General features: G+C 32.8%; 3 protein-coding genes and 1 long non-coding RNA gene across 5 annotated transcripts; all 4 read left to right on the forward strand.

The window, feature by feature from the left end:
- The first annotated feature begins 14,661 nt into the window (after positions 1-14,661).
- Positions 14,662-43,149, forward strand: LOC123658990 (SKI family transcriptional corepressor 2). Its single transcript, XM_045594275.1, has 9 exons — positions 14,662-14,754; positions 15,815-16,040; positions 17,926-18,067; positions 18,561-18,815; positions 19,193-19,356; positions 20,175-20,301; positions 20,736-20,916; positions 40,986-41,133; positions 42,983-43,149. Exons 1-9 carry the CDS (start codon positions 14,662-14,664, stop codon positions 43,051-43,053), a joined length of 1,407 nt encoding a protein of 468 aa, XP_045450231.1. The 3' UTR covers positions 43,054-43,149.
- Positions 43,150-47,412: 4,263 nt separating this feature from the next.
- Positions 47,413-52,200, forward strand: LOC123659311 (60S ribosomal protein L17). 2 transcript variants are annotated; one of them, XM_045594560.1, is made up of 4 exons: positions 47,413-47,501; positions 47,698-47,786; positions 47,870-48,142; positions 51,959-52,200. In XM_045594560.1, exons 2-4 carry the CDS (start codon positions 47,706-47,708, stop codon positions 52,166-52,168), a joined length of 564 nt encoding a protein of 187 aa, XP_045450516.1. In that variant the 5' UTR covers positions 47,413-47,501; positions 47,698-47,705; the 3' UTR covers positions 52,169-52,200. The 2 variants fall into 2 exon arrangements, with proteins under 2 accessions (XP_045450516.1, XP_045450515.1); XM_045594559.1 differs by having other exon boundaries at positions 47,413-47,497.
- Positions 52,201-65,757: 13,557 nt separating this feature from the next.
- LOC123658994 lies at positions 65,758-67,143 on the forward strand. Its single transcript, XR_006743952.1, has 2 exons — positions 65,758-65,811; positions 66,075-67,143. It is a non-coding gene; the product is annotated as an uncharacterized LOC123658994 (long non-coding RNA).
- A 1,297-nt stretch (positions 67,144-68,440) lies between these two features.
- LOC123658992 (acetylcholine receptor subunit beta-like 2) lies at positions 68,441-110,716 on the forward strand. Its single transcript, XM_045594277.1, has 11 exons — positions 68,441-68,492; positions 68,762-68,955; positions 69,160-69,288; positions 69,621-69,782; positions 71,112-71,268; positions 71,425-71,552; positions 72,439-72,614; positions 73,917-74,069; positions 77,283-77,398; positions 78,170-78,282; positions 110,498-110,716. Exons 1-11 carry the CDS (start codon positions 68,441-68,443, stop codon positions 110,714-110,716), a joined length of 1,599 nt encoding a protein of 532 aa, XP_045450233.1.
- The last annotated feature ends 1,372 nt before the right edge of the window (positions 110,717-112,088 follow it).

Genomic DNA, 112,088 nt, shown 5'->3' on the forward strand with positions numbered 1-112,088 from the left:
TTCTTGGTGAGGTTTGATTGCGCATGCGCGCAGGTGATTCAGGCGCTCTCATTGGTAAAATACACAAGCGCGCACCATTTGAGACGACATTTTGACATTGCATTGGTTGAATTAATAAGCGCGCAAAAGTTAAATATTATAGAACATTTAACGTTGAAAACGGAACAAACGTAATAATATTTTAGCTACATGTATTAGAAATGTAATTTATATATTCCAGCTGAAAGGGTTTGTATAAAATTTGGCACATAGGTTGGTTCCAGTCTGAAATACCACAAAGCTAGTTTGTACCCTGGAATGAGATTCGTGGGGGTAAATATTTTTTCAAGCAAGTTTCAGATAAGATTTTTTTCATGTAACCTAGCAGCAGCTCGATAGTAGTAAACTGAGAATCACATAAGTTACTTTTCCCCCGGGAAAATGCCCTGTAAGGTAATAGGCCTCTTTCTCCATGTAGGAGAAGGATCGCGCTTAATCCACCATGCTGTACCACTGCGATTTGGTGAATATATTCTCTACCATAAGTAACGATCGTCACGAAGTGTAGGTATCTATATGATAATAACCGGGACCGACAGCTTAACGTGCTGTCCGGGGCACAGTGGCGAAACCGACAAAGACAGACAACCAAACCAGAAATAAATATTTGTATAAACACAAATATCGAACCTGCGACCGCCGGTGTCTTGGCGCCGCCGACACATCACACGCCCATTACACCAAAGCGGTCGTCATTAATAAAATAGAAGTTTATAAGTGAATACTGTAATTACACTAATTTGATTCAAGTATCAAAAATATAATGCCGTTAACTATTGAACACATCAAAGCTCACATCAAACGCTTCAAAGCTCCAATTAAGTAACTTAGTCGATTCCTTCATTAGGTACCTATGTGTTAAAGTTAATTGAACAGTTCTTTAAGCATCTTAGCATCTGTCGGTAGGTGACTTTCAATAATTATCAAATTATTATTATTACATCTATACGAATAAATAAAATTAGAGTGTCACTAAATGTCTATGGAAAATAACATTTTTTACAATTTTTGTCGATCTTTTTGTCTGCCTGTCTGTCTGTCTGTTTGTTCCTGCTAATCTCTGAAACGGCTGGACCGATTTTGACGGGACTTCCACTGGCAGACAGCTGACGTAATAAGGAGTAACTAGGGAGAGTAGGCTATTAAGTCTTTAATAGTGAAATCGAAATTATTCTAAAACATATTTTATCTTTCAAATAAGTTAAGCATATTAGATACGAAAAAAAAAAACCACTAAAATTACCTAATCCTATTCCTTAAGTTACTTCGTTATATATTAAAAAAATATAATTAATTATATATATCCTACTAATAAAGTAATAACAAAACGTCATATTAAACTACGATTTAAAAAAAAAACCATGAGCAATCATCAAAATTAACAAATTAAAAAAGGAACAAATAAAAAAAAATTAAACAAATCGTAACCGCAGCGTACCTACTTATTAATCGAATTACTACAATAAATGAATGGCAATGTTATTTCAATCACAGTATTAATTCAGCCCGCCTTAAACAAGTGCTCGGTTTGTCCAATCGATAAGTTTGGGCGGTTAGGGCGGGCGATCGTTAGCTGTAAATAACGGCATACAAGTCATATTACTGGTGGACTCGTTCTGGCAGAGGTGGGGCGGTATAGTAGGGCGGTGCTGGGATTGGTTGACACCGTTCTCCCGAGCTACGAGTCGACAGTGCCGGTTTGTCCGCCATAACGGAGAGTATGCTGAGGCGGATTTGAATTATGTTTTGACGGTTTGGTTATTCTTGTTAACGTGGTACAGGTGAGTGTGGTGATTTGTTGATTTTTGTTTTTTCGTTGCTGTCGAAAATACGGTGTGTATTTTTATTGCTACGATTATAATTAAAAATTTCGTAGGTTAATTTTTTTCGTAGACTTTTTTTTAAATTTAAACGTCATAATATAATTATGTTATAATTGTGTTTTGTGAATAGGAACGTGCAAGAAATAATTTATTTATAAATATTATGTAAAATAGATGTCACAATGAAACGGTAAAGATAAGTTCGAAAATTTTAATTCGAAGACTATTTTTCAATATTTATTAATTAAAATAAATAAATTAGTCTATACTATAACATTGGTGCTAATTAAGTATGCGTTTATCTATTTAAAAAGCTTTTTAGTTAAAGCTTAGTTTCGTAAGAGTAAAACTTTTCTCGCGAACGTATCGATTTTTTAATTGTTTTTTTTTTTTTTTTTTTGTTGGAGTAAAACTTTTTAAGGCGCATTAGGGTAATTTTTTACGGATGAAACGGTAACGTTTTTGTCGATAAAAGGGAAATCTAAAGCTTTAGATTTGTATAAATATAACGAGACTATAAACGAGACTTAAAAATTACCAAAGAAGTTTCACTTCTAACATGTGTACCTACTTTGTACGCAAGCACTTTTTTTATAAACCTTGACGACCTCACAATAACAAACACAAAGAACGATAATCTAATTTAGTGCAGACGTTCAGAAGCTATGCGTGTTTGGCGATTCGTTTATTATTTAAGCATATTGGGTCCATCTATAGATCCGTTCAGTCGTTCAGCCGTTCAAGCGTCATTGAGTGGACAAAATTCAATAATACTAAGATACCTGCCTACATTCATTCTTTCGTTTACAATAGTTGTGAGATACACTTTCAAGATAAAATTGAAATTATCATATTTATTATATGGTATGAAGACAATATAAAAACTAATTTATTATAATTAAGGCTATAATTTAAATAAATTGTATAATAGCTGCGTATAATGTAACTATAAATATTATATTAATTTGATCTTATAAATGTAACTACTATGTAGGTAAATATACATATTGTTTTCTTTTTTTACGCACGCTTGACTTGAGGTGTAGGCTGGTGAATGCGTGTCAAGAGCGTTACTAAAAGTGTGATCGGACGAGGCGCTCGGAAGTTGATCGGAAGTTGTTGATAGGAAGGGAGATATAAGTTAGTGAAGATAGAGAGCGATAGATAGTTACATTTCGTAGCTTTTACTTCAGTCGTGTGGTCTTGCTTTGGTGATTCTGTATGTCGGACGGCCCAGAGGGAGCCGACGACTGGATGTCACGATTGTGGCGCGGCGGTGGACTCTGCCCAGCACATCCTCGAGGTGTGCCCGAGATGGGCGGCGCTGCGTCGCGATCTGACGACAGTGCTCGGAGGGGACTTGTCACTCCGAGCGTCATCACCGCCATGCTCGGCGACGACGAGTACTGGAAGGCGATGGTCTCCTTCTGTGAGACAGTAATGTCCCAGAAAGAGAATGACGAGTGGGTGAGAGAGGAGGTCGCCGACGAGGCCTCCGCCCGCAGGCGACGAACGGGGGTGCGTTGGAGGCGCTACTTAATGAGCCTCCAGTAAGGACGCCGTGCCCGTGTAGGGCCGGAATGGGAACCCGGTCCTGGTAGACACGGCGTCGTCGGGATCGTCCAAAGGTGAACCGGACAGTCCCCATGGAGGAGAAGTCTGGCCTTTTCGCCGAGGCCAGCCTGTCGCTGGAGGGATTCTGTTGCCTGCAGATCCGGGACCCTCCAATTAAAGCGGCTAAAGACTCCCGCAGGGGTTTTGGTCGGTAATTGCACCCTCGAGTGCTGAAGCCGACATACGGCTTAGGAATGCCTACCTGGGCATCCTGGATGTCACCTGTAAATGGGTTCCCCTGTGATACCAAAAGAAGTCGTCTGGTCTAAAGCACAATCGTTTTTTCGCGGTTTTGCTTTTTAGGTTTTCATATTTAAATAATGTAATGATTTGTGTATTTGGCGCGAACTTGGGGAGGTCTTTGTCCAGCAGTAGACTACAATGGGCTGAAGTGAAGAATGATGAATTAATAATGGTAGTACCTAATAGTATAATCTAGAGCGATCAAAATAACATATGTGAGTGTTGCTCTGTGAGCTCGTTAGTTGAAAACATTATTCGACATTTCGTAAGACATCATTAATCATTATTTATTTATTGATAATTTGGATTGTAAGCGCACGGGCTTTTTCTATTAATTTATATAATACTAGGCTCCCGCCTCGACTTCTTTCGTTTCTCGTATTTCGTATTTAACAAAATTTCAAAATAAAAAGTATAGATTGCGTCACCCGCGGATAGTATAGCTTCCCAAAAGTGAAAGAATTTTTTAAATCGTTTCATTAGTTTCGGAGCCACATATTTTGACTAAGGTGTAGAGTTTGTGAAGCTAGGGCTTGTAGAGTTAGGGCATGTAGAACTAGAAGCTTGGCTCTACATGAGATCTGATAACTTTTTGACAGTGCGAGCCATATGATCTCGTCTTGGCAACATTTTACATGAAAATGTTTTTGGTGGGATTTAATAATTATTACTTATACCTTACATATTAGTGACTGTTAAAAAAAGGTTGCTATTAAAAAATTAATAAAATTGATACCAATATGATTTGGTTTACTACATTATAAAAGACTAGTAGGTATCCCACTTCTGAAAAATGGTCACTCGTTAAAAAAGAATAATACGTCGATAAATATTATCTATCGGATATCATCTACTTATATTCTGAATCATTGGTCGCTTCGAATGAAATGAACATTTGGAAGGGCTTTTATAATTTGATTTTAATTTAGAATTAAAAAAAGGAAGAGGTTCTCAATTCAATTCTATTTTTTTTATATCAAAACTTTTCACTGAGTATACTGATTTTGATGTTTTTTTTTAAACCGACTTCCAAAAAAGGAGGAGGTTCTCAATTCGATTGTATTTTTTTTATGTATGTTACTTCAGAACTTTTGACTGGGTGGAGCGATTTCGACAAATTTTCTTTTGATCGAAAGGTGGTGTGTATCATTTGGTTCCATTTAAATTTATTTGAGATCTAACAACTACTTTTCGAGTTATATCTAATAATGCGTTTTTTCTTGACGCTTTTTCGTCGACCTACGTTGTATTATACCGCATAACTTTCTACTGGATGTACCGATTTTGATAATTCTTTTTTTGTTGGAAAGGGGATATTTCTAGTTTGATACCGTGATAAGGAAACCAAGATCTTATGATGGGATCCCAGAGAAATCCAGGGAAACTCTCGAAAATCCGCAATAACTTTTTACTGGGTATACCGATTTTGATAATTTTTAATTAAATCAAAAGCTGATGTTTATCATGTGGTCACATATAAATTTTATAGAGATCTGATAACTACTTTTTGAGTAATCTTTGATAACGCGTAGTTACTTGACCATTTTTTCGTCGATCTACGTTTTATTACTCGTCGATGTAATAATGAAGTCGGTTTTTTTTTTCGTTTGCGAGCAAACACAATTATTATATAATTGACTTATTTTTGTAGTTAGATTAAAACTAATGGCTCTAAGTATCTTAATCTAAAAGCAGGTATTTATAAATATTGTTAAACATCTAAATACAATTTTAAACTGATTTTAAAATTCTAGTAAGTATAATAATGTATTCCCCGTGAATCAGGCCATGTTTGTTTTTCAATCACAGAACCCCAGGGAGGCCGTGTTTAAACAAAGTTATGTATATTTAACGAGACACAGAAATTAAATCTTCCCATCTCGGGGAATTTGGTGTCTTTTGTTTTCACTAAATCTATATTACTTAATTTTTTTTCTTTATTTTTAAAATAGACGATGATTAATCGTGTTTGTTTTTTTTTAAGATTTTTTGGTAAGCATTTGCTAATTCTTATTTTGAATTTGGTTTTTTCTTTTAAATATTATGAACCGAACAGTAGACAGACAATTTTTTGGGTTTCAATGATACGTTTAGTATTTTAGTATTTTTGTACCACTACTGGTATAAATAAATCGATTAGTTCTAAAGCGTTTTAATTCTCAATTTTATTACACTTTGCATTTTAAGCTTAAAATAGAAAAGCCAGAAAACCAGTTCATTAAAGGATAGAAAAAGATGAAAAAAAGTTATTTTCTAATTCTTACAACTAGACCACCTTCCCTATTCATATTTTTTACTTACTAGTTAAAAATATGAATAAGGCAACGTGTGGATAACTAGACAGAAAATAAAACAGTATATTCCAATCATAACAAAAAAAAAAAAAACTTTTATTAACACCATAAGAGTTTTTTTATCGCATTACCGTAAAAATAACAACACCGACTTTCGGGGGTTGACTAATAAAAGAGAATGAGAAATAATTTACGCGAAAACAAAATCAGCAGATGTCATTCCGGAGGCGCTCTATTCAATTACTTTTGTAAGTTAATTTTGAGTGTATTTGCATTTTTATGATTTTTATATCAATTCTTCGCATTGCTTAGTTAAACTTTCTCGTTATAAGGAGAAAGGACGACATTTTCATCAGTTTATTTAAATTATATGGTACAATTTTCGTTGCTTGATGATTTTTATGACTGAGGGGAGTGCGTCGTGTCCCTCTATTTATGGAAAAGTTCATTGTTGTACTTAATTCCTATGTGAGAATTTTGTCTTTACATTGTACTAAAGGTAAAACTAAATTTACTTTTTTTTTGTAATTAAAAGTACTTACATATTAACTTCTCGATGCCCTTATGTATTTGTTACAAAGTTGCCGCAACTATAGTGATGTGGATTAAAAATAATGAAGTGATTTTTAATCTCTTAATAACAGGTACCTATATTGCCTCAACCCCGTTTTTTTTTTATAAGCTTTATTAACCTTAAGATTGACTGCTAGACAAGGCTGTAAGGCTGTAAGGCCGCCTTTAGCGCAACATATTATGTTAAGTTGTGAAATAAAGTTTAAATAAATAAAAATAGGTGTTTGTTTCCGCTCAAGGCTTCGTCAGTGTAGTTTAAAATTGATTAAAAAGTAAAAAAAAAAAAAAATGGTTTAGTTTGTTTTGAGTTTAGAATTCTTTTTTCCTTATAATATTATTATAATGAAACGATTTTTTCGGATATTATCGCGGTTTATTAGATACCTGACATTTCGGATAGGACTTTACAGCAACCATAGTCACCACTTATAATATTAGTACAGATTCTTAAAATTATCAATCCTTACTACGTAATTTCCTTAATAACAGTTGGACGTTTACATATTTTTTTATATTCTAAAAGCGTAAATAATGAGGTCAATTTAAGTCTGACACACATTTATACCTACTTTAACTAATAAATTATATTTATAAATTAAAATTAATCGTTTACGTTTGAAACTAATACATTTCATAAAACAAACAATACACAAAGGATTAGTTAAAAATTCAATTGTGCGAAAAATCCGGTGTGCGCGACCGTCTGTCAACAACGAGGGGACTCGCGAGATAATATGAGACAACAAGACACATGTAACGTGTAGAATTATGGGGAAAAGGCTTTCGTAACATATGCCAACATACCATACCTTTGCTATGGACCAGTAATATTAAGCTATCCATGGAGTCCCGAGAACTCAAAACAAACATGAGTGAGAGTTGGAGTGAAAAATGAAAAACACAATTTCTGTGACTGATGGCAGATCACAAGCTCATTTGTTGTTACGGAAAAGAGTTATGTACCCACAGCTTAAATATTGGTCGTAACCACAAATGAAACTCTCCATCGGTTGGGCGAGTCATTTATTCAAATTGGAAAGAAAGATTACAAATACAAAATATTCATCCCGAGCGGGAACCGAACCTGCAAACCGTCGGTGTTTTAGGCAACTGCTCGCACCGCTACACCAAAGCCGTTGTCATTATCTATTTAGTGATAGCGATATATTTATAAACAATTTCCCTTAAAATTTAAAAATTAAGTTCTAATTTCTACTTCTGTGTTTTTAAAATGGAACTATTATCTTTTAAAATATTTTGCACAACTTCCACTTTCTTCATGCCTAAATATCATAATTGTGTTTGCTCGAAAACGAAAAAAAAACCGACTTTAATTACATCGACAAGAAATACAACCTACGTAGACGAAGAAAATTAACAAGCGCCACTAGTCGTCACTACGATTTTCGAGGGTTTTCCTCGATTTCTCTGGGATCCCATCATCAGATCCTGGTTTCCTTATCATGGTACCACACTTGGGATATCTCTTATCCAACAAAAAAAGAATTATCAATATCGGTTCATAAACGACAAAGTTATCCTCGAACATACATTTAAAAAAATATACGGTCGAACTGAGTAACCTACTCCTTTCTTGAAGTCTGTTTGTTAAAAGGCAATTAATAAATCGTAATAAAAAAAAAAAAAAAAATATTGGTAAATATGGTAAATTAACATTATTGAAATTAATCTAAAATTAAATATTATTATCAATAATTTAAGAATAACGTTAGTATTCTGCGCTCCTTCTCTATACCCCCCGGTCCCAGTTGTTATCATGTTACCTGATAGCGATCGTTATTCATAGTAAGAAATATATCCGCCAACCCGCAGCGTGGTGGATTAAGCTCTCTGATCCTTCTCCTACACGGGGAAAGAGGCCTATGCTCAGTAGTGGGATATTACAGGCTGAAGCGAATACTCCTTCTCTATATAAAATATAAGTGTGTGAAATTTCATACTCCGCCGTCCGCGCAATTTTTGTTAAAAGGAGTACAAAGTTTTTGCTTCACGTATTATAATATATATAGATAAATGAAAAATACGTAATTCCACAATTAATCGAATTAACAAAACGTTTACATTCGTCTTAACAAACTGAGACGAAAACGTTTCGTCGTGGAACGTAGACGATTAAATATTAACCGACGAATTAACTCCGCCTTCGCTCGTCGACACCAATTAAGCGAACAAAGTAGCAAAGTAAATAACCAGTTCGAATTAATTTTGTAGCTCAATGCTTTGGGTACGTACTCGTAGTTTGTTCTATGACTGTTGTACGATGTATGACTTATTTATTAACTTCGCTTAGTACTATTGTCGATTGTCGTCTTTGTATTTAAATTTAGGGTATTAGGGATGATTTGTTTAAATAGTTAGTGAATCTTGAATCGAGAACGTTCTTTGAATAAATTAAAATATGTGTGTCTATAGTGTATATTTTTGTTAGAGAAAATTGGGCTTGAAGGACCAAAAAATTAAAAAAAAATCGTTTTCATATCGTTCACGGTTAATTTCATGGAAAACAATCGTTATTTATGTTAGGTATACCATTCACTTAAGCAAGGTGACGAATTCTAGCTTTTCCTATGTAAAGATGAAGTCTCTCTGTAGTAGGACATTTGCAGGTTAACTCAGCTCATAATGGCGACAATTTTATTTATTCAAACTCTTCAAAAGAAAACATAACTCGATTCACTGTATATTTAAATTCAAACTTATTAAAAAATATTTATTTTAAAATAATAAAATAAGTTATTACAGGTTGCGTTTAAATATAAAGATATATTTAATCATCTCTAATCCATTGAAGTGTATCGGATCACTTCAAAACATACTTAATATAAAATTCTAAAAGCTGAACCCTAAACTATCTAACAAACAACGGAGCGTAACAATTGGAGCAGGAGGAACCAACTGGTCTTGCAGATTAAATAGTATTTTGGTGTGTTAGATATCTCAAAGGAACACTTCTATTCGATGCTTGTAAACTTATAGGATTTTAGTAGGGAGCCCATAATGTAAAACTTACAGATTTTTTAAATGGTTAAATAATATTATAAAGAAGACTGACTAAGAAGATTTGATAAATAAATTCAATGAAACGGAAAGTATTTCTTCACAAATAATTAAAAAGTTATTAATTATACCTTTCGAATTATAAATGACTTTTAAACTTTACGCACGTTTGACTTGGGGAGAATGCTAGTGTATGCGCGACGTGAGCGTTATGAAAAGTGTGATCGAGCGAGGCGAACGGAACTTCAGAAGGAGATATAAGTTGGTGAAGATAGAAAGAGAGAGGATTACGTTTCGTAAGTTTAACTTCAGTCGTGTGGTTTAAAGTAGGTACACTCGTTTTTTCTCTTTTCAAAACCATTCAAATTAAATAATTTAATCAGTCAAATTTTTAAATACCTAGTTTGAGTAGGTACTCTTTTTTATTTATAGTTTTATACATGTATGTTACAGTGAACTTTCGCTAAATTTAGTTCCGTAACTTGTTGGTATTTCGTATCCCATATACGTAAAAAGGACACCGTATAATATTTTATAACAAAATTTTTAGATCCTATTACCAAAATTGTTCTAGAAAACTTCGTATTTTCTTGCTGTAGCGATTTTTTTTTAACAACCGTAACCGCAGTTACCCTACTCTGAACAGACGAACTCGAGTGTCCCCATAGTTACGGATTATCCGCAGAAATGCGCAGCGTACTGCCAATGTGGTCGTATTTGTTTGTTATTTGCGGGCACGCTTCAAACACACGGTACAAACGGCTCGGTACAATCAATAAACTGTCAAAATTGCGGTCTTGATATTTGTTAAATAGTTGTTCCATCATTTAATTTTACGAATTTTTCGTCAAATCCGATTTAAAATTCACCTTGATAAAATAGAGAGAACGTTTTTACTATTAAGTAAATTTTGTGTTTCAAGTTGTTACAATATGAAAATTATATTTATGTTTAAGCGGATTATTATTTCAAACAAGCTCATGGTTATTTTTTTATTTCTATGTATAAAAAAATATTTGCCTTAATGTGTGTGTGTGTGTGTGTGTGCGTGTGTATGCGTGCGTGTGTGTGAGTGCGTGTGTGTGTGCGTGTATTATAATTTTACAATTAAAAAATTACTACGAATAAAAAGATGGATAAAACATTTTTATATCAACAAATTAATAGAAACGAAAATCATAATAATCTGAGACGCGTATCATATCTGAGCACCCTTCAAACCGATTAGTTCCGATACAAGTGTTACACGCGGTCCTTGGCCCCTCGGTCTTCTCGGTCCATCCCAGAGCAACATATGGCTTAGAGGGATTAGGATTACTACTATCTATTTATTGTCAGTTGTACCGTGAAATATAGTTTATTGTTTGAAAATGTGGCAAGTTTTTAATAGGAGCATCTTTTTGTGTTATTTTTTCATAAATTTACTTCATCATCATCATCATTGGCCTTAGTCCATCTATTGCAGACGATTTAGACAGGGTCAGACAGACACTGTGTCGCCTAGGATACTCTTCAGAAAAACGCAGTTTTTTTTTAATTTACTTACTAAGTAGGTATATAAACTTTAAGTATTTAGGAATCACCAAACAAGTACCAAAATAATAAATGAACGTGAAGAAAAAATCTATGAAAAAAGCATTAAAATAGTTATTACAGATAGTTATATCTATCTATTTGTTTTGATGTATACGTAAGTAATTTTGAATTGTGTTAAATTTACATTAAATTAATTCAATTATGATTGTATTTTTTATTAATTTCTAAATAGGATTCTTCACCTTGGTCATTTTGAGGCATAAAATAAAGTGAGATACATAAAAATTTACAAATTATAAATTCCTATGTAATTGATTTCAATTATTGTAAAAATTAAAAGAAAAATATCTATTTTCTATCAATTCTACAAATTAATCAATGCGTTCAAATCGATACATTTTAAATAATTAATATTTCACTTGCAAATAAAATTCATAAAAAAAAACTTTGACACTGATAGAAAAAAAAAAATGTATTCAATACAAATAATTTTAATCGAAAACATTAGCATTCAACGATCATTGTAACTAACATACAACCCTAACATTAACTATTACTACTATTGAAATAATTAAAATTGTTTAGGTTGTAGATGCAATCTCAAAATATCCTTCTATAGATAAGTTAAACTCATTCAACCTGCTACACATATTCCAAAAAAAAACTAAAATAAAACAAAATCACGTGTGTATCAAATTTGTATTCACAAAATTACCACAGAACGCCGTTACGCGACTAAAAGCAACATATGCAATCATTACTATAATGTAATGCCATTTAATATAATCAATTTGGACTCGTGGGCCGTCGGCCGGGGTGGCGTAAATTAACTAGTCACACCCCTAATGATCGTCGGCTCGCTACTGTTAAGGGTTGCAACTTGGTGATTTAGATACGACAAGATTGATAATAAAATGTTGACATATTGTATAATATGCTATCATCAAAAACTAAACTTTTTAGTTATAATGAAACAGCTTTTTCGGATTCTATCGCGGTTTATTAATTTTTTTTTGAATGCCCAACGTTTCGGATACTTTACAGCAACCATGGTAACGGGAGGACTCTCTTGTCATCGGACATGAGTTAATAAACCGCGATAGAATCCGAAAAAGTTGTTTCATTACAGGTAATAAGTGGAATTCGTGTAAATATTAGTAAACATTATAGTATTTTGTTTTGTATTTTGAGGGCGAAATGAAAACAATAAAAACGTTATACAAAATATAAGTTAAGGGGAAAAACTTTTATTGTATATTAAAATGAGCTGTAGCCGAAATTAGTGTTTAAGTGGAGTGTATATGTTACAGAAGCAGCTTCTCCTTGACGCGATATTAATAATATCTAAAAATGTTTATCTAACTAATAGTTATCATACTAAATAGTACTAAAATAAATTACATTTATCCATAAGATAAAAGCTAGTAGGTACAAATATAGTTAATTAAACGTTTCTTTAAGTTGAACATTTAACTTTAAAATGGGCAATCCCCTTTTATTTAGAACGTTGAGCGTCCCTGTTGATTTTTAACATTGGGGGCGACCAAAAATATCAAGTGGTGATTTATTAGGAACTGACATGTTTTGTTAACTTTTAAATGATGTCTTTTTGAGTGAGCGAGGGTGGATTATGTTGGGTTCTATTTTGATTGTTTTCTCTTCTTCATTAATATTTAATTCGTAAGAACTTTTTTTGTTTAACAGCATCACAAATTTAAGTACAGATTCAGTGATTCCATTAAGAAAACTCAAAAGCTATTTAGCCGACTTCAAAAAAGGAAGAGGTTACTCAATTTGACCGTATATATATTTATGTATGTTCGGGGATAACTCCGTCGTTTATGAACCGATTTTAATAATTCTTTTTTGATGGAAAGGAGATATCCTAAGTTTGATACCATGATAATCCAGGATCTGATGATGGGATCCTAGAGAAATCGAGAGAAACCCTCGAAAATCGTAGTGATGAATAAATAGTGCGTTTGTAAATTTTTGTCGTCAACTTACGTTGTACGTTTGTTACGTTGTCGATGTAATTGAAGTCGGTTATTTCATTTGCAACCAATTTATATAATTATTTTATTCCTAAATTATAAGTGGTGGTAAGATCATTCTAAAGTTCACCATCTTAGAACATTTTTCCGAAGAACATTGTTCCTTAGAACATAGGTACCTACTTAATATTAAAAAATTAAAAAAATATATATTAAATATATTTTCTGTTTTAGGAATTTTATGTTGTACTATCCAAATTTTATATTATCACTAACGTGAAAAAAAAACGAGTGTGCTTTAGACCACACGAATGAAGTAAAACTTCTTTGTTGCTCCTACAGTAATATACGAAACGTTACTCCCTTTTTCTATTTTCAATAAATTATATTTCCCTCTCAACTTCCGTTCGCCTCACCCGATCACACTTTTCGTAACGCCCTCATCACGCACTCACCAGCTTACACCCCAAGTCAAGCGTGCTTAAAGAATTTTTACTTCAAAAACTTAATTTATAATAACATAAGCGTCACGTTCGTAGAAACACTTGTAAGTATTAAAAGATCACAGAAACGGCACATATAAATTGTTTACAAAAGGAATACCGACCCTCGCAGGGGCGTTGCGCCATACATTATCGCCCTTGCCCCAAATATCACCAATTGATATTCGATACACTAAATTCACACGCATTATTTGTGTATTTCCATCGCTTTTGTTACAAATCGACAGTTCACTCTGGTTTATTGGCCGGTAAAATATTCTGGTTCTGGTACAATGGTAATTTCGTTCGCTCGAATTGTATCATTTGTAGTTAATGTGGCTATTTGTTTTAATTGTTATGGTGAAATGCTATTGCAATCTGCAGTTGTAATGTAGATATCACATGGCTTCATAAGGATCTTTAATGGAAAAAGTGTTGTCACGGCATAAACTATATTGTATATTATAATTAGTAGATAAGTACAATTAAAGACACACACATATACGCATATAATGTTATGTAAAGTCTTAAAAATGCAATATATAGAGTACCTACTATAGTATAGGATGATAAAAGTCAAGTCGAAGCCTAAGCGTAAACATTACACGAATTATGGTAATTAGCTTAGAACGATAGCTCTTTCAAAAGAGTATTGTAATTTTTTACTGGTGTAGTAGTGCGTGTGCCATGTACGCGCCTTAACACCGGTGGTTTCCGGGTTCGAGTCCCGTTCGGGAAGAAATGCTTGTACTGTTTGTGTATGGTTGTCTTGTGTTGTCCTTGTAGATCTCCCCATCGTGCCTCAGAGAGTCCCGGTTGTTATTATATAAACTTGTTAGAGATCGTTACTCATAGAATATATCCGCCAACTCACAGTGAAGCAGCGTGGTGGATTAAGCTCCAATCTTTCTCCTGCTCATCAAATCGTATTAAAGTTGTACACAATTAAAACTCATATATTTACAACACACACAAACACACTTACACTGCACTGCTGGATCGAATTAACATAAAAATAAATTTAATAATTTCTGCATAAAACAGGATGGAGGCTACAAACTTGGCGCTGCCTCCTCGAGAGACGTTGAAGCCACGCTCGGAGCACAAAGGTCTAGAAATGAATAGTAAGCCTAACCAAGTAAGTACAATTTACACAGTTAAAAATGTATAATAATACAATGTATTGCTTCTTTTATACAAAGTTCATAATTACCATCAGCATATTATCTACCATTTTCTATGTCTATAAAAATATGTTAATTTGATAATTTTTTATCATTTCATTTTACTGCAAGTGATTAAACACGACTGTTAAAAAAATCTAAGTTATACCTAATCTCTCAAAAACCTCTCCATCAAAACTGTTCATTGAAGCGTGACACGTGACAAAAACTTGTCACTATTATACCAATTCCTAATAATTATTCCGATTTCATAATGAAAAACACAATACTTTTTAATTAGATAACGTTTTTATTGAAGAAAAAAAAAGAATTACTCATTCGTAACTGTTTCCATGTATTGCTGCGAGAAATCTATAGATTATTACATACTCTAGTAGGTACTAACGATCGCGGGTTCGAGTTCTGTCAGGGCTACTCTGTGAGGATTTCTTAGCTATTTATTCACTAGTGACCCGCTCCGGCTTCGCACGGGTGCAATGCTTATACTAAATATTCTACAGAATGTCTTTATTTATAGTGTGAAGCTAGCTTATGACATGGTTATTAACATAATAATAACAACATTCAAATATGCGTCGTTAAATTACACGTTGTTACAGAATACGTTGAAGAAATAAAGGTTCACTGCTCGTTCCCCGTAGGTGATAGCGTGATAATATGTAGCCTATATGTTGACCCAACTTCTTAATAATATTCATGTCAAATTTGAAGTAAATCCACGCAATACTTTTTGAGCTTATCCCGGACATATATACAGACAAACAGACAAAAATTCTAAAAACTATATTTTTGGCTTCGGTATCAATTGTAGATCACACCCCAAGTATTCTTTTAAAAAAATATTCAATGTACAGTTTTGACTTTCCTACCATTTCATTATATGTATAGATTGTCTCAGAGATACAAAGCTGTAAGTATATAGAAAACATATAGTAAAAGTGTATAAAATCTCGATGCAGACTATTTTAGTAACATGTAATATTGTAATACTAAGTCATGTATTTTTGGTAACAGGTCGGAACGGTACTACTATATGGCGTCCCTATAGTGTCCCTAGTCATTGAAGGCATCGAACGGCTGTGTCTCGCGCAGATATCGAACACTTTGCTGAAGCAGTTCTCCTATAACGAAATACACAACCGACGGGTGGCGTTGGGCATCACCTGCGTTCAGTGTACTCCAGTACAGCTGGAGATACTGAGAAGAGCTGGTGCGATGCCGGTGTCTTCACGGCGTTGCGGTAAGTTTATTTTTAATAAAGTTTGCCTGATCACTGTTTCATATTTGGTCTAGTAATAATAAGTTTCAATACCACAATAGTTTTAAATCAATTAAATCTTCTTTTAATCACTTTTCAATGATATCGTGTGAAGCATAAAATAAACGTTAAATAATGGCGGGATACGGAAGTGGAAAAACATATTTATTAAAGTAAAACTTCTGTACGCACTTTTAACTGAGGTAGGGCACAGCAGGAATTTCCTGTTCAAAATATGGAGCAGCCCGACTGGGGTAGTACCTCGACCTTACAGAAGATCACAGCTAAATAATACTGTTTTCAAGCAGTATTGTGTTCCTGTTGGTGAGAAAGGTGACCAGAGCTCTTGGGGGGATTGGGGATTGGGTCGGCAACGTGCTTGCGATACTTCTGGTGTTGCAGGTGTCTATAAGTTACGGTAATCGCTTACCATCAGGTGAGCCGTACGCTTGTTTGCCGACCTAGTGACATAAAAAAAACGCACGGTTGATTTGGGGAGTATGCTGGTGAATGCGTGACGAGAGCGTTACGAAAAGTGTGATCGGGTGAGGCGAACGTAAATTGAGAGGGAGATATAAGTTAGATGGAGCTAAAGAAGTTTTACTTCAATCGTGTGGTTTAAAGCATACTTGTTTTTATCATGTTATAAAGCTTCAAAATGACAATCGCAGTAGGTAAGTCCTGTAGAATCAAAAGTGTCCATACTGTGACTGTGAAAGTTTTGAATCTTATAGGTACAGGTGCTGTGATTACAGCGCCCTCGTTTTAAAACCTACATTTAATTTACATTGTATACAGCTATTTTTATTTTGTTATTTGTAATTCACAACATTAATGAAGAATTATCCATTCAAACGAATGATTAATTTAAGGCTCTTATTGTAAATACTTCACGAGAAAACGTACTTATCTCGCTCCGCTATACCTAATCTTGAGTACTCATGTAAAAGCTGTTCTCGGGGGATTACATTCGCTCAACTCCCAGACTTCCCAGTACGAGTGTAAACGCTTATATTAAGTTGTTCTTTAAATTTAAGGCATGTTATACTATAAATACGTTTCAGCCTGCCTTCCCCATGTAGGAGAAGTATCAGAGCTTAATCCACTACGCTGCTCCAATGCGGGTTGGTGGATACATTCCCTACTATGAGTAACGATCGCTATCAACTGTACATGATAACAACCGAGACCGACGGCATAACGTGCTCTCCGAGGCACGGTGGGGAGACCCACAAGGACTGCACAAACACACAGACCACGGTAAACACCTATATGGCCAATACAAATGTTTGTCATGTGCGGGGATCGAACCCGTAACCGCCAGCGCAACAGGTACAATCCATGGCTGTGACCGTTGCGCCAACGCGGCGTCTATACTATAAATAAATATCTTTAAAATAAGCACACGGTCCTCCATGGTCTGTTCCTATGGAGCGCAGGTTTAGTGCCTGTGTTTTAGGTAACAGCCGACTGATATAGCTACAGTTTTTTTTTTTTTTTGATAAATATATCAATAAAAGATACAAAAAGAAATCATATAGGTACATAGTCGTATAAAAAACGAGAAAGGGTTCGTCAAAGGTGTACAAATACATTTTTATTTACGCCTTCAACATTTTAAAAATGTATATTATAGTATCTTAATAAACAATAATTTACACATAATTTGAGCCATGATAGAGGGAATGCCGTCCGTTCAAATTAAATCAAATAAAACCCACTTCATTTAATTAGGCGATATAACTAACGGTATATATAAAATATCATCTATTATCATCCAATAGCCACAAATATTTCAAATGAAATAACCCGTTAGTATTGTAATAAATGTCAAATGATATATTATATTTGTTTAAACTTGTGTTAGGTATGATAACCCGTCGGGAAGCGGAGCGTCTTTGCAAGTCGTTCCTAGGCGACAACGCTCCTCCGCGACTACCTGACGATTTCGCATTTGCCGTGCACCACGAGTGTGCTTGGGGTTGTCGAGGTGCATTTTTACCAGCCAGGTAATATTTATAGAAGTCAAAATATGTTCACGCCGTCGCTATAGTATTTAATTTTGTAATATGCATCGATCGTAATGAAAGTACTATTAGAATGAATTTAATATCGCGTAATCTTGTTGTAGTTTGTTAAGTTTCAGTTTTGAGATTAAGAATGAAATATCTTCCTTCTTAAAAGTCGGTTATAAATGTATATCATACACTTACTGTAGTATTTGATGTACCTAGTGTTATTTTTAAAAATAATATAAGTGTTTTAATACCATACCTACCTAATAATACATAATTCTTTTCGAATAAATAATTATCGTATTGCATATTTAAAGCCTTAAATAATAGATCATAATATAAAATCTGAAAGTTGAATTTCAGCTTTCACTATTATTTTGCTATCTCTTTTTCTTAAAATTATCCGTAAAATACAAATTTAGTATTATGTATAAATAAACCGTAGTGATTTCAATCAAAAAGTACAAAATACTTTTTTTTTTATTAGGTACAACTCGTCCCGAGCGAAGTGCATCAAATGCGCGTATTGCGGACTTTTCTTCTCTCCAAACAAATTCATATTTCATTCTCACCGCGTCGGACCTGGCGATAAATACGTTCAACCTGACGCCGCAAACTTCAACTCATGGAGGCGACACATGAAGCTCAGTGGAAGTCCTCCCGTTGAGGTGGTTCACGCCTGGGAAGATGTCAAAGCTATGTTCAATGGTGGTACTAGGAAAAGAATGCTGTCTGCTGCTAGGTGAGGGATATGCTTTTTTTTAGCCATTAGACATTTAGATTAGTGAATAAGCCGGTGGGTTGTATGCTATTAAGAAATAGGGTCACAAGAAGGCCGGGTATTATATGTCGATGAAGAAGAGTATGAAGATTATGATCCAGAGAATTATCATCTCCATAGGAAGGGAGTAAGCTTTCAGAGTTCTTGTAGAAATTAGTAGTGGAACTAAGTTATCCCTTAGTTGCCTCTTATGACACCCACAAGAAGAGAGGGGGTGGCTATATTCTTTACTGCTCTAATCACACAGTGAAATTTACAAAATATCACATGAGTTAATACATGTTTTTTTATTTAAGAGACAGTCACTTTATTAAGTTCGGTTTAAAATTGTGCCTCAGAAGGGTCCCAATTCGCAGGCCGGAAGTGGAACCTGAGGCCAAGCGCGCGGCCGCCAGTCCGCCAGCACACACGCCAGTGCCAAGACTGGCGGATTATGTATGGGGAGCGAGGCTTCCCTTACCATACGCCTTGCCATGGCTGAAACCAACTTTGTGGTCACCTGGTAAGTATTGTAGTAATTGTAGAAAATCTCAAAAAACTTTACGACACAAACCACAGTAAGACTATAAAAAATATTCATCTTTTAGTTTTAAGTAACACATTTGTAATTATAAATAAATTAGAAAATCAAGATATTATCAAAACGTGAAAATCATGGATAAATAATACTGCTCTGAAGCAGTGTTGTGTTCCTGTGGTGAGTAAGATGACCACAGCTCCTGGGGAAGGTCGGGGAAAAGGTCGGCAAAGCGCTTGCGATGCTTCTGGTGTTGCAGGACTCTAAACGTCATAGTTTTACTTTTTTTTTTCTTATTACATCTATATAAACTGACATGGAATTTATCTTTTTATTGCTTTTTATTATTTGTTTAATTTCGACTGAATCTTAATTCTACTATTATTATTTATTTTATTTTATTTTTTCTGTTTTTTCTTTGGTTTGTTTTTATGCTTATTATTATGATCAATTTATTAATCTAACTTGTTATTGTACGTTATTTTTTTTTTTTTGGAATGTTAATTAATGTGACTAATTTGAAATGTTAATTAGTGTAAGTGGTAAATCCGTACTGATTAATAAATAAATAAATAAATAATAAATAAATAGTAACCGTTTACCATCAAGTATGCCGTACGCTTGTATGCCGACCTAGTCGTATAAAAATAAGTATAATGCAAAACATTCCTATAAGCCTGTTGTACTGTACAGCTGTGTAGCTGTACCTGTTACATTTTTTCCAAGGCTAGACGAAAACTAGGATAGTCTGCTTCTGATTGTACCTAAATCTATGACTACATTGACATATAACGTTATCGTAGGCGCATTAACTGCCTTAAGTGGCGTCGGAGCTATTGAGGAACCCCGTGCCTTCCGTCCAGTGCGCTCACATCGTCTCGAATCGCCACAAATTTCGCCCGTAGTTTCACCATCAAGATCACCTAACAGGTAATTTGAAAATTGATATATATATATATGTAGGTTCGGGGATAAATCCGTCGCTTATGAACCTATTTTGATAATTCTTTGTTGTTTTGTTGGAAAGGAGATATCCCTAGTTTGGTACCATGATAAGAAAACCAGGATCTGATGATGGGATCCTAGAGAAATTGAGGGAAACCGCATAACTTTTTACTGGGTGTACCGATTTTGATGATTTTTAATTTAATCGAAAGTCGATGTTTATCATTTGGTCACATTTAAATTTCATTGAGATCTGATTACAACTTTTTGAGTTATCCCTAGTAATACGTATTGAAATGACTTTTATTTCGACTATGTATTCCTTGTCGATGCAATTGAAGTCGATTATTTTTTGTTTACTAACAATTATTATTTTCAATAAATAGTACAAAAATAATAAGAAGTCACTGTACATGTAGATCGCCAGCAACATCACCAAGACAATCTCGGTCTCCGCTGCGATCTCCGCTCCGCTCTCCACTCCGCTCGCCCGCCCGCTCGCCCCTCCGTTCATCGCCAGCCCACTCCTCTAAAAGTGACAGAGATAGTGATGAAAGTGTCGACATTGAGACCACAGAAGAGGATCAGACGAAGGACATGGTGAGTTTATTACACGTACCTACCTACACATTAAAAATAATTGCTGAAATGTACGTACGCGCATAACTTTCGAACGACTGCGCCAAATTGAATTATTCTGTTTTACCTTTGTTCGTTTTTATCAAGACAAGGTTTGGATGAAATATATTTAAAAAAAAAATATTAATTTCGAAAAATTAAATACGGCGATATGATGTCCTCCGTGAAGCCACTGTACCTAAATTATAAAAATGAGACTGAAAGTTTTATCATTAATGGATTATACAACAAGATTTAAGACTGTAAAAGTGTTAAATTTTTTAATAATTAACTAATATCAAATAGCTAAAAAGTATATTGTTCAAAAATTCGTCTTAAAATTCATTTATTTATTCTAAGCTAAATACTGTCGCGGTCTTCAATCTAATTTCGAATGCTTATAAACCGCGTAAACGTTTCTCAAAGATGCAATTTAATATCTAAGTACTGGAGCAATCGTATTATCTGGCAACATTCGAACCAAACGGAGCTCGAATTGGATCCAATTTAAAAAGTTCGAGGAAAATTTTTCCAATCACATCCCTGACGTAATCTGCGATTAGACTTCTTTTTAAGTTACTTAGTGGCGTTTTACAATTTTCATGAGTAAAAATAAGTACTTATAAATTATAATATTACTGAACCGAGGCAATAAAAAAGTATTTCGAAATTAAAACATCTATAAGATGAAATAATCGTAATTGAAAGTTATGTTACTTGTAATTACGTAGCAAAATTTAAAAATTGTATAAATATTAAGCCTGTTAAGGTAATCACGAATAAAAAATTAACTGATTAATTCAAATTTGATTCAGAACATTCGCCATTAAAGTTTCAAAGTGACACATCCCTAGAGGCGCCGCCATTTTGTAGAAACGGCGTACACGAACATTGCACGTCGTAAACTCTGTAATTACTGGCGTGCCGAATTCAAATGGACTTCATTTCGGTTTTAAATAAGAGAAAATGTTTAATTTAGCGCTGATCGGTTTCCCCTGCACCAATTAATTGGGGATTTACTGTTTGTACGATAAAAATGGAACTTTTTACAATTCCTGATTCCTTAATGAACGTTAAATACGATTCCTTATGTACAGTTTTCTTTTGATTTGTAAATAAATCGATACTTAGGATTTGCAAATGAGCAGTGTATTCTTGACTTTGTTGCTTTTGACTTTGTGAATGTAGGTATATATCCAACAAAAATAATTATGACATAACATTTTAATACCTACGAATTTCTTTCTTGTTTTATCTTACAATTTGTAAATATGTGAACTGCTGAGAGAAAAAAAATACCTGCGCAATCTGAAAATGTTCCATTGTGTAATTTTTTCGTTTGTAAGAAAAGAAAAAAATACTCCGCCATATGGCTTACGTTGTAACCTAAATACGATTTCAGATAGACAATTGCTTTTGGCGGTTATTTGCACAAATAAAGAGGTCATGGATATAAAAAGTCTTCATACCAGTCTCATAATTTTTATTATTTTTAACGAATGGGTGAATGTTTAGTTAGATGTTATTTGTGTTATATCGTGTTATTGTCATAATTCGTATTTAAGACAAAAGTATACCTAAGATATTTGAGAAAAATAATATGTATTTTTTCACTTTTTAATGAAGCAACGTTGACTCAATTCGTAATTCGAAAAAAAAACTAAATACCACGTCTTTTTAATTTTCAAAATTAAAAAAAAAAAAACTATACAACTATAATACAGCAGCTTACAGCTATATGTATTTAAGCTTTAAAAATGTAGATAGCGGTGTTCCTACAGGATTGTCTGACCGAATAGGGTTTTTGACTGTTTTGTTATACCTACCTAAGTATTAAAATGAAGCAGCGTATTAAAATCCATTTATTTCTTACTTTATTTTAACTCTTTTACTTTGATTAATTCTTGATTTTCTATACTAAGCCTTGCAATATTTAAATAACAAATTATAATTAATCAGAATACTCTGTGATATTTTGTCCTTTTGCTTCCTTTTTTAAGAAAAAAATTTAGATTTTTTTTTGAGATCTACAGTGCAATACTTAAGTAATAATTTTTTAAATCAAGCAGATTTTGATGGAATACTTTTTCACCAGCTATATAAATTGCAAGAGAGATGATCGTGATTAATAACAAATCCGCCATTGTCTGTCTGTGGGGCGTGTAATTAACTACCCTCGTCCCGGGAGCCGCCGTATGTCATTCATATGCTTATTCAATTAACTATCGCCTGAGGACATTGCTCGATACATTGTGTATTGCAATGTATTATCTTGGTAATTCGAGAAGAAAAAATTAGTATAATAATATCTAGTATGCAATCATATTTGATATAGGTACTTCTAAATGTTTTGTTTATGAAAACTTTAAGTAATTAATAGTTTTTGAATATTATATTCAATTTATTACTCATTCTGTACCTTCTTCCCGTATCAGCACATTATCTATTAACAATATTTTGAGTCTCTGATTTACAACGATCTTAAAAACAACAACAGCACAACAACTAGACACAAAGAAAACACAAGAGCAAATCAATTCCTTACAAGCTACAACTACTCCTTTTACTACTCTGCATATTCTTATAATTATTTAAATCTACACTTGGCTCTAATTTTACTACAGACTACCTAGTAGTAGAATTAGTTATGAATTACACTGTAGTTTCTTTATCAACTAAAAGTAGCACGGGAATAAGCAATGTCTAAACACAATAACAAATCTGTCCCACCGCGAGATAAAAAGAAACATTTCGATCGTTTAAACTGCAAAAACGTGACTAAGGCGCAGAGCACACGGCACTGATTTATACCGACATCAAGTGGGACAATTGAATCGTCTAACAAAGTATCTATTAAGGACGTGACCGGGGTGTGAAACCGCCCTTGTTTCGGTGTTGTCTTTAATGTACGTTCTGAGGATTAAGGTCGATTCGTCTTTGTGATTGGAAATGTTTGTATTCAAGAGACCTCTTAAAAATATGTCTGTTCTGTTTGGTTCACTTGAAAGTTTTGTAAATGTTTGAAGAAAAAAATTAGGCTGATTTATAAGATTTTTAAGCTATTATAGTTATAGTTATCTTTTATATTTGTGAATGAAAATCTGTTAAAGCTTATTTATCTACACTAATGTTGTAACATTCTACTTATGTTTCCAATACTTGACTTATAATTACTACTGTTATAGCGCAGACAACAAAACACTCAATTTAAGCAATTTCACATGATTGTATAATATCCACATCGATATCGTAAAATCTCATTATAACATCGCGCGCATGCGCGCAGCTGCGCTCTCATTGGTTAGATTTTAATGGCGGCAAAATCACTGTGACAATACACGTACGCGTGAATTTAATTTAATAAATTAAAAGTTAAAAATGGATAGCGACGATGATATCTGTACGCCTCCGGATATTCTAGAATTGGCAACAAAATTAACTCACTATATTTTGCCAGAAAAATCTGGAAAATTATATGAAAATTAACATTAACTTTCAGAATTGTACCATCCAAAATTTGAACAATTATTATAAATAAACTATTGTCAGCTTTTACTCTTGTTGTTTGATTAATTGCATTAGTGAAGATAAAGTAGTGTATGCAACTGCATATAACACGGGTATTAAAACACTCGTTACTATTATGAAACTCGCTGCGCTCGTTTCATAAACTCACACTCGTGTTTTAATACCCTTCATTATATGACAGTTGCATAAACTACTATTATTCTACTGCTGTCAAGTCTAAAAAGCATGCTTCATATTGTCTGAGTGGACAAAAGCAACACTTAACTTAGTGATCCAGTGTAAGTAAATTATCTAATTCATCATCTAATTTATTACTCTTAATTCAGTGATATGTTTCTCTTTCTACTGTGTTGAAAATTTTAGCTTATATTACATTTCATCATTACAGCCTCAATAGTCCACTGCTGGACATAGGCCTCCACAAGTTTATGTCAAAAGTAACGTGAACTCATGTGTTTTGCCCATAGTCACCACGCTGGGCAGGCAGGTTGGTGACCGCAGTAATGGCTTTGTCGCACCGAAGACGCATTACATTTAACACATTTATTACATTTAACATTTATTTAATTGCATATGAAATGTTTATAGCGTCGTAGAATATAATATCTCTCTCATTTCTTTTCAAAATTATTTTGCTTTTCCAATTTCTTCTTTTTATCTTTAAATCTATTTTTTCTGTCTCTATCTCTTTTTCAACAGTTACAATTAAAATATATATACATCGTATCACCTGTGTCTCGTTACATGTCTGATCGATTGATACTACAGAGTTATTGTCCCCATCAGATAGCCATAAAATAAACAGATTTTCTTATGTAATAAAATATTTTCAAAATCGATCTGGCTGACAAAAATTGTTTTTTTTTTCGTTATGATTGGTTTCAATATGTAGTAGTTTGTTATTAGCTTTTTAATTTTCTATTTAGTAGATATTAGATATAGTTTTTATAAGCTGTAAGCTATCCAAATAAAATAAATGCGCTCAAACACATATTCTTATAACTTATATAAGAAAAGTAATTTATGAAACATCGTTTTTGTTTTATTCAAATTAAATTTACCTAATGCATGCTATAATATACATAATTAAATTAAAATCCATTGACGCTTGCCCTTATAAAATATTTACAGAACAAACCCTTACTTTGCTTATCGTCGACATCTATTAGAACAACGACGTTTTGTTTACAAATCGACTCAAGGTTTTAATTTTGTTAAAATCGACAGTTCGTCGCAGTGATCGAGCGTGTTTGTGAACGCGCCTTTATTTGAAAAGGTGTCCTGTATAGAAGAATTCATTCCTAAATCTTAATACTCTGTAAAATAATTTTTATTAAATCAGAAATTACAAACTTTAATTTATAGATAGATATCATAGTTAGTAAAATAGGTACAGGTAAAGTTATTGGTAGTGTAGTATCTATCGCCAATCTTGGGGCATACCTACAACTTTTGAGGAAGGACAAATTCTTTTTCAAACACAGATACAGCTGTACATTTTTATTTATTTATTGTAAAACAAAATAGCAAATAAAAAAGCACAATAAAAAATACACCCAAAAAATCGCAGTAAGCAGATTGTAGGTGTACATATTTGTATAGATTGGAAATCAAATTGAACAATCATACAACAAAGTATTTTGATAATTTTATACAGTTAAGTATTACTTGACGAATAGTTTTTCCCCTATATGACGTATATCTTAAAGTAATGTGTAAAATGTTCCTTATTCAAGGAGGCTTCACAAGCATATATAGTATGTATGTATGTATGTATGTGTGTATATGTATTATGTTTTATATGTATGTTTATGTTTTTACTCGACAATTGATATCATCCTAGGTGATACGCATAGTATCTCACTTCTCTTTGTACCCTACCCTACCGCTTTCAATATGCCGTGTCCGATATGCCCAAAGGTTGTCTGAAAGAGATCCTTCTTCTAGCGTAGCCTTTGTACATTGATCTTTATTTCCAATATGTTATTGTTATGATTGATGTTGTGTAGAATAAAGAGTATTGTTATTAATAATCTTTAAAATGTCTTCATATTTCATATGATGGGACAACTGATTCGGAATGTAGACTCTGCAGAGGAGAATCCGCAAGAAACACAACCGTTACATGTTATTTTGAAGAAAAAAAAAAAACTATCAATCCTTATAATTCCTAACCTACAGTATAACCTTCGTAGATAGACAAATTTGCAGCATATACAAAATGTTTTAACGTAATTAAAACAAAAGAACAATATAGAAACAATAATATTATGAGAATATTGATGTAACAATGTAGGTACGCTTTTATGAGCTCAGGGCGTAACACTAAGCTGATTGAAATCTAGATCTGGCTTAATCAGATTTAGGATTATAACTGTTAGCACAAATGGTATTGTTTGATGCTAAGTAATTAAATTATTTTAATGTTGATTCGAGTTTTGGATTATACGATTTAGTTGAATGAAATACCTCATCATCATCATCATCATTTCAGCCTATTGCAGTCCACTGCTGGACATAAGTCTCCACAAGTTCGCGCTAAAAAATTACGCGTGATAAAAAATGTGTTGCCTATAGTCACCAGTAATTATACGCTTCAGCCTGTAATATCCCACTACTGAATGAGAAGTATTGGAGCTTAATCCACCACGCTACTCCCTTGCGGGTTGGCAGATATGTTCCCTACTTTAAGTAACGATCGCTATCAGGTATTTATGATAACAACGAATAAATATTATAAATATTTCGTTAAAAAGGTTTTTAATAAAAAACATTTAATTAACATTCACCACTAAATATCTATAAAATAATCTTTACACTGAACAAGTGATTATTAACGATTAAACAATTATGCGCTGGCAACCCTTCCTTTGAAGGGATTACCCTTGGGGTCCCGAGGCGCGTTAATTACTAACGTTACGTCAATCAATCGCCTCTAACGCCTTTATTTAAATAAACATTGTATATAAACAAGTAAATAAACGTTCGATGTTTGGATACTAGTTGAGTCTTACGGTTTTATCTGCTTTATAGCGACCGCTCTGGTGTAATAGTGTGTGTGCAGTGTCGGCTGCGTTTAAATACCGACGGTCGCGGGTTCAATTTCCGCTCGGAGTGGATATTTGTATTTATACATTAACTGAGGTAGGGCACAGCAGGAATTTCCTGCTCAAAATATGGAGCAGTCCGACTGGGGTAGTATCTCGACCTTACAGAAGATCACAGCAAAATAATACTGTTTTCAAGCAGTATTGTGTTTCTGTTGGTGAGTAAGGTGACCAGAGCTCCTGGGGGGATTGGGGATTGGATCGGCAACGCGCTTGCGATGCTTCTGGTGTTGCAGGCGTCTATAAGTTACGGTAATCGCTTACCATCAGGTGAGCCGTACGCTTGTTTGCCGACCTAGTGACATAAAAAAAAATACAAATATTTATTTCAGGTCTGATTGTTAGTCACATCACAACACTTCTTGAAAGGAGTATAATTTAGCTGTGATCGTCTATAAAGGACTGGTATTTCCCCAGTCGGGCTACTCTAGATTTTGAGCAGAATATTTCCTGCTGTACCCCACTAGTTATCTATGCCTTACCTCAGATACAGTTAGTTAGCTTTCGTTATGTGTTGTGTGTTGTGTCGCGGTATTTGTGCTTTGGTCGTTAGTATTCTTGGAACTGCGATACAGGATCCTAACCGCAAAGGAGGACGTTAGGTAGATGGAATTTTTTATTATTTAAAATTAGTATTTTAAACTTAGTAATTCCTAACTGCAGTTTCTATTTCGTGTCCTATTATCCTATACCCAAAGTTAGTCTGGAAGAGATAACTCTATCAGCTATAAGACCGCTTTTGTACATCTTTCATTTTATGTTTTTTTTGTTGTTTCTTCTAATGGTGTACAATAAAGAGTATTATTATTATTATTATTATTAGTTTTAAGTTATATTAAGGTACACAAAATATAAGAATGTGTCTACACCAGTCAACTGCTATTTATAACACAAGCATTAAGTTGTTTCTCTTTGCAGCAGGCAACCGTGTGTTATTAAAGATATACTCGTAGTTACAGGTAGTAGGTATAGACTGAATAAGGATAACAACAGTAACATCATCAGTCATCTATAATCAATAATAATAACATATGAACAGTTCAGTTCATAAATTATATCTACTACAGTAATTAGTATATACTTTCGAACGAAATTATTTCAATTTTTACTCAAAGTTCGGGAACAGTAATCGCTCCCGTGTGGCATTTTCAAGGGTCGCCCTTGTATTTATTTGATAGATAGCATCGCTAGTGACATTCGTTAAATAATTCGATTCTAAACTTATGAACACACAATGAAATAATACTAGGGGCTAGTTTCTATTATCTATATATGCGTAACAAAATTGCAACTCGCCTATGTTTGTATAAAAACATAAAACACTTAAAGGATAACTGTACAAACTGAAGGACCTTACAGGAGTCTTCACTACGTGTTTGTTGATTCTTCATTAGTTGATACTTTTTCAAATCCTATAAGGCGTAATTTGGTGGTGGTAATTTCTAACCTTCTTCCTTAATTGATAAGCTTTATAACACGAAAATTTACAAAAATATATTTTTTATAATTTATTAAAAATGTCATTTTTGAATAAACAGACTAAGCTTATCGTTAGATAAGAATTGTTTGTTCTATATTATTTTATAATAAGTTTAATCAATACAAATAAACTAATGATGGACGTCTGTCTTTGTACGAGTATACATTACATGAAAAAAATACTTTATTTATATAATGTTTCTGTTACGTATCTTGTAGTTTTTCTAATTTAAACGTATGTGAAGTCATTGGGTAGCAAGTAGCCTACAATAAATACAAACTATAATACTTCTTAAGTATCTTTACCACCGAACCCTCAAATTCCGTATAAGTTCAGTCAGCGTTTAAATAGTTTTTGTATATAATCTTGTGACTAAACGGCTCAATAGAGGTCTTATATGTAGGTACAATGCTTTTGCCGCAATTTCAAGCATCGTATTTTTTTGTGACTTATTTAACTATATTATTAAAAAAAATTATACGTGTTTAAAGCAAAATTATATAAATATATTTAGATTTTTATATTTTTCTGAGCGTGGTTTTAGTTTAGATTTGTAGTAACAGTATTAAAATTTAAAAGAAAAATATTGAATTACGCGATGTCACAAACAAATATAGTCTTATTAATAGATTATTTATACTGTTAATTTTCTGTGTAGTAAAAAAAAAACTGGGAATAAATAGAAAAACCGTCGATGTCGGGACACATTTAAGCTTTACCTATAATAGATGGTAACAGAACAGTTAAATCAAAGCTTATAATCAATAATGTAATCAGCTGTTAACTGTCGCATAATTACGTAGAATTCAGATCACTTATCTGTATAACAGTTTTATTCAAATTAGTAGGTAACTTACTACGGTACTATAATACTTATAACTATCGTATTATTGTTGGTTTACTTTTCATAACATTGGTTACAAATGCCGAGGTGGCATTTAATATTATATTTTTACTTACCTACTTAGTTTTGATGACATTTCGACGGTTTTTATCGGTTGGGCCGTGTGCGGAACATTAATTTTGACGTTCGCTCCGTACAATGGACTTATGATGCGTGGATGATTTATATATTGACTATAGGTTGGCGAAATGGTCACAGTAAATGGATGTTGTACTAGAAGTCATGCCTTCTATCTCCATAAATGTAAAGCCAACATTACAACGACTACTCGCACGATTTATACATCGGAAAGAGTATCTACCGTTTCGTGTTTACAAATTTATAAAAGAAAATTTTAACACAAAATAATAGATTTCAAATATATTAAAAAAACAATGTTGCTATACAAAAAGGTAATATTTTTTTCTTTGATATATACCTAGCTATATTTTATAATTATTTGCGAATTGGTACCTATCTTTATTGAAGATTGTAAATTCAAATACCTATGTTAATGTGGGACAAGATGAACCAACACACTAAAGAAATACACAGACGCATAATAATAAGAACTTCATGTATACACTCCAATTAAAACACATACACATAAATAAGAGCCAGTTAATGCAAAAGAAAGCTTTATTAAAATCAAATAGTGTTCACGATAAAAATCTCGTGACCCACGCAATAATTATGGAAGGTAATCGTCATTCGATTTATTTATTTAAAACAACGCCATTGTGCAACATAACTTAAATAATTACAGTGATACTGATCGGTAAATATTTAATAAGTAAAGACTTTTGTACGCTAGAAGGGACGTTGTGTACCTCATAAATTTTAATTTTGAAGTAAAACTTCCTAATTGCGTCACGATAAATAAACAAACACCTAAATGTGTAGGGTTAAGTCGACAAGAGAATGAGATATAATACATTATACAGTATTTTATATTCTAGGTAAAAAAAAATCTCTCGTAGGCAACTTTCAGAAGTTTCACTTCTGTCGTGTGTGAATCGTACACACATAATTTTTAACCGACTTCCAACAAAGGAGGAGGATCATAATTCGATTGTATTTTTTTAAATGGACTATTTTTTTAATGTTTGGGTGGACCGATTTCGATATATTTTTTTAAATCAGAAGGTTGTACGTGCCATTTGGCCCCAATTAAATTTATTTGAGATCTAACAACTACTTTTCGAGTTATATCGAATAATGCGTTTTTACTTGACTATCTTTTCGTCGACCTACATTTTATTATACCGCATAACTTTTTACTGGGTGTACCGAATTTGATGATTTTTAATTTAATCGAAAACTGATGTTTATCATGTGGTCACATTTAAATTTCATCGAGACCATTTCAAACGGATATAATATTAGTCATATATCCGTATTCGAAATTTTGTATCCGTAACATTCCGTGATAGTAAGTACCAATAGACTATAACGTGATTATTGGTATAGAGTAAAGACTATTGTTAAACCAATCACGTAAATTTAGTGTATAAAATGACACTTCTATGAAAACGTTGTTAAGTCTTTATACAAACTCAATAGCTTTTAAAATTAAACAACAATAATTACTGCGAGCTTTTGTCCGTTACGACACTGTCATAAAACTTTTAAACAAGGGAGCGCTGTTCAAACTTTGTTTCATTTATTTGTAATTTTTCATTAAAAGAATTTTGAATGATTACATTACCAGGTAATTCGAACCCGACACTTTTTTCGATCCCGGGCTTTCTGGATTGACGAAAAGTAGATTCTGCGATGATTCCAAGGTTTTAGAATTCCAAAAAAGAGTTAAAAACACATTAAAAATAGACTTGATTCAGACTTTTGCAATTATAATCACATTTTAACTGAACTTAATAGACACTATAGCGTCATTAAATAATCATAATTACTATTAGATACTAATTATTTAACAAAGTATTTTGTACTATAAACTATCAAACCCCAAGTCTTAAATATTAACATTTCACTGAAGTAGCTAGATACCTACTTAGTTTTTAAATTAAAACATCGAAAAATTATAGATATTATGCGTAGACATTATCATCTATCAGTTAAAAGTTATATTAAAATGTTGTTTTTTGGGATTCAGAAAATAAGAATGTAAAAATAACAAAGAATCAAATGTCTGATCACCTTACATACCTACTTCTTCATTTTACGTTTTGTATAAAAATTAGAAATGAAAAGTGGACGCGCGTTGTATTTTGCTAAATATATCTTTTTTTTTATAATTTTGATGTTTTAAAAAATATTTATAAGAAATTGATCAATGACATATTATAAACGACGACGCGTTGGCGCAACGGTCACTGCACTGGTTTGTGACTGTTGCACTGGCGATTACGGGTTCAATCCCCGAACATAACAAACATTTGTATTAGCCATACGATGTTAGATGTTTTCCATCGTCTAGGTGTTTATGCATTCCCGGTTGTTAAAATGTACACTTGATAGCGATCATTACTCGATCATAGTAGAGAATATATTCGCCAACCCGCATTGGAGCAGCGTAGTGGATTACTCACTGTTCCCTCTCCTACATGGGGAAAGAAGCCTATGCCCAGTGGTGGGTTGTTACAGGCTGAATTTACTAAATAGTTCATTGGTTAGTTGTTGAAATAATGATAAACATTTGTCCATCAACGGCCGAAGAAGACCGAGAAGTCTTGTGTCTTGTGTGATTTTGAACTGACTTCCAGAAAAACATACAAACACATACATTCAGACCACGACAACATCTGTATGATATTTCAAAGAAAATAATATTATTCGAAACGTAGTTTTTATAACGACTATTGACGTGTACTTTGCGACTATAGGCTTCTTGCTACTGGAGCAGTCTTGCATTCGCGGACTCGAACCACGCTTGAACCGCTCAAAACAAAACATTGTGTAAGACACATATTGGTGTTATTGTTATATGTCTTTTCAGATCCTCGACACAGAATTTAGCCCTACATGGACTCGTTGAGCATATGGTTTATGAAATTTAAAACCAAATTCAATTGGGAAATTTTAACTAACTTTTTGCTACGGGTAAATTATATAAAATGTAAATATAGTAAAGTTTGAGTAGTCTAGTTTGAAGTCACAGTTATTAGTTAAGTGATAGGCGATATTCGATTATTACAGTAATCGGCCGTTCGTGATACATCTGATACTAACTCAGTCGTGACTGTAATCGAAGTACACACAGTACTTTAGCACGACACCCGTATCTAGTTTGCTTTGGTTTTGTTGTTATTCATACGATTGGTACAATTTTATCGTTAAAGATATTTTGATAATAAAACTATGTACATACTGATAAGTAACTAAAATTACGCGTCGGCAGTTGGTTTTATGCTTCTGATATATCATAGATATTTTTAAAGAAGCTAACGCCCGCAACCGCTCTGCTGTAGTGCTGCGTATACTCACCTAAAACATTGCCGGTTTGTGGGTTCGATTCCCGCTCGGGATGGATTATTGTAATGTACAAATATTTCTTTCCGGTTTTGATGTCTGTCTGTGTGGATCTTCCCACCGTGCCTATCATAAATACCTGATAGCGGCAACACTGACTGAACTTAACTGAGATGGGGTATAGCAGGAATTTCCTGCTCAAAATATGGAGCAGCCCGCCTGGGGTATTACCTCGACCTTACAAAAGATCAAATCTAAATGATACTGTTTTCAAGCAGTATTGTGTTCCTGGTGGTGAGTAAGGTGACCAGAGCTCCTGGGGGGTAGTAAGGTTGGCAACGCGCTTGCGATCTTCTGGTGCTACAGACGTCTAATAGCTACGGTAATCGCTTACCATCAGGTGAGCCGTACGCTTGTTTGCCGACCTAGTTATACCTATATATATATATAAAAAAAAAAAACACGCATTGAGGCCCAGCAGTAGCATTTTACAGGCCGAATCGTAATTGTAACGCACGCAGCTTCTTTCGTGTGGAGATTTTCATGTGCGTGGAATTAAATATATGACGGATTATTACTATTATTTAAGTTTTTAGAAAGTGTGACGTCAGCATTGCTGACGTCACCATTATTCACGTCACTCATAATCAGCAGACAATGAAATGAAACAACTATACAATTACAATACACTCTGATTTTTAACTTTCGTTTTATAATTATCACTTTACTTAATTTATAAATTTAACAAAAATCTTAAGTCTACCCTTAATTTATCTTTTAAACAAAAGCAACAATAATTCCAATAGCACAGTAAAATAATTCAGATAGCAATTATTTAAAAAGCACTCACCAAACTACCGTCCTCAGCAGACGTCGCGTGAAAAGTGTGTCAACAACATGGTGGCCTCCCACCATGTTGCTTCTTTACAATAGTTTTTAATTAATGGTTTTAATACGAATATTTCGTTACAGTAATTCGTGAAATAATTTTAAAAGATTATTTAAACACTTATAAACACAAATCATTTCATAAAATTACACGTGGTTTTTATCACTCATCGTTCAACACAATCTCCAATGAACATTCAAAAAGCAACTATTAAAAATCAACTTAAAGAATTATTAATGATTAAATTTTGAATGTATTTTGCAAATTAAAGATTTGATTTATAATTAATTTTCAACTTAACTTTGTAATTTAAAGTTAACTTTTTGAATGTTTGAAACTTCTAAGGAAGTAATAACAAATGTTGACAAACTCAATTTATAAATTATTCGATTTAGGTTTAAAAATGAAGCTTACCTATTTCATTGGTAATAACATAGGTTATAATGAATTATCATTATTAAGTAGACATAAGTAATAGACCTTAAAATCTAATATAAAAGATAATGTTGACTGTTTTTGCGTCGACACGGCCATTCTGCGGGGCGGTGCGCGCTCTGCACCAGCCTCGGTTTCCTTTATGTTTCAGTTTCTGGAAATAAGAAAACGCTTTTGACTAGGTATCTGTGTGCATAGATACTCCAGTTGACGATGTACGGTTTTATTGAAAATGTCTGGTATTTGTGCTTATGCTCATACATTAATTTTGTTTGTTGCATTAAATGGTGAAAATAATGAATATAATAAATTTGTTGTAAAATAAGGGAATATAGGAAATTGAGCGTTTCTTTGTAATTCGTGCTTATGCTCCACGCACTTCACACGTCATGTTGAACTTATATTATGTAATGCAAATGCTCCACGCATCCTTGCATTTTATCAATGTACTCGTAGACAGGAATGTTGCTGTGGTGCTGGGCGGTCTCGTACGCCGTGGTCCACAGGGGCTCTAAAGGATATGGGAACTAGGTCGACGCTGTGGTGCTAGGCGGTCATGAACGCCGTGGTCCACAGAGGCACTAAAAGGAAGATTTTTATCATTGTGGTTCTGAGCGGTCTTGAACGCCGTGGTCCACAATTTTCATTTATTTATAATTATTGTTATAATTATTATTTACTTTTGTATAAGCTCAAGTGAATGTTGCTGTGGTGCTGAGCGGTCTCGTACGCCGTGGTCCACAGGGGCTCTAAAGGATATGGGAAGGACGATGCTGTGGCCTAGGCCTTTTTAGACCGTGGTCCACAGAGGCTCTGAAAATGATAGGATAGGAAAAGGATTCTAAACATATTTTAATTTAAATCGATTCAATATTGTGTGTGTGTACAGATGTTTCCTTATTGGATTCAGTGGCAAAGGTAACCTAAATGGTTTGCTTTGATTGAAGCTTCGTTATTATCTGCCTCAAAACAGTAAGAGAAATCCTACTGCTAAAAATAAAATATTAGTTTACTATGGAAGGAACTCACCATTTGTTACAGATTGTGATGGCATTGCAGCATGAGACGTGGATGGCTGTGACTCCTCGTTGTCGTCCGTCGACATGGTCATTTGCTCGCCTGGTCGTGGTGCTCGGCGCAGCTGGTCATGAGCTACCTTACGAGGTCTTCCTCTGCCAGTAACCCGCTTCACGATGTACCGGTCATTATCAAGGACTCGTTGAATTTCGTAAGGTTCGCTATATTTGAGATCAAGGCATGTCTGATTTCGAGGATTATTCTTAATCAGAACGTAATCACCTCTTTGAAATGACTGAATCTTGGCTTTGTTCTTGTCAAACCGTTGTTTCTCGTATTCAGCCGCAGTCACCATTTTTTGATGTACTTGTTGCTCTAGTAGATCAAAGTCGACAGTCTCTTCATCAATATTCACTAACCTCAGGAGCTCCGGCGGGACACAGTGTTGACGACGTGTGAGGAGTGTAAGAGGTGCTACTCCAGTCACACGGTGCGGAGTACAGTTGAATGCTAGTTGTAATGCTTCTAATGCAGTTGGCCAATTTTCGGTCTGATAATTTTTGATCATAGTAAGTGCATTCTTTAACGTTGCCATAACGCGCTCTACTTGGCCATTAGCTCGGCTGACTCCTGGCGATATTGCATGTATATTGATGTTGAAGTTGTCGCAGTAGTTTTTAAATTCTCCCAGGAACTCTCTGCCACCATCGACGACAACTTGAATAGGCGTACCAAACAAGTGTATAGTGCGTTTTAATGCTGCTAGGCTGCTGCTTTGACTCTTATCATTTGAATAGCTCAGGGGCAGATACTTTGTGAAAGAATCTATGGTGACAATTACATATTCATCAAGACCTTCTTGATTTCTTGTACCGAGTTTTCCCGTTATATCCATATGGATTACTTGGAATGCGGCTGTAGGCTTTTGAATAGGATGGAGTTGAACTTGTGTGGCTCCAGATGACCCCTTTGACGTCTTGCACACGATGCAATTGTCCACGAATTTCCTGACAACTGTATTCATTTTATCAAACCAGTATGATTCTCTTAATTTCTGTAAAGTTTTCTCCCATCCGGGGTGATGTAGTGCTGTGTGATAAGAGTTGATAAGCGTCCATTGATATGACTTTGGTACAACAATTGCCTTACGTGTTCCCAGTACAGGGTCTGTCAGCCGCCGCTTAAGTACACCTTCATCTAAGTCATACTTATCTACAGGATTTCCATTTGCCATATTGTTAATCAATAAACGTAAGTTTTCGTCTCGTCGCTGCTCTATTTGTATCCATTCAGTGTCTCTGGTCATTAGGTTGACGTTCGTTATAGGATTTCTACTGAAGAAATCGGCGTGTTGGAGACGTTCACCCTTTCTGTACTCTACCTCGAAATCGTAGTTCTGTAAGAATGCCCACCAGCGGTGGATTCGAGGAAGAAGATCCTTCTTATGCTTAGATGCCTTGAGAGCATTACAGTCAGTGATAACCACAAATTTTCGCCCATACAAGTACTGCCGAAAGTGTTTTATGGCTCTAACTACCGCTAGGGTTTCGAGCTCGTACGAGTGGTAACGGCTCTCGGCCTCAGTAGTACGTAAGCTCATATAGGCAATAGGATGACGCCGTTTATCTATTATCTGAACCAACACAGCTCCGTAGCCGAGACTACTTGCGTCCGTGTAGAGCTCTATGGGTGCTTCTTCCTGGAAAAGTGCAAGAGTAGGCGCAGTAGACAAATATTGAACAATGTGATTCCTAGCTTCTTCATGTCGGGCGTTCCATTCCCACTTAGCATCTTTCTTAGTTAATTCATATAGAGGTACCATGAGACGTGAAAAATTGGGAATGAATCGCCGAAAATAGCTAGCCAGACCGTTAAATTGTCTCACTTGCTTTACAGTGGTAGGTACAGGAGCTTTCGTCAAAGCCTCTACCTTTCTTGGGCTGGGACTTACTTTACCATCTGATATAATATTGCCTAAGTATTCAATAGAGCGCTTAAAGAAAGATGTCTTCTCCACATTAATCGAAAACCCAGCGCTTTGAAGAGCGATGAGTATTCGCTCAATGTGGGAAAGTCCCTGGGAAAAGTCTCTACATTTTGAAAGAACATCATCGACATAAACTTGACAAACTTGCTCTACCGTGTTTGTTAGAGGTCCCAACGCTCTATTTATGCAGCGTTGATACACTGAGCATGCATTACTTAGCCCAAATGGCATGGCGAGGTATTCATAGAGTCCATCGGGTGTAATAAACGCCGTTTTCTCTATTGAGCTCTCTGTGATGGGAATCTGATGAAATCCCGCCGCCATGTCAAATGTAGAATAGTAGAGGCCCCCTGCTAATTGGTCAATTTGGTCCGAAATGATGGGCAATGGATAGTGATCTCTCAAAGTATTTCTATTAAGTTCGCGGTAGTCAACGCACATGCGATCTTTACCATTTTTCTTTTTTACTAAAATTATCGGGCTAGAAAATGGTGATTTGCTCTCCCTAATAATCTTATGATCTAATAATTCATTAACAATAACTCGTACTTTCTCACGCTCTAGAGGACTTAGTCTGTACGGCCTTCGCTCTACATATTTATTATTATCTTTAAGTCGTATTTCGAGAGACCCAGTATTAACTCGAGTGAGTGGATACCCCCGAATAAATAAATGTTCGTACTTATTTAAAAGGATTTTTAACTCATTTATTTGTTGATCATTGGTTAAATCACAATCTAGATTATCAAATTTTTCGTTATGAGATCGCATGTGGCAAACAACTGGTTGGTGAACTATTTTAACACCCTGAGAGGTCACTAGTACGCTAAGGTTTGTGTTATCGACAAGGTCAATACCGATTAATAGATCCGTATTTATTTCATAGTCTGAAACTACATGAAATTTAAGTTCTACGTGTAACTCATCGATAACACACACCGTTAATATTGTCGTTAATGATACCACAGTGAATTGGCCAATACCCTTCAGATACTGAACCTCATTAACCCTTCTACCCGGAAGTTTAGCAGCCACCGACTCACGTATTACGGAACACTCTGCTCCACTATCAAATAAAGCAAATATTTTCATGTTACCAATCATGACAGGTAATAGGGTACGTTTTAACGTACCCACACAATTTACGTTTGAAACTACTGCGCGTTCGCGCTTGTAACAGGTCTCATATGTGTGACCTACTCTGGAGCAAAATGTGCATGTCCGTTTGTCGGTAGCCGCAGGCGGATTCTTTTGATCTTGACGCGGTTGAGCTGTATCGATTTTGTTATTACTAAAGTGACACTCACGGGTGTCATGATTCGTTCTCTTACATATTCGACAAAATAAAGAAGGTTTATCCGGAAACCTTGAGCGTTTACTAGGCCCCTGTGAGTTTACATTACTAGGTGGTGGGCGTTTTACTCGCCGTATTGACGACGCGATGGAAATTAATTCCGGCACCGATTTGGCACGCGCATTTAGTAATTCTATACGCAATCTTTCATCACCGATACAACCTATAACAGCCTCGACCGCGTCATCGTTCGACAATTTATCTTTAGTGATACGTTGCCATAATATCCACGCCTCAGAGAGGAATTGCGATATATCTTTGCTACTGTCATAAACGTGTTCCCTAAAACGAACTATATCGCGTGAGTACCTATTTTCAGGTTCAAAAGTTGTTATCAAAATGTCACGTAATTCCTCCCATGATTTCGCAGATACCAGCCAGCTATCAACCCACAACTTGGCGCGTCCTTTTAACAAACTACCCACTTTCATTCTCACATCATAATCGCTCAAGTTGTAAGTTTCAACTGCAGTGGTCACATGCTTACACCACTCACGTATTCCTATATTAGAATCAGGATCGTAGGATGGCAAGAAAATATCATTAATTTTAACTTGAGAAACCGGAACCGCCATACGATCCGTCATCTGTTTCATCATCTGCATCATATGAGCGAAAAACTGGGTCGGCACACCGTTTACAGACGAATTATCTAATACATCAGAATGACCGGCAGAAGAGGGATCTGATCCCACTTCTGATGACGGATTATTACTATTATTTAAGTTTTTAGAAAGTGTGACGTCAGCATTGCTGACGTCACCATTATTCACGTCACTCATAATCAGCAGACAATGAAATGAAACAACTATACAATTACAATACACTCTGTTTTTTAACTTTCGTTTTATAATTATCACTTTACTTAATTTATAAATTTAACAAAAATCTTAAGTCTACCCTTAATTTATCTTTTAAACAAAAGCAACAATAATTCCAATAGCACAGTAAAATAATTCAGATAGCAATTATTTAAAAAGCACTCACCAAACTACCGTCCTCAGCAGACGTCGCGTGAAAAGTGTGTCAACAACATGGTGGCCTCCCACCATGTTGCTTCTTTACAATAGTTTTTAATTAATGGTTTTAATACGAATATTTCGTTACAGTAATTCGTGAAATAATTTTAAAAGATTATTTAAACACTTATAAACACAAATCATTTCATAAAATTACACGTGGTTTTTATCACTCATCGTTCAACACAATCTCCAATGAACATTCAAAAAGCAACTATTAAAAATCAACTTAAAGAATTATTAATGATTAAATTTTGAATGTATTTTGCAAATTAAAGATTTGATTTATAATTAATTTTCAACTTAACTTTGTAATTTAAAGTTAACTTTTTGAATGTTTGAAACTTCTAAGGAAGTAATAACAAATGTTGACAAACTCAATTTATAAATTATTCGATTTAGGTTTAAAAATGAAGCTTACCTATTTCATTGGTAATAACATAGGTTATAATGAATTATCATTATTAAGTAGACATAAGTAATAGACCTTAAAATCTAATATAAAAGATAATGTTGACTGTTTTTGCGTCGACATATATATTAAATGTATACGAATCTCATTTTAAATATACAGTTAGGTAGAATACAATTGACATCCAGACCCATAGGTATCGGGAATTTTTCAAGGATGAAAAGTACGCTATCTCTCTTTGCCCTTAAAGTACTACTAGCTAACAAAAACCTAACGTCGATTGGTTAGTCAGTGGAACACATATCCAATTAAAATTTAATAGTAACTGATTTGGCTTTTATTGCTTTTATAAGGTCCTATAATAATAATTGGTCATTATAAATATTTCTTATGTACAAACATTTGCTGTTATATTTTATTACATAGGTACGTAGATACTAATATATATACGTTTATAATAATATACGTAGTATAAACGTTTAAAAATTTAGGTAATTATTATTTCTTAAAGCGATGTTCCTGGCCATGTCGCTCAGCCCCCACCCCGCGTCCTGAAGATTGCTGGAGCGGACTTGTTCCGAAGATAGAGCGGGATGAAGACAGGGAACCGTGGAGGTTGCCTGATCTGCGCCCATCATTGCACTACCTTCATGATCGTGGTAACATGTCTTTTTATAACCTCTATGTTTTTAAAATAAAAAAGTATAGACAATTTTAAAAATAAAGCCGACAAAGGTTTATGAAAAGAGTTTGCATACCTACGTAAAATAAAAACACAAAAATAACATTCGATAATTGACGTAGTTTTAAATAGTCTTCTAAGTACTAAAAAAAGTAAATCTTTGTAGTTAACTGTGTAGTTAACAGTTGCGAATAGCAAATGCTAAAATTAATTTTTATTCCTTTATTTTGAATTACATTTATTTATTTTTACATTTTTATCTATTATTTGTCAGAAATGTAAAACATAAATTTGTAAATGAATCACTATAAATAACATGTTCACCAATGATGCGTCGCATGTCCAATTGATCGTTCCAAACCTCAATTAAATGCGGCTTAAGTGCCTAGGTGACGGGCGATGTGTTTGTTATCTTTTACAAATGTAATTTTAAAGGTAATACTTTAAAAAAATCATCTACTAAGGTCAATTTCTTCTATTTTAAACTTAATAAATTAATATACCTTCGAAGAAAAAATAGATATCTACCTTCCCTAGACGATGCTATTTTTTTCGTAGGCATAGATATATCAATTATTTAATTTAGGTTTTATATGCGAGAAACCGACACATTAACATCAAAATAAATTTATGCACTAAAAGTTTAAAAGTACTAGTTTACTACAAGTTTGAGTATTTAAATTATTAATAAAAAATTTGAGACAGATATAAATTTAAATCAATAAAAAAATTTACTTATAGGGAGTTTAAACTAAAAGTATTAACAATAAGTAAAGTAATAAACTATTAATAACTAAAGAATTGAGCCAGAACCGATAGCTAAAATTTTACATTTTAATATTTTAAAAAAATTACCTAAATTAAACTACATACTTATTGACACTAAAAAGTTTGCGTGATTAAACGTTAGAAAAATATATGTATAGAGAAGTTCCTTCGTCTAGCGTCGGTATAAAATTTTTTCTACTTATTAATTTTCAAGCGGTGTTGTCAATTTCTATGTTTAATTTGTTAAATAGCCGTAGGTATCCACTAAAAATAATTTATACGTTATCATGCATTTTAAAATGGACTGTTATTTGTTGAGATTTAATGTGTTTAAATAAATTTTACAAAAAATATAATTATTCTTCTTTTTTATCGTTTTAAATTTTGATACGATAACGTCTTGTAAATCGATGAACACCGGCTGCAAGCACGAAAAGTGTCACGTTCTGCCTGAGCCTGAGCGTGCAAGCGTGAGCGCGCAATAAGCGATAGAGAGGCACGATCGGGCCAAGCATTGGCTTGTGACACATTTATCTTTTCTCGTGTTACGTCATAATGTACTCTGTGGTTACGTCAGAGTTAGCAGTTCGAAATAATTCAGTGATAATAATTCAATTTAATTCAATTCATAAAAATAAGCAATTTTTCATCAATGTTTCTTCATGACGTTATCACGTAAAAAAAATATCCGTACCCGGAAACCGACTTTACAGACAACCAATTTTTAATAAAAAAATTATGTTGCATTATTTTTGTTTTAGACTTTTTAACCGTCTTCAAAAAAGGAGGTTTTCAGTTCGAGTGTATTTTTAATGTCCTACTTGAAACGTCAGAACTTTTTACTGGGTGGACCGATTTCGATAATTCTTTTTTTAATCGACCACTTGTCATGTGGTAAATTTGATTGAGATCTGCTAAGTGATTTTTGAGTTATCTCTAATAATGTTTATTTACTTGACTATTTTTTCGTGTACCTACGTTGTTTCAATTTTTTAATTTTGATAACTTGATTTTTATTTGAACACACTTATTAACGTTTCATTTTGTGTATCTTTCAGAAAGAGACAATTGCGTTGCTTGTGTTGCTCCGTTACCGCTGCTACAGCCCCCTGCACCAGCGCCCCACTAACTATGTAGGAGTAGAAGGAATCACAAAGCAATAATCAAATGTACCGATAGATGGCACTGCAAAGCGAAACATTCATTTTCAGTGTTTCCAGTTTCAAAAATATAGTTTGACCCACACACTGTTAATTTTTAAATAATGTAATTTTTTTTCTGTTATTAATATAGTATAAACATGTTTTTGAAATAAATATATATTTTTAGTTTTATGTAAAAACATAGTAGCTTTTTCTGTTAAATGTTATCTTTAAATGCGTACACTGATATAAGGTTCAATAACTACAATTTTTTTTGTAATTCATGAAGTATAAACTTTTGTTTTAAATTACCCAAATCTAGTCACACCAATAAGTCATGTAGATTTATTTGTAGATATAAATATAGTTTAATTAATAGAATAAGATAATAAAGCAATTTAAATGAATTTAATTCATAATAAATATAACGTATAGATTACTGTAATGATTAAAGTCTTTTTTGTGTATTTTTATTTAAATGTAAACTTGAATTTTAATGTAAAAATTTTATGTGTAAGGATAATTTGGTAATAGTTGAGAATTTTGAACACTTCTTATGTTCCACACATATTATTCCATATCTTCTGACAGAAAAATACAATTAATGTATATAAATAGTTAAATACTAACCTACCGCAGTTAGAATGCGTTCTTGACTTGTCAAATGCAAATGTTTATGAATATCTTTGATTGATATTTGATGATTATGATTTTTTTAGCATTTTATTTAATATTATTTTTTTTCTGTAAGATAGATTTTAATGTAATTTATACTAGTAATGTTAAAAAGTGTAAAGCAAATAATCATCATGACGTAATAGGTATCAAAATAAAAATATTAGTATTTAAATTTATAATTTCAGTCTTCAATACATATCATAACTTTCTAGTCTACTGTATGATTTATAAATAGTATTTATTATAATTGTAAAGTAAATGTATTAGCAGCACAATTATTACACAACAAATAAATAAAATATATGATAAAATAACTGTTTCCTTTTTTCTCTTGAATAAAATAAAATGTCTGAAATATTTATTACAAAGACCAAATCAGTGACATTAAAAAATAAATATGATAAAATAATTACTAAATAAACTTTGCTTTCCATCAACGATAGTGTTTTACCCAATACCATCAACAAAAAACAAAAGAATTATCCTCTCTGCCTATGATTTTTAATTATTCATATTTGTATTAACAAATCCAAAGTATATTATTTAATGACACAATTTACATAAAATAATCTCCGATTCAATTAATGTTATTTTACTAGTATTGATATTACATTCGTTATAAATTTCGTTACAGTAATTGAATTATTATTTCGATGAAATGTTTGCTTAGAGCAAATATATTCGGTTCGGCTACTTAATGACTATATTTGATTAATACAATAATTTTTACTTTAAAATTATGCTTGGATGAAATAATTATTAGTAATCAAAATTATTCTTACTGAAAATAATTATTTATTACCCTGCGAATTGTAAAAGTACTAAAACTTATTGAAAGCCTATATTTCCAAAGTAAATTACTATTGATTAAGGCCAATAAAAATGCCCTCTAGTGGTATTGTTAGACACTACACTGTTCGATTTAACCATTGAGGTGAGATATTATATCATTGGATTTAACACTCTTACATATGTCAATGTGTAAGAGCGTTAAATTGTTTAGCATTGTAACACAGGGACCCTCTGTGTTAGTAAATAGAAAATAACTTAATTGTAAGCATTTTCGAACGGTGCTTCTAATAATTAGGAATGTTAAATTAAAAAAGCCTTTTTTTCATAAATTTAAAAAAGTTTATTCATATAATTAATAAAAGCTGTTTTGCTTATCCGCCAGCCCGCAGTGGAGCAGCGTGGTGGGTTAAGTTCCAACCCTTCTCCTAAATGGAAAAAGAGACCTATGTCTAGCAGTGGAATGTTAGAGTTTGAATGCATAATGCGTTTTTGCTAAAACAGCAGATATTTTAATATAACAAAACGTTATAAAAGCAAATCTTTTAAACTCTTTTTTCATATCTATTAAGCCACACAACGTTATTATTATAATGAAATTCCTAAAATTTTACAAGTTTTATTTTAAAAAAAATAATTTTTAACAAAAACAAAAACCGACTTCAAAAAGGAAACTAAAAAGTGAAAAATAAATTTACTTAGTACAAAGTAATTCGTATTTTGATTTAGTTAATCAGAAATGATTAAATAAATATTTTATAATTTTGAAGTCGGTGCCAAGTAAAACAATAACTACTCTAGTATCTACTCGTAAGTTGTATTCAGTTTTCTTTCATAATTTGTTTCATTGACTATTAGGTTGAATACTGTGATTATTCTGTTATTGTTTTGACATATCTAATAATATTTTTTGTACTTGTTTGTTGTGTGTGTGTTGTTTGTATCTGTTATTGTAGCCAGGTTGTTGTAGTATTTACTTGGCACCAACTTCAAAATTATAAAATATTTATTTAATCATTTCTGATTAACTAAATCAAAATACGAATTACTTTGTACTAAGTAAATTTATTTTTCACTTTTTAGTTTCCTTTTTGAAGTCGGTTTTTGTTTTTGTTAAAAATTATTTTATTTTACAATTTTTAGTGATGGGTAGACCTAACAAGGATGCTTTTTCTCTTATGTCGGGGGTTCGGAAACATACACAATACACAAGCACAAACACCCAGATCATGACAAACATCTATATGGCCAATACAAATGTCTGTCGTACGCGGGGATAGAACCCACTAACGCCAGCGCAACAGCCGGTGCTGTGACCGCTGCGCTAACGCGTCGACATACTATGAGTAAAGTTCGCTATCAGGGTACGTAATAACAACCGGGACTGACAGTCTAGCGTGTAGCGAGGCTAGGTTGGGAGAACCACAAGGATTAACAACTAGACTGAAAATAAATATTTGTATAAACATAAATATCCACTCCGAGCGGGAATAGAACCCGCGACCGTCGGTGTTTAGGCGCCGCCGACACGGCACATGCACCATTATATCAAAGCGGTCGTCAAACAGCAAAAGGTAACTGCTGTAAATTGTTGAGAAATTCCCTCGAGTGTTTATGGGCTCCATCATCAAACCTGGTCCTGCGACACAGATGATCACACAGCAGGTAATTGCTATAAATCGTTGAAAAGTTCCCTCGACTATCTTTCGTCTCCGTCATCAGACTTTAATGGCACTTGTAACTCATATAGGTGCAAAGTTCTCATCAATAGAAACGAATTAAGTTCAAACAGCAGGTAATTGCTATAAATCGTTGAAAAGTTCCCTCGACTATCTTTCGTCTCCATCATCAGTCTTTAATGGCACTTGTAACTCATATAGGTGCAAAGTTCTCATCAATAGAAACGAATTAAGTTCAAACAGCAGGTAATTGCTATAAATCGTTCAAAAGTTCCCTCGAATATCTTTCGTCTCCATCATCAGACTGTAATGGCACTTGTAACTCATATAGGTGCAAAGTTCTAATCAATAGAAACGAATTGAGTTCAAACAGCAGGTAATTGCTATAAATCGTTGAAAAGTACCCTCGACTATCTTTCGTCTCCATCATCAGACTTTAATTGCACTTGTAACTCATATAGGTGCAAAGTTCTAATCAGTAGAAACGAATTAAGTTCAAACAGCAGGTAATTTCTATAAGTCGTTGAAGAGTACCCTCGACTATCTTTCGTCTCCATCATCAGACTGAAATGGCACTTATAACTCATATATATGCAAAGTTTTCATCAATAGAAACGAATTAAGTTCAAACAGCAGGTAATTGCTATAAATCGTTAAAGAGTTCCCTCGACTAATTTTTGTCTCCATCATCAGACTGTAATGGCACTTATAACTCTTACGGGTGCAAAGTTCTCATCAATAGAAACGAATTAAGTTCAAAAAGAAGGTAATTGCTATAAATTGTTGAAGAGTTCCCTCGACTATCTTTCTTCTCCATCATCAGATCGACTCCAGACCTTTATTAAATAGTAGTGCTTTATAGTGCTTAATGAAAACATGATTAAATTTACTAGTCACCCTTACGATTTTTGAAAGTTTCCCTCGATTTCTCTGGGATCCCATCATCAGATCCTGGTTCCCTTATCATGGTACCAAACTATGAATACCTCCTTTCGAACAAAAAAAGAATTATTGAAATCGGTTCATAAACGAAGAAGTTATCTCCGAACATACATAAAAAAAAAATATATATATACGGTCGAATTGAGTAACCTCCTCCTTTTTTTTGAAGTCGGTTAAAAATAGAATTTGTGAAACGTAGAGCTTATGAAATGAGCTATTGAGCTATAGACGACATAATTTTTAAGCTGACAACATTGATGAAGGTGTCAACTGTCAAAATTGAAACATTCAGTAAACGTCAGGTAGTTTTGTCTATTCCTTTTCCTGATAAAATATTGTCTTGGTAGGTTGGTTTCTGTTGATCAAAATCTATTTTCATCTAAGTAATTATAAAAGTTTTAACTAAAAATGTCAGTGTCATGCGATTTTCAAATGCGCGCTGACTATTGCTGTGTTTATTTCAGGGTTTTTGTGAAAATTCTCAGTACAACAAATAATAACCTAAGTTTTTCGTTTGTGACATAAAGCCGCTCTGTGTTTCAGTAACAGAAATGGGTCGTTATTCTCGGGAACCTGATAATCCAACCAAGTCATGCAAGGCTCGTGGCTCGAACCTGCGTGTTCATTTCAAGGTAAGTTTTAATTAACCACTCTATCATCCGCATGGACTGTTTACGCGTACTAGTATCTGGACTCATGTCATATTTACTTACAGAACACATATGAGACTGCTATGGCTATCAAGAAGTTGACCTTGCGCCGTGCCGTACGCTACCTCAAAAACGTTGTAGACCAGAAGGAATGCATACCTTTCCGTCGCTTCAACGGCGGTGTCGGTAGATGCGCACAGGCCAAGCAGTTTGGAACTACACAAGGTCGTTGGCCTAAAAAATCCGCTGAATTCCTACTGCAACTCCTGAGGAACGCAGAATCGAACGCGGATCTCAAAGGCTTGGATGTTGACAGGCTTGTCATTGAACACATTCAGGTCAGTTCAGATTTTATTTTATTCAAAACGAATGTTACTCCTATTTTCTATGCACAAAAATATCTAAGGTGTATTTAAAAAGTTATAATTACTGAATACTTTACATAATTGGCCTCAAATTTATGGGGTTTAAATGGGGGTGAGGGGGTATAGGGTGGTGGGAAGGGTGGCTTTATTTACCTAAATCTCAAACTATTAAGTTTCATGAGATCTGTGCTATTATTTTAATTAACCGTGAAGTTTTTATATATCCATTACATATCTTTCCTCGTTCCCTCAATGATGAGGATCACGACCACGAATGATAATCATATATGACTAATTTCATCATTTTTTTTTTGCAATTGTCTGTTATACAAAATTTGCTCTAACAAAAATAAAGGTCGTAAGGAATAAAACATGCAACCAAACTGCCGTACTTAGGTAAAGTATTTTAGGACAAATAATAATTGGCTTTTGTATGATTTTGACACTGTTACATTTCTCTTATAAATTGTCACAGTAAATTATATTATTAAACCAATGATACTATTATAATACCATAAATTTAGTTTAAATTAATTAAAACTTCAAACTCTTTACCGCCTTTTACTTAATTCTAACAAAATTTCAGGGGCAGTGATTAGATATTAGCTTTTATTAGAGTTTGACGATTATGGTTCTCAAAAATGTTATATACAAACTGTACCTGCTATCTATGTGCTTGTTTTCCCTTCCATTACTTAATATGTATAAAATACGTTGCTAGCTTAACATGACCTGTGCATTCAAAGATTTGTTTAAATTTTAAGACCAACGTTTTTTTTCTGATTGTGAAATAAGACTAAGGCTCACAACAAATACTCACAATACAATTAAACAGGTCATAGTTTCAAAACACCAATATTCCTAAAAAGTTTTTATGTAGTATATAGCCATTGTGTGGTTTCATATAATATATAGTATTTAGTCAGTTTTAATTTAAATTATTTAATAAATTTATGTCAGTTGTTTCTGAAATTATTAAGAGCGAGTGTGCTGTTTTGCATATTCGTCCCTATTTGAATACCACTGTACGTCAAATTAACTTTTTTATTTGCATTATTAAAACACAAAATGTAGTTACAAAAGTAAAACATAGTGAAAGGTATAATCTGGGGGCAATGGATAGTTATAAAAAGATATTGCTGAAGAGTTTGGTGTTATACCATAAACATTGTTGATAATTTTGAAGAATAATCAATGCTTCGCTAAAAACAAAGTTTGGAGGCTTTTCAAATTATAATTTGAGACTAGAGACTGAATCTCGCTCAATAATTATTTGATACTCAAATCAATAACTATCGAGTGTCAAGTTGGGAGTAAGTTACGAAAAGCATGATCGGGCGAGGCGAACGGAGCATTAGAAAGAGGTGTGAGCACACATTTTCTTTCTCTCTTTCTCTCATAGCCAGTTATGTTTCGTATATCTACGGCACAGTGCAGACCTATTGTGCAGGCATATTGCTAAAGAAGTTTTACTTCGGTCATGTGGTCTAAAGCATACTCATTTTTAAGACAGTACCTGGGTGACCGAGCTTTGCTCGGTATTTTTATACTTGATTTACTAATCAAGTTTTTTGGAAATCATATTTAAATATGAATTACATATTTATTAAATATGGATACTATTTTTTTTACCGACAATGATAAAAAATATAAATAAATATAAAAAATCAAAAATAATAATAATAATAATGATAAAATAAGATTAATATTTTTCGATTTTACATACATTATTAAAAATAACGCGTACAGTTAAAAAAAAAAAGAAAAAAATAGTAATCGACCGAGGATTTGAACCGTAGTCTTTTTGGACGATCGCGACCGGCCGATTTCCCACCTGAGCTATTACAAATTTACTGACAAGAGTGAAATTTACCTTCTTATTAGAACAATATTTTTTTCATTGTCTAAAAACTGGGATATAACGACATTTTCTAAAAATGAATCCTAGCTAGATTTATTTATCTCCCCCGAAATCCCCTATATACTAAATTTTATGAAAATCGTTGGAGCCGTTTTCGAGATTCAGATTATATATATACATATATATATACAAGAATTGCTCGTTTAATAGTATAAGATTTATTTTGGTTTACACTGGTTTTGGTTGATGTTTTATTATTATTATTTATATTATTTCAGTGATTTGTATAGGTATTGTTTTGTACTCGACAGACATATGAAGACTTTTATTTTCATGCCAAGTCTGTTAGTCTTTTTTATAATGGACTTTTCTCTACAAGAAGCATTTTTATATAACTTCTATAATCCAAAGATACATAACTTCAATTTTAATGAAGCTTAACATATCTGTGTTATTTTAATAGAGTATTTAATTAAAATACTGATGATAATTATAAATGAAACGGTAATATTTGAGCTGTGCCTTTTTTGCTTGACAGGGTATAATCACATTGTACACACTGTTTTCTAAAGGCAGAAATTAACTGTAACAGACATCATCGAGAGTAACCTTTTTTGAGATTATTCTATTGTTTTGTTACTTACACTTATTTAAGTTGGTTTGTTATTTTTTACTTCGTGACTTTGTCTTCCAAATTTGTTTTAGTAGCACAAATATTGAATTAAATATTAAAAAAATGAAAATATTTAAGTTCAATTTTTCTCTTTCAAATCTGTAGATTAAGCGAAAGTAAAGAAAGTAAAAAGATAAAAGGTTTGCTGACAGAAAGTAAACCGAATGACTCAATTTGTAAAAAAATAAAAATTAATGACGTCTAAAAAGTTAATATAGAAAAAAAAAAAATTAAAACTGATAAAAATATAACAAATTAAAATAAATTACTAACTAAAACATGCTAAATACAAAATAACAATCATGAGTTAGGCTGAATACAGAGATAGATATTATTAAAAAAAAAAGAGTGTGCTTTAGACTACAAGATTGAGTAAGACTGTTCCACTGTATCTCAGATATACAAAACGTAACTGGCTATGAGAGAAACTGACTATGAGAGAAAGAAAGAAAATGTGTGTTCACACCTCTCTTGCTCCGTTCGCCTCGATCGATCACACTTTTCGTAACGCTCTCGTCACGCATTACTCCCTAAGTCAAGCATGCATTAAGAAGTTTTCAATGACAATTATAAAAATAAAAAGAATTGTAAAAGTTATATGACATTATATAAATTAAGAATGGGGTGTGATACTTTATTTGTAATGAATAATAAGCTAAATAATAGCTTAGATGCATTTCTGGGAATGTATTAGAATATAAACATTAGTTTAACGTAACATTTTACATACTGAATTTTGTACAAAGCTTTTATGTGTTACGGCCTGTTGACTTGTTGAGCCAGTTTTGGATAAAGGTGATAATGCAAATAAGTTACGATTAAGCTTTAAGAGCAGGAGGTAGAATTAAGCCATTAGGAACTGTTTTGCCTCAATTAGATACTTATTTGCGATTAGAAATATCTCATTAATACAGTGGAAGCGGTGGTGAAAAAGAGTAATGCATCAAAAACTTATCTGTTAGATATCACCACCTGTCAAATAGTATTATTATCCATAGGCCCTTAGTGCACAAAGCTTCTTTATTAGTGTTAGTGATATTTAGTATTTAAAATTGTTTATAAATAAAACAATTACATTTTTCAATTAATAAGAGTGAGTGCATCACATCCTGCTGTCAAAAAAAAATTTTTTTTTTGTTCTACACATCAGTATATCTACTGATACTCTTTGATATTATATTGGTACTCATATATCGTTGCATATAAAAATATATATAATATAGTAATGAATAATAAAAAACACTTGACTTTCCAGGTAAACCGCGCCCCCTGTCTCCGCAGGCGTACATACCGCGCTCACGGTCGTATCAACCCTTACATGTCGTCGCCCTGCCACATCGAGGTCTGCCTCAGTGAGCGAGAGGACACAGTCGCCAGAGCCGCTCCAACTGACGACGCGCCCGCTAAGAAGAAGCTGTCCAAAAAGAAACTGGCTCGCCAGAAGGAGAAGATGATGAGGGAATAGAATTTTAAGGGTTAATAAATGACTTACAGTAATGTTTTGTTTTTTTTTTCCTTTTATCTTTTTTTACAACTAGGTTTGCAAAAAAGCATACGGCACGTCTGATGGTCAGCGAGTACCGTAATTTATAAATGCCTGCAATACTAGAAGCATATGAAGCTCGTTGCCGATTCCTACTCCCATTGCTAACCGACGTCAAGAAAGGAGGATACTCAACTCGACCGTATATACGTATCTTAAAACTATATATCGATTCTTAATCTTTTAGAATATACTTTTGGATCAGCGCGTGTAGGTAGAGATTAGGGTTGCTATTCCTAACTAATATCCACTCTCAAATCGCCCTCTTTTGGGTCTGCGGACAAGAGACTAGTACACAGCGCACTTTTCCTTTCGTAACTCTATCAAGTTTTTTTAAATCTCGGTAAAGCTTTAGATTAGGTAAAACCGAATTTCGGAACCGTGGGGGGATGGGGGGGGGAGAGGGTGGGGAACGCTACCCCTGGTACCACTGTCACACCTCTGAACCCCATGGTTATGGAGATATCCATGGTTAAAGTTTTGAGGTTAGAAGAAGAATTTCGAAAGTTAGAGGAACGCTTGGCTCTGGCGCTGCGGGAAGTGCAGCCCTTCCGCCCTTGTAGGACAGACTCAAAACTTTAACCATGGATATCTCCATAACCATGGGGTTTTGAGGTGTGACAGTGTTACCTTGTATAGATTCCCCTACACCCTCCACCCTCCACACCCAAAAACCCCATAATTCGGTTTTTCTAATTCGGTTTTATCTAATCTAGATCTTAGCCTAAATCTCAAATTAAATTTGAAATAACCGACATCAGTTAAAGTAATTGACACAAATATGTTCCTTACTAAATTACTGTAAAAAAAAACTTGAGAAATCAGATGAATGTCATAAATATACTTATGTACCTATTTTTGTTTTATCACTTAATACTTTTTGGTTTACTATTACATTTTATCGAATATAATTCTTTACGAACTGCACTTAACGTTTTTTGTAAACAATAATTTGATTCTGCTACTTTCGTAGCATTTGTACTTGCTTCATCTCGTTTTCTTTTTGATAATCTTATTTGATGTCGAAGTAGTTCGTTCTCCTTTTCAATTACTTTTGATCTTTCATATAAATGATACATTTGTCCTGTTAACACGAAATTTCACAATTTTCTATTCGATTCCTTAATCCGACAAGCTTTTAATTTTGTTTCGTGTATTAGTTTCTTTAATTTTAAATTCTTTTCCTTCAATTCAATAGCTCTTGACATTTCCTGGTGTTGTTTGTTTGTAGCGTCTTGGAGGTCCCTTTGAAGGCGATAATTTTCTTCGAGAATATTGTTTAAGCTAGTAGCAAAGCTGTTTACATCATCTAATTTCGATTTTAACGTTTGCTGTTTCATAATACACTGGAAATTTTAATAATTAAATCAAAATGTCGGTATTGAATTCAGGTTGTCAAAAAAATGTCACAGTTTGTTATTAATCAAAAATTTTCCTATACATAAAATGTTACTTTACAATATTAATGAGAACTTCTTTAAATAGCTTCTGAATTTGCGTGCTGTCTAATCCATAGGTTAAGAGGGTTTGGAATTTTGTTTTCTTGTAAAAAGGTAGGGTAGGTAGTCCATAAAAGGTTGGGAACCTATGGTATAATCTATTCAACATTCATAAAAGAGAAGTTTTTTAAGTTGTTTAGTCTATTAATTGATCGTTATGAGTATCAATGAAGGTACCTGAATTGCAAAGGTGGCACTTGAAAACTAACACCAGTTGACACAAGTTTTTGATTTATATTTCACGTTAATAGCATCTGAAGTGATATTTAAATGAGCCTGTAGTATAGACTTAACGCTCTCGAAAACGAACATAGGTACCTACTGACTAGTCTGTTGGCACAGTTTGCAGTGACTCTTATTTATGTTCCAGGGGTTGTGGAGAAAAATTATCATAATATGCTTGCAATAAATGTAAGGTGCCTATTTAAATTGACAAGAATTAATATTTCGAATAATTGTGTTGAACGTGACCATTTCTTTAGAAGAAAAAATTTGTATTGTGAGCTATCCTTAAAATACAGATATATGCTTTTGTGGGTTGTTTTGTTATAATTATAATATATAAAGATATATATATCTTAGGAAAGGCAGGCTTTTTCTATGAAATCTGCCGAATCTCTAAATTAGGCGGCATTAAACAATTGTTGTCATAATTTAAACAACTTACAAATGCTAACAATATAAACTCTTCAATATGTCTATTACTGAATTCCACATGAAAATATCTTCAGTAATTTTTGAGTTTACCCACTGCAAACACATGCAGACACAGATGGGGCGGGGAACTTTGCTTTATATGAAGTGATTATAAAATCTGCTAAATAAGTTCGACCCTTCTGTTTTTAGTTTGTTCTAGCAAAATTCACGCAATAAAATGCCCCTCATTGTATACTGTGGTACTAATATTTTAGCAACTGCTAGTAGAAACTAGCCTTTATACAGTACAAAGTCGGTAATATATATTACAACTTGTGTCATATTCAGTAGTATAACACTACTGTCTACTAGTATTACACGAAGCGTCTCAACAATCGCACGTATGTACGCGCGCGCGACCGCCCTCATCTGCGCGTACGCGCTCGTCGCTAACATTGTTGCAATACCTGCGCCGCCTAGAAGATCGGAAAAAAGAGGTATTGTTACATTTATTATGAAGAAAAAATATTTATTTATTGATTACATAATATTTAATAATAAAAGCGGAACTTTAACCATTTCTGTTCTGTTGACCTTTGTCTATTAATTATTTCAATTCCATTTCAATAAAAACATCTGTTTCTAAGCTGCATATTCCATGAATAATAAAAAAAAACTTACAAATTAATCGACACAAAAATATAATCTTTACAAAAAATGTGTTGCATTGTATTATCGGATGTTATTGTGTTTTATATCGCGTTTATTATAGCTGAGCGGAATTCGTCAAAACATTCATAATTATGTCTTTGATTTAAAAATAAATTTTAGGTTTACACAGCCGAGCATGGAGCACTATTTAACATCAAAATAGAAAATTCAAGTTGTTATAGAAAATTCAATACGATATTTTTAAAGAAATTAGAATTCATCTCACCTTGTACCGATAAAATATAAAGATATAAACGTAAATATATATTTTAATGTAAAGATTGTTTAGATTACAAAAAAAAAACAACATAGGTACTTAAATGGTAACGAAAAAACCGTCGACTAACCTATATAAAAAAAGCGTAGTAAGTGAAAACGCATTATTAGATATAACTCAAAAAGTAGTTGTTAGATCTCAAATAAATTTAAATGGGAACAAATGACACACACCATTTTTCGATTAAAAAAAATTGTCGAAATCGGTCCACCCAGTCAAAAGTTCTGAAGTCGCATACATAATATATATATATATACAGTCGAATTGAGAACTTCCTCCTTTTTGGAAGTCGGTTAAAAAAATCTTACCTATCATATTAAAGTAATTAGGTAAAGACGCTCTCATTAGCTATATATTTTTTTTATAAAGATTGTAATTTATTGATAATTTTGAATTTATTGGTTATTTAAACTTAAAACTTTAATTTTGCGTGTTTTTTTTTATCATTGATATACATCCACGGGCTTATGAACCCATGTCCTTTTTTATTCTAAAAACATGCAATTTTTATTTTTATTTTTTTCTATTTCAAGGTAGGCGTTACTCAGCAACATCGCTGTTCAAGTTAGACTATGTTTTTAATGTCTCCAAAAGAGACGTGAGTCCACCGACCGGTTCTTAATCTAATGTATGGTACAATTTGTTTTTTTTTTGTATTATTATTTCCTTATAATACTATACTTATATCTAGCTTAATCTAATTATTTACATGCGTAATCTTTTCTTAAAAATATATTTTTTAATATTATCTATATTACCACCAACTTACTCCTCCCAAGCACAACAAGTCTTTTGTTACATAAGACATGTAAGTTGTACATAACATATTCTGATAATTATTATAGTTTTTTTAAAAAAAATATTGTTTATTATAAATAGTATAATAATATAAATAAAATAAAAAAAAAACAATCATATGGACATTATAACTTAGTTACTTATTAAATATGTTTGTAAAATTATTCTTGTATTTCAAACGAATTTCTACCCATAAAACAATAGTTTTATGGGTAGAAATTCTTTTACTTCTAAAAGACATCAAGTTATAGTAATAATAAATAAATAATAAATCTAGTTATAAATTCTACTATATACGTTACGTAGGCACAGCTAACTGGTTCAAGACCCTCCACATTACGTATATAGATCATTGACACCAAAACAGTACCGGGCCGCGGCATCTTTGATGGAGCTGACCCACATCCCTGACACTCCCACCCTATTTGAAACACGCTTAAATGTACTCAAACGATATTATCTACGTGTTTTAGTTACTTTTTTTAAAAAATATAAAACACTTATTATATTCTTTTGGATTCATAGTCATTTAGATTTTTGTAGTTATTTTTGTAGTTATTTTTGTAAAAGTTTTTATAAATTTATTTTCGAGGCTATCGAAGCTTCATTTTCATAAATACTTTGTAAAGAACGACTATGCGCTGTAGGTTTTTTTTTTTTTTAAGTAGCACTTTATTGCTACGGAAGACGAGTTGGCGCAACGGTCACAGCACTGGTATGTGGCTGTTGCGCTAACCCAGCAGTGGGATATTACAGGCTGAAGCGTAACTACAATTTATTGCTATTTGCTCGTTGAATCTGTTATATTTTTAGGAGGCTGCTTACATAGCTTCAGGATAAGTATTGTTTTTTGTTAAGTTTTGTTATTTTGACGTGACAACGTCTAATAAATCGATGAACGACGTCTGCATGCACGAAAAAAGGATGACTCATTGTCCCATTACTCTCATCGTACGCTTGCGCCGCATCTATCTCCCACTCGATTGGCCTATGCAATTATGCATCCGAGAAGATGTTTTGTTATGACGTTGTCACGTTAAACTATCGTCCGTAAACCAACTTTACAGACAACCAGATTTTTTTATGTAAATTTATGTAGTTATGAATATGTAGAAAAACAATCATAAAGGTAAAACACCTATCGTATAAGGTAATCTGTTTTTTTTTTTAATGTAACTAACGAACAATTTGTTTTTGGCGAATCATCATATTTACTTCATCACATAACTGTAGATATGGTAGTGAAGTTATAGCCAATTGCCATACAACTTATTTAACATAAATAGCTATTATAGTTATAAATCAAATCGCCTCTTAGAATAACGCTGTGATTTGGCTTATGCGAAATGGACTTGCGCAGGTATAGTTCTATTAGTGTTATTGAAATCCTATAAAAATGTTCTTTTTTTTAAATAGAAATATATGAATTAATTTTTAATTAAGATATTTTATATTGTTATTGATAGCTATAATGATATAAATAAATTCGAGCGGGCATCTTGACCGTCCTCAAGAGCGTGAACGTGATCACAGGTCAGTGAACATTCATTTGTAGTACCAATTGGATTATGACATTCGTATATTATGGAACATTAAAATAGGTAGGTCTATTTTAATGTGCCAATATATATCGGAAATGTAAATATTACATGACTGATTAAATACTTCATTCAAATGAATTTATCTAATACTATTAAACGAGCAATTCTTGTATACCTATATATATATTAGAGATGCCACGAATAGTAATTTGGCCGAATACCGAATACCGAATGTTCGGCGAGGCTCTTGGCCGAAGCGCCGAACATTCGGCAGCCGAATATTCGGCCACACTTAGTACTTTTCGCGGGCGACAAGACACAACTCGTCACCGTACGAGTTTAAACTTGCATCGCTGAAGTAATACCTACTTCACGGTCGTGTTACAACCTGCTTTATTTGTTGGTCGTTGGTGCATCGTACGTACTGTATACCTACTAAAATATAACATTTAATGTTATTGATTACCATAAGAAATATCACCGTTGATTCGAGTAAAGTTAAATGAATCCAATTATAAGAAATCGCCTATTTGGAACTTTTATGAAATTTATAATGAAGACAATAAACTGGCAGTTTGTTTGTTGTGTTTGTTTCTTACCAATGGTAGATTTTAAATATTAATTTGTTAGTTCTTTTTTTGGTTAAATAAATATCTTTGTGAGTAATATTTTGAGTTTTTTCATAATTTATTTGGTAATCCTTACTGTATTTTATCATAAATAAGGAAGTAAATCTTTTTATCACGATTTCACGCCCAAACTGCTGAACCGATTTTAATAAAATTTGGTACACAGATACTCTAGAGCCTTAGAAAGGACATGGGCTATAATTTACGCGAAGTCGCGGAAAAACAGTTCGTAGGAAATAAAAAAATTGCTATTCGGTATTCGGTCGAATATGGGTAACATATTCGACCGAATACCGAATAGCGAAAATAAGAGGTCGAATAGCCGAATACCGAATAGTTGCCGAATATTCGTGGCATCTCTAATATATATACTCCAAATATATAGGCTCAAACGATTTTCATGAAATTTAGTATGCAGGGGATTTCGGAGGCTATAAATGGGTATAGCTAGGATTCATTTTTAGAAAATGTTGTTTTATTCCTGTTTTTAGGCAATGGCTACAACATCGTTAGAATACGAAGGTAAATTTCGCAATTGTCAATAAAGTTGTAATAGCTCAGGTAGGAAATCGGCCAGTCGCGATCTACCGAGAAGACCAAGTTCAAATTCCCATATCTCCAGATCGATTATTTTTTCCTTTTTTTTCTAATTGCATTCATGATTTTTTATTTAAATAACCAGTTCATATTTTTTATTATCATGTCAGTACAATCTGAAAATATTATTCATATTTTTTTAACATGTAATTCGTATTTAAATATGATTTCTAAAAAAATACGATTTACTAAAAATACCGAGCTAAGCTCGGTCACCCAGGTACTCTATATATTACTCGTAATACGTGAAGCAAAAACTGTACTCGTTTTTACAAAATTGCGCGGACGGAGGAGTATGAAATTTTGCACACTTGTATTACAACTTTTGGAGTAATCTTTGATAATGCGTACCTATTTGCTTGACTATTTTTTCGTCTACCTACGCTGTATTACTTGTCGGTATAATTGAAGTCGGTTTTTCTTCGTTTGCCTGCAAACACAATTATTATCACAATTCGACTGTATTTTTAACCGACTTCCAAAAAAGGAGGAGGTTATCAATTCGACTGTGTTTTTTTTAATGTTTGTTACTTCAGAACTTTTGACTGGGTGGAGCGATTTCGACAAATATTCTTTTAATCGAAAGGTGATGTGTGTCATTTGGTCCCGTCAGTTGGTTTATTTGAGATCTAACAATAACTTTTCGAGTTATATATAATAATACGTTTTTACTTGACGCTTTTTTCGTCGATCTACGTTGTATTATATCGCATAGCTTTTTACTGGATGTACCGATTTTGATAATTCTTTTTTTGTTGGAAAAGGGATATCCTTAGTTTAGTACCACGATAATGAAACTAGGATCTGGTGATGGGATACCAGAGAAATCGAGGGAAACTCGAAAATCCGCAATAACTTTCTACTGGATGTACCGATTTGGATAATTCTTTTTTTGTTGGAAAGGGGATATCCCTAGTTTGGTACCATGATAAAGAAACAGGATCTGATGATGGGATCCCAGAGAAATCGATAAATTCTCGAAATTAAGTGTAGTAGCGCCATCTGTTGTCGAGTATTTGAACTTCATTCAGAACAACGATTAATTGGGTTGCATTTCGAAAGGCGCTGCGAGTAATTGCAGCATGTGTAGAAATAGCGCGTAAAATTCCAATTTCAATAAAGTCTTAAATTACATTTGTTACTATAATAAAGTTATTTAATTTTATGTATCTCTACAGTTATAGCTTATTTTATATTTTGGAGTTAAAGCGTCATAATTTTAGTTATTCAAATTAGTTCTGAAAACATTTTAAAACTGAAGTTTTTAAATTTCGCGCCTTACTACGTATGCTACAGCTGCAGAACCTATTGTTACGGTGGACGACAATGTCGAGAACATTCTAGAAGGTGTGAGAAAGAAAATATTCTCAAACTTTCTCGAATATCCTAGACCTATCCTAGCTCTGAATATATACCGGTGTCACCGGCCAGAGTTAGTTCGATTTGAACAGCAAAACAAGCGATTTAGCAACGAAAAGGAAAGAAGTTATTTAAAAAAAAAATTGGGATTGGAAATTTTTATCAATTACGAAGCCGGGGCGGGAAGCCAGTACTAAATACAAACTATTTTTCTTTCTTAAAATGCGATCTAACAGTTTATAAATACACCACATATAAATTTTCTAAACAGGTTAGTGTAATAGGTCGGATTCCTCGTGTTACGTCCAGCCCACCTACAAGTGATAAATTGTAACACTTCCTTACATTTATGTCTGCGATTATCTTTGGAGTATGTCAGTGAGGCGAGCGGTGACCGTTCGAATGCTTAGTCTCGTGGGAACGAACCCCAATAGCGTATGGTCTGTGTGTGGGTAGGGAAAGATTTCACACGTAATCTTAGCATAGTACCTACTTAGTCAAATCATATTAGAATACACTTATCTATAATATATAAATATTATAAGATGCTTTTTTTTTGTTTGAATGCGCTAATTTCAGGAACTACTACTGCTGAAAAATTATTTTTGTGTTATATAGCCCGTTTACCTAGGAAGGCTATAGGCTATATTATATTGTAGTACGTTTACCTTCAAACTAACGTATTTGAAACCGCGGGACAAAGCAAATATTGATTGGAGTTCTAAATAATAACATTTCAGCAAGTTTTTTTGTTTAATAAGGAGGTGAACAAGCATGAAGTAACTCCTGATGTTAAATACCTGCAACATTGATGGAATTGCGATGCTCCGGTCTTCAAAATTGGTAGTTGTGGTCACGTCCACACTGATTTACTTTCGTATTTTACCATTTTACGTAACATTAGCTAAATCTTTCGAGCTGTTTTATGGCACCGTTAAAAGTTAATTCATATCAATGAACGATGTTGAGACATCTGCAATTTTGATATGATCAGTATGCGCCCTATAGTTCTTATTCTAGCGGTACATTCTCCTACAGCTGCTACTTATCATAGCTAGTGGCTACAAATTCATTTGTTTATTTATTACTTGTTTAAACCAAATTGCAGTATAGGCTGTAGTGTAACGTACCATTGCTGGTCTTCGTTTTTCGAATGGAAGAGTTAGAGCTTAATGAACTACAATGCTCTACCGATGGTAAGCGGGTAATTTGTCTAACACGAGTAACGATCGCTATCACGTATCTATAATAACAACTGAGCCGAAAGCTTACGTGCTCTCCGTGGCACGATGATTAGATCTGCGAGTGCATATACTCAGACCCGAAACAAACTTTTTACAAATACACACTTGTTCCTTACTAAGACCATCATTAAACCCGTTGTCCGGAAAATTCTAAATTCAATTATTTTTTCTATACTTGAAGATACTTTAATCTCATTGGCATTGAGACGGTCTTACTTATAGAGTTGAAGACCCCAAGAAAAACAATCATTCGATTACACCTATAAATCTATGACAAATTATCCATTTTCCCAACGGCTCTTAAGTGAAAAATGGTAGTTTCACATCTACCTCCACCAGGAAGTCTCCTAACAATGTGACATTTGTATGTAGTGTTTATGATGACGTCCTACTGATTTATTGTTATCTAAATATAGTTGATGTGTTTTAAAGATAGGTTATAATTCTACAAATATATTTCTTATCCATATTAAATATGATATAATATAATAAAAATAATTATAATATAATTAAATATGAACGATGTAAAAAAAAACTGATTGCTGAATTCAGGAGGTGATTGTCAATATCAAAGCTAGAGGTAGCAATTTGTTCACAATTAAACTTAAAATAATATTTGACAAACATAAAATTATGATGGGGGACAAACCTAAATTTGATCATCTGAATTTTTTTTTCAAGAAAATTGAATTCGGAGATTATAGATTTAGCTTTAACTTTTTTCCTATTTTATATGTAGTCTCTTCTCCACACAAAGAAAAAGCTTTTTCTTCCCTAAATGTATGAGTTTTATAGGTTGCTCAAATATTTTAATTTGTGCGATATTTTTTTCTTTAGGATTATTAAACAAAATACGATTGCCAGTTTAAGTAAAATACGACGAAAAAATCTTTCAAATGGATAAATCACCCATTCCATTTACCAGACGAACAGGAACACAGAGGTCACTTCAAACATAAAAGCTTGTTAATAAAGCGAATACAAAGAAACAGAGTAATAGGAGACGAGGCGTAAATAAATAACGATATCAGAGCTAGGGGGAGACTCGTCTAATTTACATTTGATTAAAAGAATCAAGTGTTTTTTTATCATTTATGGAAGAAAGTAATACAGACAACATGAGCTCATGATGATGTGAAATAAATTGAGATTGATTAAAATTATATTACAATCAAATGAACAGACAAATTGTAATGTAACATTTATATCTATGTAAATAAAAGGCAATGTTCTGGCTGACACAACAACACCCAGTCCAGGATACTGTTTCGTTTAGGATAACAAAAGTCTAAATTACTGTAACTTCCAAACAAAATTTCGAAATTTATCTTCAGAGGGCGAAATAAGGAGTGAAAATTTGTATCGTTATTGAAGCCTTTTTATCTTTACTGAGTAAAATGTGGTATTTATACTGTAAATACAACAATCAAAAATGTTGAAAAAATGTTCGAATACGAAGAAATATAAATGTACAATTGTAGTAAAATAAATGTACAAGTGTAATAAAAATACACTTTTGTTTAAATTTGTAATTTGATGATATTTAAAAAAAATGTATAGCATTCAATAAACAACACTGTACAATGTACAACAATAACCAACAACAACAACAACTGTTCTGGTGTAGTAATGCGTGTAGGTGCCTAAAATATTGACGGTTTGCCGCTCGGGATCAATATTTGTATATATATGAAATATTTCTTTCCACCGTGCCTCGGAAAGTTCCTATCTACGTTAAGCTTTCACGTCGGTCCGGTTGTTATCATAAATACCTGATAGCGTTCTTTACTTATAGGGAACATATCCGCCAACACGCAGTGGAGCAGCGTGCTGGATTAAGCTTCAATCTTTCTCCTACATCCATGTAGTAAGAGGCCTATTCCCAGCACTGGGATGTTGTGGGCTGAATCGTAATCCTACACTGTACTGTCAATTTTTTAACCGACTTCCAAAAAAGGAGGAGGTTCTCAATTCGACTGTATTTTTTTTTTTTTTTTATGTATGTTAGTTACATCAGAACTTTTGACCGGGTGGACCGATTTCGACAAATTTTGTTATAATCGAAAGGTGGTGTGTGTCAATTGGTCCCATTTAAATTTATTTGAGATCTAACAACTACTTTTCAAGTTATATCTAATAATGCGTTTTTACTTGACGCTTTTTTCGTCGACCTACGTTGTATTATACCGCATAACTTTCTACTAGATGTACCGATTTTAATAATTCTTTTTTTGTTGGAAAGAGGATATCCCTAGTTTAGTACCATGATAAGGAAACCAGGATCTGATGATGGGATCCCAGAGCAATCGAGGGAAACTCTCGAAAATCCGCAATAACTTTTTACTGGGTATACCGATTTTGATAATTTTTAATTTAATCGAAAGCTGATGTTTATCATATGGTCACATATAAATTATATTGAGATCTGATAACTACTTTTTGATTAATCTTTGATAACGCGTAGTTACTTGACCATTTTTTCGTCGATCTACGTTGTATTACTCGTCGATGTAATTGAAGTCGGTTTTTTTTTCGTTTGCGAGCAAACACAATTATTTTACATCTGTATTATGTCGGATTATCGACAGAATTGAAATATGATACTCACATATTTGATTTATTTTCGCTATGATTCATTCATCTTAACTCATCGATAAAAAATCCGAGCCGGATCACTCACTCAAAACAATGTAAAGTCTAAGCATACAAACATCAAAATTTTTTTTCAGCTAATATTCACTCTTCAATTTGAGTGCTTGAGTTAACGTTACATAGCTCATAACATAACCCATATCTTTATCATCGTTCAATAAGAGAATAATAGCAGTTATATCATCTGTACATTTGCAGGAAGGTGTGAAAATAACATTGACATTGATAATTCTTCCTAGGTACCAGGAAGTCTCGGGTTCGATCGCCGTACGCCCTTCCTCGTCCGTATGTTGAACTCTGATAGGTCTTTACGCAATATCTATTTATAATACTACGATTATATGATATGAGAATCATAAAAGATTATGTTGATCATCGCGTTGATCTAACCATTTGAACAAACCTGTTTAAAATATCGTGTAAGTATTACAATGACAATTGAAACGTCGCCAGCATTGCGTATTTATTTGTACTTAGAAGGAAGTTTCAGCAGAGTTAGTGTATCAATTACTTAATTACTTACAATTTATACCTTTTACTAACATTGTTAGTATCATTATTATGATTTTCGTTATGAACCATTGATTTACTATTGTTACAAAGCTATAATAGCAAATTATACGTTGTTCTTTGTATATTGAATGAAATGCCTTCTTCTTTTATTGACCTTTTTCAATTTAGCCTGTAACATCCCACTGCTGGGCATAGGCCTCTTTCTCCAAGTAAGAGAAGGATAGGCTTAACCCAACAAACTGCTCCACTGCGGGTTGGTGGATATAGTCCCTACTATGAGTAACGATCGTTATAAGGAGACAAGGACAGACATTCTAACCGGAAAGATATAGAGATATATTTAATGTAATAACTAACATCATTTTATAAGAAAACATTTTTTTTTAATTAAGAAGGAAATCACGCAAATTTCTATTCTATGGTAAAGCAAAAACTTGCTCCGCTAACTAAAGTGCGGTAATGAGACTGCTTTATCTATTTCGTTGATCTCTTTTTTGTTTGCATCGAAACATTTATTAACGCTTTCTATATATATATATATATATATATATATATATATATATATATATATACTTTTTTAATTTTTTTTTTATTTTTATTTTTTTTTATATATATAAATGAATGTTCGTCTGTATGTCCTTTATAGAATCGTAAATTATGTTTTTGATCATGAAAAAAATCGTAGCTTTGCGCGCAGGGTAGGTACAGGTAGTAGGTATTCTTTTTTGTTTTTTTTAATATTTTTCTTTTTATATTTTTATTTTTATAAAACACACACACGGTCGTCTGTTCCAGTGGTAAGCACCTTAATGCTTGTGTTACAGGTAACAGCCGACTGTTATAACTATTGTATGGTATTTATTAAAGTTTTTTGTGTAGTTCAGTTTTTTGATTACCGTTAGGAAATGTTTTTATTACCATTGACCAATATGCAAAGCGGTTAGCAAATTTTACCTAGAACATTAAGTCATTTATAAAGTTTCATTATTTAATTCTTTTTACAGAGAAAGAAACGATGCCGCAGGAAAGAACGATCGTGATTAGAAGGGTACCCAATACATATCTCTACCCCTTTAGCTTGTGGCCTTTACCGAAATATCCTATTACAGGTATGTGATTGACAAAGTACATCGCATCATTCATTACCTTTGACTTCATTTACCTTGACCCTTTGATTTGAAACCAATCATACTTCATACTGAAACCGCCTTACTTTAGAAAATAAAATGACAAAGTTTTACGACCCTTTAAGTGGTTAGACCTTACATACGAGTTCCACATTTGAATAAATTAAGTACATGACATTGGCAGTAAAGTGTGAAGAACAAATTGATGTGAGTATAAAATTTTATTGTAATTTCATTTGTTACAGAGGACAGGACAAGTGAATACACATACAACGGTAAAACATTAAAGAAGATTAAGAAAGTCGAGAAAAACAAGAGATGAATTTGATTATTTACTTATAAGTGTCTAATATATTAAGTGGCAGACAGCGTAATGTGATAGGATTAATAAACTCATAAAAATTACTGATTAACATTGAAGACATTAACAATTTTTTTTAAATACTTTTTTATATTAATATAACAAAATTAGCTATTGTATGCTACAAAAATGTATCGTAATATTATGTATCTTTAATCTTAGTGCCATAGAAGCGATTTAAAGAAAAATGTAAAGTCTAGTGCTACATTTTTGTATTTACATAATAAAGGTAGTTTGTTTGTCTGTTTGTAAACAAACATTCGAATTACAATGTTATTTCGATCCATTACATAGATTCCTACATGAAGAGATAAGAAGAACTGCCTCTAAATCTAAAAGCGTCTATCAAAAGCCGTACGTACATAGGTAGCGCTGCGGTAACCAACAACAAATTGAAATTAAACTTTTGACAACAGATGGCGCTACTATCGTTGAAGGGTACATTTAAACTAAAGAAATTAAAAAAAATCGTAATAAAAATGGTTTCTACAATTATTAATATATTTGCGCTTCTAGGCGAATTTATTTACTTGTCTATATTCTATTTTGAACAGTTTTATAACTTACCTACTTTAGTCATAAAAAATATTACAGTTTCAATGAGTCGTTCAACTCACTGAAATTCATTTTAAATATGCTCACTCAGTATACTTAATTCCCTTCATAACAGCTAAGTTCATATCCTAGTTTATCAAGCCAGCTCCTTTCTGAAGAAATTTTCATATTTTATTGTTGTGTCTTATCGATGAACACTTTGTCAACTGATGTCCAATATAATACGGTTCTCCTTATCCCTACTTTCCATAGTTTGTAAATAACACATTTATTTTGACTTTATTTACAACGAATTATCTGTACACAACTATTTAGGTGTTATGTAGTAGTAATTTTTATACAGAATGCTGTAATTAATTGATAAGTGTAAATAAGTATTAAAGAAGGAAATTAAGAAATCATATTTTATTTTTTCTATCCCTATTAAAACTGAGCTGTAAACGCTTAACAGCAGTTAAAATTTTGAGGTTAATCTAACACACCAATTACTTTACTGATCAAAAGCGAAGGTTTTCCTTGCTTACCAAGTATGACGGGTAGATTAACAAAGGCAAACACGTACCTACCGTAAAAAAATGCTTAAAGAAATAACAATGGTGACTTGAACGAAACAAAAGACTTCCGAAAATATACCATTCCTTTTACGTAAAAATATTTCTAAAACAATCATAATACTTAAAGTAAAAAATATTATTTTCTTTACTTATATATTCTTAGTAAGAGGAAAAAATAAAATTTGACATTTAAACTTAACTTTTTTTGTATTTGCTTGTATAATTATTATATAATAATAATAATAATATTATTTTAATTATAATTGCAATATTATGTTCACAAGATGATTCTATCATTTGCAAAGTACTATTTTTGTATAACTTTCCGATTTTGATAATTTTTTTCTATTGTGCATAAACCAACAGACATAAAACAGGGGGTTGTTCATTGTTCACCTACTGAGTAATATTAAATCTATTTACTGAATTGATAAATGAATGGAGAGAAATATGGATTATTATATTGAGAGATTTTTTTTAATTTGCTAAAGCAGTAAAGAAGCCGAATTTGTTTTATTTAATTTTGAAAGAAAATTATTTTTAATTTAGAGATAAAAATATGTTGTAAGTATTGAAGTGGGTAATGGTTCATTTAAGGATTTTAGCGGTTAATATTAATTATAAAATTTAATATAAAAATAATTGTGAAATTAATAAGTGGTAAATTTTATAGGTTTGGAGCGAATACGAGTTTAACTGATTTGCCGAATAGTCAGTTGCAAAAGGGTCGATAAAGGCCGGTTGCCGCCGCGTAAACGTTCCAGTAAATGACTATTGGATTGCAAAAACAGCTAATTAACGCCGCTAGAACGGTTATTGTATTTTTCATTAATGGAATACACGAAAAGATATAGTATATTCTTAAGGTAAATAAGTACTATAGATAATATCTCACAAAGATACGTGTAACCATTTGAAAAAAACAATAGTACAAATAGCGCCATCTATTGAACGGCGCTCAAAATAAATAAATCAGTATTAGTTCTTTATTGTGCCGCATTCGCTACGAGCGTTAGTGTGGCATCTACGAGCGTAGAACCGTAGACTATTGATTACACATGCGCATTGAGACCCAGCCCTAATATCTCAAAGAAAATTTTCAGTAAACATTTATTTGAAAATAATAAAATAATAATCAAATATGAAGCTGGGATATGTGTGGTTGCTTCTTAGTTATGCTACAAGGTGTTTAGGTAAGTTTGTTTTATTATTACATACACAATTCTTGAAAAAGGAAAACTGTAGGAGAGATTTTGTTAATAAAATATTATTGATCAAATAAATAATAATATTTAGAAAATACTATCTTAATAGTTAATATTTGAGATAATTATGAGAAAAAGAAAGCACTAGTATGACGACGTCTTTTAATTTTTTTATTACCATATTTAACTTTTTGTTTCTACTTGAAAAATCAAAAAATAATTGTAATGTAAGTATATATTTTTTATTGAAACTTCAGGTGTAAAGCTTCTAGAAGCAAATCCAGACGTGAAAAGGCTGTATGATGATTTGCTTAGCAATTACAACCGTCTCATACGCCCAGTGACTAACGTAAGCGACATACTGACTGTGAGACTGAGTCTGAAGCTGTCGCAGCTGATGGAGGTCAATCTTAAGAACCAGGTCATGACTACCAACCTTTGGGTTGAGCAGGTGAGCGATGACTGCATAACAATTGCTAAAAATGTTGCTAAGGGCATGGTCTAACGAAAAGCAACGTTTTTTTCAATATCTGTAATAACCCTATTGTCCCAAAAATCAATAAAAATGAGTACAACGTTGTTTTAAGTGTGTACCTAAAATAGCTATACACTTTTGAGAATTTGATGAAGTAATAGTGAACGCAATTCTTTACAGAAATGGTTTGACTACAAGCTACAATGGAATCCAGATGATTACGGCGGAGTGGAGATGTTATACGTACCTTCGGAACATATTTGGCTTCCTGACATCGTCCTTTACAACAATTGGGATGGAAATTATGAAGTAAGTAACAACGTACATTACAGTATAATGATACAACATTTGTTATTTTGTATAAAATCTATTATGAAAGATATAAAAACAAAAAAAAAAAAAACAAAAAAAGCGTAAACATATTTACTTTTTTTATTTTATTTATGTACAGCATAAAACTATTGTCCGCTTGCGACCCCTGCACAATGCGCAAAGCAATTCCTCCTCTGTTACCATCAATATCAGTACAGATGCCCATAATTATCAACATTTTATATAAATCACGATAACCTAGTGACTTTGCAAGATCTCACAATTTCAAAATTGCTAAGATTTTATTTAAAATAATGATGTTTTTGTAGGTGACATTGATGACAAAAGCGACACTTAAGTTCACAGGCGAAGTGAACTGGAAACCGCCGGCGATTTACAAATCGTCTTGTGAAATTAATGTTGAGTATTTCCCATTTGATGAGCAAACATGCTTTATGAAATTTGGATCTTGGACTTATAATGGCGCTCAGGTAAACTTATAAATTGTATTTATTATACATGAAAACATTACAAATCGTTTTTATGTCTAAAAATGCGAGCATAAACTCTAAAGAGTTTTTACTTACACCCGGAATATTAATCTATAATATAAAAATGAGTCGCTGAATGTGTTGCTAAGCGCAAAACTCGAGAACGGTTGGACCGATTTCGCTAATTCTTTTTTTTAAATATTCCTTGAAGTACGAGGATGGTTCGTACGGAGAAAAAAATTCTAAAAAAAAAAAAATATTTTCTGAAAAAGTCTAAAAACAACACTTTTCTATACTCCCATACAAAAGATTTGTGATAATACTTAAAAGTCAATTTGAACTTTAATACCATACGATAAAGTTTGTGTTAGGCGATACGAAGTTCGCCGGGTCAGCTAGTATTATAATAATAATTTAAAAAATATCTTTGACATACACACGCGGTCGTCTATTCATAAAGAGCTGCTTAATGCCTGTATTATATATAACAACCGACTGATATACATATTTTAGACACATGCACCTATAAAAATAGAAAAGGAAATACGTATATTACACCCAGAGTCATGGTGGAATCGAACTCACAATCCCCAGAGCAGAAAGTAGGGTCACTGTAAACTGTGCCAAAGGATCAGACATTACTTTTGTATACCTTGTTTATCACATATATGTTTGTAAGGAGTTACATGCCTTTCTCAGTCCACTACTGGACATAGGCCTCCACAAGTTCACGCCAAAAATGGCGTGAACGCATGTGTTTTGCCCATAGTCACCACGCTGGGCAGGCGGGTTGGTGACCGTAGGGCTGGCTTTGTCGCACCGAAGACGCTGTTGCCTGTCTTCGGCCTGTGTATTTCAAAGCCAGCAGTTGGATGGCTATTCCGCCATCACTCGGCTTTTTTAGTTCCAAGGTAGTAGTGGATCTGTGTTATCCCTTAGTTGCCTCTTACGACACCCACGGGAAGAGAGGGCGTGGCTATATTCTTTGATGCCGTAATCACACAACATGGTAATCTGGATGTTTGTGCAGTCCAGTGCCTCGAAGAGCACGTTAAGAGGAACACACATGGGGAAAGAGGCTTATGCCCAGTAGTGGGATATTACAGGCTGAAGCGATACAAAATTATTGCATAATTTAATAAATCGCCCTTAACTGTGCTCTAAAACTTGTGTTAATGCTAGTTATATTGTTACACCTCCAAGTACGGCCACATTTTTAAAATAATACTCTATTATGATCATTCCAGCTTTATTGGATGGCGATAAGAGTATTGGATAATTTTGGTTTGCGTTCAATATTTATACTAATTCAATTTTTTTTAAATGCAGGTTGATTTAAAACACATGGATCAATTACCAGGAAGCAGTCTCGTGCATTTTGGTATTGATTTAAGCGAATTCTATTTGTCAGTCGAATGGGACATTCTTGAGGTACCGGCAACTAGAAATGAGGAATTTTATCCTTGTTGCGTCGAACCATTTTCAGGTAACTTACTAAGGCTTAAAAGGCTTGAATCGTTAAAGCAAGTGCTATAGTGTCTCGTAAATTCTAGATTTTAATAAGCTCATAAAATTTCTTCTAAAATACTATTCTGTATATAATTTTATGAAATTGTAAAATTAGTGTTTTTTTTTGTTTCAGATATAACGTTTAAGTTAACAATGCGAAGGAAGACACTTTTCTATACGGTTAACTTGATAATACCGTGTGTCGGTTTGACATTTTTAACCGTTCTCGTATTTTACTTACCATCGGATTCAGGAGAAAAGGTAAAGAAATTGAAAATAATGTATGTGTTGTGATTATTTGCATTTCTATGGTTTAGACGAGAATCATCGATTATCATCTCATAGTCTTGTGATTCGATTAACGTTAAAATTGACTTTATCATTTCAAAATTTGAGATCGGTCTGTACAGTGTATGCTAATTTCTTGCTAAATACAAATACAAAAATTTTTGGACATTCTTCATAAAAATTATCAAATAAAATAGTTCTGAAAAAAACTATGTCGTTACCTTTATTATTCTTTAAATGTCCAACAATTTTTGTAATATCAAGTGTATTTAGTGGCTCCGTTTATTTAACTATTCATTTGCATTCAATGGTTTACGTTTACTATTTCAAAATTTATCATTTTAATCGTTTCCATCCTTCCATCCGATCATCCATCTTCCATCACGAGTGCCTGCTCCAACACCGGCTACGGTCTTTTTTGATTCATTAGCTAGATGTGTACGTGTGCTAGTATCATTACTATGTATGTATCTGCTTATCACTTATTGTTGTCTTTCCACCAGGTTGTTTTATAAATTCATCTGGAATATTAAAAATTTAAATACTTTTCAAAATTTATTATTATAAGCTATTTCTTTTATAATTATTGTATATTTTTAGCGTTAAAATTCCCATTCGAAATTAAATACATCTGACCCAAACAAGTAACTAGCTGTCTTATGTTTATACATTTGAGTATCTATTTCATTGGATGTTAACAATGTATCATTGTAATTTTACTTGTTCAATATGTAATAGTTTTTGTCCCAAAAATTATTTTTGTTCCGTTAAATTTTGTTCAATGCTTCTCTAGTGGAAAGACAATATAAATTTTGGCTAATTGTGTACAAAATCATTCAAAAAGGACTTTTCTCCTTAGATATCGCTCTGCATCTCCATCCTGGTGTCCCTCACTGTGTTCTTCCTTGGTCTGGCCGAGATCATCCCGCCAACGTCCTTGGCGATCCCTTTGCTTGGGAAATATCTACTATTCACAATGATTCTCGTCTCGCTCAGCGTTTGGGTCACTGTATGCATTGTAAACGTCCATTTCAGGTAAACTATATATATTTCTTTCTCTCTCGTAGATTTCGTTAAGCATCTCAATTCTGGTTTCGCTGACAGTGTTTTTCCTGTTAATGGCTGAAATTATACCGCCAACGTCTCTAGCGATACCGTTGTTAGGGAAGTATTTGCTGTTCACAATGATTTTGGTGTCGCTAAGTGTTTGGATGACTGTTTGCGTTTTAAACGTACATTTTAGGTGAGTTTGTGAAGTTGAAACACTGCCCTCTTCTATTTATCCCTCGCTACTTTTTTCAGTTGTTCTATTTCTCTCTTCCTTGTTTACGTCTTCTTGTTCCTAAACTTTGTTGTAGATATGTAGATAATTTTTTATACTCATATATGTTGTATTATATATAGACTTTAAGACCTTGAAAATAAAATGACAAGAATAAAAAAAAAATAATGTACTTTTTGTTAGATGTTGTAAAATTTTATGATTTGATACATTTGCAGTGTGTATATTTAATAGCTTATTAATAAAAAAAGTTATAACTACTATAAATATATTATAAGCGTACAATTCATAGTCTTATAAGCATATCAATGTAACTTTAACTCAAATTAAAATTGTAATGTTGAAAAACGAAAGAGTGATCAACTTACAAGTACACATAGAATTCGTATGGCATTCAGGAAAATGCAGTTTGTCATCATATGGTTAGATGCGAAATTGCAAAATAAAATAGATGGTCTAAATTTCTAGTATAAAGGCGCGCCTCATAAATCTACGGTCTGATTGTAACGTTTCGATAACGGAACAATAGGGAATGAAATATGCGATGTTGGACTGCAATCTGCTTTTATTGAATGCGTGTGCTTATGAATACGCCGAGATCAAATGTTTAATGGAACTTCGAAAGGAATGTTCATATTTCTTAAACGCATATTAGGAACTATTTGGGAACATTTCAATTGATAATTTATTAGCAATTATCTAGGAGATCGGTACTGTTAGTTCAAATGTTAACATATGATTATTTTATTAACAGCATTAAGAGCAGATATTTAATTGGTTTAATGCACTAGTAGGCAAATTTATTTTCAAATACAACTTATAACAATAGCTTCAATAATAGGTACAATTAAAACGTATAATTTCAGATTATGTTTTCATTTTGACGTCAATTACAATATACCTAAGTACAGGAAAAGCAAAACGCGAACAATTGGTATTAGTTTGTGTGTCTATCCAAATTACTGCACACGATAAATTTGTTACTTATCTGTTTTATTTAAGTGATAGTTTTATACAATCAAACATTTTATTTCGTTGTAATAATAAATATATAGGTCTCCATCAACCCACACAATGTCGCCTTGGATGAAGAAGCTGTTCCTACAGCTGATGCCGAAGCTCCTTATGATGAGGAGGACCAAGTACTCTCTGCCTGACTACGATGACACCTTCGTTTCTAATGGATACACCAATGAATTGGAGATGAGGTAAGGGTAAAAAAAAACAATTTTTTTTATAAACAAGTCTGAAATAATTGCGCTAAATGTAATAGACACTTGATTGGTTCGGTTTTATGTCGAGTTAACCGTAGATTCGCGACAAATATAACGATTGTAATATTTTCTTTAATATTATAACTGAGGTAGGGCACAGCAGGAAATTTCCTGCTCAAAATATGGAGCAGCCCGACTGGGGCATTACCTCGACCTTACAGAAGATCACCGCTAAATAATACAATAATGTTTTTAAGCAATGTTGTGTTCTTGTTGATGAGTAAAATAGCTCTTGGGGAGGCTTTTAGTATTGCAGGCGTCTATAAGCTACGGTAATCGCTTACAATCAGGTGAAGCGTTCCTACGCTTGTTTGCTGACCTATTTATATAAAAAAATCTGAAAAAAAATGTTCTACTATAAATTTCTCCATTAATAACTTGAAATAATAGAAAAAAACAATTTTTTCAAATGAATCAGTATAAACTTAACTTGCAAGATCAATATGTCTTCGTCTTCGAATTTTTCCTTAATCGACTTTTTTACTTTTAAGTATTTAGGGACTTTTATACATAAGTAAATAGCATTCCCTTGATCGATTTTAAATTTCAAAATTAATCTATATAAAAATATTCATATAAAATCATTTAAAGTGTTTGTAGCCACGATTCATATAATTTACAGCTGAAAACAAACATTTCAATAAATCTCGTGTGCGTTTTTCAATTTTACATCGACAAAGCTTAAAAATATTTATTTTTATAGCAATAAAGACTTCGCAATATTTCGTTACGTTAAGTGGAATATTATGTTTCCAATGGGATTTTCAGCGCTTTATTTGAATTCGAATTATTCGAATAATTGATATTTTTCACCGCAATTGAAATTTTTATTTTCTTGATGTAATTAATGTAACAGTTTTTATCGATATTTTGCCCTTTTCTTTTATAAGTAGTTTAAAATAACTTTTATTTTTTTCCCAATTATGTGTATTTTTCTATAAAAAAAATAAAATGTAAAAAAAGTGTCAGTTTTGTTTACTGTATCGACCAGAATACAAGTATAAATCTATGTCTTTATTTTCTAGTTTTATTAATTTTAATCAATTAAAATTTGATTTATTGAGCTAATAATTCAAATATTAACCGTTCTTAAGGGACTCCTGTCACGTATCGGAGCTAACAGACAAACGTTTTTATTTATCATATTTCGTTAAATGCTTATTAATTCCTTGGTGTAATAACAAATTATTATAACTTTATTACATTTTTTAGATTGAGATTTTCAATATTTCGAAAGTTTAAATCCATAATAAACTTTGAATAGCGAAAAGATAGACGTGTGAGACGTAATAGGTTAATGATAATTTATCAACAGTTTCTGTCAGAAATAATTATGTCAAAGTTTCTACTTGACTAATTTTTTGTACTCCTTTACAAATGGTGTATAGTAGGTATACGTAGTTTTAATAATGCCTAAGTAATGTTAAAAATACGTTTACGTAAAGTTTATTTTATTCTAAAGAAAAGCGTGTTTTCTTTCAAAATTCCTATAGCTTTTTTTTGTTTACATCGTAATTTTTGATAACCGAATCTCGATAACTTTACTTATAAACACTGGAAAACGTTAAGATTAAATCTACGTTGTTTGAGCGATATTTTTAAATAAGGAACGCCGTGATCTTTTTACGATTCGAACTTTTATTGTTTGGTCCATAATGAAAGTATTGGAGCGTGACTCTTTTATTTCTCTTTATAAGCTCCTTATTTTATCGTAAATGTTTATGGGACGTAAAATGTAAAATATTTTACGATTCAACCGACGATCTTAAACGCTGGAGGCAATGGTTACCCTGTTAGCAGTTATTTTTACAAATATTATGAAGCGTTATTTGAAAGCAAGGTTTTGTTTCTGATAAAAATACGTGTTTACAGTAATGCCTCGAACTTGCGCAGCAGGTAGTGTCGAGTCGTAACCGCATCAATAAAAATTTCGCGTAAGTCGGGATACGAAAAGATATATTACATAAGGCACCATACAGTCAGTCAGTCAGTTTTGCATATTGCAGTCCACTGCTGGAGATAGGCTTCCCCAAGTCCGCGCCGGACATCCCGGTTTTTCACAATCCTCATAAATATGATATATGATACCATACATAAATATAAAAATAACTTATCACGCTCGTTTATCATTTGATTAATTTCTTTACAATAGTATAAATATTTTTATTTATATAATAAACTCTTGTAGTTAGTATGATTCAGTGTGTAATAGGGGCGATATATTTAAAGTAGGAAAAGAGTATGGCGGTGAGAAACCTAAGGCTGTTTATATACAGTGCACACACTCAACTAATCTTGTGTATTAACGTTGTATCCTAAGCTTAATCGCTGTGGAGTATTTTGCGAACCATCTGCCATCCGGTAACTTCGTCGAATCTTAATTATGATGTAATAAATATTATGTTTATACTAATACACACAGCTCCCGGTTCTTGTAGCTCATCACCAAAAACGGTACAAATAAAAACTGTACACACAAAGACGAAATTTTACCCCTTTTTAACCGACTCTAAAAAAGCAGGAGGTTCTCAATTCAATTGTACTTTTATGTGTGTTACTTCATTTTAACTGAGTATACTGATACGATGATCCATCTAACGATTTTTTATACTTATCCCCAATAATACGTATTTATCTTCGCCTAATAATATTCTCCTTGTAGGCGATGTAAATCGAAGTTTTTTTTTATATAACTAGGTCGGCAAATAAGCGTACGGGTCACCTGATGGTAAGCGATTACCGTAGCTTATAGACGTCTGCAACACCAGATTCCCCTTATAAAAACAAAACCAGCTTGATTTTATACCCGTTCATGGTCATAGTTTTACTTGTAAAAGTTATAAAATAGGAATACAGCGCTTAGTAGACTCCGCATATCCTCAAAAAAATGTTGAGGAAAAAAAACAGGCTAACAAACTCTCAGATTTACCATTGGTACAATTGTAAGCTGACCTGATCAGAACTCAAAGTCTGGATGGATACTTTGTACTCAATTTCATCAGAATGATTAAATTGATCAATATACACTTGATAGATAGTTGTAGATATTTTTAAAGGGTATGAATATATGTTTCGTTATTTAGTCGAAACACAGTACTACATAATTGAATAGCTTTCTCATAGTTTTCAATTAATATTTGTTTTTAGCAGGGACAGTTTGACCGACGCGTTTGGCAGCACCAAGGGTGATGACGGCGACTACAGGAAATCCCCCGCACCAGAAGATGACATGCTTGGAGCTGGCGTCCATCAGAGACCTTCAGGTATCTATGGACTACATTATCCATATATTTATTATAAATAGGGTTTTTTTTATACTATGTTTGTTGCATACGTGGTGTTCACCTATGGATAATAGCTGTTATAGCCTTGTAATATAATATTATGCCATTGTAATATCAGAAGTATTACAAGCGCGTTGTTACCAGCTCTCAACAAGCCTCTGGCTACCTTACACACCATAGAAATACAATAATAGTGTGAATACAGTATTGACTGTAATCTTTTGTATGATTGAGATATGTTTAAGTCGAGCCATTTTTTGATCAAGCCTGCTTTTCCTGGTGACCAATCTCAATAGAAATGATTAGTTTTTAGTTTCCATTATTCTTAAAAAACTCTGAAGCCACTCAACAGATATTATTTTTTATACGATCGGCAAGTGACATGATACTGTAGTAAGAGATGATTTAAAATGTGTACCTGTATTTGAATAATGATTCTCTGAAATTGATTTGAATTAATGGAAATTAAAATCTAAAATTGCTTATTTTTTTAAACTATTTAGTTTATCCGAAAAGAATCAAATCAAGTCTATATGTATATGTAAACATTAATTGTATATATGTATTCATTAAATACTCAAACTAACTCATTTTACTCATTCTAATTCATTATATAATGTATACTATTTAAGTTTTTTTTTTTCAACTTTAATAGTTCTCCACATTAACATAGTAGAATAATTACGATCTTTTCTCATTCCAAAATGATATTCTCTGATATTCATACAATAACAGTCTCTCGATCATCAGTGACCGAGTCCGAGAACATGCTGCCGCGTCACCTGTCCCCCGAAGTGGCCGCCGCTCTGCAGAGCGTACGATTCATCGCCCAGCATATCAAGGACGCTGATAAGGATAACGAGGTGAGTGATCTATCAGCTAATGTCAATTTTTTTTACGCCATCTTGGATGCTTTTGACAGTTTTGACTATTGAGTTGTTGCGTTTCTAAGTGACATTAGCGAAATCATCTGTGCCGTCTTGGCAGTATCGGAAGCCATTATACAAAAGGAGTTAACGAATGAGTAGTTTCCTTCTAGCGTGTTTAAATGTCATCTTTTGTGCACAAATATTTATTTTATAGTATACTAGCTGTGCCCGCGACTTCGTCCGTGTCAGAGTTATAAAAAAAATAATTAAAATAAAAGTAGCCTAATTTACTCCTTATTACATCAGCTATATGCCAGTGAAAGTCCCGTTAAAATAGGTCGAACCGTTTCAGAGATTAGCCGGAACAAACAGACAGACAGACAGACAAAAATTATAAAAAAAATTGTTTAAGTATATGTACTGTGTATACATCCATATCAAAAAATAATGATGATACATCCATATGAATTTAGTTAAAAGCAGTTATTTTAATATTACAAACATACAATCCAATTTTATTTATTTGTATAGATAAGCTTGACTGAACTCTACATGGGAAGATAGATTGAAAATTTTTAGTAGATTATGATGAATAACCAATTAATGAAATCATGTGTACGGGTAATACTGGTGCTATACATAGAATATACAAACAATCCATTACTCTGAATATGATATTTGCCGAAGATTGGCCTGTAGTTGTTGATATTAGAGTGATTTGCAGTTTTATTTTTAATAAGTTTTAAATGCTTGAAATTATAATTATATACATCTAAAAAAAACTAGGAAAGTGCAGAGAATTTCGAATGAAGGCGATTACGGCTATAATCTAGAGTATCAGACGGTGTAACGGACGTACGGAAAGTTTTCGTAATAAAACTTCCTCTTTAAGCACGATTTTCTTCTTTATCTTTGTAACTTTAAAGCGTCCAGAAATTCTCAGATAAATACGTACCTTTCAACTTAATTTATTCAATTAAAATATCAATTGTATTAGCTTGTAACATTCCACGGCTGCGCAAGAAGACAGAAGAGTCGTAACTTAATCTACCACGCTACTGCACTGCGGGTTGGCAAAAATGTCAATGGCTTTATGTGCTCTCTGAGGTACAATATGGTCAGTGACAAGGACTATATACTCAGATCAGTAACAAATATTTGTATAAATATAAACAACTGCCTCGAGAATAATACCCTCAACCGCCATTGTTTTTGATTTTTATTGAAGATAATGGCTCATACAAACATTATAAAGTGAATCAAGTAAGCTAGGTAAATAATAATAACTCAATAATTATTCGTAGTAAGTCGTATGTATATTTGTATTTTTGTATATTCTATATATTATATGTATATAGAATATATTTGAGTATATATATATATGTATTATGTATGTATATTTACGTGTAGGATTATATGTATATATATATGTAACACATGAGTTCACGTTATTTTTGGAGTAAACTTGTGGAGGCCTATGTCCAGCAGTGGACTGTATAGGCTGCAATGATGATATATGTATGTACACCTCCATGCCGTCTAATTCTTTGTCAGTCCTTTTCATGCTAGAAGTTGTCTGGAAGAGATCGCTCATTTATCGATAAGACCGCAATTTGTTTACGTTTACGTTTGCGTTTTCCATTCGATGTAAAAATTTACTCTGTTAGTGTACAAAGAGTATTTGTATTGTATTGTAGTAAGTGGGTGTTTGTCCAGTCCTTGAGGGTCTCACCACCGTGCCTCGGAGAGCACGTTAAGCCGTCGGTCCCGGTTGTTATTATGTACACCTGATAGCGATCGTTACTCGTAGTAGGGAATATATCTGCCAAACTGCATTGGAGTAGCGTGGTGGATTAAGCTCTAATCCCTCTCCTACATGGCGAAAGAGGCCTATGCCCAGTAGTGGGATATTACAGGCTGAATCGATTGTAGTAAGTACAAATTTGCACCGAATCATACAACAATAGGCGCCAACGCTATTAAATATACAATTGGTCTGTCAGCGATATATTTTATCACCGACAGTTTAATTTTACCTTAAAATAAAATTTGAAATTTTCCAACAGTCTTTAATGAAACGATATCGCCGTTACTCGAGAGTGAGAAACGAATATTGCCTTTATTACCTTTGAAATTTATAGTAAAAATGTCGGTTATTTACCGTTCGTTTAAATATTCACGACCCCGTGTCGTAACGATGTCGGTGGAAAAATACAGAGAGGAGCGATAAGGCAGGATACATTGTCACTTTGTTATTATTTACTAGATGAGTACGTAGTAAGCAGGTTTTGTTATATAATACAATTACAGTGTGTGACAGGAGTTATAAATGTCGCTGAAAAAAGGGCTATTCTATTTGTAGTTTTAGAAATTCGTAGAAGTGCGAGTAATTTTTTATTCGACTTCAAAAAAGGAGGAGGTTATATATATATATATATAATGTATGTTCAGGGACACCTTATGAACCGATTTTGATAATTCTTTTTTTTTAGAGAGATATCCCAAGGGTGGAACCAGGATCTAATGATGGAATCTCAGAAACCCCTCGAAAATCAAGTAATCAGTCAGTGATGACTAGTGCGTTTGTTAATTTTTTCGTCTACTTAAGTTGTGTTACTTGTCGATGTAATTGAAGTCGGTTTTTTTGTTTGCTAGCAAACACAATTATTAACGTTTTAAACTTAATTTGTCTTAAACTCCCAAAAGATCAATGTGACATAATAAAAGTCATTGAATAACCACTTTGGTGGAGTAATCGAATCAACCACATTTGATTTAGTACAGCAGGAAATGTTTTACTAAAAACGTACAGTAACTTAATCGGGGAAGTACCATAATCTTATAGAAAATTGAAGCCTAATAATAGTATCGTCAATAGTCGTCTTCGGTGCGACAAAGCCAGTACTGCGGTCACCAACCCGCCTGCCCAGCGTGGTAACTATGGGCAAAACACACGAGTTCACGTTATTTTTGGCGTAAACTTGTGGATGCCTATGTTCAGCAGTGGACTGTATAGGCTGTAATGATGAATAGTACCGTCAAGGAGGATCTTCGTGTAGTTGCTTAGGTAGCCAGAGTGGGGATGTGGTGGAGGAATGTGTGGGTCTATGATAAATGGTTACCACGGTGATAATGGTGATAATGGTTACGGCCGTACACTTGCTTGTCATTCTTATTGTATAAAAAGATGCTTGAAACACATAATTACTGTTAATATCAATAAAAGTCAAGGATAAATAAGTATTGTTTCCATTAGAAAGTAATTTTCAGTCTAGAAATAAACTTCCTTATACCCTTAGATTATTTTTAGTAATTTTGGTTAAGCTAAAGTAAGACTTAAAAATACTTCTTGTTTGAGATCAGAACATCGCTTAAGGGATTAGAGTCGAAACCTACACGGTGATTACGTCGGGGATTCTAATTAAAAGGGTTATTTTTTTCTGTTTTCGTTAATTTTAACTTCAGTTACGGGTTTGCTTTTTAGTAACTTTAAAAACCTTAGACTTTTTGTACCAATGAGTAGAAAGTTTGGGTAATACCATATTATGTAAGACGTGTGCTATATTATCAAAAAGCCGTACGATGTACGATTTTATTTTTGTGTTACCCACACATTAGGAATTCTAAACATTCTCTATTTCCAACAAAATTGAAATAAATCAGGAAAAAATTGCAAGAAAGTAAGTGCAGTGTGGCTGTTCATTTTTTTTGACTGCCTACCCTGTTTAAAAATTTTATGCACGCCACTGGTATAGATATGTTATTGTACTTTTGTGGAGTATAGTAGTTGTAGGTAGTTAGGTATATTTCAAAACGTTATATTTTATATATTGTCGGTTATGTAGATTATGGATTTATATCTGGTCCCTTTATTCAGGAAATAAATAGTTTTACTCACGAATTATTAAATTTAGAACATGACATTTTTAACGGACCGAAGTTAGAAAAACAAATCGTTGTCTTAATATAGGAACGTAGCTCAAGACAATAGATGGTGTAATTTTATCAGTGAACATTTTTGACTGTGTGGATATTTTGAGATATGAGTAGGTATTAGTAGGTATAATAGTGTACGTATTTGTTATCTGATTTAAAATGGCCTCAGGTTTTATTATTAAATAATAAAAGATGTAGCTTAAAAGAGTAACAAACATCAAACAATATTAATAAACTTCTTAGTCTGTAATAATTGGAAATTTGAAAAAAAGGTAATTATTTTATTACTAAAGGTAAAAATATACTTGAATACTCTTCATAAAATAATTATAACTTGAAAAATCTATATATTAACATTTTCATTACCTGAGGCCACCTAATTAACTTCTCCGGCCATGTTATATTTATAATACTGTAAAAAACCGCAATATAAATTGAACTCCATTGATGCAGGCTATCATTAAAATAATTATATAAGAAAATTTCCATTTTTCAATGTTCGCGTAAAAAATAAAGAAGCGCGCATTCACTAAAATAATAAAATGTTACATAAGGTTTTACGATGTAAGAAAACTTGTTTTGTAAATACTTGCGTCAAGTATTTAGGATTAAGTGTGGCGAAAGCATTGTGAACTTTACGAAACTTTTGCCTTAATTCATTTGAAGTTGTTCTAAATTCTTTGTAGATTACTTATAGTAAAAAATTATTCCGGTCGAAAAGGAGAAAATTATGTACTACCTAATTATTTAGCATTTTTATAATTTTATAAAGCCCGTTGGCACAGATTGCAGCGACCCTATGTTCTCCTTCTGGCGTTGCGGGTTTGAATCTCGCCTCGATTTTGGGTATGTTATATGTATTTATTTATATATAAGTTACGTTTATATGTACTTAACGAAAAAAAAATGTAGTTATATTAGTCGACTGTTACCGATACCATAAGTATTATCTCGCTTACCATAGGAACAGATGACCGTGTGTGTTACATAAAAAAATGTAGCTCATACTTGTTAAAATTGACATTAAAAATGAATTTTCTGTCGCGGAAATGTCCGCCTGGCCTACATAATTTTTATAAATTAGTTAAAATATAGGTGACGTCACTCAGTAATAACTCAGCATTCTCCTTGTTTGAGATTCTTTTTTTTAATCGGTCTGGTTGTTTTCTTTTTTTTTTTTGACAAACGAAACTCCTTTTTTCGTTATAATAATTATATATATACACGATTTTAAATTTGAAGTGAAACACACTATTTAAGCGGGTATGTTAATTACGAAGTTGGGGTAAACAGCCGTATCCAACTCGGCAGACAACATACTAGTACAGAAAACTCTAAAACTCATCAAAACAGTGTGTACATTTGCGACTCAAATGCGACTTTTTATTTATTTAGTTCTCCAACATTTCGTACACTAAATATAAACCAATGTTCATACAATAAAATTTATAACTAAGTGCACTAATGATAGACACGATGGTGGGTTGAAATTATGTTGCATGCTAGAGTGATATTACACAACATAATTGTAATTAAATGAAATCAAAGCAAATAAATCATATTAAATCATTTAAATTAAATCATCAAGAAATTTGTAACTTTTGGAGGAAGAAGGATAAAATGGTGCGGTCGGTAAATAGCCGGAGATGTGCTTGGTGTGCTATACCCTAGTCCATTAAGATAAGATATTACATTACATGTAGACTTTTTAATTATTTTTAATTTAATAAAGTTCGTTGCATCGTTCGTTCGTTTTTATTAACAACTATAACTCTATAGGAATTTGTCAAACTGTGAAAACGTTTTGGGAAAATAAATTGGAAGTTGTCGTATGCTTTGAAAAATTGTGAACGCATTTCAGTGTTTCGGTTTTATCGAAAGCAATGCAGTCGCCGTTTGTTTGGCACATAATCGACCAGTAGCGCTCTGAGCGTAGTTCAGGTTTTCAAATCAAGTCCACAAACACATTTAGTAACAAAGTTGTGACTTGCTTGTGAACGTTTAGCGCACTGCTTACGTAGATCGTGAGATTTTTGTTGCTCCATTGTAATTGTTATTGATACGAAAAATAATATTTGTTTGCTTTGTTGCTTGCTTGTTTCTTTTAATGATTTCTTTAAATTAGTTGTAAGTAGAGTTAGGATTTCGTTCATACTGCGAAATATAGGAAAATATTAATATTACATACATTATTATTATAAAAATCGATTATCTTATTAATTTCATTTTGTATCAAAGTAATTATAATAATATGCTGATGCGTGGGTCAGCTAGTATACCTATATGACCTTATATACCTATATGACCTTATATGACCTTATATACCTTTACTTTTGACAACAAGCACACTTATAAGCTATCAATAAAATTGTATGTAATAAAAAAGTTGTCAAACTTTTATTTAGTCTGCTTTATACATTACATGTCTTTAATTGTAATATCTCTCAATATGATAATATCTGCGCTCAAATGCCACCTTTGGGGTTTGTGATTAAGTGTTTGTTGTATGTATCTTCATGTCTGCTTCATTGGTACCCGCTCTGGTTGCGACTTCACCATAGGTGAAGCTATTAGAAAATATCTAGTAAAATAAACTAAAAATAACCGACAGTAGTACTGAGTCAAAAAGAAATAATAGAAGATAAAAAGGAGTAGAGAAAACGTTACTACGAGTATAAAAAAAAACATACTAAACCAAAGACCTTATTTTATTTCAATGTTAAAATAATTAATTTAGTTAATTCTCTTTATTTGGGTAAACAAACGGTATTACAATAGTTATAACGTACAGAGTATATAAACAAAAAGTTCTTAACACCAATATCATCTATTGCGGATTACTTCAAATATAAAAAAAAAGTCAATTATCGATGAATACCTATATGCCTGGTGGATTAAGCTCTGATAGAGTGGGAGATAATAGGCTGAAGCGGTAAATACATAATGCAATTTAACTAAAACACATTTTATAAGTGCGGGATCTGTTGCCGCGACGTCTAATGCGTCAAAAAGGTTATTGTAAGAATTTAGTATTCGATGCAGTGGAGACCGTTTACACCAACATTTGTACGACAGCGAGAAGGGGCAAACACCTTACAAGTATTATGGCAGTCACTTCTATTTGGCACTCCATGGCATATTTGATTCTTAAGAACAGGAAGCCATCATCAAAAAATCTTTTAAATGCGTTTTTAATCTCACAGAATTTTCAATTGTTTTTACATTTTTTTTTGGTTCTCAGAATTTTAATTGAAATAAAAATCAGTGTTATAATTCGCATTATATTAGCGGTAAGAATATGAGTAATAATCCCTGAAAAAAGTGTCTCATAAAAAGATACAGATAATCAACATATTCTGTAAAAAATGATTGAATAAAAAATATAATAAGTAAACAAAAGAGATGACGACAGAACAAACATGGCCTAAAATAGATCAAACAAACAAAACATAAAAGATGAAGTCGAACATGCGGCTTATGAGATCTCATACAGGTGACAATGGCACCGGGTCACCGGGACGAACCTTTGTTTTGTATGTCATGTGATCAACAATTCTTTTGTCCTTCGCTATTTTCATGGGTAAATTAACGTTATTCGAATTCGCTGGGTAATCTACAAGTATATTGTCTTCATAAAAATATTCAACTTATGAGTTAGAGACTATTTATTCTATCTGTGGTCTTTAACCAGCAATTGGAACTACGTAAAAAAGTTCTGTCAAAAATATTATTGTGAAATTATATATATATTGACGCGTTGGCGCAACGGTCACAGTGCTGGTTTGGGGCTGTTGCGCTGGCGGTTGCGGGTTCGATTCCCGTACATGACAAACATTTGTATTGGCCATACAGATGTTTGCCGTGGTCTGGGTGTTTGTGCAGTCCTTGAGGGTCTCCCCACCGTTCCTCGGAGAGTACGTTAAGCCGTCGGTCCCGGTTGTTATCATGTACACCTGATAGCAATCGTTACTTGGAGCAGCTTGCATGCTCTGGTCCTTTTCCTACATGGGGAAAGCCGCCTATGCCCAGAAGTGAAATATTACAGGCTGCAGAGTATATATTGAAAAATCCGTCGTTTTCGACTTTACCGACAAAATAAAAGAAATTCATATGGGTACCAAGTTCTATTTTTACTCAGAATGAAATTCAAGCGCACGATTTCAGTTTTTGGGTATTACTATATCTGCGTACCTTAAGAAAGACCGTACGTGTGTTTGTTGGTGAGATGTTTTATGAAGTTCTAAATTTGAATTTGAATCTGCAGCGGTATAGTCGATTTGTAGAGGTCTGGCATAACAATGTATGTAGGTATATATTAAAAAAGGGCAACGAAAAGTGTTTAAAAAGCCTAGATAAATAGTGCATAAATGCATATATACATGTATGTATTTTAAATTTCATTTATTTTGTATAGATTTAGACTTTTGTTTAAAAGGTTCTAGTTCGTAGTTTTGAATTTAAGTATTTTTTTTTGTTGTATAAGTAAATGTGTGGATACTTTATTTTGTTAGAAATTTTATTACTTGTATTAAGTAAACGCTTTTACAACAGATATATTTTTGGAACGTTAAAAGCCAAGTATGGTACCTATTATTTTTCCATTACGCTAAAAAAACCCTGAACAGTCGATAATCCGAATATACCGTAACACGAAAACAATAACTAGGGGTGCTCTAACTACGGTGAGGATAATGGAATAATTGTGTTTAGATGAATTGATATAAAATACAAAAATAATTTTTTTTATTGCCAATTTATCCTCAGTATCGTACTTCGCGGCTTCTTACGTACGAAAACAGAAGAATCATTGTATGGTTGTTGTGCTACGCTTTGTTTTTTCAACGTTTTTCATTAACACTCTGCTGTAATTGGCTATAGTTTGATGTTACGTATATATACAGTCAATAGCCGTTATCGATAAATGGACTATACAACACTAAAAATATTTTTTTTAAATATTATTTTTTAATAACTTTGATAATCATTTTTTATTTGTTAACAAATCATTGTCATGTTCTATCAATATAACACAGATTATTTGACATACTGTGTAAGTTGTTGTAGTTCATACAAAGTTCATACATCATTTTATTGGTAGCTGTTTACTTTTCCCTATCGCTAACTACTGCATGCGAAAATTAATCCTAATATTTAGGATTTTTTACGTTGTAGCTGCGTGCTGTTGAGAGGTGTCGCTTGAAAACTGTGCTTTCCTTTTCTGTTAAATTTCGTAACATATACAAGTTACGTACTACATATTTAGGTGAATGTGATAACTCTTTTTATATACCCTTTGCAATGTAAAATTAATAAGGAAATTATTCTAATAAATGTAAGTTACAACCTAGTGTCAGTCACCCAGTTCAGCATATTCCAGTCCACTGCTGAACGTAGGCCTTTCCAAGTTCGCCCTAGACATCCAGGTTTTCCGCAGTCCTCATCCAGCCTACAATGGGAACCTTAATAGGTAGATCGTCGGTCTAGCGTTCCGGAGGATTTCCCACACTAGGTTTGCCAGCGCGCAGTGTGGGTCAACAAGCTAGTGTACTTGTGTTAATTAAAAAATAAACTAGAATAACTGAGTGACTCTCTGTACCCAGATAAACCCGCGAGGCGTGGTGCTTAAATTGCAAGGTATCATTATACCTTGCAATTTAAGTAGGCACCACGACAATCTCGCGATTTATTATTAAACTAGTTATTGGCCAATACATAACACATTTATTTGTTATGTATTGGCCAATAAATTGAAAAAAATAAAAAAAATATGTGGTGTCATGGGACACCAGGTAGGATCGAAGTTCCTTCGGAAAGTTTTGAAGCAACACAATTTGAAAAAAAATGTTGAATTTTATATATATTTTCTAGTTCCTGATTTTTTTTTTAATTTTGTTGATTGGTTTTTAATTAAGTACATAAAAGTATTTAGGAAATTTAGTATTTTAGAAAATAACAAATACCCTAAAATAAAATAAATCAAAGAAAATAATAATAATAATTCAAACTATTAAGTGAAATAAAAAACATATGTTTTTATTTATTTTTGTCGACAGTATAAAATTACATAAATAATTTAAAAAAAGTTTACTAGTAATATTTTAGTTTTACAAATGTCATATTATACAGTCGTGTGACTGATATTACGTCACTTCCGTTATATATTTTTCTTACGGTTTTAGTATCACATTTTTTCAGTTCGTTCGTCCAGCCAAATTTCAAGCCTCCCGTAAGGAACTTCGTTCCAAAAAATTAAAAAGTTTTGGACATTAAATTATTTATCGAAACTTTCATGTCGATCATTTCATGTTCACGTTGTATTATATATTTATATGTGGTATTCTATTTATATGTTGTTATATCTGCACAAATACCCTATGCCAAAGCTAGCTAAAAACTAAATATTACCAACACACTGAAAACGTCTAGAGTATATAATATTTACACAGTATTTTTTCGAATGTTGTTGAACAATCAGGAACGCGAAATCAACGTGTTTGAACAAGTCAATTTCTCAAACATCTGGCGACCGAGATTTCCTATGTTCTCTGCCTTTATTTACCTTATATCGAGGTATTTTTCTTTTTACCTTTATGTATTTTAACCGTTCGACATTTTCGACATGAGGTAACAATGTGAATTGATTCCTTGTTTTATGCGATGTTATTAAGGTTTATTTTTAGGAATTATGAAGTCTGCATATCGCAAATGTAGCAACGTCGTATGCAGTTGGAACAACTTTGAATTTTAATGTGATATTGTTTGGTTGTTTTGCTTTACCACATAGTTTCATTTCTTTACAGTTTCAAAGTAGCTCATGAGCGCTATAACATTTGAAAATAAAAGAAGAAGAGTCTTGACTGCAGTAGTTGCAAGCAGTTGTAGTTGCCTTTACATTGATGACTTGCAGCTTTATATTCATACTCGTGTTGACTGACTTGACGATACAATTGCTAAGCGTATCTCGGTTTGGACCAAAATTTTGTAACATTTGATCCTTTAAGTGTTAAGCTATAATTATTGATAGTTCTCGTCAACTGTCCAAAATTCAACAACCCATACCAGCAATATCTTTTAATAATGTTATTATACCAATTACCTTAAAGGTTAAAGTTTTAGTTATAAAAGCAAATAATACCATTCAGAAGGCGAGTGTTTTGCCCAAATATTAAATATATAAAGATTATTACAGTTACAATTACAGACATACATACATCATTACACTATTCTGAAAATATTGCAAAGAATTATAGATTAAAACTTAAGGTTTTCTGAACGAAAGAAACCAACCGTTTTCGTTACTAAACGGCACAAAATTAGGATCTCCCATAATCGCTTCGTCGTTGGTACAAGAGTTCAAACTTCACAAACTAAATACATTTCTAAAGGATAAAATAAATGAGGTACCCTCTAACGTTATAAGTTAACATTTGAATAAATTTATCAACTTAACATCCCGTTGTGATTGCGGCATTAAATTATGTCTAAACTTTAAGATCGTCAGTTCTTAAAGCGGTGCGTTAAATCCGCATCGAGGAACGTGTGCCGGGTTTTAATTAAAACACGGCATACGAGAGCGATGTTTATAATACACGACACTGTATTACGATGAAAAATCTTGTATAAGTATTATGCGACTCTACGATCATAACATTTTAAATTTTAAATGTGTTTTTGTGTTTTTTGAGTTTTATCCTTAAGAATCGATTTCCATATGAGGCCCGCGGTATGAAAAAAATATGATTAGTAAAATCTACTGAACGAATGACCTCGTTACGTTTTTGTTAACGCCATCTATGAAAATACGATTGATGTACGAAGTTTTCTAATAAGGCCATCTAACTCTATTGTGTTCCGATAGATGGCGTTATTTGATTCGCTTATTTACCATTTGATATGATATTAATCTTTTTCTTAGATTAGTAAGCCTTTTTTGAGCCTATTTAGACAGTCGATCACAAATCATGCGTCGGAGCTGACACACACACTTTTGTAACAGTCGCCATCTACCGCCAAAATAAAAAAAAACCCTTTTTATGCTAGAAAATTAGTCTCCTGAAAAACTATTATGGATAAAAATAAGGTTGTAATAAAAGCTTCTATTATAAGTCATATGGGTAAAATAGTAATTTAACTGAGGTAGGGCAGGAAATATCCTGCTCAATATCTGGAGCAGCCCGACTGGGGAAGTACCCAACCTTAGCAACGTGCTTACGATGTTCCTGGTGTTGCAGGCGTTATAAGCTATGGTAATCGGTTACCATCAGGTGAGCCGTCTAACTAGTTGTTAAAAATCAGTTTTGTAAGATCTCGTATCGTGCAAACTGAGCGGACTCGAGTCTATATACAGTAGAATTTCAAAACGGAATATTCAAGAGGTTTAGGAGGATAGAACGTTAAACGTTAAAATATTGTGTAACTCGCCGAAGCTTCTAAATCATTGTTAATATTGTATCAAGTCCGCATTAATTACAGCCAACGTTTTCAGCACTTCAGTTTTAAGTTATGTGATAAATTGTCGCTATTATTATTAATATTTTATGATTCGGGTTTGATGGTAGGATATTAGTTTTACCATACTACTAGGCTATTAATTAATACGTATGTCTTCGTGTGTGCGGGTTTTTGCCTATGTACCTATGTATGCAATAATTTATTGCGTCATAATATTATGTTTTGATTTCGCCCACACCTACGGCTGGCTTAATTATAAGGTTTGAAATGAGGCTACGTTGTAACTAATAGTGGGTTGCGAATATACGGTGTATGGCTCTTCCGTTAGTGCAGTGCCACCCAGTGACACTGCTATTTGCTCCAAAAGTTGTTGATACGACTCTATCACTGAATCTGTGTGTACTCTATTTGTATACAAATGTATTATTTGTATGTGCGTTTATTACAGGAAACAAGATATGTATTTTCATATAAGCCGCCTTTTACATAAAACATAAGCATTAAGTTGGGTGCCTTTCTAACAGATGATCTTGTCTGAATGTTAAACATTTTTATTCATATATTTAATTAATGTGTGTTGGCAAATTTCATGTACACCTGATAGCGATCGTTACTCATAGTAGGGAATATATCCGTGAACCCGCATTGGAGCAGCGTGGTAGATTAAGCTCTGATCCTTCTCCTACATGGGGAAAGGAGCCTATGCCCAGCAGTGGGATCATAGGCTCAAGCGTGTCGCCAAATTTGTATGACATAAAATTTCAAAATTTGTTTTGGTTCAAATAGGCGTTATTAAAGATAACTAAAAAACTGTTACTCTGATATCAACTGAAATTGTAATTAGGCCTCATAGCAAAGACCAATTATTAAATAAAAAAAAAAAAAAAAAATTTAAAATCGGCAAACACACGAAAAAGTTACGAAGTAAAAACAATCGAATTGAGAACTTCGTTCTTTTTTTATGGCGGTTGAAAATCAGATATAATTTTTTTTGACTAATGTCTTAATGCTGCTAATGCTGATTTTGTTGCAGAATACTGCACGCTATGATTAAGAAACATACTATTCCCCAATGAACCAGTGAGTTGTTCCTGTATGTGTTGTACTAACCCTCTCACACAGAGAACAACTCTCTTACAATTTAAAAATTAAAAATTTAAATAAATAAACTTAAAGTGTCCGTTTGTAATATTAAAATAGCCGCTTTTTATCAAATTCATATGTATGTATACACGGTACATACCAAAATGTTTACGGTAACATACCAAAACGGTACATACCAAAATGTTTACGGTAATATACCAAAATAATATTTTTTACAATTTTTGTCTGTCTGTCTGTCTGTCTGTTCTGGCTAATCTGTAAAACAGCTGACCAATTTTGACGGGACTTTCACCGCTAGATAGCTGATAAAATGAGGAATAGCATAGGCTACTTTTATTTTATAACTTTGCGAACTGAATAATAACTTTTTGTTAAATTCCACGCGTACGAAGTCGCGGGCACAGCTAGTGTACCGTATTTTTATTGATTAAGTATAAACATAGGCTTCTTTCTCCACGTAGGAGAAGGATCGAAGCTAACTCAAAAAAATGTAAAACGCAAGGTTAAACGACAAAATATAAATAAATCAAAAACTTTTCAGAGTAATAAAAAAAAACAATACAGATATTTTGATTAAAAAATCAAAAGAGTAGTTCAACACTCTTAGGTCTTTGATAAACATTTTTCGTTCAATATTGCGTTGCCGACGTGAGTTAGTCGCGTCTAGCGCGAGATTATAGCGAATCCGCTCACTCAGCGAATGAACGAATCCTCCGGGACCAGCGAGCTGTAATGAACGAGTGAATGTTTTATTAAACTCGACGACACCTGCGTATGTGCTAATATTTACATATTAAATATGTGAATTCTGATTTTATATCGACGTTTTGGGAACATACGTTTACTACATGCATATTTATAATCCTAGAAACTAGGACGCATATTTAATGTGCCGTTACGATTATTATTTTATTTATTAATATTTATGACATCTTCTAAGTCTGATAATTGTGTATCATAGTGTTATAGATATGTATAATAATTGTGTTTGCAGGCAAACGAAAAAAAACCGACTTCAATTATATCGACAAGTAATACAACGTAGGTAGGCGAAAAAATAGTCAAGTAGTGTGATCAGATCTCGATGAAATTTAAATGTGATCACATGATAAACATCGGCTTTCGATTAAATTAAAAATCATCAAAATCGGTACACCCAGTAAAAAGTTATGCGGATTTTCGAGTTTCCCTCGATTTCTCTGGGATCCCATCATCAGATCTTGGTTTCCTTATCATGGTACCACAACAGAGATATCTTCCTCCAACAAAAAAAGAATTATCAAAATCGGTTCATAAATGACGAAATTATCCCCGAACATACATACATACATATATATATATATATATATATATATATATATATATATATATATATATATATATATATATATATATCATATACGGTCGGATGAGTAACCTCCTCCTTTTTTGAAGTCGGCTGAAAAATGTGAATATCGTTTTACAAACAATTTATTGAGTTGAAAAGAGATTTATGAAACCCCGTAATTAGTTCAATTACACATACAAACTCATAAGGTAATTAAATATCGATAAATTATTCTAGCAGAACAAGAAAAAATTATTATTATATTATTAATACAAATAACCACAGTAAGCACAGGCTACAATATAGTAGTGACGGATAGAAACAATAATAATAGTGTTTGATAAATTTAATATATTTACATATATACGCATATAAATAAACTGATATATAAAAAATTCTCACAAACGTTCTGATCATTTGCATTATGTTCAACGCTAAACCCAATAGACTATCAGGGCACCACAAGCACACCCAGCGGAGCTTGTGTAAGGAGGTTCTCCTCAGAGACCGAGGATCGATGGTCGCAATTTAAATCCGCTGATATCGCCACTCGTAACACGTAATGAGATAGAGTAATTAGATTTGCCGTAATCCCAGAGGCTGTTGATCAAATAAGATGTTTGCGGGATTTTCTTTCGTCTGTGAGGGAAAAGAGATTATTGGTTACGAAAAACGAGTCGATTGCGTGCTTATGTCCGAATAAAACCGAAGAGTTCGTTTTAATTTGTGTTAATTGCATTAATTAGTAGATAAATGCTTGTAATGTATCACAGACGACATAATTATGTTTAAGGGCCTGTTTTACTGGCTTGTGTTATAAGGCTGATGAAAATAGAAATGTTACGTAAATAAAATTTTAGTATGTTAGTAAAAATTTTTTTTTTTTTCATTTTTAAGATTTTTTTTAAGACATTTATTTTGTTTAAGAATTGAAACATTTATATTGTAAACACGCAGTCTTCAATGATTTTGGTGAAATTGAGTAAATCTAGGGTATGCACTTTAAGAGCACGAGGTAAAATGGGACTTGTTTCAACTCAATAAACAAACAGTTTTAAGATTTTTTTTTTTTTTTTTTTATGTCACTAGGTCTACAAACAAGCGTACGGCTCACCTGATGGTAAGCGATTACCGTAGCTTATAGACGCCTGCAACACCAGAAGCATCGCAAGCGCGTTGCCGACCCAATCCCCAATCCCCCCAGGAGCTCTGGTCACCTTACTCACCAACAGGAACACAATACTGCTTGAAAACAGTATTATTTAGCTGTGATCTTCTGTAAGGTCGAGGTACTACCCCAGTCGGGCTGCTCCATATTTTGAGCAGGAAATTCCTGCTGTGCCCTACCTCAGTTAAAATTCAGTTATATGTAGCGAGTAGAAATATCCTATAAATTAGGTGGAATATTTTCTGCGGTGAATAAGAACAATAAACGTATCTTTTGGGTACCGTAATACGTTAGATAACTTTAACGGGAACCGGTGAAACAGGCTCTAAGTCATATGAACGAGTATGAGTGACTAAATTATATATCAACTAGCTGACCCCGCAAACGTTGTTATGCTATTGACTCCCTTAATACTCCCCTTATAACTTAGGGGAATAAAAAATAGATGTTGGCCGATTCTGAGGCTTACCCTATATGCACACAAAATCTCATAAAAATCGATCCAGTCGTCTCGGAGGAGTATGGTCACTAACATTGTGACACGAGAATTTTATATGTAAGAATACACTAATTGACTCACGCGTAATCATAATAACTTTGCACTTGTTTCACGAGTTACGCATAACATTTTTGTACAAAATTTAATTAATTTTATTTTTATTATATAAATGTAACCCGTGTACAAATTATAATATAGTTATTTCTCATTCATTCACACACTTGCTCATAAGTCGCACTAACTCATTCACGTGTCAGAAATAGTTGAACATTCTATATAACAATAGATGTCGACCAATTTGATAACTTTTGAAACTCAAAGTGGTTGAATGCGCGAGTTATTTCTAATCTATATTAATATTATAAAGATAGATTTGTTTCGAGATTAATATCGTCCGTGAAACTAATTATAACCGTAATAGGGTAGATGTTAGATAATTGTCCGTCGAAATATTCACCATTGTTGTGTTTTGTTTATCACTTTTATTCTGTATAAGTTATACTTATTAAAATCTGTGAGCTAAAGATTTTTTTTAAATATCATATTCAATTAAAAATCGACCGTTCCAGCGAGGATCGAACCTGCATCTCCGACTGACCGTGTCGGTGCTCTAGCCAATTAAGCTATGGAACGATGTACCCGTTTGATCGAAATATTTGATATGATGATTTTATATTCGGTCTCAGCGACCTTTTGATATGATATTAAAAAAAAATGTTTAGAATTCCCTAATGTGTGGGTAACACAAAAATAAAATCAACATTAAAATAAAATCAAATTTTTGATTTTATTTTGTAAGTAGCAAATAAGTGTACATATATTGTAGCTAGAAAATAAGTGTACGTATATTGTAGTTAGTAAATAAGTGTAAATATAATAAAAATAATTACTATATAAAAAAAGCAATATGTAGAATAGTCTTGACCAGTGGACTCGCGTCGACTTTTACAAAATTTTAAGACTAGTTATTAAGGTTTCTAGGATTCTAAAGTTGCAGCGAAGTACCGATGCATGTTAAAAACAAAAAAAAAAATGGAATAACAAAAGCACGGGTATTATAAGCCTGTGGATATATCACTTAAATAAAAAAAAATCATACAAATCTGTGAGCTATCCAAATAAAATTAATGAAATAATCTCTCTATACAAAAAGTTGCAAATTTTTAGCCTTTACACACTAGCTTAGATGAATATATCGAGCTTTTTAAATATTGCTCTAGACATGCTATCGATCAAAATAGTTCTTTGTTATTTTTTTCATAAATATTTTTTTTTTAATATTCTTATTTTATTAAAACATCATTGATATTTGCAAGTTATCATAAAGTAAAAACTATATCACTTTTTATACATTACAATTAAAGTAATTAAAATTGTACAAATTTAAGTATTTAAAAACAATGTAACCATATAATATATATAATACGTATTTACATAAACGACTTTTGCTAGATACAGGTACCAGAAGTATTGTAAAGTATATCTACCGTATATTATCATGTAATCTTAAATTTAAATTTAACATAATGTGTGTTAAAACTTATTAATAACTCATTTACAACTCCAAATTATAGAGACATTCGAAATAGCATATTTGCATATTCATAGATTCAAAAACAACGTTTATCTGTCGCATATGTTTAAATATTAATTCATTCAGTAATTTCACATTCAACTTTTGTCTAAATATTCGATATAATTTAAATATTTGAAATGAGAAAATATGTTTTATTCCATATAAATTATTTAATAATTAACGCTTAAAAAGTCCGGAAGTTGATGTGTTTGTAATGTAAAAAATGGCTTTTTAAATATTTTTTAATATCATATCAAAAATCGAACGTTCCAGCGGGGATCAAACCTGCATCTCCGACTGACCGTGTGCTCTAGCCAATTATGCTATGGAACGATGTACCCGCTAGATCGGATCTAGACGGTTCGATCCACACTTGAAAGGTCTATTTTTGATATGATATAAAAAAAAATGTTTAGAATTTCCTAATGTGTGGGTAACACAAAAATAAAATCGTACAAATTAAAAAGGGCTTTTTGTTGAATGTTTATTTATTACTTTGAAATCAAAGTCATAGAAATATTAATCTTACTAATAATATAAATGTGAAAGTAACTATGTTTGTCTGTCAGTCTGTCGCGCTTTCACGCCAAAACTACTGAACCGATTTAAATGAAATTTGATACACAGATAGTCTTGAGCCTGAGAAAGGACATAGAATAGTTGGAAGGTGGGGATGAAAAGTTTTATGGAAGTATCGTCATTTGTAGAGCTAGAAGCTTGAAACTTATTTTTTAGGCTGTTGATTCGATATAATTAAATACGACATTCAAAGTTTGTAAAAATTTTATCCTCAAGAGTGTACAATAACGATAGGGAATAGAGGATGAAAGTTCGTTAAGGCAAAATATTAGAGTTATTCTGATGTCTAAAATAAACCAAAAGATCCACTCGGACGAAGTCATGAGTACAGCTAGCATGAATATAAAAACGTGATTAATAAATTAATAATAATTTATTGAAGTTTTTAAATAATGTTAAAAAATTACAATATCAAAATTTAGCAAAGTGCAAAACTGGTCATACATATAACTAATCATTATTTCTTACGCAAGACACAACCACGCACACGATACAATTAGTTTTGGAATCTTAACTTACTAAGTAAGCATTAAAAGTTCATAATTATGACGAAACTAGCGACCCGTCCTGGCTTCGCACGGGTGCAATGCTTTTACTAAATATACTATAGAATGTCTTTATTTATAGTATGAAGCTAGCTTATAGCATGGTTATTAACATAATAACAACAACATTTAAATATGCCTCTTTAGATTACACGTTGTTACAGAGTACATTGAAGAAATGAAGGTTCACTGCTCGTTCCCCGTAGGTGATAGTGTGATAATATGTAGCCTATATGTTGACCTGACTTCTTAATAATATTCGTGCCAAATTTGAAGTAAATCCATGCAGTACTTTTTGAGTTTATCCCGGACATACATACAGACAAACAGACAAAAATTCTAAAAACTATATTTTTGGCTTCGGTATCGATTGCAGATCACACCCCAAGTATTCTTTAAAAAAAATATTCAATGTTCAGTTTTGACTTTCCTACCATTTTATTATATGTATAGATTTGACAATTTTAACTACATGCTACACACAGTTCTCGTACAAAAAGCAAAGGAAATATCGTCATATAAAAAAATAAAAAATAAAATAAAGAACGAAGTTTGCGTACAGCCGTTAGTTAGTATTACTAAAATAATTAAAAAGAAATCAAACAATTTCTCATTAAAACTAATTACAAATTTCATCAGAAACAAGGAAAATTACGTTAATTATCGTAATAATAATAAAAATCTCATATTATTAAATTTGAATAAAACATCACAAGAAAAGTAAGAAATCTCAATAATTAAAAGTCATCATGTAAATTTTGTTTTAATTTGAATTTAAGACGTCGAAAATTACGTCCTGAGACAGGGACGTATAATGAATGAGTGAATGTAATTTGGCGAACATTAAGCAGATTAATATCGTTAATGGAGTTCGGTCCTGTGGAGGTGAACGAATCGTTCCTTGGGGAAAAGTGAATGAATATGATATAAAGTTTGAATTTAGAATTAATGCATTGTTCAACTTGCATAATTATGCATAGTTTTTCATCAGCGAATATTTTTGTTTTTACATATAAAACATAAATTTTTTTATGTAATTTTACGTATGTTTAAACAAAAATATTCCAGTAATTACGTGATCTATACTAATATAATAATGAACATATATTTCTTAAATTATATAGAAAGATTAAATGTTCTAAAAATCACGTTTTGTCTAAAACGGTTGGATATGTGAGTCATGACTAGCAATCGAAAAAGAACGCAGGTGTAACCGCGGGGAATACCTATAGTACAAAAAGGGGGAAAATTTAGATTAGCTAAATGTTCATAAGCTGCTAAACTTGAAAACTTCTATACTAAAGAACAATCACGTTTCATTGAAGAAAATTTCTGGCGGTTATTAAGATGGCGTCGGTGAATGTACGAAGTAATTTTTTTTTTAATTTATGAACCACCTAAGCGTAGTCTTTGAACACTTTGAATAGAAGAAAGCCACAGAGACATGTACGACTAACTTTTCTTAAACTTTCGTTGTTAAATTTCGCTCCAAGAAACGTTCAAGTACTTATAATTTTCTTATTAAAACTTTTCCGAGTGTTTTCAATAGCGTTAGTATTAATATTTTGATTACTCTCGCGTTGCTGTTGGTTGCTTGAAGGGAGTTTGTGAATTTAACAAATGCGAATTTGTAAGGAATAAAAAAATGAATAATTGATTATGTATTATACGTACTTAAATTATATAGTGCTGTGTTGTACTGTAACAATTTTTGACGCTGTACTACTTACTCTGTACAATTAAATTGTAAAATTTCCTGATTTCAAAAGTCTAATAATAAGAATCATATTATTAAATTTGAATCTCTAATTACTAGAATCTAATTACTCTTAATGTTCCCTAACAAAAACTAAAAAATGTTCAATTAAATAAATATAATATACCACTCCACAAACAGCTAGATCTAACCAGTCCATTCCGGTTTCATCCGCAACTAGGCCAATTCCATAATCTCAAAAGAACAGACAAACGATATTGTTATTCCGGACACGTTTTTACGGTCTTCCAGATAACCGCGGTTCATTTTTGAGACGCCGATATAAATAGCACCCGCCGGGCGAATAAATTTTAAAACCATTTCACTGGATTAACCAAGGAATCCGGTCTGGATGTGGATTTATCATCGGTGCCGGGGAGCACTTAAATCGTCGTCTTTTTAACTAGCTATTGGATTTGTTTGCATATCTTCTACGTTATTTTAGGTCCTGAATAGAGCTACATATATTTGCTTTAACGATTTAGTAGAATAGCAGTAGAATTTTATATATTATATTTCAAGTTACGTAACGTTGATATATAAGGGCATTCACATTGATATACCTGATGGTGAAATTTGACTCGCCTTAAACTCAAATGATAATCGATAGCAAATTAACATTCAAATTAGCATTCTCTTTACAGACAAATTTATATTATTTTATTTACAATTTTTTTTTATATCACTAGTTCGGCAAACAAGCGTACGGCTCGCCTGATGGTAAGAGATTACCGTAGCTTATAGACGCCTGCAACACCAGAAGCTTCGCAAGCGCGTTGCCGACCCAATCCCCAATCCCCCCCAGGAGCTCTGGTCATCTTACATACCAACAGTACCTTACAACTCCTTATTTTGAGCAGGAAATTCCTGCTGTGCCCTACCTCAGTTATGTTATGATTTGTTGATGAAGACAATTTTATTACTCCTTAAAAAACGATATAAGATTATGAAAAATGTATGAGGATTGAAATCGTCAACAGCTGACGCTGACGTTCAGTGATACTGACGATTGTTCAAGGTGGATTGAAAATATAATAATACATTTTAAGTATACCTAAAATATTTGCCTGCCTCGTACAATCTAATGCAAACACTATTCAATTCTATTTCAGATAAAGCGCGGTATTGTCTCCTGAATTTCCAATTAAATTTTGTTACTTTCCTCCATTGCTTTAGTAGCATTCAATGATATTTCCAAGATAACAACTTAAATCCTTAAGTCTTAGAACTATAAAAACAACGGAAATATAATGTTCGATGAGTTTGTCGATTTCCTTGACATCCAATTATCCTGGGATAATTTCAAGAATTGGATCCTAAAACAGTATTAGTGTAGTGTAAACGTGTGTGACAAGCAATAAAAAATTGACAAATTGGTCCAAAATTGCCAAAAATGTTGACCAATATACGTGAATAATTCAAAAAAGATAAATATACAACATTCTTCTTTCAAATCCACCCACTCACTTTAGCCCATCGCAGTCCACTTCTGGACATAGGCCTCCCCAAGTTCGCGCCAGACATCCCGGTCTTCCGCAATCCTCATCCAGCCAACACCGACAATCTTACGTAGGTCGTCGGTCGAAGGGGCCGGAGGACGTCCCACACTGCGTTTGCTAAGACGCGGTCTCCACTCTAGGACCCGTCTACTTCAACGGCCATCGGTCCTGCGACACAGATGACCAGCCCACTGCCACTTCAAATTGCTAATTCTGTAGGCTACGTCGGTTACTTTCGTTCTCTCGCGGATAGTCTCATTTCTAATCCTATCTTTCAAACCCGTTAACGAAGAAATGCTTAAAAAAGAAATGTTAAGCTCAAGAAACCACGTAAATTAGTCTTTACTATTTCAAATTTTACAGCCTGAAGAGATTTATTTAAAATAAAATGGTTCCATAACAATTACTAAAAGCGAATTACCATTTATTTTTATTTCTCTTCACAAAACTTAAAGCGATGAAATCGCTAATTATGTTTGAGCTTTTTTATTTAAATACCTTTTTTTTTCAATCAAGATGTCTTTCGATTCGGAAATCTAAATGGTTTTAAAAATGTTCGTCTATTCTTTCATCTGTACTAATGGGTGCTTATCTTAATATTGGAAACAGTGTTTGAATGTTTAGTTCAGGAGTTTGTTCAATTAAAGAGTAAAGTTTTTTCAAGGTTTGGGATAGGCAGTAATTTTATCTAGTTATTTTGTAAAAGTGTAATTAAATAATATTTCTAATGCCAATGAGATGTCATGATAGAATTCAAAAAACGATCGATCGTTCGATCCTGAAAGTAAGTTCGTGATGGCTAGAAATAAAAATATTTCCAACTATAACTTTACTATTATTTAAAACGTATACAGGTACTTGTAGTTCGTGTAGGGTTGTTCCGATCTCTTACATTTTGGCCAAGTTTGGAGTTGTCCGACGGTTTATGGCAGGGCGCTCCCTGTCATCTAATAAACCTTTTTTTACAGTTTAAATAGTTTTTATTTGGATACGTTTATATCAGAATGAATCAACTAATAACATAATAGGAATAATCCAACATTTGGGGTTCTGAAATTGTTTACAAGTTCGAAGTTTAAGAATAATAAACAATTTTATTACACTTAAAACTAGCTTACATAGCAAAACTTAATATTAATTATAGATACAGTAAGATAATCCAAGATTGGTATCATAAGACTGTTGGTTAGTGATTTTTTTATTTATTTTATTTTAAAATCATATTTATTTAAATCTGACTATCGCGTACATTCATGTGATAGACAGATATTGTTTAAAGATAGGTTTAAGCTTAGTTAATCAGTTGAGATTATACCGAATTATCCGCTTTCGGCTATTACAAAGAATAAAACCTTTAATGCAAAACACGGCAAACAAAATAAGCTTTAAACGAAACAATCAATTATCCAGTTCATAGAATTCTAACTTAACGAACATTTACCGATAGTTAAAAGTTCGTGTAACATTTTCTAGAAGTTTCCATTGAACATTGAACAAGTTTTTTCGTTTGTTACACATTAACGAGGAGATTTTAGAAGAGTTAAGTTAATAAAGAGAATCCAAACGCTCGTCCGTAGTTTTGTTCAAATTTGTTTTGTTCAATCTATTATAAAAAGTCTTGTGTTTCAAAATCAGAAGAAGTCCTATACAAATATTATGTTAATTGTTATTACGTAAAGGCTAACTCTAATTTATGTTATTCATTCAAACCGCTATAAATATATTCCAAATTAAATAGGAAAACTACCCAAAAAATGGGATATTCTTTTGTCATGTCCTTTTCATACTAGAGGTTGTATGGAAGAGATCGCTCTTTTAGCGATAAGACCGCCTTTTGTACATGTCTATATTGTTTTTCTTTCGGTGTAAAGTTTTTTCACTGATAGTGTACAATAAAGAGTATTTGTATTGTATTGTATATTCGTGAGTATTATAATATTGAACTACTTTCTGCTGAGCTTATCATTTTCCTTATTTTTTATTATGATTTACATACCAGCTTAAAACTAGCCTTATGCCCATAGCCTATATACATTTGGCCAAAAATTGTTCCGCTTTTTTAATTTGTTTTGTAAAAAAAATGGTCTAATATCGATTATATCGGGTCTTTCAAAAAAGTACTAAAGGTAAAAGTTTTAATTAGTAGTTTAAAAACAAACGCTTGTTAAAGAAAATCCTTAGCAAAGAACACTTAAAAAGAACGACCAACAACGAAACTCAAACCTCGAAGCGTATTTCCGTATAATATTCGAAAACTCCATAAAAATATGAAATGTGTATTCTTGAAATCTACTTAGTGTTCGAGTTTTAGCATTCAACTCCATATCTCTAATACTAGGTGGTCATAAAACTATAACTGGTGTCGCCGAATATCGGGTACCATTATGAGAACTGCACTCCCAACGGATATTGAATTTCGATTTACCATCACACCGGTTAACGGGTGCAAAATATAACGTTTTGTAATATTTTTGATGTGTTATTTTCAATATTTTCGTAAGTTACATTTTAAAGTGCAATTTAGGAATTATATATATATATATATATATATATATATATATATATATTTGTACCTATATATATTAATACATGTTTCACCCTGTAGCAGCCTACAGCTAGGCATAGGCATCTTTGTCTATATAGAAGGGTACGAGCTAATTCACCGCATTGTCCTTTTTTAATTTTTATGATAACAATCGGGACCGACAGCTTAACGAGGCACGGTGGGGAGACCAACACAGACAAATATCCAAAGCGGAAATAAATATTTGTACAAATATATATGTACCTCGACGTGACAGAAGATCACAGCAAAATAATACTATTTTCAAGCAGTATTGTGTTCCTGTTGGTGAGTAAGGTGACCAGAGCTCCTGGGGGGATTGGGGATTGGGTCGGCAACGCGCTTGCGATGCTTCTGGTGTAGCAGGTGTCTATAAGCTACGGTAATCGCTTACCATCAGGTGAGCCGTACGCTTGTTTGCCGACCTAGTGACATAAAAAAAAATGTAATGTATTTTCTCATGAGGTCTTGTATTGTAGGACTGCTTGACTTTTGTTTTATAAAGGTTAGAGCGACTTCTACTACGCTGTTTGACTAGAATCATTCACTCATGTTTTCTGTTTTAAACCAAAGGCATATAATAAAAATAAAAATATAATAAAAAAAAAGGTTATAAAAATATTTGAACACAATGTAACAGTTATTTTCCTATTATTCACCCATTGGGTTATCCGAGCCTTTTTAAACATGAACATACATCAGAATTATAAAAAATTAACAGGATCAATAAATCGGAATGGCATAAATAATTAAGATTCATGTCGTTACCGAGTCAATTAAAATATTCATATTGACGACGCAATGATATATAATTTTACACACAAACTTCATAATTATGTTTTTAATAAGTGGTTTGTGTATTATTGCAAATTAAGGACTAGTCTGGATGTAACGCTAAAGTTATTGGTAATAAGGATACTTGTCCGATTACTCGGAAATGCTAAAACTATTATCAACCATACATAACTAATCACATTTATATGTTTACATATTCTTTATAACACAAACAAACTAAAAGAGATATCAACAAGTTTTGTCTCTATCCACGAGACTGAATGATGGTGTTATTGTGGGGTAAAATAGAGCTGGATAAAAAAAGACACATTTTTTACATAAAATACTGTTATATACACTGGTATATAATATATATCTTTATATAATGTATACATACATAAACACACGCATATCTTAATAAATAAATACCTAGATATTCTGCGTCATATATATAGGAGCGACTTTAGAAAGAAGATGATTCTCTACCATCATTGAACTAATTCTGTCACCTACTCAAATATTTATAGCATCTTGGTCTTAAGCGACCTGAGACCCACTTTAGGACTAAATAAGGATATACATTGTAATTTAACTCTAAGTAGCAAACACAACAAGATGTGTGGCAAACGAAGCAACTAGAATTACACAGAGTGCATCATCCCGTTGGGATCTCAGCTGGTCCATTACGAGCTGTGTCGTACACTGCATGACATGGAGTAATGTTGACCGTTGATACGAGCACTGGGTATGGCTTCACTTACACTAACTATCTTACGTCTTATAGATACAAGTTGCTAGTAGAACATATTTAGATATGTTTCCTTGAATTATTTAGATATGTTTCCTTGTATTATTTAGATATGTTAGATACATTTTTACAAAAACTATCGGTATTTATATACGATCGCTGCATTTATTTACTAAGGTTAGTGACATTAAATAACCGATTTTGAGTAGAAAATTTCCTGCTCTGTTCTATAAAATATGGAGCGACTGGGATACTACCTTGACCTTACAGAAGATCACAGCTAAATAATACTGTTTTTAAGCAGTGTTGTATGCCTGTTGATGAGTGATGACCAGAACTCCTGGGAGGAATATAGGGTCGTTGTATGCCTGTTGATGAGTAAGGTGACCAGAACTCCTGGGAGGAATAGGGTCGGCAATAAATTTGCGATGTTTGTAGTGTTGCAGACGTCTATAAGCTACGGTAATCGCTTACCATCAGGTGAGCCGTGTCGGATCCAAAAAGATTTATATCTGATGAGGCATTGGCAAAGTTTGATATTTAGGCCCCGCTGCAGAATTCACGTCCTACTGTGGATCGCTCAATGTAAACGCTTACATTTTTTTTATATAACTACATCGGCAAACAGGCGTTTTTAAATTTGACTGAAAATTGTATAGGCCTTACTTATTCAATGTGCACAATGCTGCTATCCGATTAGCTTGTTGTCTCATAATTTTTAAAAGAAATACGCCAGAGGTAGCGTCAGGGGGTGCATATATTTTGATGTCTCTATTGACAGAAACGTTTAATGTACCTTGTACAAATATAATTAATGAAACATGATGTGATGAAGCAAATTTAAATTTGATTTCAAGATCATCCGGGTGATCGATTGGATCTGTCCGGGATTTGAAATGATGACTTGGTTTAGGTACGGTGAAACCACTAAGAAGAGTAAAACAATTGTTACTAATAAAGAAAGGAGTCTTACCGGTTAAAAAGCAATATCTTCCAGATAAACAATGGTTAAAGGACTCGGCTTAGTAAAAGCTGATTAGGACGTGCACAAAGAATTTAATATTACCGTCATAAACGTGCATATAATAAATAAAATTACAATAAAGAATCTTACGGTTTAAGAAGTCTTTATTTCTCAAAATAATTTACAATTAACTTCATGAGAAATATACACATACAAAAAAAAAATTATAACGGTTTACATACAATAATCTTATAATATACCGCTTATACATTTATGTTTACAATTCACGCACAATTTCCGAACGAATGGATCGAATAGAATATTGCTTTTTCGTTCGGCCCGTTACTATCCGTACAAGGTACAAAAAAAATTTGACATATTTACGATCGTAAGAAGCTAGTAAGTAGCAAAGACGTCATATAAAACGTAGTGAAGGCACAGACGTAAGTATCATACATAAATAAATACAATACATATGTATATACATACGAAGATGATTAAGAAGTGTTAACTGTAAATATATATACAGTTAACACTTATTAAAATTGTTGGATAAGTTAATATTTGCATAATACAACAAAAATGATACGAAAATATTTCATCTTACATATAAAATTTTCGTGTCACAATGTTAGTTACCATACCTACTCCTTCGAAACGGCTTGACCGATTTTTATGAAATTTGGTGTGCATATCGGGTAGGTTTGAGAATCGGTCAACATTTATTTTTCATACCCCTAAGTTACAAGGGGGAGCTTAATAATATGTATGGCAAAACAACGTTTGTGGGGTCAGCTAGTGTTAATATAAAAATCATAAACAAGAAGATTATATCGACAAATGAATAAACCGAATTCCTCGCATATGCATATTTATTTTTGACGTAAATCGTTATTAAACGAAATTTCGACGTTGTTAATCAAACATTTCGTTTTAATTACATTTCATTCGTTTTGATACTGATACTGTTCTGTAAATATCATTAAGGGATGGACTGATGTGAGTTTTTGATTATAAATTTTAATTTATTAAAGTATTATTATTTATTTGTTGTATTACGTTTACTTATATACTTGTTTATACCTTTTCTGATTTGTTGTGAAGTAACAGTCTCACGCCCCTTCCACTTCAGCCTGTCGCAGTCCACTGCTGGACATAGGCATCCACAAGTTCGCGCCAAAAATGGCGTGAATTAATGTTTTTTGCTGGGCAGGCGGGTTGGTGAACGCAGGGCTGGCTTTGTCGCACCGAAGACGCTGCTGTCTTCCCGTCTTCGGTGGTCTCTCGCCTCTTCTCACTGCTTAATAAATTCCTTATCGCATATGAAGCTTGGAGTTACTATTTGATACAAGCTATGTAGACTAATAATATTAATAATATAATAACAATACTCTTTATTGTACACCATTAAAAGAAACAACAACAAAAAAAAACAAAATGAAAGAAGTACAAAGGCGGTCTTATCGCTGAAAGAGCGATCTCTGCCAGACAACCTTTGGGTATAGAACACGAAATAGAAACTGCAGTTAGACTATTGGTTATATGAGTTTTAGAATTATTTCAGATTCATTACGATCTCTTTAGATATCAAATAAAATGAGACAATATTAGCAGTAGAGAGGGGTCCAAAATTTTGTGACATCACATTTCAAAATATATGTTATTGTTAGTTAAATAGAAATAAAAATAATATTATAGCTGGTAATTTAATTTAATAAATAGGAATTTATATAATCATCACCTCATAAAATGACCATCTGTGACAAAGACGGGACGAGACATAATCAAACACAAATGATAATTAATTTAGTCGAGACAATTACTACAACTTTAATCGATGAAATGACGATATTTATTAACGTTAAAATAACTGGACTTCGTAATGAATAGCTTGTTTCGGAATATTGAATATGTATTCAGTTGCAGCGAGAAGTAAACGGAGGTAATGAGATAAAACGAATTATTCCCCGTCGATTATCGATAAACCCACTGAAGTGATATATCGTAGTTTAATTATTATTTCTTTTTTAAAATTTTCAATAATATTTTACTTTACATAAGGACATCTTTGCTATTAATGAACGAGCCTCGTGATTACAATCCGTTCCATTAAAAAAAATCTATAAATAAAAAAATAAGTGCATATAAACTTTAACGAAACGTTAAGAAATCACTTTTTTTACTGTGAAATTTAAGATCAACTAGTTGGAAATGGGCTATAAAATGATAATAAGAGTACAATGGTCAAAGTTGAAATTTTTTTACGTGACTGCGTCAATCGTTCGTTACTGAAGTAGACTGCAGCGGGATCCTCTTGCTATGAGTAACGATCGCTATCAGGTATACATGATAATAACCGGAACCGAAAGCTTAACGTGCTCTCCGAGGCACGGTGGGGAGACCCACAAGGGCAGACATCGAAACCGGAAAGAAATATTTGTACAAATACAAATAGCCATCTCGCGTGGAAATCGAACCCGCAAAACCGCTAGTGTTTTAGGCGACTACTTGCACCATTACACCATAGCGGCAGTCGTAATAACAATTACTAATCCTAATAAAATCCTAAACAAAAATAATATATCGTACCTAAAATTTTGGGTAGACCGAAAGGACCGAGTACCTCAACATTACAGAAGATTACAGCCAAATAACATTGTTTACTAGTGTTGTTTTTCTGTGGTATAAAAGTAGCTGGAGCTCCTGACGATGCGCTGTGATGACAGCTGGATTAGGATCACCAATCCGCTCAGGGTGAGGTGGAATGCTAGCGCGACCTCATCTCGCCCCACCCAGGCTGATTGCTTACACGTGGTGGTTCTTGGTCAGTAAAAGTCTGACATAACTTCTCCGGTGTCCCGCGCTGGAGGTATCCATGAGGATTTTCTCCCACATAAAAAAAAAAAGAAAAAAAGGATCACTAATGCGTTCCAGGCCCTACAAGCCACCACTTATCAATTAGGCAAATCATTTTTTTGTATTTTAGTTTGATTTTTGGTTATCCTAGTGGATATAACAATGACAGCTCTACTATTAAGATATAGCCTCCCACCCTTTACCAATTTAATAAAACACAATGACCTTTCTAATATAATCTAATACTTACCTTTAGAAATTAAATTTACGTCCTGATAAATCCTTTAAAAACGAACCGAGAGGCAGCACTCAGAGAATAAATTGAACTGCTTTAATTATTTTAATGATCTTGCGTACTTCGTACAGTCGTACTTATTTGAAGCAATGACCTAAGACTATTACATATGTTAGCCATGGATTACTCTGAAAGCATTAGATTTATTTTGAACTATAATTCTTGCTAGGTTTCCGTATCGAAAGTATATAGAATGCTTTTTAGCAAAAAGGCTGCCTTTTGTGTACATTTTTATAATAAATGTTTTTAATGTTGCTTATTTACTTTATTTCATGTTTGGTGTACAATAAAGTGTTATTAATATTATTATTATCTTGCAATCACCCTTAATTGTAATGTATTTTATAAGCGGGCTCTTAGTTAGTTGAGACGGGATTAATTTTAATTCTTAAAGTATATCAAAAAATAAGTCAAATAAAGGAATAGCTCATTCAACATTTATAAAACACTAGCTGACCCGGCGAACTTCGTATCGCCTAACAGTCGATTCTTTAATTTTATTAATTTTTTTTTAGAATTTTTCTCTCCGTAAGAACCATCCTCGTACTTCAAGGAATATTTAAAAAAAAGAATTAGCGAAATCGGTCCAACCGTTCTCGAGTTTTGCGCTTAGCAACACATTCAGCGACTCATTTTTATATTATAGATTTATAAATAAGGTTCAGATGCTAGAAAGCCATATTCATAGTTTTTAACAAGAAATGATTAAGAATTTCACACAAAACATGGAAAAAAATGTTTTTTTTTTTTAAATCGTAACGGTTCAATCAATGAAATAAAAAAGGCATTTATGGTTCCCGACTGATAACTACGTAATGGTAACCCTGAGCATTACGTGTTATAAAAAATTATCCCCATTCGGAGAAACATGCGTCTAAGCTTTTCAGCTTTACATTATAATTATTAATTACACATTTATAATTATTTAATACAACCCAATAACAATGAAAGACTATCTTAAAAGAAAGTGTTAAAGTTTTAAAGTATCTTCAATAAAACGAAAAAACCCGCAGATACTAAACGTTTTAGCTCGATCGAATTAAGGCTCCTCGATCGCTGAGACGGATATCAAAAGGAATTGCTAATAACGCCTCTCTTACATTCGGAATTTCCTTCAATTGTGAATTGATCAGTCGCTTTTTAGATTTAATCATAGTCAGTTTTTTCAAACTTTGATATCGTGTTTATAAATAAAATAATAAACGCTTCACACTTAACAACACTAGTATTAGATTTCGTAGTTTTTTTTTTTTCGTAATATTACAAATTTTAATTATATCTTTTTTTGCAAACCAAAATATGTTTGATTTTGTCTTTTGATATCTTAATTCGAATTTAAATGGAAATGTTCTCTTTTCGAAACACCCATCAAACATGAAAGGATTAAAGCGGAATTGTGTAGCGTGAGGCAAAATATATTTATACTTGGTAAAAAAAATTATGTAGACTGTCTTATTAGGAATTTAATAATACCGTAATAAAATTATTTATTCTAGTACTGTTCTGTTCTGTTTATATAAGAGTGATTTCTTTTTTATTAATGTATAATAATAATATTTTTGTCCCCAGGTTGTCGAAGATTGGAAATTCATGTCAATGGTCCTTGATCGATTCTTCCTGTGGCTCTTCACCATCGCTTGCTTTGTCGGTACCTTCGGCATCATATTCCAGTCGCCATCTCTCTACGACACCAGGGTTCCAGTCGACCAGCAGATGTCTTCAATACCGATGCGTAAAAATAATTTCTTCTATCCAAAAGATATTGAAACTATTGGAATCGTTAGTTAAGAAAGTAACTAAATATTTTCTATTTATTACAACATAAACAACTCTTCCGCTGTCCTGTCGTGTCAAGAATATAATTTGTTTTTAATATACTTTTTAAAATTATTTTTTACTTACTAATATTATGGCAAAACTCAATCAGTATGCTGTCCAATAAAATATTTGCTTAGGCTTAGCATATCTTTTTAGTAGCAGATAAACTGTAAGCATTATAATATATCTATATATATCTATATAGTCATACTATATAGATAAGTAGCGACCCGCCTCGGCTTCGCACGGTTAAAAAAACTAGCAGGGTTCCTCTTGTATAGTAGGCATGTATTATACCTATAAACCTTCCTCTGGAATCACTCTATTTATTGAAGAAAACCGCATCAAAACCCGTTGCGTAGTTTTAAAGATCTAAGCATACAGACAGCGGGAAGCGATTTTGTTATATACCATGTAATGATAAGTAATGTAGCAAGTAATTCTTTAAAATATTTGCTCAATCTGTGTTTCAAATGCATTTATACGACTTTTGTATATGCATTTATCTGCGCAAATATTTTTCTGTAACATAACTAATTTGTATTAATTCTATATGCAATAAAAATAAAATACTGCCTATTTTCATAGCAAAATTTAACGATCGTTTATGTGTTATCATGTAGCGCGTTAATCTCGGTGATTTTACGTATTAGTATTGTATTTATTCTTCGTAGTGACGCATGAAATAATTCTAGGGACATGGATAGGGTTGTTTTAGTTTATGATTGGTTGTAATTTTATAAAGTTTATTGTTATTTTTTAAAAGAAGAATATGTTATGAGTACGTTCTATTTTTTCGATCGACATTTGCTCATTTAGGCGGTTTTATAACTTTTTTATGTGTTTATTATTTAAATATGTGTGCCAAATTTTTATATTGTGTATTATTTTCAATTTATTAAAAAATTATGGCTGTGAGTTAAATGAGTTTGTAGGTAAATTAGTATGTAATAAAATAATTATACACGAATGTATTAACTAATCAAATGGAAAAGGTACTTCTTGACGAATAAAGGTAACTATATATCACGAAGATTGTGTTTTCTTATAAACTATTAAGAAAAAATCAATGTTACTTTTGCTAGAGAAAATACTTTGATTAATTTACTTTTGATTATTTTGTTATATTTTGAAGAATATATATATATATATATATATATATATATATATATATATAATATCGCTTCAGCCTGTAATATCCCACTACTGGGCATAGGCCTCTTTCCCCATGTAGGAGAAGGATCAGAGCTTAATTCACCACGCTGCTCTAATGCGGGTTGTTGGATATATTTCCTACTATGAGTAACGATCGCTATCAGGTGTAGGTACATGATAACAACCG

The sequence above is a fragment of the Melitaea cinxia genome, chromosome 13, assembly GCF_905220565.1.
Source record: "Melitaea cinxia chromosome 13, ilMelCinx1.1, whole genome shotgun sequence".
NCBI lineage: Eukaryota > Metazoa > Arthropoda > Insecta > Lepidoptera > Nymphalidae > Melitaea > Melitaea cinxia.

What these genes read in the sequence shown, in the direction of transcription:
- LOC123658990 (XM_045594275.1), top strand. Translation starts at nt 14,662, where the DNA reads ATGGAGGCTACAAACTTGGCGCTGCCTCCTCGAGAGACGTTGAAGCCA. An exon ending in ACCAACTTTGTGGTCACCTG is followed by an intron (nt 19,357 to 20,174) that starts GTAAGTATTGTA and finishes ACGTTATCGTAG; the next exon opens with GCGCATTAACTGCCTTAAGT. An exon ending in CCATCAAGATCACCTAACAG is followed by an intron (nt 20,302 to 20,735) that starts GTAATTTGAAAA and finishes CTGTACATGTAG; the next exon opens with ATCGCCAGCAACATCACCAA.
- LOC123659311 (XM_045594560.1), top strand. Translation starts at nt 47,706, where the DNA reads ATGGGTCGTTATTCTCGGGAACCTGATAATCCAACCAAGTCATGCAAG. An exon ending in ACCTGCGTGTTCATTTCAAG is followed by an intron (nt 47,787 to 47,869) that starts GTAAGTTTTAAT and finishes ATTTACTTACAG; the next exon opens with AACACATATGAGACTGCTAT. An exon ending in TTGTCATTGAACACATTCAG is followed by an intron (nt 48,143 to 51,958) that starts GTCAGTTCAGAT and finishes TTGACTTTCCAG; the next exon opens with GTAAACCGCGCCCCCTGTCT.
- LOC123658992 (XM_045594277.1), top strand. Translation starts at nt 68,441, where the DNA reads ATGAAGCTGGGATATGTGTGGTTGCTTCTTAGTTATGCTACAAGGTGT. An exon ending in ATTGTAAACGTCCATTTCAG is followed by an intron (nt 72,615 to 73,916) that starts GTAAACTATATA and finishes ATAAATATATAG; the next exon opens with GTCTCCATCAACCCACACAA. An exon ending in ACGCTGATAAGGATAACGAG is followed by an intron (nt 78,283 to 110,497) that starts GTGAGTGATCTA and finishes TTTTGTCCCCAG; the next exon opens with GTTGTCGAAGATTGGAAATT.